Genomic DNA, 144,179 nt, shown 5'->3' on the forward strand with positions numbered 1-144,179 from the left:
GTTTGAAAATCGTGCAGTGAGAACTCTGCATTAATGCTCCAAGCTGAAGACCAGCTGCACACGGTATAAGTGAAATGCATACACACGCCATGTACTCTTTCTAAAGAACCGTTGACGCACACACACGCTATGCACGTCATACAAACGACCCCGTTAAACACTTGTATATATTTGTTTTTGTTTATTTTTTCTTTGTTTATGTGGAAAATGGAAACTGAGTTGTAAATTCTAAATAATTAAGGGTTTGCTCTGATTAAGTTATTCTCTTTTTTCTTACGTTTGGGCTGTAGGGAGGGGCTTCATTGTATTTGAAACATAAGGTTTCACGGAAGCGAAATCGGCATTGAGGAAACAGCACTGCATCAACCTTATTCAAGTCGGGTTTCTGAAAATTAGTCTTTTCCCCTCAGTCTTTACTCTTCTCTTTTGTTGTTGTTTTTTATTACTACTATTCTCCTTCCCTGATTTATATGGTGGGGTTAAGTGAAATGTAAATTTGACTCAAGGCATCTTGAATGTATGGACCATTGTGTTGTATTTCACACGTGTTTTCGCTGTGTAATAAATTTGCATATGCAGTGTATTGTATGTCTTTTGATTAATTTCTCCTTTAAGACTTTCTTATGTACTTTGGTGGTTTTAATGAGTTATCCGGAGTTTATTTATTGACAGGTTTTAAACCCTGTCTGGCGCCCGAACAAAAGTAATGAGTAATATGTTTTTTTAATACTCTCAGGGCCACCACTGTTACAAGTGGTACGCAGAGGAATCACTAAATTAAATATAAATTAATGTTAATACATTTTAAGTTCATCTTTATTTGAGCAATTTTTTTTTTTTTACATTTAAGTATAGTACAGTTTTTATTTATCTTTTGGTACAACACATTTTAATTTAATCATTATTTAAGTTTTGTATTTACTAGGCTTGGGCGGTAATACGGTAATATGCTAAAAATAGCAACGGTATCAGTTTCAATACCGTTATACCGTCATAAAAAACAATGCACTTATATAGGAGACAAGGATATATATTAAATATAATTTATTTAATGCCTAAAAATGCGTATGCTTGGTTGTCATCACGTGACAGCGTGGAGGAGAAAGAGAGAGAGGGGGAAAGATGGCGAGTCGCGCACCAAGTGACCTGGTCTCGAAAAAGAATACAACTTCTGCAGTTTGGCAGTATTTCGAGTTTCGACCGAACGAGAAGGGAGAGGCGGTAAATACGGACGAGGCAATTTGCAAATTGTGCAACAAAAAGGTGACCGCGAGAGATGGAAATACCTCGAACCTAAGGTCGCATATACGAAACCACCATCCACTCACACTGCTGCGAGGATGGACCCGAGTTCACTCAGTGCAACCAACATGATCTCACAGAATTCCGTGTAATGCTCACGGACTTAATTAACCTCCGAATCTGTGGTGGCATCACGGAATCGCTGAAAATTCCGTGATGGGCTCACAGAAGTGATACCAATGTAAGTCAGTGACAGGCATCAGCCGTGCTCACGCACGGAAACCCTTAGCATCAACATGCCGACGCCGATACTGGGAAATTTATCGTCATCATTATTGTTCAGAACTGGGTAGGTTTAGGGTAGGGGTGGGGTCAGGTACTCCAGTGAAAGTATAACTGCATCGGAGTCACTCTTTTTACGTGGTCCGATGCAGCGCTGGTGTTGAACCAGTGAATCCGTGCATGGACCACGGCTGATGCCTTCTGTGAGCCCAGCACGGAATTTTCGGCGATTCCGTGATGCCACCACAGATTCGGGTTAATTAAGTCCGTGAACATTACACGGAATTCTGTGAGATCAGGTTGGTGCAACAGTTTCAACGCCTCGATGCAGGACCAACAACATCTAGGTCCACCGACAGCCGCTTTGCAATACTTTTATAATATGGATGTTTATGTTAATTTAATTCTGTTTGACTGTTGTATTTGCACTTTTTTCTAAACTGCTATTTGTTGCTAATAAAAGTTGTTAATATTGTTGTGCATGTTATTGTTTCAGTATTAGTGTTTGGTATTCAGTTTCTGAACAGTTTAGGCACAAGCCAACAGTTTGGTGACACTGTCTGAGCCTTATGTCATAATTTTTTTATTATTCACGGTAATACCGTATACCGAGGTAAAAAAGGGAGGAGGTTTGACGGTATCAAAATTTGGAAACCGCCCAAGCCTAGTATTTACCTGTATGTAAGCACCGTGCAGTGTTAATGTTCAAATTGTATTTACAATGTTAAAGTGGCTGACAACAATACATATTCTTATTAGGAATAAAACTGCCTCGTTTTGAGCTGTGCAGAGCTGTAGCTGAATAGTTGGGCCTATTACGCTACTGTATTTTAATGTTGGTCATTATGGTGGTACTTGCAGAGCCAAATATTTCCTGAGGTGGTACTTGATATAAAAAGTTTGAGAACGACTGTTTTAAAGGAATGGTATAAAACGAAAAACTGCTTTTTAAGAACTTTTCAGTAAACCATTTCTTCTTTCCCCTTGTAGAGTCATCAAGGATACAGCTGTTTATTGGCAATTTGGTGAGGAATTGTTCATCTGCTACATTGCACTGTCACTTCTGGTAGAGATTCATTGACCTTTTGTGAAAGGTTTTGATTTTACTTAGTTAATAAAAATTTACTTGATTTGACTTGCTTTACTAAATACACTGTATAGTTAGGATTCTGATTTAAAACCGTGTAACTGGGGGCTCTGAAAAAAACTGCTTGTGAATAATTTAATATTGCAAACTTTCATCTGAATACATTAAATAGGTGTTTAATGAATAGTGTTGTGCACTTTGTTTCCAGCCCCACTGTTATTGAACTTAAAGTGAAAATATTGTATGTGATTTGTTTTGCATTCAGTTTTCAGTGAAAGATATTTCACAATATCAAAGTTGATATTTTATGAGTATTTATTGTTGGTGTTTTATTATTTATACATACAGGACAGTACAGAAAGTGCACAAGTGTGAGAGAGAGGAGGGGACGGCATCAGAAAGGACCTAGAGCTGGGACTCTTTCAAGGATCACCCAAAGCACAACCACGCTATATGCACAAGGCAGTTGGTTCTAACATTTTAGGCAAGGCAAGGCAAGTTTATTTATATAGCACATTTCATACACAATGGTAATTCAAAGTGCTTTACATAAAAGGAAGTGAAATAGTCATTAAAAATAAGAAATTAAAAATAATAAAAATCACAACAATAAAAACAAAGTGATTTAAAAATTGATTTTAAAGGAATTTAAAACATTTAAGAATAGAAAGTGATTATACATAGTGCAATCAGTTCGGACGTAGCACAGTGCTCATTCAACAAATGCACAGCTAAACAGATGAGTTTTGAGTCTGGATTTAAAGGTGGCTAATGTTTTAGCACATCTGATCTCTTCTGGAAGCTGGTTCCAACTGCGGACGGCATAATAGCTAAAAGCGGACTCCCCTTGTTTTGTGTGAACCCTTGGTATTTCTAACTGACTCGATCCTAATGATCTGAGTGGTCTGTTACGTTTATATTCAGTGAGCATATCTCCAATGTATTTAGGTCCTAGGCCATTTAGAGATTTATAAACGAGTAGAAGTACTTTAAAATCAATCCTAAATGTAACTGGAAGCCAGTGTAAGGACCTGAGGACTGGTGTAATATGCTCAAATGTTCTGGTTCTAGTCAGAATCCTGGCAGCAGCGTTCTGGATGAGCTGCAGCTGTCTAATGGTCTTCTTTGGAAGGAGACCATTACAATAATCCACCCTGCTGGTGATAAAGGCATGAACCAGTTTCTCCAAGTCTTGACTGGAAACAAAACATCTAATTCTTGCAATGTTTTTGAGATGATAGTATGCTGATTTAGTTACTGCTTTGACATGACTACTAAAACTAAGGTCTGTCTCCAGAAACACCCCAAGATTTTTGACTTGGTTTTTAGTTGATTGACCCTAGAGTCAAGGTATGCATTCACCTTGAGAACTTCACCTTTGTTTCCAAATGCAATGACTTCAGTTTTCTCCTTATTTAACTGAAGAAAGTTCTGGGACATCCAACAGTTTATTTCATCAATGCATTGGCAGAGGGAGTCAATGGGGCTGTAGTCATTTGGAGATAAGGCTAGGTAAATCTGGGTATCATCAGCATAGCTGTGATAGGCAATTTGGTTCTTCTCATTATTTGACTTAGTGGGAGCATATACAGGCTAAACAAGAGCGGTGCAAGAATTGAGCCTTGTGGGACTCCGCATGTCATGGACGTCCACTTAGACTTATGCTCTCCTATACTCACATAATAACCTCTCCTTCTAAGTATGACCTGAACCATTTGAGTACCATCCCAGAAAGCCCGACCCAGTTTTCCAGTCTCTCTAGAAGTATGTTATGATCAACAGTGTCAAACGCAGCACTAAGATCTAGTAGTACCAGAACTGATATTTTGCCTGAATCAGAATTGAAGCAATATCATTTATTATCTTAATGAGTGCTGTCTCTGTGCTATGATGCGCTCGGAAACCAGATTGAAAATTGTCCAGGTATCCATTTAAGTTTAAGTAGTTGTTCAGCTGATTAAAACTACCTTTTCAATAATCTTACCTATGAACGGAAGATTTGATATTGGTCTATAGTTGTTCAACATTGTGTTATCAAGATTGCGCTTTTTCAGAAGGGGCTTAACAACTGCAGTTTTCAGGAGTTTGGAAAAGTCCCAGAAAGAAGTGAGCGTTCACCACTTCTAAGAGATCTGCTTCTAAACAGTTAAGCACACTTTTGAAAAAAGATGTGGGAAGTGTGTCAAGATAGCATGTTGACGATGTAAGGTGCTGTACTATTTCTTTCAAAGTTTTGCAATCAATTGCTTCAAAAACAGACATAGTCACTTCTTTCTGAAATTGCGGTCGAATCTGTGTGACCTCTGCAAAAGTAGATATGCCAATCTCCTTTCTGATATTATTGATCTTCTCAGAAAAGAAGGAAGCAAACTCATTGCATTTACTGTCGGAGAGCATTTCACTGGGAATCTGACTTGGGGGGTTCGTCAGTCTCTCCACAGTAGCAAAAAGAGTGCGAGAGTTGTTTAATTTACTGTTTATAAGGTTTGAGAAGAAGGTCTGTCTAGGCTGTGGCTAGTTCCACATTGAAAGCATGAAGGCTGTCTTTATAGATGCTGTAGTGAATTTCAAGTTTTGTCTTCCGCCACATCCGCTCAGCTTTTCTGCATTGTCTTTTCATACTCTGAACTGCTGTTGATTTTCTCCATGGTGATTTTTGTCTGCCATTCTTCTTGCAGACCCTTGTTGGAGCAATATCATCAATAACATTCTTAACTTTTGAGTTAAAGGAATCCAGGAGAAGATCAACAGAGTCTGCAGAAATTCTTGGTGTTAAAGATATAGCCTTCATAAATAGCGCACTAGTGTTCTCATTAATGCATCTCTTTCTGACAGAGACAGATCTAGATTCAGTGGTAACAGAGATCAATATATCAAAGAAAATACAGAAGTGATCAGATAGTGCTACATCCTTAACAACAATGGATGAAATTTTTAGACCTTTACTGATGAGTAAATCTAGAGTGTGTCCACGATTGTGTGTGGGTTCATGCACATGCTGGATCAGGTCAAAAGTGTTTAAAACAGTAATAATTTCTTTTGCAGTTTTGATTTCTGCATTATCTATGTGAATATTAAAATCCCCTGCAATAGTAAAACAGTCAAACTCTGAGGAAATCATTGATAACAGTTCTGTGAACTCTTCAACAAAGGCTGGAGAGTATTTTGGAGGCCTGTAAATAATGATAATCAGAATGCGTGGAGCACCTTTCAACACAATACCTAGATATTCAAAGGACAAATACTGACCAAATGACACTTGCTTGCATTGATAAACATCTTTAAATAGAGCAGCTACACCTCCACCTCTCCTAACAGTCCTGCAGACACTTGTAAAGTTAAAGTTAGGAGGGGCTGTTTCATTGAGGACTGTTGCACTGCAGCTGTCTTCAAGCCATGTTTCATTTAGAAACATAAAATCCAGGTTGTTTGTGGTTATTAAATCATTGATCAGAAATGATTTATTTTTTAGTGAGCGAATGTTTAAAAATGCTAACTTGATGGAATTACATTTTGTCTCTACGGCAATCTCAGATTGACGGATTACAGGCCGCAGATTAGATGGGTCAGCCGTACGGCTTGAGAAGGCCTTAGACTTTCTATCACGTGATAAAACGGAAATATAGAAAGCTACAGGCACACTGGGTTCCCGCTTGTTCTGTGAACATTTGTGAGTGTTGCTGCTAATATAGCGGGGACCCGACACATATCACTGAGAGCTGTTATCAGTTGTTTTTAGTTCACCTACAGCCGATGGAGGAGGGTTTGGGCCTGGCGTTGTGGCACGGACGGAGAGCTCTCACAGGAGGAGGAGGGAGAGCTGGGCCTGAAGTCTTTGGTGGTTGTGGGGCCCTCCGTTTTTTAGTTGATATCTGGGGGCTTGCAGCGAACGAGTGGGAGAGTTTGGTCCCAGCATACACCAGTTCCTCCATTTTCTGTGAGAAGCTTAGAAGTGGAGATTCTGGAGAGAGGGATAGTGTGTCTGGCGAGCGGGGCTCTGGCTCTGGTGTTTCCGGTGGCTGTGAAATGTTGTCCTGGCTTCCCTGGCTGTTTTCCAGATAGTTGTCCTTGGGTGCTGAGTCTTGGAGCTGATGTAGTACGTCACAGTCTGTTTGTGATGAGCTCTGTGGGCAGGGCTCAGCCGGGATAGTCTCTGTGAGGAAAGTTTGTTTTGGCTGCGTGGTGTTATCAGTGTCCTCGTGGGATGTGTCAACCACAAGATGACTCTGAGGCTGACATGAAGTTCTGTGGTCACTCATATTCTGTCCAGGTGTGTGTGTGCCATTGAGGCCGAGTGGATTGGCACACACCACTGAAGGATGACGGAGGGAGAAATAGATATTGTCCTTTAGCACTCTTGCACCAAGATTGTTTGGGTGGAAGCCGTCCAGTTTAAACAGTTGTCTATGGGCCCAGAAAATATTAAAGTTGTCGATGAAGTTGACTCCTTTTGTACTGCAGGTTCTTTGTAGCCATGTATTCAGCCCAAGCAGCCGTGAAAACATGTTAGTTCCCCTTGCTGGGAGTGGTCCACTGATGAACGACTGAACTTCAAGTCTTTGAAGTGTTTCAAAGAGTTCACTGAAATCCTTCTTAAGCAGTTCTGACTGCTCTTTCCGAATATCGTTCGTCCCCACATGGATGATGATTCGATTTGCAGTCTTGTGCTTCATCAGAATGTTCCGAAGTTCCTTGTTCACATCAGAGACGGTTGCTTGAGGAAAGCAGCATGAAGTTGTAGTCCTGCTACTGATGTTTCTGATAATAGAGTCGCCCACTATCAGAGTCCTGGGCTCGGCTGCGCTCTGAGCTGAGTGCCGCTGTCTGCTCGACCTCGAGCGCCTGTTAGTAGCGATGTTAGCTGCTGGCTGATTCGATCCATGTTTTGTCACATTTGGGGATTCCTCACCCACATTCAGTAATGCTTCAAATCGGTTCTCAAGATGTATAGGGGGTTGTAAAATGCCAGTGTTTACAAGTCTTGTCATAGCCGTATCTGGGGTAGAGGATGCTACGGCAGCAATACGAGATGCTCGTGACAATCTGATGTCTCGAGTGCCTTTGGGTCTCGCTCCCTGTTTGTGCCATCGATTAGTCTGTCGATCAGCTTGTTCTTCTACACTTTGTATAAACTGTTGAGATTCACTAGATTCACAGGACTCACCGGCTGTATGCCGCGGGGGTCCGTGATGACGATCTGCTGTGTGTTCCACCTGTTTTGGAGGTCCAGCAAGTAACTTTGTTTCAAGAACCGCAATCCTTTGTAGAAGTCTGTGGCAGTTCATGCAGCAAGTAGATTCCACAAGAGGCATTTTCTTTCCCGTCTGTTTGAATGTAAGCAGCTGTGTTTTCCTGTCTCCGGAATGTAAACTGCTGGCAGTGGGAGGCAAAGAGTCTTCCTTTTCTAAAAACTGTGTTGTTTGAGCACTGTGCTGATATGCTGAAGTTAAAATCTTAGAGAAATCTGAGAAAAGTGCATAAATAGGGAGCAAAGCACAGAGCAATAAGCAGGAGCGTCCGAACAGTAGCGAAGTAGCGAAGTAGCGAAGCCGGAAAGGTGGCGGAGGTGGCGACAACCCGTTTAAAAATTTTATCAGAATTTTAAGAAATATTTCTACTTGAAATATTAAATGCATCTCATTCAAGGCAGCGTTTTTCCTGCGTGAAGAATTTCCTCTGGCTGTCGACAAAACTCAGACAGTCCTATCCTTTACCACCGACATGGTTTCTGCTGCAGGTTCCATTCTCGAACTGTTCTACACATTCTCACTGCACAGATGTACAAATCTCTTGTAATGAGACCCATTAGTAAAACATGTTTTCACAGAAACTATAGATTTCACCAAAATAAACGATCAACTGGTTTCAGTCAAAAGAAGTACAAGGGTTTCTCTTGCAAGTGCAGCGCAAAATATGCATGTTATGGTGCAAACGTTTTGAGTCTTTAAGTGTTGTATTTGGATTTTATAGGTTTTCAACAATACATCCAAGCACAAACACTGCAAGCTAAAGTTTAAGATTATTTTCATGTGTTTTATACAGTATGTTTCCAAAATAAAACTGCTGTTTTACAATATTGAGCATGTGGTAGTTTATTGAAGTTGATTGTAAAGCCATTGCTGCCAGTCATTTGATTTTTAAACTTTATGTATGTGTACAGTGTTGATCTAAATGCAAACTAGGTTCTAATTGAACGTACAGTTGTGTATTCACTCATGTTGAAAGTACGACGGTGAAACTACGTCGTGTTATCAACGTTGATTCAATTTGCAAAATCAACACATAATTCAACGCTAATCCAACGTCTACAGAACGACCTTAATTCACCAGTGCTGTAGATAAGACGGTGAAACAACGTCACAATATCAACGTTGATCCAATTTGCAAAATCGAAACATAATCCAACATTGATTCAACCATGGTACCCGACAACGTTGAAATGCTGGCTGGGAGATGATTCTTCACAGATGATGAATAACCGCGTGATTCTGTTAGATGTGATTTTGTGTAATGATTTGCAATGTGAACGTTTGTTTGTGTTATGAGGCGATTGCATGTAAAGGGAAATTCACATTTGCTGCTTTTGTAACAATCTATGCGATCTATACTGTAGATCAATAGTATGACACATAAATCGATTATGAGGATGATTGACACCCAGCTAAGCTTCATCATTCTGTTCCTGTGTTTGATGAATGAACAGCTTTGGGAATTTTTACATTGGTTTGCATTTAGTTTGACCCTGTTGGATCTGATCCTCTAATAGTGTTAGGGAGAGATTTCTGTCTATCTTGTAAATAAAAATGTTATATTGGAGCTCTTCTGAGTCTGATATCAAATTATGTGTGAAAAAAATTAAGTAAACACTTGATAGAAAAAAAAAAAAACCCTGCTTGTATGTGAGTTGTGTCACATTTATATTGATATTCATAACACTCTGTTTGTGTCTTATTTACAGATACAGATTGGCACAGAGAGAGAGGGAGCCATCTACAGACAGGTGAGGAAATGTCATTTCAGTCCATTGATTAAAAAAAAAAAAAAAATAGCTACGTGTACTGTGCTGGCCTAACTGAGACTTGTCATGGCACTTGTATACTGCTGCACTCTCGATGGTCTGATTGCTTCTATTGTTCTCATTTGTACGTCGCTTTGGATAAAAGCGTCTCCTAAATGATTAAATGTAAATAACGGAGAAATCTCACAATAATAACCAACTGCGTTCACTCATTTTCTACCTACCTACCTATCTTCTACCTTTTTTCCCCAATTAATTATTCTGCTTTGGAAATACATCTTTATAACTTTACAACCAAATTGGGAGTTTCTATGCTTTTTGTTTATAGTTGGAATCTCTGTGTCAGTACTGCCATCTTAAAAAATAGGGTTGTGAATCTTCACTGGTTTCAGATTCAATTCAATTACGATTATCATTATCAACTCAATATCACGATGTGGGGCTGCTAAAATCCGAGTTGAGGCATTCAGATCAGGAGATAAGGCAGCTCTCAAAACAGCAAGAGCCGATCTGTCTCATGGCATCAAGAAGGCAAAACGACATGCTCAAAAAATCAACAAAAACTTCAGTGACAGTAGAGACACTCAGACCCTGTGGCAAGCCATTCAGACCATCACTAACTACAAGTGAAGGCCAACTGCCACAGGCCTGTGATGATGACACATCCTTCCCAGATGCACTCAACCATTTCTATTCACAATTTGAGAGACAGAATTACACACCTGCACAAAAGATGAAGATAAAGACTACAAGATTGATCTTTAATGAGTCAAAAAGAACGCACGTCACACCTCTGTTTATCAATTTGCAGTGGCTACCAATAGGTGCTCGCATAAAATTCAAGCCATTAATGTTTGACTACAAAACCACCACTGGCTCTGCACCCCTTTACCTAAATTCATTACTTCAGACTTATGTGCCTCTAGAAGCTTATGTTCTGCAGGTGAACATCGCTTTATTGTTCATCCCAAAGAGGCACAAAATCACTTTCACAGACTTTTACATTAACTGTTCCCTCCTGCCCGACTCAATCCCAGCAGCTGAGTCCTTAGCCATCTTCAAGAAACGACTAAAAACACATCTCTAACATCTTTATTTGACCCTCTAACTCTAGCACTCTCTATTCTATTTCTATTCTATCTACTTGTTTTCTTTTATTTATTATAAAAAACCTGCTACATCTACTGCGTTAGGCTAACCCGAGACTTGTCACAGCACTTACATATTATTGCTGTTTTGTTGGCTTTGATTGCTTCTATTGTCCTCATCTGTGCTTTGAGAGGTTAGTCATGCATCACATCAAGTCCAGTCTCCCAAACATGCTGGACCCATTCCAGTTTGCATACCGTCCAAACCGTTCTATGGATGATGCAATATGCTCCACTCTCCACCTGGCTCTTACTCACCTGGAACAGAAAGACCCTTATGTTAGAATGCTGTTCATCGACTTCAGCTCAGCATTCAACACAATCCCACAACAGCTCATCAACAAACTAAACCTTCTGGGCCTTAATTACTCACTCTGTAATTGGATCCTGGACTTTTTAAGTGGAAGACCTCAGTCAGTTTGTGTCGGCCGCAACACCTCCAGCACTACCACACTGAGCACAGGTGTCCCACAGGGCATTGTGCTCAGCCCGCTGCTCTTCAACAAGACGGCCCAACAGCGCCTTCACTTTCTCCACCGGCTGAAAAGAGCAAGTCTCACTCCACCCATCCTCACCAAGGTCAAGTTTATTTATATAGCACCTTAAAAGCAACAAGTGCTGACCAAGGTGTTGCACAGCCAAAAACATCAAAAAGATCAACTGATAAAAGCATTAAGACAATATAAAATTTGAAATCATTAAATAATACAGAAAGTAATACTAAACATCACCAAACAAAAAAACAAACAGAAACAAAGCAAAAAAGTATTTTCAACTTAAGCAAAAGCCTGAGAAAAAAAGGTATGTTTTAACAGATGATTTAAAAGAAGATAACGTAGGGGATGATCTGATGGATAAAGGCAAAGAGTTCCAGAGCATAGGACCAAGAACTGAAAAAGCTCTGATCCCTGTAGATTTTAAACAAGATTTTGGGACAGTCAATAACTTCTGAGAAGACGATCTAAGCGTTCTCACAGGAGAATAGAAATGGAGAAGATCTGAAATGTAAATTGGGGAAAGACCATGAAGTGCTTTAAAAACAAAAACTAAAACCTTAAAATCAACTCTGAATTTAACAGGTAACCAGTGAAGTGAAGCTAACTCAGGGGTAATATGCCCCCTCTTTTTGTCCCAGTCAAAAAGCAAGCAGCAGCATTCTGTACCAATTGTAAACGTAATAGTGACCCTAGTGAAAAAATAGTATACTTAAGTACAATTTATTGGTATGTACTTTAGTATAACAATATATTTGTGGCACACTATAAATTGGTATACTTAAAGTCTGCTAAATTGTAACTAATTTTGTACTAAATGCATTTTAGTTGTGCAAAAGCAGTGCTGAAGTTCAACTAAAGTTGTAATAAATATACTTGTTTGTGCTAAAGTGGAACTATTCCAAGTATACTTAAGTACACTTTAAATATCCACTCTTTTATTTAATTTTTGAAATGCAGAATTCATTCAGCATAAACTTCAAATGTATTTTGGTGACATTAAAATTGCAATTCAAATACACTGTAAGAGTGTTGATCATATATTAATATTATCCTAATAACAAACTGAGGTCATACTATCCCTTACTTTTAGTGACTTTAAAATGCATTGCAATGACATTCCAAGTAAACTTGAAGTGTGCTAATGGCACAATTATTGTGTGTTTCTAATGCAATAAATTAACCTTCATAAATAATGACACAGCTTAAGAAATTGCCTTTTACTAACACCCCCAGCAACTCAATTATTCAGAGAACATCAGCAGAACATTGAATACAGACAATTGAACATTGGCTAATGGAGACACCACAGACTGGATTCGAACCCAGGTCGTTGCCACACACGTGCACTCACTTTACCAGATGTGCCACGAAAGCAGACATGCGCTGTGATAAACTGCGGTTACTTTGTAGTCTTTCTATACTGTTACAAACACTACTATAAGTAAACAGTTTTTTGTTAGGATCAGACAATATTTGGCTGAGATACAACTATTTGAAAATCTGGAATCTGAGGGTGCAAAACAATCTAAATATTGAGAAAATCGCCTTTAAAGTTGTCCAAATGAAGTCCTTAGCAATGCACATTACTAATCAAAATTAAGTTGATATATTTACAGTATATATATATATATATATATTTCACAGTAGGAAATTTACAAAATATCTTCATGGAACATGATCTTTACTTAATATCCTAAAGATTTTTGGCATAAAAGAAAAATCAATAATTTTGACCCATACAATGTATTTTTGGCTATTGTAAATATACCCGTGCTACTTAAGACTGCTTTTTTTTTTTTTGGTCCAGGGTCACATGTGTGTGTAAAGCTGCTTTGCAACCATGCAAAATTGTGAAAAGCACTATCTGAAGTGTGGTTAAATTATTGAAAAGGTAAAGTTCATAACTATACAAAGTACTGCATCAATATGAATTATTATTATAAACTTTTTGCTACTCAAAAACATTTCTTTGTATCTATACTATTTTTATACTTAACAAGTAGAACTCAAAAACAGTGTATTGTATTGTACATTTAATCATAACAGGTCAACAGAGGATTCAACTAAAATAAATTACTGAAGGATTACTTCAATATTTAACAAATTAAATAGTTTTATTTGCAAATCCCCCATTGTTACATTTGCACTGTAGGCAAAAGTTGTGTTTGGAAACTCTTCCTTTACAGCACCTGTTAGCAGAAACATACCGGATGTTTCAATTCATACCTCACATTTTCTTTGGTTTGCCCAAAAAGAAAGTCTCATCTTAAAAAAAAAAAAAAAAAAAATACACAGCATCATCTTAAAATAATTTAATTATTCTCATATTTGAAATACATGGTGAGACTTGTGTCTTTAGCTGCAATGAGTTTCTAGACTCTAAAGGTTTCTTCTGAAAAATGTGCCAAACCTGCAAGACAGATTCCCAACAGTGTGCACTCTACTGAGTTCAGATGTTTAGCAAAAATACAGCAAAACCGATGTTTGGTGAATTTCAGAGCTCATGAAGGTATAAGGTGAGGAGAGACTGACTTATCAAGCCCCCTTCACTGAACATACTGCAGCCTATATTTAGGCCAATGTTAAAATCACATTATTAAAATACTTAAGACAATTTTAAGGGGTGAAGGAACAAACAAATATCAATACACAGAATGTGATGTCTCTTGTGCCATAGTCTTAGGTGAGAACTCATACAGCGGCCTTGTTTACGTTAATGACATGACAACATACAATACAAACAATCCCCGCAGACATACATTACAAAGCCTTCATACAGCTACAGGATCATAAGACGAGTTGCTTCATTCATCTCTTATGGACACTAGTTGTTGGGCTGAGTGAGCTGCACATGTCATCGGGGTTATGAAGCAGCGTCCTCTTTCAAAGGCTCTGTCCAGTTAGATCAGTAGTATGACACTATTGACTGACGAAGAGCACGACTGATGCCCAGCCAGGAGAAGCGTCATCATTGTTATCAATATTAACTTAGTCTTAGTCTTTTATTTATATAGCAATGTTCATTGTCCAAGGTGCTTTACAATTCAAAGATCAAACTAAATACCAACAACAAAAAGAACAATATAACCCTAAAACAGAGAAGAAGAAAATACAAAAGGCCACATAAATACACATTATTTAAAAGCAAGAGAGAAAAAGTAGTCTTTAAGTTTATGCTTGAAAATGGACAAAGTGGCTGCGGATCTAATGTGTTGTGGTAAGCTATTCCAAAGATTGGGACTGGCTTCCTCAAACGCTCTATCACCCCTCTGTTTCAGTCTAGATCTTGGCACCTTTAGTTGAATTTGATTCGCTGACCTAAGCGATCTGGAGGGCTGATGAATTGAAATAAGGTCAGAAAGGTATGTAGGAGCATACTTATGAATAGACTGATAAACAAATATAAGTACTTTAAAATCAATCCTATATCTTACAGGCAGCCGTTGGAGGGAGCTTACGTGTGCGCGTCAATAACCTCGCAGCAGAGTTCTGTACTAACTGCAAACATGAAAAAACAGAATGAGTAAGACCAAGATAAAGTGAATTACAATAGTCCAGGCGTGATGCAATTAAAGCATGAATAATCTTTTTTGTGTCCATAAAATTAAGAAATGACTTGATTTTTGAGATTTGACGAAGATGGAAAAAGCAGGACCTAACAATTGAATTAACTTGCTTATACATTTTTATCTGTAATATAGCCCAAATTTTTAACATGTGGTTTCAAATCAAACTTAAAATGGAGGTTTAAGAGTAGCATTTATGGTAGAAAATAAGGTATTTGGTTTATGCTGATTTTTGTCAGTAATATCTGAGAAATGTTTGTTCCTAGCCTCTCTCACAGCTCTTTGGAAGATCTTTAATGTAGTAAAATCAAGGTTTGCATTTAAGCTACTGAGCTATGCTTTGATTCACCCTCCCAACTTTTCTGTTTATCAAAATGTGCTTTTTTTACCTTACCAACACTTACTTTACAATCAAGCAATCAAGATGTTTTTAACATTCCAAAACACATTCTCATGTTAGCAGACAGATTACATTTTCACATGTGACCAACAATTCCTCAATAAATATAAAATATCATAATCAAATATTATCAAAATATTCATCTGACGGTGGTGACAACAACATGAATTTGTAGTCATTTTAACTATCAAATACGTTAACTCAATCAATTACTGTTTTAAAACAAACACAGTGAGTACGTTATCGTTTACAAAGCTTCACATTTAAGCATTTTGATATACAATTGGAACACAAATGATCTATTTTCTCTCAGAACAGTGTGTCTGCTGTGCATCTGCTAACAAGGTAATTTTTAAAAACAGTTAAATTAACAAATAAAACAAATAGTTGTTACCTCTATTCATTTACATTCACCAGGATCTTAATATTCACATTTAAACATCTTAAAGGGATCATGTGATGCTTTTTTAAAGATCATTATTTTGTGCATTTGGTGTAACAGAATATGTTGACATGCTTTACTGTTCAAAAAACATTTTTTTTTTTTTTTTCAAATACTGTACATTATTGTAGTTCCTCTATGCCCCGCCTCTCTCAGATGCATCGTTTTCTATGAAGCCCCTCCTTCTGACAAGCACAGTCTGCTCTGATTGGCCAACTGACACAGTGCATTGTGATTGGCCGAACACCACAAGCATGAGTCGGAAATGTCACGCCCCTTTCCATAATCACCAGCTTCAGCTTTCAAAGTAAATGTAAAGACAGTTAATAATGTCCTTAGTTTCACCATCAGTTCAAGTCTGAGAGGGGAACAGAGTCGCGTGACAGACACAGTGATGAAGCTCGTATGTGTTTGCACACAAGCCACGATTAGACAGCTGACTTCACTGTGATGTGACCCTGTCTCTCTCACTCTCTCTCTCTCTCACACACACACACACACACACACACACAACGCTTTACTTTGCATTTGAGCAGTCAATAGCAAATACTTAAACTAATAACAAATCATACTTACAGTCGTCGATTCAGAAGCGCCAGATTTTCAGAGCAAAGTCAGAATTCACCCTTTTTATTTTATTTTTTTAGAAATAGCCTTTGTGCACAGCCAGCCTTGTACTCTCCTAGGTTTTATCCAGTGTTATGTGTTCCCTCAGCCTTATGTTCCCTCAACCCTAACTCTGCTAGAAGTGATGACTATCAATCCACAAAAAGCAATATATGCTGTATATTTATTTAGTATTTATACATTATTAGAAAAATTAAACACAATTTCATATTTAATATAATTGAAAATTACTTTAAAATCACAAAAATATGATGACTTCACATTGAATGTCAACTCCTTGAATGTCATCGCACCATCACTTTTGGTTGAATTGAAGGTGCTGTATTCAAGTTTTACATCTTATCAGTGTTCATCATCCCTGGGAATCAAACCTATGACCTTGAAGTTGTTAGTGTCATTGCTCTACAGTATAGTTTGTAGATGTGAGAGGAGATATTTGCTTTATGGTTCATATTTGTTCTTCTGTTTAAAATGCATTGATCGCTCAAGAGTCAAGAGCTGTTACTCAGTGAGCCTTCAGGTGACTCTTCAGGTCACTCTGACGGTTTTAGACAATCTATAATTTTGACCCAACTCCGAACTCCAGGATTGAACAGAGGAACGACTGATCCAGAGAATCTGCTGCTGATGGTCAGGAGATGTTTTCTCTCTGTGACGTTGTAAAATGACAGCTGACCGTCATCATAATCTAACAGAACTCCCAGTCGCTCAGGTCTCGGGGTCAGTGAGAGTTTAACTGGTGGATCAGTGTTGCTGTAAATGCCATTAGGACCGTCTGAACACAAGAACCAGAAACCAGCTGATGGAGTTACAGCAGATCTGTGTTTTACACTAAAATTTCCTTCTTTCACCACACCAATTAACCAGTAGTGTTTGGGAGGTGTATTTATTTGTTCCAGATCCACCTCCCAATAGTGACGACCAGAGGTGAATCTTTGGGCTCCAAATGCACATAATTGATACGGAAATCCCTCATCAGTGTGATTATATTCTGGATGATCCCTCACCATTTTACAGTCCTTAGTGACCATTAGATCTTTATGGACATGCTCTCTGTCAATAGTGATCTCAACTGTGGAGAAAATAAAGCAACATTTAATAATCATTTTAAATAATTTTAATCATTTTAAACTCATGTGTAAAATCATATTTACAAATATACAGGTGCTGGTCATATAATTATGAATATCATCAAAAAGTTGATTTATTTCACTAATTCCATTCAAAAAGTGAAACTTGTATATTATATTCATTCATTACACACAGACTGATATATTTCAAATGTTTATTTCTTTTCATTTTGATGATTAGAGCTTACAGCTCATGAAAGTCAAAAATCAATATCTCAAAATATTAGAATATTACTTAAGACCAATACAAAGAAAGGATTTTTAGAAATCTTGGCCAACTGAAAAGTATGAAAATGAAAAGTATGAGCATGTACAGCACTCAATACTTAGTTGGGGCTCCTTTTGCCTGAATTACTGCAGCAATGCGGCGTGGCATGGAGTCGATCAGTCTGTGGCACTGCTCAGGTGTTTTGAGAGCCCAGGTTGCTCTGATAGTGGCCTTCAGCTCATCTGCATTGTTGGGTCTGGTGTCTCTCATCTTCCTCTTGACAATACATGGATTCTGTGCCTCTCCACTCTTCCTCCAGACTCTGGGACCTTGATTTCCAAATGAAATGCAAAATTTACTTTCATCTGAAAAGAGGACTTTGGACCACTGAGCAACAGTCCAGTTCTTTTTCTCCACAGCCCAGTTAAGATGCTTCTGACGTTGTCTCTGGTTCAGAAGTGGCTTGGTAGCCCTTTTCCTGAAGACGTCTGAGCGTGGTGACTCTTGATGCACTGACTCCAGCTTCAGTTCTCTCCTTGTGAAGCTCTCCCAAGTGTTTGAATCGGCTTTGCTTGACTGTATTCTCAAGCTTGCAGTCATCCCTGTTGCTTGTGCACCTTTTCCTACCCAAATTCTTCCTTCCAGTCAACTTTGCATTTAATATGCTTTGATACAGCACTCTGTAAACAGCCACACCGTTCAGTAATGACCTTCTGTGACTCCTCTTTGTGGAGGGCGTCAATGTTCATCTTCTGGATCATTGCCAAGTCAGCAGTCTTCCCCATTATTGTGGTTTCAAAGAACAAGAGATACCCAGAATTTATACTGTAGGGATGGTCATTTATTCAAACTCAAATGTAAATATTCTAATATTTTGAGATACTGATTTTTGACTTTCATGAGCTGTAAGCTCTAATCATCAAAATAAAAGTTTCACCTTTTGAATGGAATTAGTGAAATAAATCAACTTTTTGATGATATTCTAATTATATGACCAGCACCTGTATGTATGTATAACTAAGGATGATGGAATACATGCATATATAACTGAGATGATACCTGCATGTTTCCTCAGTTCTTCTATATCCACGTCTCCCACAACTAAAATGACAAGTTGAATGAAAAACTTCATAAACTTTTATGCACATATTGAAGTTGTATAGTTACAGTATGTTCACATTAAATTCTGTTATACTGTTAAAAGAAACTTGAATAGTTTGTCTGAGACACATGGATAAATGTGAGCTATTGAGGTAATTATATTGTGTGCTTGTGCTTTCTGGATGAGAACATGGTTGAACCAGAGGAAAATGAAGGAATTGTTGTTTACAGTTTTGCAGAAAACATTGAGAAAATGTAAACATTCAAAAAAAAAAAATGGTTTATAATGTTGAAAACTGTGCCATTGTTTTATGAACTGAATGAATAGTTTGAGAAACTGGGCCAAATTAATCAGTGACAGTATGTTATAGCAACTGAGAAAAACTGTAATAACTGTTGGTGTATATTAATAGTAGTAATTTGGGGGGTCACTTCAGCAGTTCCTATAAGTATAGCAAAGAGCAAAAAATCTTCTAACACCTTCTTTTCTCAGTTTCTCAAAAGTTTCCTTCACATAAACTGAAATAAGAGATCATTTCAATGGAAGAGCTAATAATTAAACTGCTTCACAAATACTCCAGACTCTGTAAACTACATTAAATATAACCCTTTCAGGCAGAATTTCATTTAGATATTAACTTATATTGCTATCAGTTGAGTTCTAATTTCTTAGGCTCAGGGTCAAAGTTAATTTCTGTATTGTGGTTTCACCAGGAAACCCCTGCACTCCAGCTCATCTCTGTAAAGGCACTGTCAGTTGCAGTTCCCATCTGATTGAGCAGTCTCTCCCGTTGTGTTTAATGCAGTATGGGGAAACTCCTGTTTACTCTGTCACTGAAGCCTGATTTGTTCACATTTGTATAGATGCACAAACCAATGGCGCTCTAGCATGTCAGAAGGGGTGGAGCTGACCTCTATATGAGTCAGTGCAGAGCGCCATTTCATCCGAATTTTCTCCTTCAGTGATGAGACCAACTGACTCTACTCATCTCTTAGTGAGCTCGGAGAAAGAAAACTAAACAATGGAGCTGAACAACCTGGTTTGAGTGATCTCACGCTGGCATCAGTACTTCGATCTGCCAGTGTGTTTTACACGTGAGGATGAGCGCGCCTCATTACATCAAGCGGCTCAATCCTTCTAGGCGGATCGGAGGTGAATGCTGTCACCAATGATTCTGTATCGCTGACAGCTTCACGTTTGTGTGTGCATCGCTGAGGCTGCGCTCACTGAGACAGGCTGCTTTTACTGCAAATGCATTAATCTGTCCCTGCTTCGCTCGCAGGCCACCTTACTTCAGAGGTATTATTCACACTTCGGCCGAACTCCAGAATTTGCTTGCAAAAAGAGCCATAGAAATGATTCCCCTAGCGAACAGCGAGTCAGGCTTCTACAGCTGCTACTTCCTCATTACGAGCATCACACTGCTTCTAATGTTGATCTATTTTGTGCATCGACTGGCATAAAAATAGGAATTTGCAAGAGTTTATTTGATGTTTAGTGGGTCACTTCAGTAGTTGCCGTTATTAAAGTATTGCAAAGATAAATTCTTTGGGAAACTGGGCCACATGAATCAGTTACAGTGTGTCAGCAATCAAGAAAAACTGTAATAATTAGTGGGTCACTTTGGCAGTTATAGTTCCTCTAAGTATAGCAAAGAGCAAAACTTCTTCAAATACCTTCTTTTCTCAGTTTCCCCAGAGTTCTCTCCTCACAATCTAAAACAAGAAAACATTTCAGTGGAAGCGTTAATTTTTAATCTGCGTCACAAATACTCAAGACTTATTGTTCATCCCAAAGAGGCACAAAATTACTTTCACAGACTTTTACATTAAACGTTCCCATCTGGTGGAATGACCTGCCCAACTCGATCAGTCCATCTTCAAGAATCGGCTAAAAACACATCTCTTCCATCTTTATTTGACCTTCTGACTCTAGCCACTCTCTATTCTAATTCTATATTATCTACTTTGATTTATTTTTTATTTAAGAAAAAAAAAAAACACTTGACCCTCTAACATTTCCACTCTCTATTCTATTTCTATTCTAACTACTTGTTTTCTTTAAAAAGAATATTTAAAACACTTAAATATAATTACTCTTTTGTTGGTTTGATTGCTTCAATTGACCTTATGCACAGTTACTTCCTGGTTGTAGATAAGCCAGCTCAGTCATTTCCGGTCAAGTGTACTGTGCCGTAAGAACAGCGTCCTTTACTCGGTTTCTCTACATAATCCATTCACATTTAGGAGAAAAGTTTTGTTTGTCTAAGATGACCAAACTTCCACATATTCCGTTTCAGGAATGACAAAATGCGAATGTTAAACTTATGCGAGGGAATCCGTTAAATCATGCCGCGAGTAATTGTTATGTTTGACAGCGTCAACGGAATGAATCACCTGACGAGCCGATGTCAAAATAAAGCTGTGCATTAAGTGATTCAGACTAAATTCAGGCTAACAAAACTACAGGTATGTGTTGGATAAAACTTAAACGATGTAGCCTAGTTATTTAAATTAAATCTAAACATTTCAAAATACTGAATGCATTATTTATTTGTTATACCAACTTATTTAATTTGTATTTTACTGTGAATTTGTGACTTCCTGCACTTGCTATAGCCTACTTTATACTTCAGTGCGACAAAGTACTAAATTTGTTATAATATTTATTTTATAATAAATCAAAAGACGTGAAAAACTAAGTTGAAATGGCAGCTGCAGCCAATGAGTGATCCTATACTGCCATCTCTTGGTTATAAAGGTAATTTCATTTTCATCTTAAAAAGGGAGAAGGCGATTAGTCACCAGAAGAGACAGACGGCAGTGCGTAAGTGTTTTAATACTCATTCTTAGCTCTGTTGTTTAAATTAATTCCTTGTTGCTAGGAAAGAATAGTTTGTTTCCTACCTATTTCTATTCTGCTTTTTCGTTGTGGTTTATATTTTTGATTGCACTAACTGATCATTATAATAACTGCCCTTTAGCTTAAACTCCTTTCCTGCACTTAAGTGCGAAGTGTTAGTTTCGATTTGAGCCATTGCCCTGCGATTGGCTGGTGGTTGTGCTAATTAAAAGCGACCACAGCTTTTTTTCACTCTAGACTGTGTATTTGTTTGAGGTGTGTGCGCTGACGCGGAAGCGTCTGCGGAAGCGTTCAGCCGTCGTGTTCAGCCTCCTCGTGTGAAGACCGAGGAGTGTAAAGACCTGCGACTTTTTCCTGTGCGACTTGAACAGAGCAACGACACCGAGCTACACACTTAAGTATCTTTTTCCTTCCTCTGCTCCACTCTGCTCTCCTATCCTCTTTCCTTCTACCTCTATCATGTGTCTCCAAAACATTCCGGTTCTCTCTCAGCCACGCTCTAACATCACTCGCAGACGGCAACGTAATACTGCTAACCTCGCCCTATCTCTACATCTTCCACTACACCTCTGGCTTTCTCTGTGGGTCTCTGAATTGTCAGTCAGCCGTCAACAAAGCTGACTTCATTTCTGCCTTTTCTTTAAAATCCACTCTTGGGCTTGACTGAGACCTGGATTCGTCCAGAAGACTCAGCAACCCCAGCTGCTCTCTACTAATTTCTCTTCTCTCATACTGGCGTCAAGTTGGTCGGGTGGGGGTACTGGCCTGCTCGTTTCACACAATTGGAAATACTCAACCCGCTCTACCCTTTGCAATTACAACTCATTTGAATGTCATGCCATTACTGTATCAGCTCGATAAAACTCCAGATTGTGGTAATCTACCTTCCCCTGGACAAATTCTAGCCACCTTCCTAGAGGAGCTGGACGGGTTGTTGTCCTCTTTGTGGAGGATGGCATTCCACTCTTAGTCTTTGGTGATTTCAACATTCACCTAGACAAGCCTTATGCTACAGACTTCCACTCGCTACTAGCTTCATTTGATCTCAATTGCCTTACCACTACTAGCACGCACAAATCAGGCAACCAACTTGATTTAATTTACACACGCAATTGTACTGCAGATAACATTCTGGTACAACCGCTACATATCTCGGACCATTTCTTCATTACATTTACACTACATTTTGCTACCCGTGTGCCACCAACCCCTACCGGTTACTTTTAGGCGAAACCTGCGCTCCCTTTCTCCTTCCCATCTTTCCTCTGTGGTATCCTCCTCTTCCCTCACCTACCCATTTCTCATCTCTGGATGTAAACGCAGCTACTGAAACTTTATGCTCTACCTTAACTTCTTGTCTAGACGACATTTGTCCTCTCTCCTCTAGGTCAGCACGGACTGCCCCTTCTAACCCCTGGTTATCTGATGTTCTTCGTGAACATCGGACTAAACTCAGAGCGGCAGAGAGAAAATGGCACAAATCAAACAACCCGTCGGACCTGAGTAGGTATCAGTCTCTGCTCTCATCTTTCTCTGCTGATGTCCACACTGCCAAATCCTCACATTTCCACAACAAGATCAACAGCGCTCCAGACATGCGTAATCTCTTCAGAACATTTAATTCTCTCCTCTGTCCCCTCCACCACCTCCCACCACTTCTATTACAGCTGATGACTTTGCTACTTTTTACAGACAAAACTAGATCGATCAGTGATCAGTTCTCACCTCCACGCACACAGGACCCCAACCAACCACTTCCACTGCTAAACCTCCCATTTTCTCCTTCTGTCCCCTGACGGAGGCTGAAGTATCCAAACTTCTCCTCTCCAACCATCCTACAACATGTCCTCTTGACCCAATCCCTCGCACCTTCTGCAAGCAATCTCTCCCACGCTCTTACCGACACTCACACACATCATCAACACATCCCTCCTCACAGGCATCTTCCCCACTGCGTTCAAGCAGGCTCGGTAACCCCACTGCTCAAAAACCTACATTAAACACTTCTCTTATAGAAAACTATAGACCTGTCTCTCTCCTTCCATTCATAGCGAAAACACTTGAACGTGTTGTCTTCAACCAGGTCTCATTGTTTCTTTCACAGAACAACAAACTGGACGCTAAACAGTCAGGTTTCAGGAGTGGCCATTCAACTGAGACTGCACTTCTCTCGGTCACTGAAGCCCTGCGAATTGCAAAAGCCCATTCCAAATCATCAGTCCTCATTCTGCTGGATCTATCTGCCGCTTGACACTGTCAATCATCAGATACTCCTCTCCACTCTCTCATCACTGGGCATCGCTGGAATTCCACTTCGCTGGTTTGAATCCTATCTCACTGGTAGGTCTTTCAGGGTGGCCTGGGAGGGAGGTATCCAAAGCACATACACTGGTCACTGGGGTTCCTCAGGGATCGGTTCTTGGACCCTCCTCTTCTCCACATACACTACATCACTGGGTCCCATCATACAGGCACATGGCTTCTCCTACCACTGCTATGCTGATGACACACAGCTCTATCTCTCTTTTCAACATCACGATCCAGTTAGGTTCATCAACAATTACCCCATCAACTTCGGTCAGAAATCTTGGTGTAATCTTTGATGACCAGCTGACCTTCAAAGATCACATTGCAAAGACTGCTCGATCTTGCAGGTTTGCACTACACAACATCAGAAAGATCAGGCCCTTTCTGACGGAGCATGCTGCACAACTTCTTGTCCAGGCCCTTGTCATTTCTAGGCTGGACTACTGCAATGCTCTTCTGGCTGGACTTCCATCAAACACAGTCAAACCTCTACAAATGATTCAGAATGCGGCACGACTGGTCTTCAAGGAACCCAAAAGAGCCCATGTTACACCTCTCTTTATCTCATTGCATTGGCTACCAATCGCAGCTCGCATCAAGTTCAAGACACTGATGCTTGCTCATAGAACAACCACAGGCTCAGCACCCGCCTACATGCACTCACTATTAAGAATCTACATCCCTCCAGAAATCTGAGATCTGCTAGTGAGCGACGCCTCGTGGTACCATCACAAAGAGGCTCAAAATCACTCTCCAGAACATTCTCGTTCACCATTCCTGGCTGGTGGAATGATCTTCCCACCCATATTCGGAGTACTGGATCCCTGTCAATCTTCAAGCAACAGCTGAAAACTCATCTCTTTCGACACTACTTGACTTCAACCTACACATAAAAAAAAATAAAAAATATTTCTCCTTACTTATTCCTTCCCTTGCTAGCTTGTACTTATTTAAACAATGCCTGAGACTTGGTGTTACAAGCACTTCCTTTGTCGAATTGCCTCTTCAAGATGAATCGCTTCATGTGTTCCCCAAATTGTAAGTCGCTTTGGATAAAAGCGTCTGCAAAATGACTAAATGTAAATGTAAATGTAAAAAGTCAATTTTTCGCCGAGACACGTTTTTAGCATATTTCTTCATGTCTTCATGAATGAAAACGGAACCTTTAATAATGGGAATTTTACCACACAGAGTTGAGAAACAATAAATGGCTTAAAATTTTATACGATTTTAAAAATGTGTTCATGGCTTTGAAGGTAAGATATTGACTAATCGAGAATACCATTACGTCGTTTAAGAGATTAACCTAACTGCCTAAACAGTTATAGTGTTTATTTGTCTGTATTTTAATTCTACAATCATTATTTACAATGTTGCAATTATTTTATTTCTCAGTTTCTGATAAGAATGAGGCAGGAGATGTTTCTGTGAGAGTCTCTACCTATATATAGCACATATAAAATGAGCTTCACCGGAAGATTACGAGGTGCCTTATCTTTATCCGGAAGTTCTAAATAGAGCTCTGTGCATATGGTCAATTGTCTTCATTTGTAAATCTCTTTGGATAAAAGCGTCTGCGAAATGACTAAATGTAAATGTAGTGTTTAAACATGGCTAAATGTGAAAAGTTCATAATATGTTTTAAGATCACAAGCTGGAGTGCCCTGGTTGTCCACTAGAGGGCACTACATTCCAGACAGTTTCTGCCTTACAAACTACATGTCCCACAATCCTTTGCCAAATCTCATCACTGATTGTCCACAGTTGTTTTTCATTATGTCATTACCTGTGCCTATATAAGCCTGGACTGTATCCGAACTCGCCCCCTATACCCTCATTCACTATTCACTACATTAGTCCACTCATACAGTTCATTTGAAGGAGTGAATGAAAATGAGTGAGTGAATTCGGACACTGAGTTCACAGGAAGGACTGCCGCTTTGCTTGCTGTTTAATAATCATTTGAAACGGGCAGCTCCTGTAGTATGATTAAAGTCATGGAAGTTATGTATAAACCATAGTTAAACAATTGAATAATCAATTTACAATGAAGTTGTACCTGTGTTGTATTACGCCGTGGATGAGCACTTTTAAAATGAATCAAGAAAAACTGTAATAATTAGTGGGTCACTTTGGCAGTTATAGTTCCTCTAAGTATAGCAAAGAGCAAAACTTCTTCAAATACCTTCTTTTCTCAGTTTCTCCAGAGCTCCCTCCTCACAATCTAAAATGAGAAAAAAATAATAATTTGCTTCACAAATACTCCAGACTTTATAAACCACAATAAATGTGACCCTGGACCACAAAACCAGTCTTAAGTCGCTGGGGTATATCTGTAGAAATAGCCAAAAATACATTGTATGGGTCAAAATTATCAATTTTTCTTTTATGCCAAAATTTATTAGGATATTAAGTAAAGGTCATTTTTCATGAAGATATTTTGTAAATTTCTTACCGTAAATATATCAAAACTTCATTTTTGATTAGTAATATGCATTGCTAAGAACTTCATTTGAACAACTTTAAAGGTGATTTTCTCAATATTCAGATTTTTTTGCACCCTCAGATTCCAGATTTTCAAATAGTTGTATCTCAGACAAATATTGTCCAACAAACCATACATCAATGGAAAGCTTATTTATTCAGTTTTCAGATGATGTAAAATTCTCAATTCAAAAAAAAAAAAATTGACACTTAAGACTGGTTTTGTGGTCCAGGGTCACAAATGTAAATAAATGTAAAAGCACTGTCAGGTCATTCTGTCAATCCAGTAACTAGCATCAACTGGCATAAAAATAGGAATTTCTTTCAAAATGATCAGATCAGATGATGGCAAATGTTCTTGATTATCAGTAATATCTTCTTCAAATAAGAAACAAAAAGCAATGGTTTGGTGTTACTCTTGTGTTTACTGTGATTTCTACGAGTACATGTAGCCAGCATATTTTGCCAACAAGCACATAGTGGCTTCAGTGCAAAACCATCACATTTTATACAGTAGATTGTCACTCTAGAAAATGGAAACATATTTACTATAATCTCTTGAGCAAAATGAGAGATTTGAAGGATTTTTTATTTTTTTTTGGTTTATGTTTGAACAACAAGCCTTACAAATACTGTATATGAATATATAACTGAGATGATGTCAACAAAATGTAAGGTTTTAGAGAAGGAATTGTGAGTATCCACAGATATTAGAATGTACTGGAAATGCCTTGCTTAACTTATTTATATTCCCATTATGTAAATGCAATATTTCTGTTACATGCGCAAGAGTTTATTGGATGTTTAGTGGGTCACTTCAGCAGTTGCTGTTAAAAGTACTGCAAAGATAAACTTCTTCAAATACCTTCTATTGTCCGTTTGTCCATAGTTTCCTCCTCACAAACTGAAATGAAAGAATTTCATTTGGAGGGTTTAATTACCAATCTTTTTCCACAAATACTCCACTTCGTTAACTACAATAAATGTTGATGTTAAGCTAATTCATTTACATTTACATTTAATCATTTAGCAGACACTTTTATCCAAAGTGACTAACAAATAAGGACAATAGAGGCATGTTCATACATCTTTTTGGATGTTAAAATGATGTACATTTAGTTTACTTACTTTCTTTAGCTGGTTTCTTCCCTGAAAAAAAACAAAAACACAAGCATAGGATACCTGCATAAAAACTGTCTGAAGATAAAATCATTTCAATAATTTAAACTAGATTGTACCTGTTAGTTTGTGTCTGTATTTGTAGAGGATCAGCCCAACCAACCCCAGAAGAGCAGAAATAATAAAGGTGAGGAAAAGAGCCTTCCATGGACCTGATGAACCTGATGAATCTGAGAAATAGAAACCAGATGAATCTAAATACCTTCAAATTATATAAATCAATTACAGTAAATTGAAAAACATTTAAAATCTTTCTCATCATTAAACTGCTTTTCTTCTGAAACTGGTGTGAGAACAAATTGTATGCGATTTGGTTGGATTTTATTGATTGGAAGGTTGACAAGTAAGAGAGATTCAAAGAAAATTGTTTCAGTGGTGGAGCAGAATAAAATAAAAATTATTTTTATAGATAAATTATGTTTACATAAAATGTAACATAAAGATGGAATTAGAAACCTTCAAGTAAGGTCACAGGGGAAAAAAAAAGAATTTAAGCTGTTATGAGCCAAGAGTTCAAGCAAATTTGATCACTTTGTTTGGGATATCTACAAATATCCATGTTCTCTAACCTGAAGGCATTATGCCCTGTATATTCAGTCTTCCGTCTTTTAACTCTCCAGTTCTGAGAGAAAGTGAACAAGAGACCAGTTGAGCGTCTGAGCGAGAGACAGCCGTCCAGCTGTGGACGGAGAACATCCCGTCTGCTCCACGACTGTGAGATGATCCTCCAGGACGGAGAACCCTTCCATCATCTGATGTCCACGTGACGCTGGGCTCTGGATGCCAGCCGCTGGACCTGCAGCTGATGTTCACACGTCCATCATCAAGAGGCTGTGGAAACAGGACAGGAGTGGATCCTAAAGCTGAGGAGAGGAGGAGAGACAGACATTCAGATATTTTCCAACACACAAAATCTACATACAGTAAGTATGTTGTCTAACACACTAATTATGTTCTGAATTTAGAATCTCTTTCCAGGGTCTTGAAACAGTTGAACGTGTACATTTAGAGGGCTGCACTGGGATTGGCATCCTTTGCTACAGGCAGACGAGGCCGATTAAAATATACAGGTGCATCTCAATAAATTAGAATGTCATGAAAAAGTTCATTTTTTCTTGTAAGTTATTTCAAAAAGTGAAACTTTCATATAATTTTAGATTCATTGCATGTAAAGTAAAACATTTCAAAAGTTTTTTTGTTTTAATTTGATGATTAGAGCTTACAGCTCATGAAAGTCAAAAATCAGTATCTCAAAGTATTAGAATATTTACATTTGAGTTTGAATAAATGACCATCCCTACAGTATAAATTCTGGGTATCTCTTGTTCTTTGAAACCACAATAATGGGGAAGACTGCTGACTTGGCAATGATCCAGAAGATGAACATTGACACCCTCCACAAAGAGGGTAAGTCACAGAAGGTCATTACTGAAAGGTGTGGCTGTTTACAGAGTGCTGTATCAAAGCACAGCACTGTGACTGCAGTGGAGACATTCAAGTTCCTGGGATCCATCATCTCTCAGGACCTGAATTGGGACACTCACATCAACTGTAAAAAAGCCCAAAAAGGTTGTATTTCCTTCATCAGCTGAGGAAGTTTAACCTGCCACAGGAGCTGCTGAAACAGTTCTACTCAGCCGTCATTGAGTCTACCAAATCAGGCATCAGAAGTAGAGGTCTGCAAGCCCGTCGGGGCCCGACACGCCGAGTCCATTCGGGCCGGGCTCGGGCCATTTTTTTTTTTTACAGGTCGGGCTCGGGTCGGGCTCGGGCTCATTTAGCTTCTCTCCTTTTATTGTGCCCATATACGCACAGAGCACACATGGCTAATTAAATACTGATTATTTTATAAATATTATACATCGCCTAAGCAATACGCAAGGCATACGCACATACAGGTGACCATGCAGAGCATCAGGAAGAAGTTGGAGCGTGGAATTACAAAAAGTTCCCAATGCTTCGGGAAAAGCTGCATTTTTGATCAGCCATGCATTTGATGATGATCCTGACTCGCCATCTCCTCACTGGATGTGCCTTTAGAGAGAAATGCATCTTTAGGGATATTTTATAATGAAAGAGTTTTTGTTTTCGATTCGAATTATTTCGTTTTAAAGTAGTAATTCAAAGCTTTCTATAGATACTATATTTATCAAGTCAGTGAGGCAAGTAGGCTATATGCTGTGTTTCGGTTTTTCAGAAGCGCTCCGCTTGCTCAAAACCGAAACTGCTTTTTTTTTTTTTTTTTTATGAAAGCACGTTTTGTTGATATTGTGAGTGCACACAAATAAAAGTAGACCCTTTACGGTTCCGAACAACGTAGCCTTTTACTCTTACCTTTATGAGCAAAAATGACAGCGTATTTTGAAATGTTTCCAATGCAAGTGATCGTTCTGGCGTGTCCTGTAAAGCGCGCTTCAGCTTCCACTCTCCGCACAAACTACTGGATATGCATCAGTGCACATTTATCTAGCTCAGGCGTTTAAACTAACATTGTGGAGCTGTTTTATAATTATAGATTTCATTTTAGAGAAGTCGTGATGATCTGAGAAAGCTAAATTGACCACACATAGGCTATGATCAACTCGCTGTCTGCCGCTGACCGCTTGATCGTAACTTTAAAAAACAAAAACTTACATTTAACGAATAAAAAAAAAAATGCTCCAAACGTTTTTCTAAATTAACTTAATAAAATAACTAAACGAATTACAATCACTTTGCCATTTCATACAAAACTGAACTATTTTAATAGCTGAAACGGTAGTAGATAAGCTGTTTTGGGAGAAGGGGGAAAAAAGACGGGCTCGGGTCGGACTCGGGCCGAGAATTCTGATGAGCTGTCGGACACGGGCCGGGCTAGGGCCTAAATTTTAGGCCCGTGCAGGGCTCTAATCAGAAGACTAAAGAGAACAGTCCGGTCTGCTGAACGGATTATCGGTGCCCCCCTTGAAGAACTGTATACATCCAGAGTGAGGAAAAGGGCTCAGAAAATCACTCTGGATCCCTCACATCCAAGTCATCCCCTTTTTGAACTTTTGCCATCTGGCCGGCGCTACAGAGCCCCAAATACCAGGACAGCCAGGCACAAGAACAGCTTCTTCCCCCAGACAATCCACCTTATGAACAGTTAAATGCCCCCATTATGCAATAACAATGTGCAATAACCTTATATTTATTTGCTACCACCTCCATCATCCTAGAGCATCTCCTTCTATTCTATCCCATTCTATCATCTATAGCACAACTGTACATACAATTATTTATGTTTCAATTATTTTTCTTTTTCAATTTTTTGTTTATTTATATTTACGTGTATTTTTATATTCCCATCTTATTTTTATTATCTGTGTGTCGTTGTTGTCTCTGTGAACTGGAAGCTTATGACACTAAAACAAAAGCATACTTGGCAATAAAAGCTCTTTCTGATTCTGATTCTGAAAAACTAGCCATTCAAAACAGCCCAAAGTAGTGCAATGGCCATATCCCAAATATCAAAACTCAAAATATGTAATTTCATTACCAAAAATACATATTTTACAGTCACTGTTATGCACATTGATCATAAAGCAAAGGCTCTGGAGTCAGATTTGACTGATCAAGATGATTTGACTGGTAGAGATAACTGATAGACCATGCTGGAGGATTTGCTGCTCAACAGATCCTGAGCTCATTGACGAAAATATCATAGGATGTGCTCCCTTTACACAGAGTGCACGTGATTGCAAAGTGAAACTGAACTGTGAGTGCTCTTTCAAAAGCGATTTTAGTAGGTACCCCACATGTTGATAGCAGCACCCTGATGCATGAAAAATACATACAATATTAGAATGCTTGCGGGAGCAGGCGGGAACGGTCAGAAATTCAGCAGGACTGGGAGTAAGAAAACACTTTTAGGCATTCTGCTAACTGTAAGTAACCTTGAACAACAGGTTGATTTGTCTGTCTGATGGTCTGTTTCTCACATAAAGCAATCATAAGACATGGAATTTAATGCACAAGTCATATGGATGAATTTTATATCAACAGTTCCCTCAATAATGGTCATTATGAAGAAAAGAACATGGAAGACATGATTTTAATGTTGGGCTGAACGATTGCTTTAATGAGGTGTAGATGCTTGTTTACCTGTGACTTTGAGAACCACCTCTTCACTGCCATATGCATTTTCTCCACTCACATAACAGCGAAATGAACCTTCATCCTGAAGTGTGAGTTTCTCCAGCCGTAGAGAGACGTCTCCATCCTTCAGTCCACCAGACTGATCTGACCGTGGCTTCAGTGCGCTTCTGTTCCTGTACAGTTCGTCCTGGACGTCCTGGATCTTTCCATGATTATAGAGCAGAACAGGGTTGTTGAAGTCGTGACGGTACCAGCGGATCTCCAGAGCTTCAGCGTTCTCAGGAGGAGAGATCCAGCAGGACAGAATCACTGAGGATCCCACATGAGCCACTACAGGATCAGCAGGAACCACTACAGTGAACGACTCTGACAGACACAGAATTAATTATTAATTGACTATATACAGTATATTTACAGTGCAGTCACATTTATCATTGCTCTGTGAATTTTCCAGTCACTTTATTAGGAATCCACATGACTGGAAATTCTATGTGAGGGCAAATATTTTGAAAAGTGTTCAAGTTTGTTGTGCTGAATCTGCAAATAATAAATAATAGTTATGCTCATATAACAGTTTTTTGGCTGGCTAGTTTTTAAGCAATCTGCTTATATTTTGACTTGCAACAAGTAGTAGAGATAGTGCAGAGTTACCCCAACATTAGTACAAACTATATGTAAACTAGTGCCATTATATCCAATCGAAAATGATCACGTATATGAATTACTTAAAAGAAGCCATAAAATGAAGTTCCAAACGTAGGTTCGTGAGGAGCCTAATCATTCAGTCCTGTCAAGCATCATTAAACAGCTCTCATTGCGCCGGCCCAGCTTCAATTCTTCCAGCATCCCTCCACCTCCCCATCTCCTCCTCTATTTCTGTTTTTCTCTCTCTAGGTAGTACTGCAATGGGGGGTTAAACTCGGTGCTCAAGCCGAGCTTCGGGTTCGAGCCTCCATTAAGGACAGCAAGCCAATGTTTACCATTAACCATCAGGACTGGATGGGCAGGTGAACTTGTGAAACTGAATAAAGTCCAGATGTGTTTGTGGTGTTCTTACCTGAAGTCTCAATGAGGAGATTCACCAGTAAAGTGATAATAATCGACAACATGCCTGTGAGAATACAGAGAGATTCAAGTAAAACAAAGGGTAGGGTAGACCGGGAAGTAACACGGGGTTAGTTGTAACACTGTCAGTTTGACAATCAGAAAAGAGCTTTGGTGATGACATCAACATCATACACTCCCATCACATTTTTGAGCTTACAGGAGAAGTGGCATGTGACTGTGAGCAACATTGTAGATTTTAAGACCAAAAAACAGATTTTCAGAAAATTAAAGGTCCCCTGAAGTGCTTTGAAACAGGCAGCGTTATTCTATGTGGTGACGTAATTTCAACTGAAACAGGAAGACAGGGCGGGACATATCGAGCAGCCCCACCCCCTTTTCAAATAGCCAATAGCGTTTTATGTATGTCTGCTCGGGCCAGAGCCGTACTTGAGCTCGGTAAAGCTGCATTTTACAGCCATAGTCTAATCATAGTCTAATTTGACAACCATAGCCATAATCATGCTGAGGCTGTGTAGCTTTAAAAGTGTTTAATATATGCCGACTCGCGCATTAATTCACTGTACAGGAAATACTACACTGTGAACAACTGAAAAATTATATCTTCTAAATGCGAATATGGTCACTGTTTTGGTGCACACTGCCTTATAGATAACCTTAAGACTAACATATTGATACTAACACCCAAACAACTTTAATTTTGATTGCAGGGGGACTTTAAGTTTTTATTTCAATAAAATTTGAATTAAAAAAAAAAAAAAAAAGATTTATTTATTTAGTAATCTGATACTTTGCATTCATGCTAACTTCAAACCCACATGCTAGAACAGTTGCCATGGCTGCTTGGGGTGGGGATAGTTAACAGTTCATTAAAAACCCCAATGAGTCGTTATCCAATCAAATCCTCTGTTGAAGAAAAGTCATGTGAGGTTTTGGTTCCTTATCAAAGGATTTATGTGGTAAAAAAAAATCCCCATAGTAGCTTATGAGCATATCTCCTTCTTACTCGATAAAACATTATCCACATAAAATTAGTATGAGGTGTTTTTGTTTGTTTGTTTTTTGCACATTTTTAGAATTTATGTGCATCTTGGCATTTCCATCCAGCATTAATATTCCAAAATTCACAATAAAAAAGTTTGATAGCAAACCCCTATGTGACAGGACACACACACACACACACGTCTGGTTTGCTATCCTTGTGGGGACATTCATAGGCGTAATGTTTTTCTACTGTACAGACTGTATATTCTATTGTCCTACACCTAAACCTACCCCTTACAGGAGACTACAGGCATTTTTTGAATTTCATGAAACATCATTTAGTATGTTTTTTTTTAAGCCTTTTGTTTTACGGGGACACAGAAAGTGTCCTCATAAACCATGTTTACGTTGTAGTACCCATGTTATTATACACATTTGTGTCCTCATAAAACATATCACACACACACAATTGTTTTCGTTCTAAATTTAAAGTCCTAAAAGAAATTAAAAAAAAATTTTTTTTTGACCCTTTAAATAGTTCACTCTTTAAACTGATTATTCTTTGTTCTTCAATAAATTTCGTGTATAAATTGTAAGTGTGAATCTTATTTCAACAAACTACCTCTGGTTGTTGCTCCCCAGCATGTGACAGCTCACCCCAGCAGAGGAGTGGGTTATTAATGTTACTGTATCGGAACTCTTTGAGTTTGACATTAACTCGTCTGTAATGGTGCACCTCGCGTGAGTTTTATGTGTAGAAGAGAAATGCGGTTAGCGTTAGTTTCTTATGCTCAAACACAAATGTTACAACCATCCCCGGTCTGCCCTGCATGATATGAGAGACATGATCGATCAGACTGTCGTATTCAATGAAAAAACAAACTCACCGAGACAAAGACTCAGTACAATAGACGCAAATCAGTGTCCAAGCGTGATCTCCTTTCAAACGGTCAGATGCTGCCTCAGTAACGTCAGATGATGAATAACGCTTCATATGTGTGATTCTGTTAAATGTGATTGTGTGTAATGATAGTTTGCGGTGTGTGTGTGTGTGTGTGTGTTCGTTCTGTCACATGTCACGTCACTTTCAGTTTCGTGTTGAGTTTATGTTGATCTCGACACTCGGAGGCCGCACTTTCAGGACCGCAGACCCAGGACCCTAGTTTTGATGGACTGAAAAAAGTGCGACCAAGGCAGTATTTCCACCCAGTTTTAACTACATTAGAGTTTTAGAGTTTTTTTTTTTTAAGTTTTATTACACCCAAATACTACTTTCTTTATTGCAATTAAACCTGGTTCCTAGGAATGTTGAGTAATTATTGGGTCTAAGTAGCATAATATAATAACTCAAGTAAAATAAACAAGGAACCACAGTATAGTCTTTTCAGTCTCTAGATCAACCACATTTTCAAGTACAGAGGGAAGACACAAGGATGACTCTGGGGGTAGATTTAAGATTGTGTATATTTTATAAAATAATATATTAACAGTTGAACTTGAACACACACAAAAACAAATTTGTTCATGACGTGAACCACATAGAAAGAACTTCATGGACGACGTCTTCACTGACTCCTAAGAGAGAGAAAGACAGAGAAGTGAATGAAATAAGGAACATTTAGTTGAACATGTTCTATTCTCTAATTTTAAATTCCATATTTAAAAAATCTTAGTTACCACAGAGCACACACACATATACGATCCAAAAATAATTATATCAATCTTCATACCAATTAATGTTCATAATACTATTATTGCATACTGTTCAAAGATTTGGAAAAATTTTATTTTGATGTTGTGGGAACAAAGGTTCTTGAAACATTCATGTCAATAAAGCCCATCTGAACTGAGAAAAAAATAATAGAGAGAGATGCAAGAAATCTGAATAGAAATAATATTATTGACATGACTTTTCCTGACCTTTAAATGTTTAAAGCACACGTTGTGATGTATGCAGCAGCACTACCTACCAGCTGGATGCTCTCCCCTCTTTTCTCAGTTGTTTCTCTATCACCCTATTAAATTCTTCCACTTCACTGAAACAGTAAATGGAGAACATAATCACTGCTAGGTTAACAGAAATACTGTTAACGCTTAAAAAAAGGATACATTGGACATTGTGTAAAAACAATTCCATTTTCTACTCTTACCTGTGATGATAATCAGGACCAGAGAGGAAGGCCTGCTCAGCATCCTGCAGAGACCAATTCTGAAGCCCAGCCAGGCCATATATGATGACCTATCAAAATAAAATTGTTAATTGAAATACACACAGGTCTGTACATAAGTAGCATAAGGTATAATATACATTAGGGTTTGAAAGGGCAGAAACATGCACAATACATCATATTGTTATGCATACCTCTGGAAACAGAACACCACAGATTACCTGCACTTCATCCGTGAAGCTCAGCTGCGTAGGTGTTTTATGTATTACTGACTTCAGAAAAGCAAAAAGGTTGTCCTGTTGTTCTTCACTGTCAAGGTAGACAGGCACCTGGCGAAAGGACTTCGGAGGATACCACTTTGAAGTCTTCCCGTTGAGTACGTCCTACGGGCAAATTATTTTGCCACAATTACTACAATTATTTTGTGGTAATAGGATTTTTAAGTGTATTGTGTGATAGTTGTTAGTGAAGGAGCGACTGACTTTAAAGCTTGAATATGCAGAATTGGAGAAACGAGCAAGACTAAGGTCGATTTTAAAAGCAATCAACTAAAAATATTCCACCCCCTACATTTAGGGCTTATTTCAAAGCCAAACCTCCAAAACAACTGGACATGCACTGCCTGAGTACTGCTGGAGTACTCCGCTGAAGATCAATGAGTGCATGGGCAGATTGTGTGCAGGTAGGCAGGTATGTATTTAGAGAGGCAGGTAGGCGACCAATCACAGACAGGATTTTTATTTGCCTGTTACTGCCAATAAATGGGCTGCATAGTTGACAATATTTTTAACAAAAGCCCTGGTTGATTTATTTACTGTGAGTCTGTAATGATGAATATGTCTAAGTACCACCAAATGCTGTTCAGCTCCCGGTGACTGTACAATGAAGTCCACCAGTCTCTTTTCCTCTGCAGTGCGGTCGAAGACAGCCTGCGTGTGGGCTGGAATTTCCTCAGTGATGGCACGCTTCCTTGGCACTCTGAATATTGGCTGAAGGGTTCCCTGTAACAAACTTCTGGCCTCATCAGTCCAGAAGGCAAACCTCTGGCCATACCTTTCAAACATTAACAACAAGATTAATCTAAAGTATTGCATAAAAAAATTATTGGTGTCTACTTATAACTTTAAGTTAATGTAGTCAACAGGTGAATATACACATATTGTTTATTGTTTAGGGCTGTCATACCCATCAATTTTAAAACGCTCCATTAGAAGAAGACACCACCACTTCCGAATCAAAGGCATGTCCATCTGAAAGAAATGTGACAATGATAAGGAGAGTCTTTATCATGAAGTAAAGAGATACATTAAAAACTAAACAAGTATGTATATAAGAAACATTTAAAGCGTCAATTTCATCCTTATAAACATTTTTGAATCAACTCGCCTCTTGGAATTGAAACCCTGTGCTTGTCACAATGGAAAGTGTATACTGAAATGGAGAAGAAGGAAAACATTTGATTTACTATGTTGACAGAAACATGCAAATGGGTTCCACACACACACACACACACACACACACACACAAAAAAAAGGAAACTTTACCATAAGCACAAAAATCCCACAGTCATTACCACAGATCTGTCGTGGCAAGCTCTATAATCAACAAAAAATAAGGTAAGATTAGTGATACATGAAACATGACTGATAGATCAAAGGTGCTGTCTTCTCCGTCACATGTCTTGTATATAAAATACAGATTACGGGCAATCATATTTCATTGGAATATCTAATTATGCAATATATTATTCACCACAATATCATGCCCAGTCTTCTCAGTCCAGCTCCCAGGATCAATTTTCTGAGCAAGATCTCTATACAATAAAAAAAAATACAAATAATTTGAAACAGATAGATGTGACAACCACTTTAGGCTATAGGAACGTAGCCGAAATGTAAATTGCAATATGAACATGGCAAACAGTATGCCTCAAATGTAGACCTAAAAATGGCTCTGTATTCAGCATCACCAAACCCAGACTCATGCAGGGTGTACTGCGAGTCTAAAAAGAGGATCTCTCTCAGGAGTGGCTTCATGATCTATAATGTGATAATGGTTAAAGACATGCACATGAGTGTAAAAGTCATTAGGACAAAGAGTAGAGCTGCAGTTCACTTTGTTGGAATACACATGAACTAACCAAATTAATTACCACTACATGTAGTATCTAGTAAGAGTAACATTCCCTTACACAAAGAACGAAGTGTCCTGGCCCGTTTATGTTGGTCCAACCTGGAAAGACTAAGAAGTCTTTCATGTCGACATCCTCCTAACATTAATGAAAAATGTTGTCATTATGCAGTACTACATTTTTGTGACACCATATATATTTTATATTCACTCACTGGAAAGTTGGCAGTGATGTTGCTTTGTGTATCCTTCCATGTAGGAACAACGAACATGTCCTTTATATAAATGTCTTTGCCCTATGAGGAAAAAAACAGCAACTTTGAAAGTAGACAATAAAATAACAGATTAAATTAACAGCACAGATTTAAGCTTTAGTCTCAGATAAAAGTTACATACATGTTGCTGAGCTGCTTCATGAATCAATTTAAAGCAGGCATTCCCAATCTGCAAGAAATAATCAAAACTCATCAGTGAACAAGCATAAAAGCAAATAAAAATGCTGTTTAACTTCCCAGTACTCACATGAGAATCCATGTCTCTTAGCAACCCCAGGCTCCAGAATTCTTCACGTGTGATACATACGGGCCCTTCTTTCACAATAATTTCAGCTGCAGGACGTCCTGTGTCCAGCACATAATTGAGCTGCAAATAATAGATATTATTATTATTATTATAAGTGTGTGACATGAAAAACAATTACTATTTTAACTAATTAACTTACCAGTTGGTCCTGTATAGGATTCCATTCTTTTGCAAAGGGCATAAATGCCAAAGAGTAGACAATAGCCGCTGTCGGGGTCGTGCCGGGGGCCGCTGTCGGGGGCACGGATTCTGCTGAATCAAAAGTAGAAAATCACAATATATTAATTCATTAATAGTCATATGTGTTAGTGCAAGTCTACGAATGTCCAATGTACTAGGTTAAGCAGTGGAAGGTGTCTTAATGAATACTGTAATTTATAAAAATATAAATAAATATTTAAACTATGCAAAACAGTGAATAATAATATGCTGTATTTGTGATAGATTTGCATATGAAATTTGAAAAGTTACCCAACACTGCCTGGCTGTGGATATTCATAGCTATCTTGGTATCGAAAGCCTTTTTTATGTCTCCCAATCGTTGTTTGTTTTTGTGACAATTGTAGTGGTGAATGATATTCCTCATGAGAAACAGATGAGTTGATGGTAAAGCCATGTTTAAGAAGTAATTGTTTTTTTTTCATTTTACAAACAGCTGTTCTGCTACTTGGCTGTTGACTATTCCAGCAAGTTGCGGGACCAGGCCAAGCTTCCGCAAGGCATCACGGGCATCCTTTGTGTTATCTTCATGGAAACGATCATACAGAGCATAATGCTCTGCTGAACCAGTTATGGGATGGCCATCACAGTCTGGGACCACTTTCTTGCAATTCAACCAAGGAAGTGACACCTTTAGTTTCCCATCTTTGGCTAGTGCTATGTTTTCTGCAGTTGGGGCTTTTAACCGTCCTTCAAATGGTTTGAAGGGCAACCTTTCTGGTTCTCTCAGATTCATGTGTGTTGCTAGTCCACGTGCAAAGTCATATATTACAATATTTGGCATGTATTTCCAAGAAAGGAGCATGTCTGTGAAGTCACGTGGGCTTTCAGCTCTAATGTTGCACTTTATACTGTATACAATGCCACACGGGCACATAATCACAGCCCAGCCGCCTGAAATGGAAAGAGGCAGAAATGAACAGATTATAAAAAGACGACCTTTGTTTATCCAACTAAAAAGTTTTTCATCCTCACTGATATGTGTATGTGAAATCACATTTCAGATATTCAAAGAGTAACACCATTTGAAGTTATTCCACCCATTGAAAAACCTGGTAACACTTTACAATACGGGTGCACAAATATGCATTAAATAATGCTTAACAAATGCACAGATAATCATGAGTTAATGTATAACTCATGATGAACTAAACCATTTATTAATGATTACTGCATTAGCAACTAATGAACATTCGATATGATTCAAAGATTAAGTAATCAATAAATTGTTATCAGTTAAATGTGTCATAGTATATTAACTATCTAATAACTTATTTTATTAACTAATGAAGTAAATTCATATGTTAATTACCACACTGGGTCGAAGCCATGCCTTTAAACTTCTTTAAGCTAAAGATTAATTAAAGCAGGCAACTGGAAGTTTAAAGGCATGGCTTCGACCCAGTGTGGTAATTAACATATGAATTTACTTCATTAGTTAATAAAATAAGTTATTAGGTAGTTAATATATTATGACACATTTAACTGATAACAATTTATTGATTACTTACTCTATGAATCATATCGAATGTTCATTTATTGCTGATGCAGTAATTGTTAATAAATGGTTTAGGTCTTCATGAGTTACACATTAACTCATGATTATCTGTGCATTTGTTAAGCATGAATTAATGTATATTAGTGTCACCGTATTGTAAAGTGTTACCAAAAACCTTAACAATAATAGTGTCTTACACATACAGTACACTGTGACATTTTGCTTACCTGACGCAGCCCAAATCTTTTGAAAGACCTTGTCATACGTGTGCCTTGACTTCAATTCATTGGACAGTCTCAGGAGGAGGTCATTTCGCGATCCAGAGGAATCCAACCCACACTCCCTGCATAATTTCCTAACCACTTGAACCTGTCAAATAAAATAAAATGTGAGGATCTGCATGTTTTCAGGTGAAATAATGGCCTGTAAATCACTCCTAAAAAGACAAATATAATTAAATGTATTTTTACCTTCTGCTTGTACAGCTCCTCTGTCAGGCGGTCTTCAGAGACTGTTATTTCACAGACCTCAGCTGGTTTTGCCGGACGGACTTTTTCAAATTCCGTATTGAGGACACTGTTTGACCGGCGTGTATTTCTGCCTATCCACGGCGCCCAAAAGTGAAAAGTTGGCGGAACTTTAAATGGATTGTGTTGATCACCTTTGGGAATATCAAAACACAAGAAATATATTAAAACATCTTGATCTTGACACCTTGAAAAAATATAAACATGACATGTAACACGTTTTAGTTTGTTAATTATTTTGTCACACAATTCTTCAGTCATTGAAAAAGGTGTTACATTTTGACAAATTAATCTTGGTTTGCATTACTTGTTACAAATCCTCGACTGATCCTTTCCGTTGAAAGTGCTTCCCAAAAATGCCCCATATCAACCTCTCCATTAAAGTCCTCTGGAGGTCGTTCAAGGTCACTTACTAAAGAAATAATGTGAAAAAATATTACACAAATAGTAAATTCTGAAAGTAACCTGGTGTGTGTTTCCGAAAAGCATTGTTAGTGAACTATGGTCGTAAGTCCCATTGAGCTCAATTGGTAACGACAGAACTTGCAACTGTAGTTCGTTTTGGGAAACGCACCCCTGGTCTGTAATTGACATCTAAATCAGTCTATTCCATGAAAAAATTTTACCTGACAAATGGAAGGCTCCCTTTTTATGGAGGTCCATGATGACCACTGGTGGATGATCACCACAATTTACACAGGAATACTGATAGTCATGATCAGTGAGTGCTTCAAAATGAAGATACCCATGAAGAACTGTATTAGCTGAGGGAAACTTTACCCCTGTAGTCAGTTCTAAATATTCTACCACTCTGCTCACTGCAGTATGCACCTAAGGGAGAAACATTATAGTGAAAATACAGAAAATGTTCTGTTTAAATTTCATATATTTTCCATTTAAAAAGATTCATTCACAGGTTATACTTAAATTAAATAAAAATACCTGTAGCATGTTCCTTATGGTTAAGCATAAAGAGAGATCAAGGATTATCCGGTCATTAAAATTGTGTAGGCCATCTTTCCACTCTTGGTAACGGTAGAAGGTTCCGCATTGATGGCAAGATTTACAGTACGTAGAGATGTCTAGAAATCAGAAGTTTCAACAATATTTTCAGTACAGTTTACAACACATTCAATGATTAATGAAAGCACAGCAAATCTACCACAGTGGATTGTCATAAGATATAAATAGTTTCATTGACCTACCTTCAATAATACGCGAGCTGGTTAGGATTTTGGCCTTATTTGTAATGAGGATTGGGTCACTCATGGGTACATTGCCAGGGCACTTCTGGCACATCATCTCCAGTGGAATGAGGTGCCTTGGGTATTCTTTTTCCAATAATGGATGACGTAAATGTTCTGGCAGAACAGCAGGTAATTTTTTGAACTTCAAAATATACTCAACCATGGCTTTGAACTTTTGGTCATCTTTTGGAGGATAAGGAATGTTACCCAGCTCAACCTCATCATGACGGCCTCCATCCTCTGTTGATGTTTGAAATTCCACCTCCTCAGTGCACCGGACTTTCCTGAACAGCTCACGGTGAGTCTGAAATAAGTGCCATTTTGCAATGTACTTGTGTTGGCATGATCTCTTCATCCTTGCACAAGGACAGTGCCACGAATTCTTTTTTTGTGTCATATGACACCATGACTCTTCCTAAACGACTGTAATATGAAACAGTCGGCTCATAAACGGATATGTATTTTTTGGACTGAGGGATTCCAATTTGGGAGTATACAGACAGAGGTATATGGTTGGCATTTGCAAGGTTTTGCAGATCAAGGCAGACCTTCTTTTTATCCTCGCCAAACCACCGGCTGTTCACCATCTCATTAAGTGTTTCCTCACTAAGTACAGGAGAGGAGACATAGGATGTGCAGTAAGTTAATGATTTAAGGTGTATGCATTGATGTGCTTTTAACCCACTTCTCCATGCCAACTCCATGTTCACCTCCCAGATAGCAAAAATCATTTGGGCCAGATCTGGTCCAGACCCATCGGACGTTCTGGACCAGATCCGTGTAACGGACTCGGGCCGGTGTCTTTTGGCACAACGGGCCAATACCGGCATGGATCCGGTTTTTCCGGATCTGGGCCAGAACCGGGCCAGCTCCAGACCAGATGTGGATTCCTTTATGGTGATTTGGCCCAAATGTGGGCAGGATCTGGTCCAGTACCATGCCGGATCTGGGCCAGCTCATTTTGTGTATTATTATATATGCCTTCATACACACACACAAATAAGTTGTATACATATCTAGAATTCAAACACAATTTGTTTATTTGTAAAGTGCTTTTCACAATACATATTTCAATGCAGCTTTACAGAAAATGCATTTAAAAAGAGTATTGCATTTAAAAGTTACAAATAAAAAGAGTCCATATGCCACAGTATTTGTACAGTTCCCGGATAATACAAATCATACAAGTAGATAATGACTATTTAAGTAGAAATTATAAATACCTTTAAAGCAATGATTACAAGCATCTTACCCAGACAGCAAGCAGTGTCGGCCCAGATCCGGCCCACAACTGGCCCGCATGGATTTCACACGGGCCAGATGTGGGCTGGACCTGGGCCAGAACTATGTTGCTGTCTGGGTACATAATACATAATTAAATATCTTTTTTGTCTTAAGGTATAACACGAAGGTCTTAGACAACAAAAGTTTAAAGAACTGATTTAGATGTACAGACAATTACTGTCCTGAACACTATTAAAACAATATTCATATTAAAACAATTGAATTACTACACTACATCTTTTCTTTTGATAATTTTTGCATCAAAAGCAAAATTAAAGTTAATTTAAAACTACCCCAAGTAGTATAAGTCTCTACTTCTAGTGCTTACTGTACATAATATTCACTAAGCTTAAAACAGTGCTACACAATGAGAATGAGAAGAATCTGAATAATTACCACAGGAAATTTTATATCACAGGAAAGGTCTTACAAATGTGTGTCACCATTGTGTGCTTGAGTTGGTTCTAGTTGTTCGAGTCTTCTGCAATGCCGCTTTTGAGGTAAATGCGAGCCCTCCATCTGACTCCACAGCTTAAAGACAGTTCCCCTTTTCGTTGTCTCTAAAAAAAAAAGATTAAATATCTTTTAATATTAAAATATTAATATTAAATATTATATACACACATACATACAGTACATATATACACAAACACACATAAGGTCAAAGTTTACATACACCTTGCAGAATCTGCAAAATGTTAATTATTTTACCAAAATAAGAGGGATAAGATATTTACATATTGTCCACAAGAGGAAAAATTGTTGAATTTATAAAAATGACCCGTTGTTTACATCCACTTGATTCTTAATACTGTGTTGTTCCCTGAATGATCCACAGCTGTGTGTTTTTGTTTAGTGAAAGTTGCTCATGAGTCCCTTGTTTGTTCTGAACAGTTAAACTGTCTGCTGTTCTTCAGAAAAATCAGCAGTGACTGTATGATTTTCAGATCCATCTTTTCACACTGAGGACAACTGAGGGACTCATATGCAACTATTACAGAAGGTTTAAACGCTCACTGATGCTCCAGAAGAAAAAAATAATGTATTAAGGGGGTGAAAACGTTTTGAATTTGAAGAAGGGTAAATTTAACTTATTTTGTCTTGTGGGAAACATGTAACCCAGACAGCAACATAGTGTTGGCCCAGATCCGGCCCACATATGGCCCACGTGAAACCCATGCATGCCAGATGTGGGCCAGATCTGGGCTGACACTGCTTGCTGTCTGGGAAGTATCTTCTGTAGCTTCTGAAGGGCAGTACTAAATGAAAAAAATATTTAGGCAAAATAAGAAAAATGTACACCTTCATTCTGTTTAAAAGTTTTCACCCCCTTAATGTATCGTGTTTCCTTCTGGAGCATCAGTAAGCTTTTTCACTTCCAGTTCTTGTTGATTATATAATTATAAAATGATCGTACACAAAATGAATAGTAGTTATTATGATTGATGTGGTTTGGAATTCGGTAAAAGTGCTTAAAAAAATATGATCAGAATATTGAATTTACCTGTAATCGAGTAATTTTGTCCAGCTTTGTGTGTAACAAAGATAATGTTCATTCTGCTTACTGCCCATAGGTGTAAAGTATAATAACTGATATAACAGAGAAGAAAAGCAAGGGGAACCTGTGCCACCTGTTTTATATATTAAAAATACACAACTAATTGCATATTACACAGATATGTTATGAATGTATTTGTTTCATTTAGTATTACAAAGCAAGGAAGGCAATGTTTAAGCCTTACACATAAGAGTCACAGTTTATTAACATGCTCCACTGTGGAAATTAGTGCATGGGACATCAGTGTCATACACACTTCCTTTAATCACCGACTTGAGATGAAAAAGGGTTTGTACCCAAATGACACACAGACTATAGCATTGCTAGAGGACTATGACTGTCATAACAGGTATATTGTTCAGGATGAGTGTGAAGTTATTTGAAGGAGCATTTCTCCAGAAAGCTGCAAGCCTCAATCGGCCCTAACAAACAGTATGTTTTGAACAGCACAAGTTGCAACATTATCAGGCACTCATTATTATCAATACTCAATTATAAATTGTGGCATTCAAATAGCTTGAATATCTCAAACTCCACTGAAAACTAAAAAATAAAAAAAATGGACTCACCTTATTCGACAGTCCCAGCTCTCAGGTGGAACCTGAAATTGAAACAGATCGTTATATAGTGTTGCTGGACAATTTCTCAGTTCATTTACCCAATTAACATGGAGCATACCGTTAACAGAAATAAAAGCATATTTTGGCAAAGATTTTATAAATAAAACCATACCAAACAATATAATGTAATACATGTATATCTCCTCAGTGCCCCTCTGTTTCTATCATTCAGTGTGCCTGAAGCGTTCTGCCTGCTTATTCAAGGGGACTGGGCTCGTCAAAAGTTTGGACACATTACTGTTTTTAATGTTCTTGAAACAAGTCTCTTATGCTCATCAAGCCAGCATTTATTTGATCAAAAATAAAGAAAAAAACTAATATTGTGAAGTATTAAAAATAATGAAATGAAATAAAATAATGGTTTTCTATTTTAATATACTTCAAAATATAATTTATTTCTGTGATCAAAGCTGAATTTTCAGCATCATTACTCGTCTTCAGTGTCACATGATCCTTCAGAAATCATTATAATATACTAATTTGATACTCCGTTGTTATCGATGTTGGAAACAGTTGTGCTGCTTAATTTTTGGGAATCTGTGATACTTTTTCAGGATTTATTGATGAATAAAAGTTAAAAGAAAAGCATTTATTTATTCAGCTTTGCCATCACAGAAATAAATTATATTTTAATTACAATTTTAAAAGTAATTAACAGTTAAAATATGTTTTTTATGAATACATTGTAAAATGTAATTTATTCCTGTGATCAAAGCTGTATTTTCAGCATCATTACTCGTCTTCAGTCTCACATGATCTTCAGAAATCATTCTAATATTATTATTTGCTGCTCAAGAAACATTTCTGATTATTATCAGTTGAAAAACAGTTATGCTCCTTAATATATGCAGAAACCATGATATACAACCATTCACATGTTTGGTGTGTGTTATTTAATAGAAATGACTGTTTTATTTAGCAAATAGGCATTAAATTGATAAAAGTAAAAACATTTATAATGAAGCAAAAATATATTTCAAATAAATGATGTTCTTTTGAACTGTCTATTCATCAAAGAATCATAAAAATGTTTCCAGAAAATGTTAAGCAGCAAAAACTGTATTTTTTTTTTTTTTTTTTACATCTAATAATAATAATAATAAGAAGAAGAACCATTACTGATAACTGAGCACCAATATAAATCCAGCACTAAATCAGCAAGTTAGAATGATTTCTGAACGATCGAGCACTGAAGACTGCAGTAATGATGCTGAAAATTCACAGGAATAAATTACATTTTAAAATATATTCAAATGATATTTCACAATATTACTTTTTTAATTTTATTTTTGATCAAATAAATGCATGCAGCCTTGAGGGTTAGCGCTTAAACATTAACACTGCTAGCCCACCATGACAGGCAGCAATCTTAAACATTAAATTTTAATGGAAGCAGTCAAAATTACTAAAGTTTAAATTCAGTAATTAAGTTAAAATTCGTAAATTACGTATAATTACAGACCTCTGGACCGTTTTCTTCATGTTAGCAAGTCCTCTGATAATAGGCCTAAAGTGTTCGCCGGTCCAACACCGATCTAAGGAGCAATAAATACACCAAACCTTTAAGTTATCGAGTACACAACATAATAAGAGATTAATTTGTTAGTAGAACAGTGTGATATCACACGGTGTGACATACCTTAGTGAAGTTTTAGAGGATAACAGCCCGTGCCTCGATCGTCTTGACGTCTTCTTCTTCTATTAAGGTTTTTTGGCGGTTGGCAAACAACTTTTTGGTGCATTACCGCCACCATCTGGTGTGAGTGTGGACCAGAATGTTGTGTGTAAGCATTGTTTAAAAAACTATATCCTTCCACTTAAATTGGTTTCTCTAAGATATTGAAACAGTATATTACAACACATTTGTTTTACTCTTTCCGCGAAATCCTAATCAAGCCAGCATTTATTTGATCAAAAATACAGAAAAAAGTATTACAATTTAAAATAATGGTTTTCTATTTTAATTTACTTCAAAATACAATTTACTGCTTTGATCAAAGCAAATATCTTTGATGTCTTCTGTTCTGAACTGCAGATAAACACGCGCTCGTTTCGGACGCGGCCCGGATCTGCTCTGCTACAGTAGTTCCCGCCACTGAAACCGGGCCCGGGCTGGATCCATGTTACAGCACTGAAACGGATGTGACTGTAATACGGATTTGCCGGTTTGAAAACGGATCCGGCACAGAGTCAACTGCTGTCTGGGCTGGCACTCAGCAGATTCACAGAAAACGTGTTGATTTTCCTCCCAGACTTTATTTTGAACGTGCAGAGGTGTAGTGACCCCGTGAAAAGATTTATGAACAGTATAAACTCTATTCTCTGGATCTATGCATTCACTTGGAAGGTGTGAACTTGCTGTAATGTCCTTATGTTTTCCTGTGTGTTTCCTTTCTATGTGCCTTTTTAAATTAATTCTGTTCATGCTAAGCTGGCATATGGGACCATTTTTACGCAGTACTTGCTTCACACGGACCCTTTGTATTTGCGTACTCGGGGTGGCTGGCACAGTGAAGGTTGTTGGAGCTGGAACGGTGGAAGTACTTGGAGCTGGAACGATGGGAGTAGTTGGAGCTGGAACGGTGGGAGTAGTTGGAGCTGGAACGGTGGGAGTACTTGGAGCTGGAACGATGGGAGTAGTTGGAGCTGGAACGATGGGAGTACTTGAGCTGGAACGGTGGAAGTACTTGGAGCTGGAACGATGGGAGTAGTTGGAGCTGGAATGATGGGAGTACTTGAGCTGGAACGGTGGGAGTACTTGGAGCTGGAACGGTGGAAGTACTTGGAGCTGGAATGATGGGAGTACTTGAGCTGGAACGGTGGGAGTACTTGAGCTGGAACGATGGGAGTACTTGGAGCTGGAACGATGGGAGTAGTTGGAGCTGGAACGGTGGGAGTACTTGGAGCTGGAACGGTGGGAGTACTTGAGCTGGAACGGTGGGAGTACTTGGAGCTGGAACGGTGGGAGTACTTGGAGCTGGAACGGTGGAAGTACTTGGAGCTGGAACGATGGGAGTAGTTGGAGCTGGAGCGGTGGGAGTACTTGGAGCTGGAACGGTGGAAGTACTTAGAGCTGGAGCGATGGGAGTAGTTGGAGCTGGAACGATGGGAGTACTTGGAGCTGGAACGATGGGAGTAGTTGGAGCTGGAACGATGGGAGTACTTGGAGCTGGAACGGTGGAAGTACTTGGAGCTGGAACGATGGGAGTAGTTGGAGCTGGAATGATGGGAGTACTTGAGCTGGAACGGTGGGAGTACTTGGAGCTGGAACGGTGGAAGTACTTGGAGCTGGAATGATGGGAGTACTTGAGCTGGAACGGTGGGAGTACTTGAGCTGGAACGATGGGAGTACTTGGAGCTGGAACGATGGGAGTAGTTGGAGCTGGACGGTGGGAGTACTTGGAGCTGGAACGGTGGGAGTACTTGGAGCTGGAACGGTGGGAGTACTTGGAGCTGGAACGGTGGGAGTACTTGGAGCTGGAACGGTGGAAGTACTTGGAGCTGGAACGATGGGAGTAGTTGGAGCTGGAACGGTGGGAGTACTTGGAGCTGGAACGGTGGAAGTACTTAGAGCTGGAACGATGGGAGTAGTTGGAGCTGGAACGATGGGAGTACTTGGAGCTGGAACGGTGGGAGTAGTTGGAGCTGGAACGGTGGGAGTAGTTGGAGCTGGAACGGTGGGAGTACTTGGAGCTGGAGCGATGGGAGTAGTTGGAGCTGGACGGTGGGAGTAGTTGGAGCTGGAGCGATGGGAGTAGTTGGAGCTGGAACGGTGGGAGTAGTTGGAGCTGGAACGGTGGGAGTAGTTGGAGCTGGAACGGTGGGAGTAGTTGGAGCTGGAACGGTGGGAGTAGTTGGAGCTGGAACGGTGGGAGTAGTTGGAGCTGGAGCGGTGGGAGTAGTTGGAGCTGGAACGGTGGGAGTAGTTGGAGCTGGAACGGTGGGAGTAGTTGGAGCTGGACGGTGGGAGTAGTTGGAGCTGGAGCGGTGGGAGTAGTTGGAGCTGGAACGATGGGAGTAGTTGGAGCTGGAACGGTGGTGGTTGTGGCAGGGTGCTTACCCTTGCAAAAAGACAGATGCTTCATGAAGTCCGGTTTACGTAGCAGCATGGAATTACAGTGGATGCAGTGGTAATGCCACTTTGGTCGGCAATCTAATCCACATCTGTGAATGGTATACCCTAAAACATAAGAACAATAAACTGCAGTATTATTGTGACGGTCATCAGTGTAAATTATGAATCCCCAAAATCTGAATCAGGTTAACAAAAACAAAACATAAATGCAGTTGTTTGGATTCATTGCTCAAATTGAATTAATCTTTACATTGCATTTCCCAAAAGAATGTTTGCAAATGTTACCTTCATGGAGAACTGCACGTTTGAAATGGCTCTCCAAATGGTTTTTCACTTTGCTCAACTTTGTTGGTTGAAACAAAGCAGAACTGCAGAACGGGCAGTGAAACTCCTTGCAGCATGTAGTGCATCTCTTTACTTCAGGAAAGGATCTCCCTTCTTGGATTGTTATGTGTTTCTTGAAAAATATTTTAAGTTAATTTCACATAAATAAATAGACATAAATTAGGCCTAAGCCTAGTACTTGACCAATTTATTTATTTATTTTTTGTCATACTATTGCCTGCCCTGAGCTGAGTCCTTGAAAGCACTTCATATAGAGTACAGTACACAGTATATGATACAATGTAACGTGGTATTTTAACAGTCAATTATTATGATGGCCTCTCTGTTATGTCTGACTATTAAATGTCTCAACCAACATGATATAACCATGTCAAAATGAAGAGACGTACTTATAACATGTATTGTTGGGTAACGTTAAACAGGCTGACTGTGAGCACGTGACAGTTAAAACATTAAGATTATTTTAATTTAATTAATTAAAATTGAAAAACAATGAGTAATTAACAAGCTTTCACAACGAACGTGCTACAGTTTATTGCGCTGTCAATAAGTCAACACAGGCTTATCATGCAACAGTTTCGTTAAGAATGTGCTAACAATTCATTTTACAGCATTAGAGGCTAATATATGATGGCTATGCATTCACGACTATTTAGCAAATCACGATCACTTCGGCTATGTTAACGTGCCAATGAAATGCATCACAATTGTTTTTAATGTTAAACAAATAAAAATGTATTCATATTTGATACTCACACTCTGACTGTCATCCATCTTCGCTGGTCCTCTAATTCGGTAGGTGGCGCTGTCACTAAAAACCTAGGGTCCTAGAAATGCGGTCCTGAAAATGCAGCCTCCGGTTTTGCAGGCAGATGCTACTCCACTCCGATCGTCTCTTAATGACAGACTGCCACAGAGAGAGCGCCACCTACAGACACGTCCAGTCCATTATAACTGAGAAATCACCGCTCTGCTTTTGTTTAAAATATGAAAATATGATGTTAGAGACACAACCCTTTAATCATGACAAGTTACAAGTTTCATGCGATTTTATTTCTATTTTTTTTCTCCATTCACTAGGTCTCTTATTATTATTATTATTACATTTACATTTATGCATTTAGCAGACGCTTTTATCCAAAGCGACTTACATTGCATTCAAGTTACAGTTTTTACATTTTATCTGCTCTTGCTTTCCCTGGGAATCGAACCCATGATCTTGGTGTTGCTAGCGCCATGCTCTACTATTTGAGCTACAGGAAAGCTTATTATTTATTTTTTATCTTGAAAGGTATCACATTCTTCCTGGTCAGGAAACAGTGTTGCATGAAACAGAAACCTCAGTCTTCAGTTAATGAGTTTCTGACGCATTTGCATGTTCTGCTGCTGACAGCATGAGCTCTGTCCAGTCAGCCGATGACTCCAGAAACCAGTCTTAATGTCTGAACGGCATCTCTGGACAGGTATCTCACACTCCAGCTCAAGCGTCAGTCATTCTTCTGCTGTTGTGTCAAGCTGATCAAATATTTCAGTCAAACATATATTATCTTCTGTAAAAATCAAACTTTGGCCTCAAAGTTTCACACAAAACCTGAAAATACACAGACACTTCTCCTGTTTAGAAAACACTAGTAAGATCAATTCAAAACACTGTTGCAAAACCTTTTTTCTGGGAATCAGGAATACAGTAAACAACACAAATGAAAGCTCGCATACAGTAAAATACAACAGTGAGCTTTAAGAAAAGTTTATTTTGATTATGCTACTGTATAAATTGCACATAAAAGCACTTAAAAACTTAGCATTCACAGCTTTCTCGGCACCCTCAGCCAAACTTCATTGGCAATGACTGTATTTAAAGTACTATAGCAGTTTCTTGGTCCTCTGATAAAAGACTTTGTCTCCTTCCCCAGGCAGTCACCTTGCAGTTCTGCAAAAATACAATACATGCATTCCATGACTGACGTGACTGTGACTCTCTGACACCTAGAAACCATATAGTTGCATTTTTACCACAGTATTGAGGTGCTATATGTGTGGTTTTTATGATGTAAATGTATGCTACTATGGAAGAACAATGGTTAATTTCAATAAAACTCAAACAGTCAGAAAAATAAAATTTCACCATATAAAAAAGGAGGTTGTTACAATTTTTACAGACGTCACTGATTTTGATCATGAACATAAATTTACATCTGCATCCTAACTCAAACTACTACTGTCAACTCAATGTCAAATGTGCATTTCTAAGAGACAAAGAATGTATATTATTATTGCACATATACAGTGTGTGTGTGTGTGTATATATATATATGATTTACGCCACTGGAAATGTTATTTAACAGCCGCATATTGTAATGTTGTGACGTTAGTGGGCAGAGGTCATATAAAGAGCCCCTGCCACAAAGGCAGCCTGTTTGCACTTTGTGTAAAAAGACACTCCATTAATTAAAAGGCACCAGACTACAGAAAACGTCATATACTCCAGTAATCTTTTTCTGGGGGAGGACCCACCCACATTTATTTTGCTTCCGACGCCCCTGAATATACAACCCCAAATCAGAAAAAGCTGGGATGTTGATGTTACAACTTGATGTTGTAACAGAAACTATAAACTCTCTCTTTTCTAGGACTTTAGACACTGTTGCTCCTTTATATTTAAAGAAGATTAGGGAAAACAGTCCAACACCGTGGTATAACGAGCACACTTGAGCCCTAAAGAGAGCAGCGGGAAGAAAACAAAACTAGAGGTATTTCATATTGCATGGTGATAAGTTGGAGCATCCCAGATCTCAAATTGTAAATAGGAAACGTTTGATATTTATGACTGTTGATCGGGCTCCATTTGGAATACAGTATCCTTCTTATTACTACAGTACATTGTGCCCTATTCTTATGTTTGTTTGTTTGTTTTGTAGAGTGCAGAGATAAGAAAAATTCATTTTCTCCCAGTAACACTGTGTGTCAACTGTGTCACTGTGTGTTAAATTAGTTCATGTTACTTACTTTCATCTGCTGGTTTTTTTGCAAAACAGTTAAAAATATCAAAACATGAAATCCATGGACCTGATGAATCTGGTGGATTTCAGAAAGAAAATCCAGATTAATTTATACTCAACTCTGGAGCAAAATATATTAGTCATAAAATATATAGCAAAATATCGAAAATAAATAATTAAGCTTAAAAATCAATGAAAGTCAGCATGAAATGCCATTTGCATTATAATAATAATAATAATTTGCCAATGCTGGCATTAGTGCTCCCGTTCAGTTAATGTATGTTCACACCTGGCTTGGCATCAAGTTTTCTGAAAATAAGTTCAATGTCAGTCTGTTTTTCACACAAAGCTATTGGATGACGAAGATAATATCAATGTGTTGCACTTTTTTTTTCTTTTTACTTTCTTGCAGCTCAACAGCCCAATTATGGAAATGAGAATTCTGATAAACACCGGTAGAAAGAAAATCATATGAGTTTGGAGCAACATGAAGGAGAGTCATTTTTATGGGTATTAATGAATTGTAGTTTTTGACTCACCAGTGATTTTGAGATCTACCACTTTGCTGTCATATACTGTGTCTCCACTCACATAACAGTGAAACGGACCTTCATCCTGAAATGTGAGTTTCTCCAGCCGTAGAGAGACGTCTCCATCCTTCAGTCCACCAGACTGATCTGACCGCAGAGACAGAGAGGTTCGGTTCCTGAAACACTCCTGGACGTCCTGGATCTTCCCGTGATTATAGAGCAGAACAGGCTTGTTGAAGTCGTGACGGTACCAGCGGATCTCCAGAGCTTCAGCGGTCTCAGGAAGAGAGATCCAGCAGGACAGAATCACTGAGGATCCCACATGAGCCTCTACAGGATCAGCAGGAACCACTACAGTGAACAACACTGACACAGAAAGACACGTTCAGTTAAATATACAGTGCATTAGTCTATAATCTGTATTTATTTAATATCAGTTTAATTTAAAGCTCCCATGACATGCTGCTTTTTGGATGCTTTTATATAGGCCTAAGTGATCCCTAGTACTGTATCTGAAGTCTCTTTCCTGAAATTCAGCCTTGGTGCAGAATTTCAGCCACTACGAGCCAGTCCCACAATGAACTTTCCTTAGGACGTGCCATTTCTGTGTCTGTAGCTTTAAATGCTAATGAGGAGGAGAGAGGTGGGGCAATGTGGAGGGTGGGGGTGTGGCCTTAACCAGCTTGCGCTACCATGCGCTAATGTTGACAGTGGATGTATCGCAATGGCTCGTAGACACGCAGTCATTCAAGCTTTTCAGTTTGACCCGAATCTGATCCGGATGGAGAAGCACCGGATGAAGAAGTTGCAACTCAGCGGCTACAGCAGGACGTCTCCGAATGGTTAGTTTAAAATATTGTGTCTGGATACGGTACTTTAGTTGGTTTGTTTATGTATGCTGTTACAGTTATTATCATTTATGCCATGGTCTGTCTGAATACTGGATTCTGATTGGCTGGCAGGTGTACTAACCGCACAGGTAGTTCCAGGTCAGTTTAATCACGTTCTATATTAATGCGCTTCCTATAAACATTGGTAACCATAGTAAGATACAGTTACAGTTGAATAGTAATACAGACGAAAATAACCTCATTTTTATCGTTCCGGTCAAATATTGCAGCGCAAATATTATTAACATCTTTAATATGTGAATGCTGGTAAATGACCATGACATAAACGGGATAATCAACGGCTAGCTGTGCATTAAATGATTTGAATGCACTCCGCTGCGCGTCGGGTGGTTCTTTGCCTCCACGTCGTGCATTCAGATCGTTTAATGCACAGCTAGCCGTTGATTATCCCTTACGTAGCTAATGCTAGCCATAGGCTTGGATGAAGGAACTAAAAAAATACTTCGGTGTTCATTTGTACATCCAAACACTGAGCAACTGCCATGCTTCGCTGTTTGCAAGCCATGATGTCTCTGGAGGGAAAAAACATATTGCCCTCGCCTCGCACGATAGTAGCTCATTTTCTCATGGGCGGGCAAAGCAGAGAAAGGGGAGGTAACCTTTCACCGTATGACGACATAAAGGGAAGATTCCAGATTGGGCATCTGAGCTTTCATTTTCTCAAAGGAGAAGCAGGATACCCAGGGCTCGGTTTACATCTATCGCCATTTCTAGCCACTGGGGGACCATAGGCAGGCTGGGGGAACTCATATTAATTAATATTAAAGCGCTATATAAATAAAGGTGACTTGACTTGACTTGTTAAAAAACCTCATAAAGTGAAATTTTCATGCCATGGGACCTTTAATGTATAAAATATGAAATACAAATTTAAAGTAGCGTTGTTCTGTGTATTTTTTGCAGGTGAAATCCAGTAATTTTATTAGAAATTCACACAATTGGGATTAGCCACTCAGACTGTGGAATTCGTGGATTCGCTGTTTTGATGAAAAGAAAACACTCCGGTTATTAACGTAACCTCGGTTCCCTGAGAATGAGCACTGTGTTTGAAACGCTATGGGGAAAATCCCGTTTACTCTGAATATGTAAGCCTAATATGTTCAGGTTCATGTAGATTTACAAACAAATGGCATTTCAGCCCGCCAAAATGGCTCCACGAGCCCAGCCCCGGAACGCCCACAATAAGCATGAGCTAACAATGAGACCCAGGTTCTGAGACCGGGGTCTGCATGACTAAGATCTTTTTCACTCACAAGGGGTCAGGGAGATTAAGCAGACAAGATCCATGCCTGAAGGGCAGGAACATCAGGCTATAAAATCCAGTGAGAGTTACCGGCTGTTGCACAGATATCGCCAATTGAGACTCTGCTGGACCAAGCCCAGGAGGAGGCCATTCCTCTGGTAAAATGGGCTCTCACTCAAATAAGACATTATACGTCCACTAAAGCATAGACAAAGTTTTATAGAATCGATTATCCAGCGAGATAGTCTCTGCTTCATAACTGGCAGGCCTTTAGAGTGGCCTCCGAAGCATACAAAGAGCTGCTCTGATTGGTTTAAGTGGCAAGAGCACTCTTAAGTAAAGATTTTGGAACTCAGGAACCCTCACGTTCATGCAATAAACCCTCAGGAACATGCAATAAAACAATAAACGTTCTAATCTGACAGGAAGATCTGGGAGAAAGACCATTTGCTCATCTGTCCCTTGACCCATCTTTAGGCTCCCTCCTTCCCCCTGGGCATGACATAGAAGTGTCAAGAACTCAAGTTGCCAGACTTACAAACTGAATTTATTATATCTTAAGAATTACTGTATTGACCCGAATATAAGACAATGTTTTTTCTTGGAAATATATCTGAAAAAAACGCGGTCATCTTATATTCAGGGTCTAGACTTTGACATGTCAGTAATACACCCACAACAACAGGTGGCGCCAAAAACACATAAAACGAGTGTGCCATGAAATATGTAATGTGTGTGTGCTGTAAAGATCGCAAGTGATAACAAAAGAAAAGAAAAGCTTACAGCAGCACGAGTCGTGACTGTCATGTTAGTCTGATGTGAACAAACTTCCTCTGTAAGTGATTTTAAAACAGAAGACAGTACCCAGATTTGAAGACTACAATAAGATTTCACTTCTACTGTTAATAACATTTTGGTAGACTACTATGAGATGGATAGACTAAATGTATAATTCAGATGGGCTACCTGTTATTTTTATGGTATATCAAAAAGTGTATATTTTTAAATGTGTATAAGTGTATATTTCATTATTGGTACATTTTACCAGTATTTACCATACTTTCAAAACAAAAATTAAAATAGGAAAAATATGCAATATGAAAATAATTTAAGAAAAAATGTGTTTTGCAGAGAGAGAAAAAAAAAGATTTGGTTTTCAAAAAGCCTTTTTCCAAAAGGTACATCTGGAAAAAGCTTAAGGGGGGTCGTCTTATATTCGGGTCAATACAGTAATGATCTTAACGCTTTCATGTTTGGTATCATTTTAAAGGTCTCTGTGTGATGGGTAAACTGGTCTCAATTTCACAGTAGTCACTTGTATTATGAGAAATACTGAAATCTTAAGTTAGCTCTGTGCTTCTGTTGTGGGGGCGGTCTCCTTTCAAACCCTGATAAACATTGCTCTACAGGTGTGACCATTTGGGTGCACGAGAACAGCTCCTACAGAGGCTTCGCATCCCCCATACACAGATCTAATCTGTTTTGGGTCCGAGAGTAAATGTGTATGGCCCTTTTGTTCTGGTAGTATTTAAGGGAAAGTTGCAAATCAGAGAGCGATTCTGCAGCCAGATCAGCCCGTAGTGTGAAGTGTATTTCATATGCTCCATACTATGTATCTTCCTGAAGTCAGGTAAACATTTTACTCTTAGATTCATCTTTGAACAACTGCTGTTATGTATTTTCTTATTTTTAAATAGACTTCTTATTGTTTAATTATGAAATTGGCATGATACAACTTTACCTGACTAATAATAAATTGTTATATTTGATTTATTCTGAACTCTCCTGAAATCATTACGACTATTAGACTGTGAGGAGGCTTTTGTTACCGCAAATCTGTGTCCAGGATCGGTCAAACTGAAGGCTCATGAATGAACGGAGCAGTAGGCACGTCATCGGAGACCTCAGATTTCTGTCTATCACTGGTGCTAGCAAGCTGTACGGGAAACGACTAAGTAAACTACACTTTTTGTCATAAGCAAGCAATTGGTGGCAGACAATTAGGTATTAGTCTACCTACATCCTCTAACTAACATCAGACTGGCGAGTTTGTGTCCGTGAGATCTACGCAAAACCCGGGGCGTGAGACTCTATGCAACATTTCCCCAGTGAACAGATAATTGAAAGTATGGGATGTCTAGAATAATCAAATATCTAAATTAATGTATAATCGATATTTGTGATCAGTTTTTAATTAGAAGTACAGTCTAAATTTAATGATCACTTGAAATCGGAGTCAGATTGAACACGGAGCTAGACTAAAATTAATAACTAAATCCTGATAAATTCAGAAGCTTAAGTAAAAGACCTTCGACCGGGCCGTTGGATTCCGTTGCTTGGGCTAGCGGGTGGATCCTTACACAGTATGTAGTTGCAGTGGAGCGGTCTGGTGTTTGGTGCCTTGGAAGAACTGACTGGGCTGCATCTGAAATCTCACAATGATGACAAAGCACCAATGAAACCTTTGGCCACACCCTGATGGAGAAAGAAAAGTACATTTTAAGTTCAAGAAATGATGCCTTTTAAATAATTTACAATGTATCAATATCAGTTAATTAAATTTGTGATGAAACAGAAGTTGCAACCTTTTTGGGGCACAAATCCATTCCACAATCCATTGCACATCAGGGAGCATTGATGCTGACTAGATTTGTAATAGAACATGTACATTTCATATTATAGGGCTACCTCAGATAGCATAAAACAATATCAAAATATAACGGTCCTGCCTGTTGTTGATAAATACCAGTGGTGACATTTTACAAATTGATTAATCAGTTGTACCAATTGTTTACTGAGCCACGGTCTTTCCCTGTGCAGGGACTCGTGTGCACTATCTACTGATTCACTACCTAGGGAACTGACTGAGATGCTTTTTTTGAGATGAACAACCTTGTGAAACAATTCAGTTGTTAATTTTCGTTCGGAAAGACGAACTTCTCTTCCGAAGCGCCTTCACGAGACCAGAAACGCCGTGTAACATTAATCCGCCCCGCTTGAAAAGAGCGACATTTCACCGTGGCTTGTTGTTAGTCATGTTTAATGTTGTCTTTTTACTTCACGGGACAATTGCAAAAGTTTACACACAGAAACCCATTCAACGCGTCCATGTTAGTCTCAGCCTCGGACGGAACGCAGGCTGAACATCTGATGCATATGGCACACAAAAGTGGAAAAACTTCAGGAGTGTCGAAGTCGTCGTCGGATTGGTTGAATTATACAGGATTTCTGGGAGATGTGTGTGTCGCGTTCTTTAACGTTACACCGAGAAACAAAAATGCTGTGACGTAAAACCCTCTCACGAAAGAAGAAAGCCGTCGTGTTTACAACTGTGACGACAAACGCTTATCAGGATCAAATAAACGCTGGATTTGTGTCAAAGTGTCATTTCTTTGAAAAAATATAATAAAATATTTACAAAAATGTGAGGGGTGTACTCACTTCTGTGAGATACTGTATATTTGTGCAGACTTAATATATATCTTCTCAACTAAGCCCAAGCAATTTAAATATTTTTGCCCTTCCAACATTTTGTTAATTGGATATTTTACAGTGTGGTAGTGTAGATTGTTCCCGAGTTTGAGAGCTAAATAGTAAAAGGATCACAGCCCGCAGTTGATTTTGATATTCTAGGACTTTAATGCAATAAGAGCTTGCTCAAATACTGAGGAGCTAAACCAATCAGAGCTTTATAAGTAATTATCAAGATTTTGAAATGTATACAATGTTCATTAGGGAGCCAATGCAGAGTTGACAATGCTTCTGCAGAAAGGAATCAAGTGTAGTTTTAATCCTCCAGCACATTGTAAAGACAATGCAGTGTTAAATTAAATTTCTGATTTTCAGATCCTCAGAATGGCACCTGCATTGATTTCTCACTGTAAGCAGTTGTTGTAAACCTATGTCTTCTAAAGTTTAGGCAACTCAGAAGTGAAGACCAGGAGACTTCGGGTTGTATCTTCAGCAGGATTCTTTTATTGAGAACACAAGCTGTCGGTAGCTGTAGTCATCGAAAATCTAAACTTAAAGCAGTGATACATTGTAGTTTATATACATTTAGGGGGCAGTGCTTAGGAATGGAACCCAAGCACCTGGGTGACAACCTTAAGACATGCAAATGAAGTATTCAGGTATAGCATACTGCCCCATTTAACGACTCCTAATCTAATCAGCCTAACTGCCCAAAGACGGGGGCAGGGGCAGCAAGAGCAATTACAAACAAAAGGCAAGAGTCTCCGTCGTCTGGCTCATTTCACTTACAATAAGAGAACAGGAACTGGCAGGGACCTCTTGAATCGTTCATCTGATGTCATCATCTTCACCATAAATGCTAAATACAATGTATATAACTTCTTCAGTTTGTACACTATTACATAGGGATCTAAATTAAACATTTAAATAAATTTGTAATCCCACAATTCCCCCTTTGAGAGTTCTAATAACTCTCACAAAATACAAATTTAGACACTTAAAAGTTTATTCTTGTAACTTGTGATCGTTACAGGCACATAGCACTTGTTCTGTGTTGATTGTCTGTAGGGACGAACTGCATGCTGACACAGAAACAAAACATACAATTATGGTCCGTGAAGTTCTTACGGGTAATAATCTTTTCTGGTTGGAACTGTCATTTCCTCGTGAGAGGCGGAAGTCATTGCTGAACGAAACACTTGATACTGTGGATGCATAGATAGTACACCAGTATGAGAAACAACAGCAGAATTGCTATGTCCTTGATCCACAGCCAGGGTTTACCTAACAAGTTTCCGAACCATGAAGAATTATCTTCAGTCATCTGGTGTAATTTTACTGAAAGATCAAGGATGTCTTGTTGGATATTGTTCAAGTTCTTGGTTGGATCCATTAAACCGGTGCAGCATTCAGGGCCGATAATGGTACAGGCTCCCCCTTGTGTTGCAAGAATGTAATCCAAGGCCACTCTGTTCTGTAAGATCATCATCTTGTGTGAAGCGAGTGTCCGTGATATTGCCCAGGGCCAAAACCGTATCATTGGCCAATTTCTGTACAGAATCCGACAGGCTTCTGACTTGATCGAGCCTGCATGACGCCATACGATGGGATTAATGCTCCAAGAGTTCTTGACCACCACGTTTGTACACAAGTGAGTCCTGGAATGCAGCCCTCTTTGTTGGTAGAAGCTGAATTTTGTAGATGTGGAGAATTTGAGGTGGAGTGTGTGTTTTCTCTGATAGCTGGTAGAACATAAACCAGGGTGCACCTGCCGTTGAATTGGCTGGGTAGGATGCTGTAGACAGAAGTTCCACATAACCACAAAGTGCCAGTCGGTGGAGGAATCATACACAACTGATTTATAGCAAAAATTTCGGTAGGGATGGGTTCCCGTAGAGACACTCTTTTAAGTCATTCTCCTCTTCGTAACTGATGTAGTAACGTACACATTGAATTTGGTTTCTCTTTAATCACAAAGCTGCAACGTTCACGAGGAATTTCACCCAGTGTAGTCGATGCTGGAGCATAATTTTCCATGCACCAATAGAACATCATTGGCATGAGTAGATCTGTCATGATGGGAGTAGCTGAAGTTAGGTTGCAGGATGGTAGTCCAGGAATGCAACACGAGAAGCTGGAGGAATCGTTACGTTGTGACATGTATCCTTGTTGTATAATCCACTGGTATGATGATCGAATAAGGTACACGTATCACATTTGGAGATAGGGTGTGCCACCCATGGGATTCCTGCTCCTACTGAAGGTGCGTGTGGCATGCAAACGTTCTTTCCAGCAAACAAGGCATTTCTTGACATATTCATCAGCTCTAAGAATATGTTGTTTCTGGGGTCTACACTTAGCGTGATGTCCATGATGGTTAATAATACGACAATCTTGTTCATGTTGATGATGACTGAAGTTCCCGTATGTGATTCTCTGCGTTGTGTATTTTTTTTCTTTGTTCTGTCTTTCGTGACAGTTGGCTCGGCAGTGGGTCTCGTTGTCTTTTAGAGGTTGTGGCTTCATACGCAGGTGAGGAGTTCGGTGCATGGGTCTTGGAACAGCCATCAAGTGGTATCTGCACAGAGGAAGAAAGAAAACAAAAAGACAGAGCAGTATTTGTTCTAAAGACTGCAAACATTAGGGTTGTATCCTCTGTTCAATCTGAGTCTGCTATTGTTGTTCCTTCTTTCCCTATTTCTTAATTCACGAGACACCTAAAGAACAGTGAGGTGAGGGTGGACTAGTGGATGGGGAAAGGCCTATGAGGGTGTGTTCACCACAGGGTTGGCCCCAAGCCTGTTGCATCCGGTTCTTCCCTGGGTTCCTCACTGGTCCATGTGTCCTATCCTATCCCTGTAGGTGGTGTGCAAACTTTAGTGTGTGACATCTCCATCCTCTAATGGAACATCAGTCATAACAAACATCATAACCCAAAGAGGATAGGTGAGTGACTGTGGTGTGCTGTAGTATAGCTTTGAAGGCTGTGAGTGTACTTAACTAGCATTCTCTCAGTGGAAGGAAGTGACAGTAACCTTCCTGTAGTTTTATTTACAAAGAATCTTTCAGCTTTGTTGTACATTACTGGGGAATTAAGCACTCACAGCCCTAACAGTTAACACCTGAGCAAACTGCTCCAACAGTTCGGTGAAGCGGGAGGGGCTGCTTCAGAGTACCAAGTAGACTGAGTAGAAGCTGAGTAAAGCTGTTAATTTCTCCTAATGTCTTTTGCTTTTCCTACACTCTTTCATCCAGTGTCCAGGTTTACCACAGTAATAACAACTGCCCTCCTTCTTAGGACACTTACGTTTCTGTCGGTTCTCTGTGTTGACCTTAAAGGACGCTGCTGCAATCTTTACTCTGGCTTTAACATCAGAGTCTCTTTCCCAAGTAGCTAACCTGTCCAAGCTGTTTTGCAAGCTTCCAGTGGACCATGTTAGATCTAAGAACGGCAAAGCTGATCTGTACTCTGATAAAAGGCCATCAAACCATGTTCGAACTAGTGGTCCTTTGTCTTCAAGCACACTTTCAGAATCATCCACTATTCCACTGTAAGTTACAGCTGACTGACAAAACCTTTCAGTGTATTCACTCACAGTTTCTTCTTTCCTTTGCACACAGTTAGTGATTCTGGACCAGTCTATCTTGGGTCCTATGATATTCTTTAGAATTTTCAAAACACCTTCTCTCAAATCGTCTCTACTGGCATGTTGTAGTTCAGAAGTAACAGCAGACTCAAAACTGTTGAATTCAGATTCAGTTAGAATTTGTGACATCAGCTGTGTGACTTCTGCTAACGACATGTCGTAGAGACGCATTTTGCGGATCAATGCTCTTCTAAATTCAGAAAAATCTGTGCGTGCTGAGGGTAAGCTCTGGGACAGTCTCTCTATATCTTTAGGTCCTAGTGTTTTGGCAACAGTGTGTACTTGCACAACAGAAGAATTGAGAGGAACACTTTCAGTTTCCTCAATTCCCTGAGATCTAGCGCCACATACCTTCACTGAATCTACAGGCACATCAATTACTGATTGGATGATTACATCTCTTTCAAAGAAAGCTTGTAAGTCAGGATAATTGTTCTCCGGCTGACTAACTTCCACATCAGTTTTTTCTGAAGCTTTGTTGTGGTTCAATTTCTTAGTAAAATAGGATACTCTAGCACGGAGCTCTTTGTTCTGTTTCTCTAGCTCTGAGTTACGCTGAGATTGTTGTGTAGCTAGCGCTAAACCAAATTCTCTGTGGCAGCAGATAATACCTTTCACATTGTTCTTGCGAATACATGCTCCTAATACCTTTTTACACTCATCTACAGACCAAGTCTTGTCTGGATGGATCTCATATTTCTGCGTTAGTTCTTGTTCTTGATTATTAGGTTCATTTGTTCCCCTAACAGTGTTTTGAATTCACTATCTGACCACAATGGAGTCGCAAGACCATCCTTTTCTGTTGTTTGAATCAGCCTAGCATTCCTTCTAACCATTTTGTACGTTTCTTCTGTACCACACAAACAAAAACACTAAAACTTCTCTGATCAACAGAGGGTACATTTGTTAACACAGCTTAACTATTGTTAACTTTCCAAATTACCAACACGTCACACTTAACTTCCCTGTCTACAAGGACAGAGGATAAACCAAAATTATTAGCCTGAAATGCTAACCTTCTCTGTGAAAAGAGGATAAACCAAAATAACTAGCACGTAAATGCCAATCTTCCCTGCCTACACAGAACAGAGGATAAAACAATATTAGCACTTGATGCTAAACTTCCCTGCCTGGACAGAGGGTAACTTCATCTCTAAAAGTTCATTTTTTTAGAGGAAAACTTAGTTAACCAAACCCTACAGCTGTCTGTTAACTCTTCTCTGTCGGCGCAGAGGATAAACAAATTTGTACTGGTCTTAAAGGTTCTTTTGGATTAGAGACAGCACTCACCACAACCTTGGTTGAGAGAAAAATTCAGTCTGGAAATCTTTGTTCAGCTTGAAGTTTTCGCTGGATTCCAAAAGATGCAGTCTGGAAGCAGATCTTTGTTTGAGCTTGAAGTTTTCAAACTGGATTCAGGTGAGGAAGCTGGAACTCTATCCGGGTCACGGCACCATCTGTTGTAAACCTATGTCTTCTAAAGTTTAGGCAACTCAGAAGTGAAGACCAGGAGACTTCGGGTTGTATCTTCAGCAGGATTCTTTTATTGAGAACACAAGCTGTCGGTAGCTGTAGTCATCGAAAATCTAACTTAAAGCAGTGATACATTGTAGTTTATATACATTTAGGGGGCAGTGCTTAGGAATGGAACCCAAGCACCTGGGTGACAACCTTAAGACATGCAAATGAAGTATTCAGGTATAGCATACTGCCCCATTTAACGACTCCTAATCTAATCAGCCTAACTGCCCAAAGACGGGGGCAGGGGCAGCAAGAGCAATTACAAACAAAAGGCAAGAGTCTCCGTCGTCTGGCTCATTTCACTTACAATAAGAGAACAGGAACTGGCAGGGACCTCTTGAATCGTTCATCTGATGTCATCATCTTCACCATAAATGCTAAATACAATGTATATAACTTCTTCAGTTTGTACACTATTACATAGGGATCTAAATTAAACATTTAAATAAATTTGTAATCCCACACAGTCTCCTTCTTTTTCATTGATTCATCTCTTGTCCTCTCTGCATTTGTTCATTTCCTACAAAGGAAAAGTTTTGTCAGACCAGCTTTAAGATAAGAGCATCTTTATTTTCTTCGTCATCTTTAGCGTTTTCCCTCGTTTCCTCCAGCTCTTCTTTCCCAGCCTCCCTCACTCTGGGGATGAAGGAGTCCAGATGCTGAAGACTGAGTCTTCAGAGTCTGGTTTTAATGTGATCTGAGACAAACGCTTGATGATCCTGTAAGCATTGAACAGAAGAACTGACTTTTGGTCCTCAATCGCCTACTGACCTTTCTCATGATCATCCATTATAACCATAAACCTCTTTGTTTTACCTTTTTTTAATATTCTTTTTTTAATTCATCAAAATCCATTGCAACGTTCAAAGTTTTGATGACGTATTTCTTGTTTTCTCTGATGTGTTTCCTGTGATGACACTTCCCTGTGCACAAGGTGCAGTAGCCGTCTTTCATGACTTCACATTGGCTGGGATCAGAAACCCACCAGCTGTCAATCTCATGGCAGTCTTTTGTCTCATTCCCTCCAAGTTTTTCAGACTTCTTCGACTCTTTCTCTAAATGTGTAACATCGCAGTAAAAAAAAAAAAAACGACTTGCATTTTTACAACGTTATAACATCAGGTGATCAAAGGTTAAAGCAGGGATGGACAACAACAGTCCTGCACTCTTAAAAAGAAAGCTTTTTTTATTTTTTATTATTGGCATCAATGGTTCCATGAAGAACTTTAAATCATCCATGCAAACTTCCCATTCAGCAAAAGCATTCTTTATAGTGGAAAAAAGTTCATTAGAATTTTAAAATGTTCTTAAATTTGAACTGAAATGTTCTTTGGGGAACTGATAATGGTTCTTCTGTGACATCACAGTGAAAACACAATTTTGGAAGCTTCATTTTAAAAGTTTGCAGAGTTGAGCTCCATCCCAAAGCAAACACACCCATCTGTAATACCGAGTTGTCCATCCCTGTTCTACACACACTTTAAGTCTTTACGACCACTTGAGCACTTTGACCAAATACCAGAAACACATCATGAAAGCAGACTGGGAATCAAACCCCTGATCTTGACATTGGCTGAAGATTAGTGTTGTTGTGCAAATACATACTTATTTGTGTCCATTTTAAACACACTGCATTGGTCAGTCTGAGCTGTTACTCAGTAAAGGCTGACTGTAGTCTGCAGCTGATTCTACAGGTTCTGGACAATCCAGGATTTTAAGTGGACTCTCATCACCCACTCCAGGATTGAACAGAGGAACGACTGATCCAGAGAATCTGCTGCTGATGGTCAGGAGATGTTTTCTCTCTGTAACGTTGTAAAATGACAGCTGACCGTCATCATAATCTAACAGAACTCCCAGTCGCTCAGGTCTCGGGGTCAGTGAGAGTTTAACTGGTGGATCAGTGTTGGTGTGAAAGCCATTAGGACCGTCTGAACACAAGAACCAGAAACCAGCTGATGCAGTTACAGCAGATCTGTTTTTTACACGACAATTTCCTTGTTTCACCACACCGATTAACCAGTAGTGTTTAGTAGGTGTATTGTCTCGTGTCAGATCCACCTCCCAATAGTGACGACCAGAAGTGAATCTTTGGGCTCCAAATGCACATAATTCATATGGAAATTCATCTCCAGTGTGATTATAACCTGGACCGTCTCTCACGATTTTATAGTCTTTAGTGAGAATCAGGTCTGGATGTAAACGCTCGCTGTCAATACTGATCTCAACTGTGAGGAAAAAATACATAAGCAACAATTATTAATAATATTAAGAGATGATGAAATATATTTATATATAACTTAGTTAAATTATGTCATACCTGCATGTTTCCTCAGTTCGTCTATATTTATGTCTCCTACAACCAAAATAAAATTAAAAAGATATTGTTTGTGAGAAAACTATAAGACTTTGTAAATCACATTAAATTACACATTAACCTTTTCAGGCAGAGAGACAGAATCTCTGTTTAAATACTGAAATATTATATTTAATTTAAAATATTACATTTTCCAAGAGCAGTGAGTGGTGTTTCTGTTTTTTTCAACATTACTGCTGTTTGATTATCAGCCACAACATTAAAACCACTAACAGGTGAAGTGAATAACAGATCAAGTCATAATCATAATGATATGATTATAATAATGCAACCCGTCAATTGTTGGGATATATTAGACAACAAGTGAACAGTCAGTTCTTGTCTTGAAAGCAGGACAAATGAGTCAAGGAGTGTCAAGGTAGAATAACGAGCTGGATCCAATAGCAAATGCAATCAAATAGGGTGTTTATTAAACATAAAATAAACAGAAAGAAATGGTCAGATGTTGTAGATCGGTGATGATGAAGTGGCAGACTTTGGCAGGAACAGCGAAGACAAGAAGTAATCCACAATGAAAGCGAAAGACAAAACACTGGAACAGAACTGAGACAGCAAAATATGAGCAACAACGATCTGACAAAGATTGACTGCAAGCACAAGGGTAGATATAAAGAGAGAACAAACAAGTATCAGGTGCGGTTGGCCTGATTAGCTTGTCTAATGAATTTGGGAGCAAGATTATTACAAACAGAGTGAAGGTTTTTGGATGAAAGCAACACTTTTGACCCATGACATATGGGAGGCTTCGACCAGTGGCAGTTAGCCTGGGCCTTGGTGCACGAACCAGATGGAAGAGAGTATAACTTCGGGTTCCAGAACCAGAAATTGTGGTGGCTGGTAACCAATACTACACTTATTGTAAATGGAGATAGGCCTGTAGATTACACTCTCTGTCTGACCGTTGCTTTGGGGATGAAAAGAAGGAGAGACTGACCTTCTCCCCAGCAAATGGCAAAGTTATTTTCAAAACTTTGAAACAAATTGGAGTCCCCTGTCAGAGACCATGTCTGTCAGGAGGCCATAAATGCGAAAGACATGGTCAATGACAGCACCCACTGTTTCTCTGGCTGAGGGTCATTTGGGCAGAGGAATGAAGTATGTTGCCTTTGAGAACCAGTCCACCATGGTCAAAACAACTGTGTTGCCCTGGGACAGAGGGCCGTGATAAAGCATGATTTGAGGGTCTCAAAGGACTGACAACAGCTGAAGGAGTCTAGCTGGGGACCATGGATTGCCACTATAACCAGAGTTTAGGCCAATTCACACTGCACAGACAAACAACAACAAAGAAGTTCATTCTTGGATTTAGAATTTTATAAAAAAAATAACTGCCATGTTCACACTGCAACAAACTTTGAGTCAGAGAGAGTCAAGTAAGTCTGACTGGGGAAAAAATGGATGATCCTGTAACCAATCAAAAAGAAGCTGTGGGTGAAGCCGTGGTTGCTGCTATAGAGAAGACGGGGCACCTACTTGAATTTATGCAGAGAACTGCCATGGGAAGATTTATATATAGGGCTGTACGATAAATCTAAATATTGATTAGGCAAAAGCTGCGATTGTCATGCGTATCTATCAGTGAAGCACGGTTCTGGGATCAGTAGTAAATCTCCATCCGAATGCGAGAGTGCGCTCTCGAGCGGAAACTCCAAATATGCCGGGAAACAAGAAAGAGCTGAAACAAAGCGGCTCTTGAGATTAGAGAAGGCAGCCTTGGCTGGTCTGGACCACCCGAATGCCATCTTGGTAGAGGTTAATGTAGTCGAGCAGCAGCTACCTGGCTGTAATTGCGAATAAAATGGTGGTGGAATTGGCAAAGGCCAAAAAGAATCCTTCATGAGCTCCTCTGCAAAGGACTGGAATGAGGAACAGCACTGGTGTCTCTGTTTCCACATCGCATTCCCCATTGAGCCACTCAACCCATCAACAGCGTGATCACCAAACCACTTTAGATTCCTCCAATGGAAAAGAAGATGGCTGGAGAGCAAAGAACAGAGAGCACTTTGCCAGAAATGACACAATTTTCTCTTATCAGAATAGACGACTGAAGGAGTCAAAGATTGCTATCAAAAAGTACGCCTAGGTTCCTAGCTGATGATGAAGAAATTACAGAGCAGCCATCAAGTATTAGACAGTGATCTAGGTCATTACAGGCAAAAGTTTTTGGTCCAATAATTAACACCTCTCTTTTTTCAGAATTTAGCAGTAAGAAATTGCTAGTCATCCAGTCTTTGATATCATCTATACATTCCGTTAGTTTTACAAATTGGTTACAAAAAAGTTTCATCAGGTCGCGAAGAAATATAGAGCTGAGTATCATCAGCATAACAGTGAAAGCTAACACCATGTCTCCTGATAATATCTCCCAAGGGTAATATGTAAAGTGTGAAAAGTAAGGGGCCAAGTACTGAGCCTTGAGGTACTCCATACCGCACTTGTGATCGATATGATACCTCTTCATTTACTGCCACGAATTCAGATAAGTGCAATTTGAACCATGCCAGTGCACTTCCTCTAATGCCAACATCATTTTCTAGTCTATTTAAAAGAATGTTGTGGTCGGTAGTGTCAAATGCAGCGCTAACATCCAGTAGCACTAATAGAGAGATACAACCACGATCAGATGATAGAAGAAGGTCATTTGTAACTCTAATGAGAGCAGTCTCAGTACTATGATACGATCTAAATCCTGACTGGAAATCCTCACAGATACCATTTTTCTCTAAGAAGGAACACAGTTGTGATGATACTACCTTTTCTAATATATTTGACAGAAAAGGGAAGTTCGAGATCGGTCTGTAATTAATTAATTATTTGGGGTCAAATTGTGTTTTTTTTAATGAGAGGCTTAATAACAGCCAGTTTGAAGGTTTTTGGGAAGGGTTTTTTTGTTTTCCTAATGACAATGATGAGTTAATAATATTCAGAAGAGGATCTATTACTTCTGGAAGCACTTCTTTTAGGAGCTTAGATGGAACAGGGTCTAACATACAGGTTGTTGGTTTAGATGATTTAACAAGTTTATACAATTCTTCATTTCCAATAGAAGAGAATGAGAGGATACTGTGGCTGACAGCTGCATGGTTACAATTTTATCTCTAATAGTTTCGATCTTGGAAGTAAAGTAGTTCATAAAGTCATTACTACTGTGCTACTGGGTAATGTCTGCACCTGCTGATGTTATATTTTTTGTTAATTTAGCCACTGTATTGAATAAATACTTGGGGTTGTGTTTGTTTTCTTCTAAAAGAGATGTAAAGTAAGCAAATCTAGCAGTTTTTAGGGCTTCCCTGTAGGAGAGAGTACTTTCCTGCCAAGCAATACGAAATGTTTTTCTCCAGCTGCGCTCCATTTTCCGGGCTGCTCTCTTTAGGGCGAGAGTGTGCTCATTATACCACGGTGTTGGATTATTTTCCTTAATCTTCCTTAAGCGTAAAGGAGCAACCGTATCTAAAGTGCTAGAAAAGAGAGAGTTCATAGTTCCTGTTACATCATCAAGTTGTTCTGAGCTATTGGATATGCTGAGGAACTGAGATAAATCAGGAAGATTATTTATAAAGCAGTCTTTTTTGGTAGAAGTGATGGTTCTACCATATTTGTAACAAGAAGTTGGCTTTACAGCTTTAGCTATATGGAATATACACAAAACTAGATAATGATCTGAGATGTCATCGCTCTGCTGCAAAATTTCAATGCCACTGACATCAATTCCATGTGACAGTATTAAATCTAGAGTATGATTTCGACAATAAGTAGGTCCTGACACGTGCAAATTATTTAATAAAGTCTGTATGGTGCCCTGGTGGCCTGTATACAGTAGCCAGTACAAACATCACAGGGGATTTATCATTAACACTTGTTTCTTTGGATAACGTTATATGGAGCACCATTACTTCGAACGAATTATACTTGAAACCCGACCTCTGAGAGATACTGAAAATATTTCTATAAATTGTAGCAACACCTCCCCCTTTACCTTTTGGACACGGTTCATGTTTGTAACAGTAATCTTGTGGTGTAGACTCGTTTAAAGTAATGTAATCATCTGGTTTTAGCCAAGTTTCTGTCAAACAAAGCACATCTAGTTTATGGTCAGTGAACATATCATTTACAAAAAGTGTTTTTGTAGAAAGGGATCTAATATTCAATAAGCCAAGCTTTATAATTTGTTTATCTGTATTATATCGTTTTTTTTATTTGTTGAACATCAATTAAATTGTTACTATTACTTTGGTTTGGATGTTTTCTGTATTTTCTAGTTCGGGGAACAGACACAGTCTCTATAGAATGATATCTAGGTGAAGGAGTTTCTATGTGCTGAGAGTTAACTGACTTCTGTGACGTGAGGTGGCTAGCAGACGGTCGGTTTAGCCAGTCTGTCTGCTTCCTGACCTGGGCTCCAGTTAGTCAAGTACAAACTCTAAGACTATGTGCCATATTTCTAGAGAGAAGAGCGGCACCACCCCAGGAGGGATGAACACCATCTCTTTTCAACAGGTCAGGTCTGCCCCAAAATCTTTTCAATTGTCTATAAAGCCTATGTTATTTTGCGGGCACCACTTAGACATCCAGCCATTAAGTGACGACAGTCTGCTATGAATCTCATCACCCCGGTAAGCAGGGAGCGGACCAGAGCATATTACAGTGTCTGACATCGTACTTGCAAGTTCACACACCTCTTTAACATTTTTTTTAGTGATCTCCGACTGGCGAAGTCGAACATCATTAGTGCCGACGTGAATAGCAATCTTACTGAATTTACATTTAGCATTAGTCAGCACTTTTAAATTTGCCAAGATGTCAGGCGCTCTGGCTCCTGGTAAACAATGGACTATGGTGGCTGGTGTCTCTATTTTCACTTTCCATACAATAGAATCGCCAATAACTAGAGCACTTTCATCAGGTTTCTCAGTGGGTGCGTCACCGAGTGGGGAGAACCTGTTTGATGTTCTGATCGGAGCGGAAGAGTGGTGTTTTGACCCGTGACTATGCCGCCTCACTGTCACCCAGTTGCCCTGCTGCACGGGCTCAACCGAAACCGAACAATGTACAGGACTCCCTGAGCTAGTCGCATCCAAAGCAGTATCTACAGCCCTCACATTCTTACTATCCTCAATTAAAGTTTGGATGCGTGTCTCTAGTTCTAAAACCTTCTCTGTCAGCCTAACTATTTCCCTGCATTTATCACATGTGAATCCCTCGCTGCTGACAGAGACAGATAAACTATACATGTGGCAAACAGTGCAAACAACAATAGCAGGAGAAGAAGCCATTACTGACCGTGATTGATGAATGATTCACTTACCACTGTTGTTTGATGAACTTGTGAAAAACGGAGCAAGAGACAGACAGAAGCAATCAATCATGAAGGAGGTGGTTGAGGTTCACTGTGAGCAGTAATATCTCCAATAGGAGGAATTGACAGTGGGTTAGGTGCAGTGGGTGGGTTTGCAGCGCCGGTCTTAAATTGTTGGAACTGGGCAAACAACTTGCCAACCTGCACTACCAAATCCTGACCTGCTCGACTGGGAACAGTGAAAACAACAGGTAATCCACAACGAGAACGAAGAATGTAACACTGGAACAGAACTGAGACTCCAATGAATAACTATGATCTGACAATGAATGACTGCAAACACAAGGGTAGATATAGGGAGAGAACGAATATGTACAGTTGGCCTGATTAGCTTGTCAGTGTAATGAGTTTCCCAGCAATGCTGACAGACAACCAGCCCAAAGACAGAAACACACACAACACACAAAAATGAACCTGTAGACACTGAGTGACTTAAACACAGGCCATATAGTGATGGCTAGACGAGTGGGTCAGAGCATCTTCAAAACGACAAGTCTTGCACCTACACGATATTAGGCAAGGGGTTTTGATGTTGTGACTGATCAGTGTATGTATAGATGGTTATTTATTGATCAGTGGGTCACTTCAGCAGTTACAGTTCTTATAAAAGTATAGCAAAGAACAAACAACATCTTCAAATACCTTCTTTTGCCAATTTCGCCATAGTTTCCTCACAATCTAAAATTACAGAAAATATTAATGGAAGGTTTAATTATCTACTTCACAAATACTCCAGACTCTGTAAACCACAATAAATTACACTTTAACCCTTACAGGGAGAGAGACATAATCTGGATTTAAACAATACTTCATACATAAGATGATGCAGAAAACGTGAGGGCAGTGATCAAAGACGTCCATCTAGGCATTTAAACATTGATTTAGTTCTAAACATTGATTCTCGCACTGACTTTAAATATATGCATATACTGTATAACTGAAATTATCATAGTTGCATGTCTCCTCAGTCCTTCTATACTGTACACTCTAAAAAATGCTGGGTTAAATACAACCCAGTGCTGGGGAAAATATGGACGAACCCAGCGATTGATAAACATTTAACCCAACTGTTGGTTGAAAACAACCCAGCATGTTCTGTCCAATATTTACCCAACATTTTTTAGAGTGTATGTATGTGTCCTACAGCTAAAATAAAAACAAAATTATTTGTGAGAAAACTACAGCTATAATTGAGAACATCAGTATTATTATATATCAGAAATGGGTACAATAATAATTTTGTGACAGTGGGAGTGTCATTTTGTGTCAAATTGTAAAAAAAACTTTTTCACTGACGCTTTCAGATCTCTGGATGTCACTGTATGAAATAAACTGGTTTATACATATTTGGCTATAATTGCTCTTGTTGTGAAATCAGTGCTTGTTTATTTTAAAGGGGTCATATGATGCAATTTCTATTTTTCCTTTTCTTTAGTGTGTTATGTTGCTATTTGTGCATGTATAAGATCTGCAGAGTTGCAAAGCTCAAAGTCTCCCACAAGAGGATTTATTCTATCTAAAAGAGAAGGCTGATCCAGACCGGGCTAAAACACCTCATTCAAACACGCCCCCACATATCTACGTCACGATGTGGAAATATTTGTGTAATGCCGCCCAAATGTTCACGCGAAGAAAGAAGTTGTGGTTTCAGTAACGCAGTAGTGTTGATGCAGCCTGTCAGCGAGACGCTGTGTGTTTCTAGGTGAAAGCAAACGCACTTTATTTGGCCGTCCGTATGTAGATGCAGTTAGGAATCATTGGTTAAGATTTGTTTACAACAGAACAGGACAACCCAAATGTTCGAATTTGTGCAACGCATTTTATAGACGACAGTTTTGTGAACCTAGGAGAGTACAAGGCTGGCTGTGCACAAAAGCTATTTCTAAAAAAAAAAAATGGGTAAATTCTGACTTTGCTCTGACAATCTGGCGCTTCTGAATCAGCGACTGTAAGTATGATTTGTTATTAGTTTAAGTATTTGCTATTGACTGTTCAAATGCGGAGTTTTGCACGTAACGCGTCGTGTGCGTGTGTGTGTATGTGTGTATGTGTGAGAGACAGAGAGGGTCACATCACAGTGAAGTCAGCTGTCTTAATTGCGGCTTGTGTGCAAACACATACGAGCTTCATCACTGAGTCTGTCACGCGACTCTGTTCCCCTCTCGGACTTGAACTAATGGTGAAACTAACAACATTATTAACTGTCTTTACATTTATTTTGAAAGCTGAAGCTCGCAATTATGGAAAGGGGCGTTACATTTCCGATGCGTGCTTGTGGTGTTCGGGCCAATCACAATGCACTGTGTCAGCTGGCCAATCAGAGCAGACCGTGCTTGTCGGAAGGAGGGGCTTTGTAGAAAACCACGCGTCTGAGAGAGGCGGGGCATAGAGGAACTACAATATTGTACAGTATTTGAACATTAAAGCATGTCAACATATTCTGTTACACCAAATACACAAAATAACGATCTTTAAAATAGCATCATATGACCCCCTTTAATGTGTGTGGATACTTCAGTCTATTTCTACTTAAACCTACAACATTCCACTCAGACTGACCAAACCTGTTCTATTACCTGTTTTATTACAACATGCATGTAGATGTTTGTTAACGAATAGTGAGTCACTCCAGCAGTTACAGTTCCTGGTGAAACTATTGAGAACGCCTTCAAATACCTTCTTTTGCCAGTTTCTCCAACACTTCCTCTTCACAAACTGAAATGAGAGAAAATGTAATTGCAAGGTTTAATTATCTATCTGCTGCACAAATACTCCAGACTCTGTAAACCACATTAAGTTATATGTTAACCCTTTCAGGCAGAGAGACATAATCTCTGATTAAATACTTTAAATATTTAAGTTGCCAGACAAGAGCAATGAGTGCTTTTTTTAGTTTTTCTCTACATTAATGCCGTTTTAATATTAGTAATGACACAGACAGTAGCAGGTCTCTTTGGGCTCCTTTTAAGCTGAAAGAATTATTTGACATTGGGTTTTGAATTGGTCAATATTGATGAATCCCTCTAGAGCATGTGTTTTAAAAGTTGAATTTAGTTAATATACATATATAGTTAATCCTAAAGCACTAATATAAGTAATAAATAAGGTAATATTATATTATTCTTATATGGTTATTATATTTATTTTATTAGCATATATTAGTTATCTGTAAAAAAAATTTAAAACACTATTATGACAATGTTTATTTTATTATATATATTTATTAGTTTTTTTTTATCATCTCACATTTGTCACGGGATGGTCAAGAGATGAGGCGAGGACTCAAGTGCAGGAGAAGTGGGTCTTTTTAATAATAAAGAGAAACAAAAAATGAACAAAAACCACCCCGAGGGGGAAAAACAGGCAGGTAGGCAGAGAGCTGCAATACGTGTAAACCAACCCACACACGACATCAAACATCCAACATTAACAACGTAACAGCACAGGACTGCATACACCAGGAGACTATATGGGGAGCCAAACGAGGAGGACACAGGTGAAGTAACTGAAACAATAATGAGATAATAAGGAGGGCGGGGTCAGACAATAGACAGGAGAGCACATGGCACCAACAACAAACAACAAGCCATGTGCTAACACACGCAGTGACATCTGGTGGCCAACCAGGGCACACCAGCAGGGCCGTGACACAACTCCCCCTTTAAGGAGCGGATTCCAGACGCTCCACACGTTAAAACTGAAATCAAAATGTCTAGGAGAGAGGTGGGCCGGAGGCGGATCAGGGGAAGAGATGGTGGGCCAGGCCCATGTAGCGGCAGAGGGGGACCTGGGGACTGAGGCAGCACCGGCGGGATGGGGACCCAGGGCAGAACCCGCGGCCACCACAGCGGTGTGTGTGGAGCTGCCACCTGGGAACGGGCAATGACAGGCTCTGCCGTTTCGGGAGACTTGTGAGCGGACCCCGCTGCCTCGGGAGCTTTGAGAGTGGGAACTGCCGCCTCGGGAGCTCTGTGAGCGGGAACTGCCGCCTCGGGAGCGGACCCCGCCGCCTCGGGAGCTTTGAGAGCGGGAACTGCCGCCTCGGGAGCTCTGTGAGCGGGAGTCTTGTGTGCGGACACCGCCGCTTCGGGGATCCTGTGAGGATCGTGAGCGGCCACCACCGCTTCGGGACGATCGTGAACGGCCACCGCCGCCTCGGGAACCTTGTGTGCGGACACCGCCGCCTCGGGAACCTTGTGTGCGGACACCGCCGCCTCGGGAACCTTGTGTGCGGACACCGCCGCCTCGGGAACCTTGTGAGCGGACACCGCCGCTTCGGGGATCCTGTGAGGACCGTGAGCGGCCACCGCCGCTTCGGGAGCTTTGTGAGCGGCCACCGCCGCTTCGGGAGCTTTGTGGCGGGCACCGCCGCCGGGAGCTTTGTGAGCGGCCACCGCCGCCTCAGGAGCTTTGTGAGCGGCCACCGCCGCCTCAGGAGCTTTGTGGCGGGCACCGCCGCCGGGAGCTTTGTGAGCGGCCACCGCCGCCTCAGGAGCTTTGTGAGCGGCCACCGCCGCCTCGAGAGGATCGTGAGCGGGCACCGCCGCTTCGGGAGCTTTGTGAGCGGGCACCGCCGCCTCGAGAGGATCGTGAGCGGGTACCGCCGCTTCGGGAACCTTGTGTGCAGACACCGCCGCCTCGGGAACCTTGTGTGCAGACACCGCCGCCTCGGGAACCTTGTGTGCGGACACCGCCGCCTCGGGAACCTTGTGTGCGGACACCGCCGCCTCGGGAACCTTGTGAGCGGACACCGCCGCCGGGGATCCTGTGAGGATCGTGGCGGGCACCGGCGCCGGGAGCTTTGTGGCGGGCACCGCCGCCTCAGGAGCTTTGTGAGCGGGCAACGCCGCCTCAGGAGCTTTGTGAGCAGGCACCGCCGCCTCAGGAGCTTTGTGAGCAGGCACCGCCGCCTCAGGAGCTTTGTGAGCAGGCACCGCCGCCTCAGGAGCTTTGTGAGCGGGCAACGCGCCGCCTCAGGAGCTTTGTGAGCGGGCACCGCCGCCTCAGGAGCTTTGTGAGCGGGCACCGCCGCCTCAGGAGCTTTGTGAGCGGGCAACGCCGCCTCAGGAGCTTTGTGAGCGGGCAACGCCGCCTCGAGAGGATCGTGGCGGGCACCGCCGGAGCTTTGTGAGCGGGCACCACCGCCTCGAGAGGATCGTGAGCGGGCACCGCCCGGGAAGCTTGTGGCGGTCACCGCCCGCCGGAAAGGCCTGAGATGAGCCCGCCCCCTCAGAGAAAAGCTCAGCGGACATCACCGCTTCAGGAGCTTTGTGAGCGGGCACCGCCGCCTCGAGAGGATCGTGAGCGGGCACCGCCGCCTCGAGAGGATCGTGAGCGGGCACCGCCGCCCGGGAACTCGTGAGCAGGCCCGCCACCTCGGGAGTCTTGTGGCGGACACCGCCGCCTCGGGACCCTTGTGTGCGGACACCGCCACCTCGGGAACCTTGTGTGCGGACACCGCCACCTCGGGAACCTTGTGAGCGGACACCGCCGCCGGGGATCCTGTGAGGATCGTGGCGGCCACCGCCGCTGGGAGCTTTGTGAGCGGGCACCGCCGCCGGGAGCTTTGTGGCGGGCACCGCCGCCGGGAGCTTTGTGGCGGCCACCGCCGCCTCAGGAGCTTTGTGGCGGCCACCGCCGCCTCGAGAGGATCGTGGCGGGCACCGCCGGGAGCTTTGTGAGCGGGCACCGCCGCCTCGAGAGGATCGTGGCGGACACCGCCGCCTGGGAACCTTGTGTGCAGACACCGCCGCCTCGGGAACCTTGTGTGCAGACACCGCCGCCTCGGGAACCTTGTGTGCGGACACCGCCGCCTCGGGAACCTTGTGTGCGGACACCGCCGCCTCGGGAACCTTGTGAGCGGACACCGCCGCTTCGGGGATCCTGTGAGGATCGTGGCGGGCACCGGCGCCGGGAGCTTTGTGAGCGGGCACCGCCGCCTCAGGAGCTTTGTGAGCAGGCACCGCCGCCTCAGGAGCTTTGTGAGCAGGCACCGCCGCCTCAGGAGCTTTGTGAGCAGGCACCGCCGCCTCAGGAGCTTTGTGAGCAGGCACCGCCGCCTCAGGAGCTTTGTGAGCGGGCAACGCCGCCTCAGGAGCTTTGTGAGCGGGCAACGCCGCCTCAGGAGCTTTGTGAGCGGGCACCGCCGCCTCAGGAGCTTTGTGAGCGGGCACCGCCGCCTCGAGAGGATCGTGGCGGGCACCGCCGGGAGCTTTGTGAGCGGGCACCACCGCCTCGAGAGGATCGTGGCGGGCACCGCCGCCGGGAAGCTTGTGGCGGTCACCGCCCGCCGGAAAGGCCTGAGATGAGCCCCGCCCCCTCAGAGAAAAGCTCAGCGGACATCACCGCTTCAGGAGCTTTGTGAGCGGCCACCACCACTTGAGAACCTCGTGAGCCGGCACCGCAGCCTCGGGAGGCGTGGCGGGCACCGCCGCCCGGGAACTCGTGAGCAGGCCCCGCCACCTCGGGAGTCTTGTGGCGGACACCGCCGCCTCGGGACCCTTGTGTGCGGACACCGCCACCTCGGGAACCTTGTGTGCGGACACCGCCACCTCGGGAACCTTGTGGCGGACACCGCCGCCGGGGATCCTGTGAGGATCGTGGCGGCCACCGCCGCTCGGGAGCTTTGTGGCGGGCACCGCCGCCGGGAGCTTTGTGAGCGGGCACCGCCTCGAGAGGATCGTGGCGGGCACCGCCGCTTCGGGAACCTTGTGTGCAGACACCGCCGCCTCGGGAACCTTGTGTGCGGACACCGCCGCCTCGGGAACCTTGTGTGCGGACACCGCCGCCTCGGGAACCTTGTGTGCGGACACCGCCGCCTCGGGAACCTTGTGTGCGGACACCGCCGCCTCGGGAACCTTGTGCGGACACCGCCGCCTCGGGAACCTTGTGTGCGGACACCGCCGCCTCGGGAACCTTGTGTGCGGACACCGCCGCCGGGAACCTTGTGAGCGGACACCGCCGCTGGGATCCTGTGAGGATCGTGAGCGGGCACCGGCGCTTCGGGAGCTTTGTGAGCGGGCACCGCCGCCTCAGGAGCTTTGTGAGCGGGCACCACCGCCTCGAGAGGATCGTGAGCGGGCACCGCCGCTTCGGGAGCTTTGTGAGCAGGCACCGCCGCCTCGAGAGGATCGTGAGCGGGCACCGCCGCTTCGGGAAGCTTGTGAGCGGTCACCGCCGCTTCGGAAAGGCCTGAGATGAGCCCCGCCCCCTCAGAGAAAAGCTCAGCGGACATCACCGCTTCAGGAGCTTTGTGAGCGGACACCGCCACCTCGGGAACCTTGTGAGCGGACACCGCCACCTCGGGAGGATCGTGGCGGGCACCGCCGCCCGGGAACTCGTGAGCAGGCCCCGCCACCTCGGAGTCTTGTGAGCGGACACCGCCACCTCGGGAGGATCGTGAGCGGACACCGCCGCCTCGGGAGTCTTGTGAGCCGGCACCGCAGCCTCGGGAGGAGCACGAGCAGACCACGCCGCTCGCAATGACATCAGTGCACGCTTCGTATCAGCCCGGGACGCTCTGGGAGCGGGCTGGAGGTACTGGGTGCGGCAGGCGAGGCCTCTGACGCCCCTTTGATTGCCGCTGGGGGCACTGTAGCTTCGTCGGCCACTACTGGCGGCACTGGAGGCGCTGCAGCTTCGGCGAGCCCTGCCTGAGGCACCGCAGCCACCCTAGCTGGGGAACATGCCAGGAACTCCACAAATTCCCCAAACGTCAGGTGGTCCAGCCCCCTCATCCTCCACCATTTGAGGGGCTCCTCAAGGGCACTATTGAAAAGGTCCTTGAGGGCCGCATCATTGTACCCCAAACCCTCTGCTGCACCACAGAACCTCAGGGCAAACTTCCTCACATCAGTGCCCTGCTGACGGAGGGAGCTCAGGGCCTGGAACTGGAGGATGCGTTGGTAGAGGGGGCTGCTGACGTTAGAGGCTGGTGGATGGTGTGAGCCCATTCTCCGCTGAGTCCTTATTTGGCTGTTACGTTCTGTCACGGGATGGTCAAGAGATGAGGCGAGGACTCAAGTGCAGGAGAAGTGGGTCTTTTTAATAATAAAGAGAAACAAAAAATGAACAAAAACCACCCCGAGGGGGAAAAACAGGCAGGTAGGCAGAGAGCTGCAATACGTGTAAACCAACCCACACACGACATCAAACATCCAACATTAACAACGTAACAGCACAGGACTGCATACACCAGGAGACTATATGGGGAGCCAAACGAGGAGGACACAGGTGAAGTAACTGAAACAATAATGAGATAATAAGGAGGGCGGGGTCAGACAATAGACAGGAGAGCACATGGCACCAACAACAAACAACAAGCCATGTGCTAACACACGCAGTGACATCTGGTGGCCAACCAGGGCACACCAGCAGGGCCGTGACAACATTATTGATCTGCATTTTCTATAATGTATTTCTATAAAAAAAAAAATACATCCCTGATATGACTATAATTAGCATTAAACAAACAATATAATTCTTATTCTCAAGGATTAAAGATTAAACAGAAAATAAGAAAAATGATCGCACAACCACCAATTAGGTGGTGATATGCACTAAGTATGCAAATGGCCTTTGAACAGAAGAAGAAGAAAGTAGTAGTATGGTGTGCTTTTTCTTAGCGTCTGTTTCTATAGTGACTCGTCGATTCGTCGCTCTGTTGAGAATGTTTTGCCTGTTAACCGTGTACATACTCTGGGTTGAATGAACTTAATCCCGGATGCGTTTTTGGAACCAGCATAGCTTGAGTAAGCAAGGTTTGGGGTTAATCAACCGAGAGTTCAGGGTATATGTGAAGATAAGTTAACCTTGCTTTCTGGAAAAACACCCCTGTTCTGCTTTACTCTGACTATACACTCCTCAGATATTTAAGCCCAGTGCTTCCCTCTGTTAGTTGTCCAGTTGTTGTTAATGTGTACGTGTCACGCAATCACTTTCTCCTTGTTAATTATTTTTGTAAATTGTATTTTGGGATTCATCTTGGTTTGAGCATGTTTAACATCAATTTACTCCTCATAGTGTTGATTTAGAAATCAAAATTACACAGTAAAAAAAAAAAAAAAAAAGTAAAACATACTGGTCATCTTTCTGCCAGGACATAATCCTTCAATTTTACGAACATTTCCATTAACTATAAAACTCAAAACTAAAAATTCAAAATGCAGGTAAAACACCTGTAAAGTAATCGATTCCGATATTTTTTTAGAGTGTAGAGATAAGAAAAGAAGAGTTGTTTTCTCCCAGTATCTCTGTGTCTGAAAGGATCCTTGCCTGTCTGAATCTGATTCATGACTGTGTTTAGATTATAAATGAGTTCATGTTACTTACTTTCATCAGCAGGTTTCTTTCCTGCAGAACAGATCAAAAATATCAACACATGAGGGGAATAAAACATAACATGAAATCTTTAAAAATTCAATTCAACCAGATTGTACCTGTTAGTTTGTGTCTGTATTTGTAGAGGATCAACCCAACCAAACCCAGAAGAGCACAGATGAGAACGCTGAAGAAAAGAGCCTTCCATGGACCTGATGGATCTGAGAAAAAACTAACTAAATATATAGCAAAATAATATAATAATATAATAATAATATAATAATTAAGCTAAAAATTAAGTCAGCATGAAGTATAATTCACATTAGTGCTCCTGTTCAGTTCATGTATGTTCACACCAGGGGTGTATTCCCAAAAGCAGGTTATGTGACATATCCGGGTATGTTTGAGGATAAGAGAGCGGATAACCTCAGCTTTCGGTTCCAAAATCGGAGGTTACTTTCAGGGTATGTAAGTAACCATAGCAACTTGCTCTCTGAAGATAACCTGCTCCGGAGCAGCTTCTGTTCCAGGGTTAGTTCACTTCAGCGCTATCAGAGCACGCGTGATCTACTGATGAGCCTTCAGTGATCGTGACAGATAGCGCACGATATTATATATCATTACAATACAGTTATGTATATAGCCTGCTATATATATATACAGTATATATATATATATATGAGTTGTATGCTATTTTAATGATAAAGCACTAATATAAATAATAAATAAGGTTAGCCTATATATTGCTCTAATATGGTTATTATATTTTATTGGCATATATAACAGTTATCTGTATAAATTATAAAACACTATTATGACAAGGTAATGTTTAATTTATTATATTAGCCTATATATATATATATTTATTACATTTTATATTTTCATCTCACACATGGATCGGCATTTTTATTTCATTTTTCATTTTCATTTCACTTTATTTATATAGCACTTTACAACTGCACCTGCAGACCAAAGTGCTGAACAATCATGAAACAGTCATTAAAACACAAAACAGAAGACAACACACATTCAACTAACCGCAAAGACTAGCCCACACTCTCAAAGGCTAACGACAAGTAATAGTTTTTGACTTCAACTTTAAAGGCATTTAACGATACGCCCTGTCTAAGTTCCTGAGGCAGACTATTCCAGAGCTTCGGGCCTGCAACAGCAAAGGCCTGATCCCCTTTTGACTTTAAATGAGTACGAGGGACAGTAAGCAATAACTTATTATTAGATCTTAAAGACCTAGGTGTTTGACGAACAGCAATGAGCTCAGACACGTAAGCAGGGGCCAACCCATGCAATGCTTTAAAAACATATAAAAGAGTTTTATATTTTATCCTATAGCTCACGGGTAGCCATTTGAGTGAGGCTAAAATAGGAGAAATATGATGACTTTTCTTAGCACCCACTAGCAGCCTAGCTGCTGCATTCAGAACTAATTGCAAACGTGAAATAGAGGACTGGCAGGACTCCACATACAATACATTGCAATAGTCCAGACGAGACAACACAAAAGCATTAATAACCTTCTCTAAGTCTTTTCTTGACAGAATAGGCTTTAATCGAGCAATAGACCTAATCTGAAAAAAACAACTCTTTACTACAGCATTTATCTGCTTGTCAAATTTCAGATCTGGGTCAAACACCACACCTAAGTTTCTTATTTGGTCATGGCAATAATCAGACCATGAACCCAAATATGTGGACATATCTGAACAACCTCTGACAGCCAAAAACATAATCTCAGTTTTACTCTGGTTCAACTGAAGCAGATTTTGAGACAACCAGCTCTTAACCTCCTCTAAACATGCAAAGAGCAAATTCGAGCCATTTTTCTCTCCCATTGTCATAGGTAAATAGATCTGTGTATCATCCGCATACAGATGGTACGACATGCTGTATTTTTTAAAAATTGAGCCCAGGGGCAACATATACAATCAAAATAAAATAGGGCCAATAACAGAACCCTGGGGAACACCACAAATAACAGGCACTGTCGTTGAAACAAAGTTACCATATTTTACAGAGGATGATCTATGTGACAGATAAGACTTAAACCACTCTAAAACCGTCCCACGAATTCCAACTAAATGGGACAACCGATTTATAAGAATAACATGGTCTATTGTGTCAAAAGCTGCACTTAAGTCCAACAAAATCAAAGCTGCCGCATTACCTGCATCTCTGATTATGCGAAGGTCATTAACAACCCTTAAAAGTGCAGACTCAGTGCTGTGACCTACTCTAAAACCGGACTGAAATTTGTCTAATATCTCATTCCTACTTAAAAATGACATTAACTGGGAATAAACCACCTTCTCTAAAATCTTTGCTAGGCATGGGAGTTTTGAGATGGGCCGATAATTCTTCAAATCTAGAGGGTCTAAATTAGGTTTTTTAAGAAGAGGCTGAATAACCGCCTGTTTAAGGCCAGTAGGAACAACTCCATTATGAAGACTACTATTGACAATAGACGTGATACTCGGCCCAACAACATCAACCATCTCCTTAAGAAGACGTAAAGGGACCACATCACAACTACCAGATGTAGGCTTCAAACGCATAATAATATCCCTAACTTGCGCCAGAGACACCTGCTCAAAGAGCTCCAAACTCCTTACACACGCCGGTAGCATCACAGACTCAGCTGAGAATGCAGGCAGACAAGATCTAATCTTTTCGATTTTTTCCACAAAAAATGTCCGAAACATTTCACAGACCTCCAAAGAGGGGGTCAAAGTTGAACATCCAATCGGATTGAGAAGTCTATTAATTATTGAAAAAAGGGCTGCAGGGGCATTGTAATTCTGTGCAATGACATTCGAGAAATAATTTTGCCTTGCAGTTCTCACAGCAGCCTGGTAATCTGAAAAACACTGCCTCATAAATTGCAGTGAAACCTGCAGCTTATCCTTTCTCCATTTCCGTTCAGCCTTTCTGCATTCCTGCCTCAGAAAACAGGTATTGTTATTAAGCCACGGAGTAGGATTAAGTTTAGGTTTAGGTTTCCTACCCTTATATGGGGCCACTACATCTAAGATATCGGAGCAAACAGAATTGAACAATATCAACAGCTCATCTGGGCCCACAAAAGGAGAGGGAGACTCAATCACATTCACAAATGATGAGGAGTTATATACCTCAGAAAATTCTACCGCCGTGGATGACGTAATAAGACGAGAACAAAGCACACCTAACTGTGGCAACACTGGTTTGCATGGCATAGTAACATTAAAAATTACGGGCATGTGATCAGACAGACCATAGTTTAAGACATCAACATTAGAAATAGGAAGACCCAGAGATAAGACCAAGTCCAAGATATGGCCTTGCTCATGGGTTGGATTTGAAATAAATTGTGTAAAATTAAAAGAGTCCACCAGCTGTAAAAACTCAGAAACCATTGGCTTGTTTGGACAACACACATGAATATTGAAGTCCCCAAGAATTATAATGTTATCACAACTTGGCACAATATGTGATAAAAATTCAGAGAACTGCTGAATGAAATCCTTATTATATTTTGGTGGTCTGTAGACCAACACACACATTACAGATTTCCAGCCGTCATACATCATCACTTGAGCCTCAAAGCTCTGAAAGTTCATCTCTGACAAAAGACGGCATTTAAATCCCTTCTTAAAAACACATGCAAGCCCGCCACCCCGGCCAGTAGTTCTAGGGGTGCTAAAAAATGTACAGTCATATGGAGAAAGCTCAATCAGGGCGTGTGTCTCGCCAACATTAAGCCATGTTTCAGAAATAAACAAAAAATCCAAATCATGTTGTGTAAAAAAGTCATTTAAAATAAACGTTTTGTTTAAGAGTGATCTTGCGTTAACCAGAGCCATATTTACTATACTTTCAGACTCCCGCGTAGACGATGACGCTCCAACCGAGACAACAGCCGACTCAATATAACGCAAATTGTTAGTAGTTACTCCTCTCGAAACTTTGTGTCGCTGAGTCACAGCCCGGGGAGATGGTATACAAAAGTTCGGACAAACTGAACGTAAGCAGGAGAGTCTCTCACTCGAACAGTCTCCCGAAGACAGCAGGCGACTCTCCGACATCCATGATGCTCTAGCTTTCACAGCGAAACCCGCCCGTCTGCCCCGCTTCCGACGGCGATTGCTCCGAATCCGCCGTGATCGCCGGTGCCCACACTCTAGGCCAAGCCAGGGTTCCACTGGCATAGAAGGCATGGTAAAAACAACACTTTCCACTACGAGAGAGATCGTTCATCACTGCACGAATGTGAAGCAAAGTATTGCAGTCATAAGTCCAGAGAGAGTAATTAGGGCTGATAAAACATACAAATAAAACAAAAAACATTAAAATAGACAGTACGCAACGACGGCCAGCCAACACACATGGCGCCATCTTGTGATTATATTTTTATTATATTTTTATAATAAAAATACATATCTGTTATGACTTAATACATAATTAGCATCAAACAAACAATATAATTCTTATTCTCAAGGATTAAAGATTAAACGGAAAAAGAAACAAAAAAAGATTGCAAAACCATCAGTTAGGTGGCGATATGCACTAAGCATAAGCCCTACATGACCTTTGAACGGAAGAAGAAGAAAGAAGCAGTATGGCGTGCTTATTCTTAGCGTCCGTTTCCATAGTGACTCGTCGACTCGTCGCTCTGATGAGAATGTCTTGAGTCTTAACCAGGAACATACTCTGAGCTGAATGAACTTACTCCTGGACGCATTTCTGGAACAACATACCTCAAGTAAGCAAGGTTTGGGGTTAATCAACCGAAAGTTCAGGGTTTATCTGACGGTAAGTTAACCATGCTTTCTGGAATACACCCCAGGCTTGGCATCATGATGTTAAACAAAGTTTTCCAAAATTAAATTCAATGTCAGTCTGTTCTTCTCAAAAAGCTACTGGATGGGGCTGATGATGGAAGGGAAACGCGATTTTTACCGAGTAGAATGCCATTGCGATTTCAGAACGTGGCGGCCCGAATGAATATGCTGTCCAGGGGCCCAGAAACTGTAGTGGCGCCCCTGGTTTGGAGCAATATGACAGAGAGACATTTCTACAGGAGAATTATTCAATGAGATGTAGATCTATAAAAACATAATGAATTGTGGTTTTTGACTCACCAGTGATTTTGAGATCTACCACTTTGCTGTCATATACTGTGTCTCCACTCGCATAACAGTGAAATGGACCTTCATCCTGAAATGTGAGTTTCTCCAGCCGTAGAGAGACGTCTCCATCCTTCAGTCCACCAGACTGATCTGACCGCAGAGTCAAAGAGGTTCGGTTCCTGAAACACTCCTGGACGTCCTGGATCTTCCCGTGATTATAGAGCAGAACAGGGTTGTTGAAGTCGTGACGGTACCAGCGGATCTCCAGAGCTTCAGCATTCTCAGGAGGAGAGATCCAGCAGGACAGAATCACTGAGGATCCCACATGAGCCACTACAGGATCAGCAGGAACCACTACAGTGAACGACTCTGACAGACACAGAAAGAGACGCTCAATTAAATATACAGTGTGTTAGTCTTCAGTCTGTATTTATTTAAAATAAGTTTCATTTATCATATAAAATATATATAAAGTGTAAATTTAATTCATAATTTTTCTGTGAATTTTGACAGTCATTTTACTAGGAATCTATGCATTTGGGAAATTCACGTGGAATTTTACGTTCAGATTGTGAATTCACAAATTCTTCCACATTGATGAACAGAAAACTGATCTCTTTTAATGTGAATCCTGTGCTTCATACATCGCTACACTATTGACTATAAAACTTACATCTGACGTTTTTGTTTGCAAAATATCTCGCTTTACTTAACAGTAGGGAGAGTGAGGGACGGTTGCAACACTTTTAGCATTTCCTTCAGTTTCTCAGAGTCGGTTTGTGTTGGAAAGCCAAAATTGTAATACAATAAAACCACATCTATCAGCTACTCACCTACACTGCTGTAATATGTGTTCATATGATAATATACGTATGCAATTTATACTTGAATAGACAAAGTCAAATGTTATAACTGACCCCACAACAGGGGATGGTTGCAACATTCATTAAAATGTAATTAAAACCATTCTTAAATATAACTTTGGGATTTCTTTATCTTATTTGTGCACACAGGGTTAAATTTGCTGTATAAAAAAGAATAGTAAATGGAAAAACATTTTCAACAAACAACCATGTTTTGATTAAATATTACAATACATTTGAACTACAAAATACTTCTGTTCACTTCTGTGAAAGTTCAGTGAACTGGGGCCAGCTGCATACAAATAGTCACTATGTTAAGACTGACTTAAGATCTAGTTTGACCAATAACAGTTAACCAAGTGATAATCTGTCTTACTTTTCAAATTCAATTTAAGCAAATCTCCTGACAAACTGACTTTATAAGTGTGTGTGTGTGTGTGTGTGTGTGTGTGTGTGTGTGTGCGTTTTTGTGAAAAGTCAGGACATAGATGTGTATAATGACAAGGGTATGCCAGGTATTACAAGGTGAAGGTGACATCTCAGGACATTGACCCATGTCCCCACTTTTCAAAACGCTTATAAATCACACAGAATGGGGTTTTTTTGGGGAAAGTTGAAATGCACAGTCTCCTGTAAGGGGTAGGTTTAGGTGTGGGGTTGGTGTAGGGCAATAGCACATACAGTAAGTACAGTATAAAAACCATTACATCTATGGAGAGTCCCCACTTTTCACAAAAACGAACGTGTGTGTGTGTGAGAGTGTGTGTGTGTGTGTGTGTGTGTGTGTGTGTGTGTGTGTGTGTGTGTGTGTGTGAGAGAGAGAGTGTGTGAGTGTGTGAGAGTGTGTGTGTGTGTGACAAAGAGAGGGTGAGAATGAAGAAAATTAGTCCAGACACAGAAAGACACGTTCAGTGAAATATACAGTGTGTTCGTCTAACAAGTTGTTAAACTGTGTTACTGATAAAATCGTCAGAGTAGCACTAATGTTAGCACTTATGTTAAAGTGTGTGCAAACTGTCTGTGAGGGAGAGAGAGCGGGAGAGATACAGTATGTGCTTCCTGTACATAATAAAGTAATTTTGTGGCATAAACATGGACATGATCTGTCATTTTTATCATATTGTTTACTATATTTATTTATTTGGCCAGTGTCGTTGTGGGTTTTGGTTATTTTTGCTGTTGTAAGACCTTTGAAATAACAGAAATCATTTGGCGAAGTGATACGGTCATGTAATGCGGTCAAGAGCTGCCTGGAACTACGTTCGCCGTGCGTTTCCCTGAAAATAATTGCACACCTCAGAACGTTCGTCAGCCAATCAGATTCAAGCATTCAACAGCCCGTAGTATAATACTATTCGTTCACCTCATCTAGACTGTCACGAATCCGGTCTGTGGCCTTCTGCCCGATAGACACCAGACGTCGCCCTTCCATCGAATTGACTCTTGCACTACACTACTGTTGCATGTCACCCACGGACTACAATACCCATCATCCATTGCACTGATGACGCGCACACACACACACACACACACAGCTGATTGCACTGATCACACAGCTTATATAAACCATGGACGTCCTTGCACAGATAGCCGAGTATTGTTCTGCGTATAGCTCTAGTGTTAGCTGCCTTACCGAGCCATTCTGTGTTTTCTGTTTAGTTCCTGTATTGTCTGCGTTTATTGCTCTCCTAGTGATAGCACTCTAGTGTCTGGTTCATCTAGTCATTTCGTGTTGCCTTTTCCTGTTTGCTGTTCTCCTGCCTTTGTATCTTGGATTAACCCTTTGCCTTCCACTTGGACTCTGTTTGCCCCTGCCTGGACCATTGCTCATGTACCTGGATTACTCCTCTCGACTAGCCCTCTGGATATTGTTCGCCGATCGAAGACCAAGCCCGTTTATTTGAGTACTCATCTGTCTTGTCCTCAATATACCTGTTTGCCATTGTTTGAACCATGCCTGTTATGACCATGTCTCTGTCTAATAAAGCTTTGCAAATGAATCTGCACGTCTCACGTCTCATCAGCCCCGTTACAGAGACTGTGTGAAATACAGTGAATAACGGCGTTATAAATAAACTGTTTCCCCCGTTACAACGCCGTTACCGTTACTGACAATACAATGTGGCGTTACTATATTATATTATTAGAATTTAATTTTTCAGTTCATCTGAATGTATGCACAGTGTAGCTGTATTTGACATACCATAAACTCTAGTGTGAAGCGCACAACTCACCGTCGCTTTCTCTCACAGACACGCACGCAAAGAAAGATACAGAGCGAGAGAGTCTTTCATAACATGAAGAAGTGACGCGCTACATGTAAACGATATTCTGACTGACTGATACTAAGTGTCAGTAGATAAATAGTGCAGATTAATGTACAATGTTTTATAATAATAATTTATTATTTTTAGTGTCAATTTCATTAATTTAACATTTAATATTGGGGGCATCCAAAGTTATTTGACATTTGACTTTTTTTTTTAAAGTAACGCAATAGTTACTTTCCCTGGTAATTACTTTTATAATGATGTAACTCAGTTACTAACTCAGTTACTATTTGTGAGAAGTAACTATAACTAATTACTTTTTAACGTGCCCAACACTGGTGAAATATGTAGCTAAGCCATAAAACTGAATGAAATACAAATGTGTTAGTGTTCTTACCTGAAGCCTCTATGAGGAGATTCACCAGTAAAGTGATAATAATAATCGACGACATGCCTGTGAGAATACAGACAGACTCACATGACAATCTCAAACTCTGAGGGAGATTCGGATATGAGAGATTATTAATCGATATCGTCTGTCGTATTCAAAAAGCAATCAAACTCACCGGAGACAAAGACTCGTCCACATAAATTAGTTCAGGAGAATTTGATCCATTAGACACAACGATAGAGTCAAATATAAATAATAAACAGACGAAAATCAGTCAGAATCAAACACACGCCTGATTTTTTTCCTTCTGCTTTACTTTCAGTTTCTGAAGTCCGATGATGCATCAGTGTCAGATGTCATCAGATGATGGATACGCTTCTTATTCGCTGAGATTATGTTAGATGTGATTTTATGTAATGATGTTTGCGTGTTTTCTGTTGTTATGAGGCGTGCGAGGCAACTGAACATAATGAAACATCCACACAGATCTTCTTTGTTCTGTTCCTGTGTTTGACTCATGGACAGCTTCCGGAAATTTACATATGGACATCAAGGTTTGCGTTTTGTTTGAACCTGTTGGATCTGATCCTCTATAGGGTTAGGAAGGGATTGATTCTTGAGACTTTGAGAATAATGCTGTATTGGAAATCTCCAGAAACTGAAATCAAATGGGTTATTTTAATTAGCAGAAGACCAAAATAGTGACATATTATGATAAATACTTTAGTAAACTACACTTTAGAGAGAGAGGGAAAAACAACAACAACAGCAAAAACGTGTGTGTGAGTGTGATAGTGATGTGTTTCATGCATTTACAAATGTATTGTGTCACATTTATGTTGATATTCACAACACTACAGGCACAGAAAAGGAGCGCCACCTACAGACAGGTAAGGGAACGTTCAGTCCACTGATGACCAAGAAATCTCCCAATAATAACCAACTGTTACGTTTTTCTTATATCATATTCCTATTCTTAAATTCTTTTATCAGAATCAGTCCTCCGCAAGATGACCAAGAAGGAGTAAGAAATCAAATGAAGACGCCTCGAAGAAGGTGAACACCTGCCTTCTGAGCAGCGTCTGTGGACAGGTATCTCACACGCCGTCACGTCTGCTCTTGTGTTTGGAGTCTATATTGAGAAGCTGGTCTGTTGTGTCAGCTTGGATTTTGTTCAGCTCACATAACTATCATATGACTTCAGAACACTTAGAATAAAGGTCATTTAGAATACTGTTAGAATGCTTTACTGGTGCTTTATATCATATATGATATTAAAACAGTCCCAGTCCCCATTATGGAAAAGAGTTCAGTGCTTGAGAAAGACCCTTTATTATATGCTGAAGACTGTAAAACAATTCACCTCATCATCTCTGTAGACAGAAGCTGAACGTTCACCATTTCATACATTCACATTTATACCGTTAAATTATTCCACTGTTTAGTGTGAAAAGTAAATGCACAGTGTTGGGTAAGAAATACTGTACCCGGTTTTCCTACATGTACATAAGAATGACCCATAAATATATGATCAGGAAAAATTTTCTTGTAATCCTGAACACTTCAGTTAGATACTTCAGGTGTGCTTCATTGGGTTTGGAGCTGAACTCTGCAGGACAGTGAACCTCCAGCACTGAGCTGTCCATCTCTGTTCTACACACACTTGAGTTCTTTACAACCACTTGAACACTTTGACCAAATATCAGAAATACGTCATGTAAGTATACTGGGAGTCAAACCTCTGATCTTGAGATTGGCTGAAGGTTAGTGTTTTTGTCTTCTTTATGTCCAGTTTAAACACACTGCAATGGTCAGTCAGGTGACTGAGCTGCTAGTTAATCAGTAAAAGTTTACTTGACTCTACAAATATTGGACAATCCAGGATTTCAAGCTCACTTGGATCACCCACACCAGGATTGAACAGAGGAACGACTGATCCAGAGAATCTGCTGCTGATGGTCAGGAGATGTTTTCTCTCTGTGACGTTGTAAAATGACAGCTGACCGTCATCATAATCTAACAGAACTCCCAGTCGCTCAGGTCTCGGGGTCAGTGAGAGTATAATTGATTGGTCAGTGTTGGTGTGAAAGCCATGAGGACCGTCTGAACACAAGAACCAGAAACCAGCTGATGGAGTTACAGCAGATCTGTGTTTTGAAGTAAAACTTCCCTCTTTCACCACACCAATTAACCAGTAGTGTTTGGGAGGTGTATTGTCTCGTGTCAGATCCACCTCCCAATAGTGACGACCAGAAGTGAATCTCTGGGCTCCAAATGCACATAATTCATATGGAAATCCCTCTCCAGTGTGATTATATTCTGGACCGTCCCTCACGATTTTACAGTCCTTAGAAACCGTCAGATCTGGATGTGAACGCTCACGGTCAATACTGATCTCAACTGTGAGGAAAAAATGCATCAGCAACCATTATTAATCCTTATGTATATGAGATGATATTTACACACACAGATTATAATATAAAGTAGAATGTCGTGGAAAAGTTCATTTATTTCAGTAATTCAACTCAAATTATGAAACTCGTGTATTAAATAAATTCAATGCACACAGACTGAAGTAGTTTAAGTCTTTGGTTCTTTTAATTGTGATGATTTTGGCTCACATTTAACAAAAACCCACCAATTCACTCTCAACAAATTAGAATATGGTGACATGCCAATCAGCTGATCAACTCAAAACACCTGCAAAGGTTTCCTGAGCCTTCAAAATGGTCTCAGTTTGGTTCACTAGGCTACACAATCATGAGGAAGACTGCTGATCTGACAGTTGTCCAGAAGACAATCATTGACACCCTTCACAAGGAGGGTAAGCCACAAACATTCATTGCCAAAGAAGCTGGCTGTTCACAGAGTGCTGTATCCAAGCATGTTAACAGAAAGTTGAGTGGAAGGAGAAAGTGTGGAAGAAAAAGATGCACAACCAACCGAGAGAACCGCAGCCTTATGAGGATTGTCAAGCAAAATCGATTCAAGAATTTGGGTGAACTTCACAAGGAATGGACTGAGGCTGGGGTCAAGGCATCAAGAGCCGCCACACACAGACGTGTCGAGGAATTTGGCTACAGTTGTCGTATTCCTCTTGTTAAGCCGCTCCTGAACCACAGACAACGTCAGAGGCGTCTTACCTGGGCTAAGGAGAAGAAGAACTGGACTGTTGCCCAGTGGTCCAAAGTCCTCTTTTCAGATGAGAGCAAGTTTTGTATTTCATTTGGAAACCAAGGTCCTAGAGTCTGGAGGAAGGGTGGAGAAGCTCATAGCCCAAGTTGCTTGAAGTCCAGTGTTAAGTTTCCACAGTCTGTGATGATTTGGGGTGCAATGTCATCTGCTGGTGTTGGTCCATTGTGTTTTTGTCACTGCACCCGTTTACCAATAAATTTTGGAGCACTTCATGCTTCCTTCTGCTGACCAGCTTTTTAAAGATGCTGATTTCATTTTCCAGCAGGATTTGGCACCTGCCCACACTGCCAAAAGCACCAAAAGTTGGTTAAATGACCATGGTGTTGGTGTGCTTGACTGGCCAGCAAACTCACCAGACCTGAAGCCCAGAGAGAATCTATGAGGTATTGTCAAGAGGAAAATGAGAAACAAGAGACCAAAACATGCAGATGAGCTGAAGGCCACTGTCAAAGAAACCTGGGCTTCCATACCACCTCAGCAGTGCCACAAACTGATCACCTCCATGCCACGCCGAATTGAGGCAGTAATTAAAGCAAAAGGAGCCCCTACCAAGTATTGAGTACATATACAGTAAATGAGCATACTTTCCAGAAGGCCAACAATTCACTTTTTTTTTTTTTTATTAGTCTTATGAAGTATTCTACTTTGTTGAGAGTGAATTGGTGGGTTTTTGTTAAATGCGAGCCAAAATCATAACAATTAAAAGAACCAAAGACTTAAACTACTTCAGTCTGTGTGCATTGAATTTATTAAATACACGAGTTTCACAATTTGAGTTGAATTACTGAAATAAATGAACTTTTCCACGACATTCTAATTTATTGAGATGCACCTGTATATGATGAAATATATGCATATATAACTGAGATACCTGCATGTTTCCTCAGTTCTTCTATAATTGCATCTCCCACAACTACAATAAAAAAAAAGATATATAATTTGTGAGTAAACTACAGTTATAATTGAGAAAAAATACAGTATCACTATACAACAGAAATTAGTCTGTTCTGGAAAGTAAATAACAGTAATAACAATAATAATAATAAGAGAATAATTGTGTGAGAGTAGGAATGTCACACAAGAGGCTCTTTATTCTGATAACATGATTTACAAAGTATGATAAATTATGTGATAAATTGTAAGAATACAAAACAGAAACATTTTCACTGATGCTTTCAGACCTCTGGATGTTACTGTATGAAATAAACTGGTTCATAAATAAACCACATTGAATTACATTTAATCCTCTCAGACATTGACTGTCATAAAAACACAGACTACTTTAGCTGTATCAGAAAGTCTTCTCAGAAACAGGCATGTTCTCCCAGTAACACTGTCTGACAGGTTCATCAGATTCATAAATAAGTTCATGTTACTTACTTGCTAAAGGTTGTTTCTTCCCTGCAGAGCAGATAAAAAAATATCAACACATGAGATGCATGAAACAAAAACCTCCTATACTACATCTTTAAAATCTTTCAGCCAGATTGTACCTGTTAGTTTGTGTCTGTATCTGTAGAGGATCAACCCAACCAACCCCAGAAGAGTGAAGATGAGGAGGGTGAAGAAAAGAGCCTTCCATGGACCTGATGGATCCGCTGGATCTGAGACAGAACTCCTCTCTGGAACAAAATGTATAAATTAATAAAATGTATAGCAAAATATAGAAATTATAATAATAAAGTTTACATAATAAAATAGCAACAACCGTGTAAGTACAAAAGACTTGAGAACACACTGAACGCATCACATGGACCATCACTGAATCTGATGAACACCAGTGGAAAGAAAGTCACATGGGTTTGGAGCAACATGATGGAGAGTAATTAGACTATTCTATTAATGAGGCATAGATCCATGAAAATGTGTATGTATGCAGTGCAAAAGCAAAAACTGTGAGGAAAGCTACAATTCCAGACAGGAGCACGCGGAGATGCTAACAGACCACTGAACCAGCCGCCGTAACCTGACTGCAGAACACAGTAAAACACACATTTTTAAAAAAGTAAATAAAAACAGTCTGAGTGTGTCAAGTGAGCGGTTTCCCTGTCAGAGAGAATATTCTTGTCTGATGCCCATATGTACATAAACACCACTGACCATGGAAACTCCTATAAAACTCTTGCCAGACATGGAACTACAGATGTGGCCATTAAGAATCTGCTTTTTTTCTCGTGGTCGCACGCGATTTGTCACACATGATCACAGAGCTCCATGCAGGTGCTTTTTTAGATTTTTTAAAGCATTGTTGTGCTTCACACAATATCCACCAGGTGGTGCAATATGTCTTACAATAATGTTTGTCACATCATAGATAATGTTTCCACATCACTGATCATGTCTTCCCTGTGTTAGAGCATTCCCTGTGGTCCTGCGTGCCACGGCGTGGTCACTCACGATCCTTTCCATCTAAACACGCATTCTCAGTAGCCACATCTTACTTAAATGTGCTTGTGCATAAAGCTATCAATGCGCAGAGAGCACACACACACGGTTAATAATGGACTCGCAGGTGTCTAATAATGTATGACTCCTGTATGTCATTTCAATCATCTTTACCTTGATTATTAGCAGCATCCTTCCCTGGCACCACCGCTGAGGAGTGACATGGGCTGGGGAGTTAAGTTCTGATATGTTGTAGCCACGGTGGGATCGGATTATTATTATTATTTTTACTTGCCCTCTTCATTGTCCTCCACCCTTTCCCAATTTTGATGACATTATTATTATTATTATTATGCTTAATATTCTTATGGTTATTGTTGCTAAAAACATTTGTTGTCTCTATTACTATTATTATTATCTGTCATGGGGTTATGTTTTTGGTACATGTAAACATTGTCACATTCTTTACTTGCATAATAAAAAAATAAAATAAAATAAAATGTCATAAATGTTTGCACAATGAAAAAAAAAAAAAACTTTACTGGTGAGATACTGGTTTGCTTTATTCAGCCCATACAGTGGCTCTTTAGGGGCGATAGAGAAATTGCCCATTTCAGATAAGATTTGAGGATGCTGATAGGCTAAATTGTATGCCATGTCTTGAATATGTTCACAGCAATTGGCTAAACTGCTAAACCCGCCTCTTGTGAGCAATTTATCAAGCGCCCCAGAGCTGAACTTGAGACATATACTTTATGTAAAGCATATATGTTGCACTGATGATTTTCTATAATATCATATCATACAAACATGATATTATATAATTTATTATTATTATTTTGTGTGTGTGGCCACTCTTTTGGCCAGCCGCCACTGATAATGAATTGTGGTTTTTGACTCACCAGTGATTTTGAGATCTACTACTTTGCTGCCATATGAACTTTCTCCACTCGCATAACAGTGAAATGGACCTTCATCCTGAAATGTGAGTTTCTCCAGCCGTAGAGAGACGTCTCCATCCTTCAGTCCACCAGACTGATCTGACCGCAGAGACAAAGAGGTTCGGTTCCTGAAACACTCCTGGATGTCCTGGATCTTCCCGTGATTATAGAGCAGAACAGGGTTGTTGAAGTCGTGACGGTACCAGCGGATCTCCAGAGCTTCAGCGGTCTCAGGAGGAGAGATCCAGCAGGGCAGAATCACTGAGGATCCCACATGAGCCTCTACAGGATCAGCAGGAACCACTACAGTGAACGACTCTGACACAGAAAGACGGTGAAATATACAGTGTGTTAGTCTTCAGTCTGTATTTATTTAAAATAAGTTTAATTTATCATATAAAATATATATAAAGTGTAAATTTAATTCATCATTGTTCTGTGAATTTTGACAGTCATTTTACTAGGAATCTATGCATTTGGGAAATTCACGTGGAATTTTACGTTCAGATTGTGAATTCACAAATTCTTCCACATTGATGAACAGAAAACTGATCTCTTTTAATGTGAATCCTGTGCTTCATACATCGCTACACTATTGACTATAAAACCTACATCTGACGTTTTTGTTTGCAAAATATCTCGCTTTACTTAACAGTAGGGAGAGTGAGGGACGGTTGCAACACTTTTAGCATTTCCTTCAGTTTCTCAGAGTCGGTTTGTGTTGGAAAGCCAAAATTGTAATACAATAAAACCACATCTATCAGCTACTCACCTACACTGCTGTAATATGTGTTCATATGATAATATACGTATACAATTTATACTTGAATAGACAAAGTCAAATGTTATAACTGACCCCACAACAGGGGATGGTTGCAACATTCATTAAAATGTAATTAAAACCATTCTTAAATATAACTTTGGGATTTCTTTATCTTATTTGTGCACACAGGGTTAAATTTGCTGTATAAAAAAGAATAGTAAATGGAAAAACATTTTCAACAAACAACCATGTTTTGATTAAATATTACAATACATTTGAACTACAAAATATTAATTTAATCAAAATCAAAACACTGAAATTTAATAATAGCCTACTTCTGTTCACTTCTGTGAAAGTTCAGTGAACTGGGGCCAGCTGCATACAAATAGTCACTATGTTAAGACTGACTTAAGATCTAGTTTGACCAATAACAGTTAACCAAGTGATAATCTGTCTTACTTTTCAAATTCAATTTAAGCAAATCTCCTGACAAACTGACTTTATAAGTGTGTGTGTGTGTGTGTGTGTGTGTGTGTGTGTGTGTGTGAGAGAGAGAGAGTGTGTGAGTGTGTGTGTGTGAGACAAAGAGAGGGTGAGAGTGAAGAAAATTAGTCCACCTTAGACTCGAACCTGTTTTCTTAAATAAAAAAGGAGAGATACCTAACTGTTGAAAGGGGTTCAAGTGTGTAATGTTATGGGGCAAGCTTTTACATCAGTGCTGTGGTAAGGGACAGCATGCTGGGACAACAACAACGTGTTGCAACTCTCCCTACACTGACAGCCGTGATAAAACTTTGTGTATTATCTTGACAATATCTTTGACACATGCTAGCTATGTCTATTAGAAGAAAACAGTGATTAAAATTATATGACTTCACAATGCTTCACACAAGCACCTTAGGCAGTATGACAAAAAAAAAAAAAAACATAAAAAAATACTTTTAAAATATGAATGTCTTTATCTCCTCAGGCCTGTATAGAATATTAAAGCCATAAAACTGACTGAAATCCAAACATGTTTGTGGTGTTCTTACCAGAGGTCTCTACGAGGAGATTCAGCAGTAAAGCGATGATAATAATCGACAACATGCCTGTGAGAATACAGACAGACTCAAACTCAAGTGATATGAGACACAATCGATCAGACTGTTGTATTCAAAGACGAAACACACTCACCGGAGACAAAGATCGCTGATATCAAGTATATTCAAATATAAATTATAAAATAGATGAAAATCAGTGAGAATCTAAACGCACTCCTGAATGTCCTGTTTTACTTTCGCTTTCTAAAAATAACGCCAGGTGATGCCTCGCTGTGATTAAGTGTAAAGGTATTTGGGGGGTGAACTTACATGTGTCAGTGTTTTCTGTTGTTATGAGGCAATTGAATGTAATGGAAAATACACATTTGCCACTTTGACATGTAACATGTATGAGATTTCCCCACATTTTCTCCTGTTATATTACAGTAAAAGCCTGCCCTGCAGTATGTGATAGTATGATAATATGGATTGATAATGAACATGATTGACGTCCAGCTTCTGTTCCTGTGTTTGATGGATGAACAGCTTTGGGAATTTTTACATTCTGTATGGGTTTGCATTTAATCTGACCCTGTTAGATCTGATCTTCTGGCCCGAGCATTTAGCAGTTCTTAATTATGTTTTATTTTCATTATGTCTTATTGCTTTCTTTTGTATCTTGTATCTTAGTTTTATACTCTGTGAAGCACAGTGGTCAACTCCTGTTGTGTTTATTTGTGCTATATGATGCTTGCTAGTTCAGTCAGAAGTATAGTAAAGATGACCACTGTCTTGGACTCCAAGCACTGCTCCGTGTTCACAGGCGTCTGCCAGTTCTTGAGCGATGACACTGAAGAAGATGTTTGAAGTTTACAGTGACATTACAGAAGCTTACATTACTTTACATACAGTACATTTAACGTAAGATGTGATTATTTTCTAGAGATAAAAATTCCAGAACCTGCTAATTTTTAACTTTCAGTATTTGATTATTCTTTCTTACCAAGTTCTTAAAAATTCCAGCCACAGTCAATCACAACAATGCACACACAATTACAGATGATTAAGCATATACATCGTCGGTTTGTTCACCTGGATTCTTGGCTTCATTTTTGAAGTAAAAGCAATGCTTCCTACAAAGCCTATAAGGCCTATTTTTAAGTTTGACTTGTTTTAATAAAAATATGTAACCTTAAAACGTTGCATATGTTTTTGTGTGAAAATCAATATGAAGCTTAAATGTTTAAATGTAAAATTTTTCATAACCATAAATGGCATTTTGCAGAATTACATGACTGGCATTAGTGTAATATGGCATTTAAAAGTGTTAAGAATGAATCAGTTAAAATGTGTTACAATGGTCAGATAAATCCAACTTTACAGCCAAATATTAAGCATATAGTGTGAAAAGCTCACAAAAATAAATACATTTAAATAAATAAATAAAAAACAATTCTGGGAATTTATTTCTATCTTCCTTTGCTGCGGAAAGTCTCCAGAAAGTTGCGTATTCACATAATTTAAAAAATAACGCTCATATCGTTTTACCGGCTGACTGACTAACATCCGTTCATCAACAATGTCTTTATTTAATATTGAACATAGATATGAAAGAAAATATGTATTTGTGATTTCAGAAAGAATTGACGCGTCTGTTTGAAGAGAACTTGTTTAGAAGTTTTTGTTTACTGATCAGAAGACCGGAGGTCCCGCTGTACAGTTAGGGTTAGCGGTAAGAAATGAGTGATGTTGTCAAATAATTCAACTTGTTTATTAATTTGTAATGTCTAGAATATCATATTTTAATAACCCTAGATTATGCGTTGAACCCAAAAGAGGATAAGCGATTCACAGAATGGATGGATGGAAATGTAAAATCTAGTTTATGTGGTACAGTGATAAATACAGTAGGCTATATACAAGTTTTAGAAAATCTTAACGCGTTAATGGGCACATTTAATATTACATGTTAATTTCATTCTCAGTATGATGCTTGATATTCTCAAATTAGTTAATTAAGCAATATATCAAAAACAGACAAGTGATTTGTGACATTTTGTTATTCACATGGGGTCAGACACAAAAACGTAGCCTCTATGTTAAGGTTTTTGCCCCCATGTTATGAATTATTGAGAGATTGAGAGAGAATGAATGCGGGAGGGAGTCTGAAGCTTGCGAACAAGTGAAAGCTATCACCTCGTTGCTGAGAAATATGATGTAGCTTTTAGTAGCGAAGCTATTGTATTTGAGCCCGGTCTCATGAAAATGCGTATAAATAGTACATCAAATAAAAACAAAAACTCATGGTATTGATACGCAAAAATTGACTTTGGCATGCATATTATACACATGTGTTTGGCGTGAATATAATACGCAGTTTTCGCATGCATATGTGTAACGGGGCGACTGAGATGAGAGACCTGCGGATCCATACGCACAGCTTTATTGAAAGACATGGTCAAAACACAGGAAGGGTCAAACACCAGCAAACAGGTATGGCACAGGCAAGACACAAGAGTAATCCTAAAACAGGCATGGGTTGATCGACGGCGAACTTAATCCTGAGGCCGAGGCGAACGGGGAATCCACAAACAGAAGATAGTCCAGGCGAGGTGCAAACACAGTCCGAAACAGCAAGGCAAAGGGTAAATCCAAGACAGGCTATAAACTACGGGGAGGCATAGATCAGACAGGACGAGGTAAACCAGGCTAGAATCAAGACACAGGTTAAACAGGACAGACTGGACTTGAACTCAGGAAACACGGAATGGCTCCATAAAGTTGCTATCGCTAGGAGAGTGATAAACGCAGGCGATCCGAAAGAGGAAGTCCAAGACTTATGAAGTGTGTTTGATTGGTTGCAGCTGTGTGTGTAATCAGTGCAATGGATGATGGGAACTGTAGCCCGGGGTGACATGCAACAGTTTGTGTTGTGTGCGAGTCAATGTAACTGGGAGGCAACATCTGGTGGTGAGCAGACGGAAAACCATGAACCGGATTCGTGACCGAGCCCCTTCCCCCCGAGGAGCAGCTTCCAGGAGAGTGGTGGTGCGGAGGCGGAACAGCGGGAGGGATGGAGAGCCAGGTCCATGTGGAAGTGAAGGGACAGGAGACTGAGGCAAAGGACAGAACCGGCAGAACAGGTGGAACTGAGGACCACCACAGCAGAGCAGACGAGTCCAAAGATCCCCGCAGCGGAGCAGAAGACCACCATGGCAGAGCAGACAGAGCAACGAACCCTGGTAGAGACTGGGAACGAGGGAAAACTGAGACACAAGAAACAGACAGAGCATATATGGTCTCAAGGCCCGAGACAGGGAACACAAAAAGTTAATCAATATATTCCCTGGTAACAACTGAGCGGGCAGACAGTTCATCAACAGGCTCACTGACTGAAGCTGGACTGGTAGACATTTCATAACCAAAATCAGTAACCGAAACAGGACTGACAGAAAGTTCAGACATATTATTTAAAATTGGGCAAACAGATAGATCGAAGTCAAGAGCATTAATGAGAACTGGACAGGCTGACATGCCACACACAGGCTCATTAGTAGAAACTGAACAGACAGATGGTTCAACATCAGACTCGATGATGAAATCAGGAGTGGCAGACGGAAAACCATGAACCGGATTCTTGACAATATGAAACAACATTTTTTGGTGTGCATATGCTGCACAGTTTTTGTGTAGATATGATACACATCTACCCCACAACCCTAATCTTACCCATTATGTATCATATACACACCTAAGTCAACTTTTGTGTATCAATACCGAGAGTTTTTGTTTTTATTTGGCGTACTATACGCACTTTCATGAGATCGGGTTGTGTATTTATAAAATTAACTTCACTGGGGTTGAAAACCAGCTCCTGAATGTGCAATTCCTTACCTTTATAAAGTTTACATCTCAATAAAATTTGAGCGCGTACACACCGGCACGCTGTCTTTATGGGCAAACGTTTCGCCCTGCACTGGGAGTTCTGCAGGGAATCAGATATGTGTTAGACGTAGCTCGAATGTCCAGATATCGGATATGTATCTGATTAAAATCCACATGTGGAAGTGGCCCAGATCGGATGCAAAAAAAATTGGATCTCGAGCAGATTTTTGTGTTTACACATGTGCAGCAAATTCCGGTCAGATGTGAGCAACAAATCTGATTATTTTGTGCCAGTGTAAATGCAGATTGAATCCGCTTGTGATTTGGCGTTTTTTAGTGCATGAATGAAGTTCACAATATTTAGATTATTGATTTATTTATTGTGTCTTTTATTAAAATAACAAAGATCGGTAACACTTTATTTTAAGGTGTTACCCGTTACATTTGCTTACTATTATAATAACACTTAATTATGCAAGTAATCCTAAACCAAACCCTAATCCTAACCATATAGTAAGTACATGTAGGCCTAGTTCATTAATATTACTCAGTACTTAAATGTATAATTACACTGTAACAAGGACACCTTATAATATAGTGTAATCTAAAGATCAATCACTCAAAGCAAAGTGTACTTCAATATCAGTTACAATGGTTTAGTAAAGAAATGCATTACAAAATTGTCTGACGTGAATCGCGGTGTCACATCCAGTTTATACAGTACTACTGACAGTATTACTGTTTCTGTTTGCTTTTGACGTGTTGCTTGTGCTGCTCTTGGCTGGTGTAGAATCCGGACTCAGGAAAGGCTGACTGGACTTTGCAGCTGATTTGACAGCTTTGGGACAATCCAGGATTTTAAGTGGACTCGGATCACCCACTCCAGGATTGAACAGAGGAACGACTGATCCAGAGAATCTGCTGCTGATGGTCAGGAGATGTTTTCTCTCTGTGACGTTGTAAAATGACAGCTGACCGTCATCATAATCTAACAGAACTCCCAGTTGCTCAGGTCTCGGGGTCAGAGAGAGTTTAACTTGTGGATCAGTGTTGCTGTAAATGCCATTTTGTCCCTCTAAACACAGGAACCAGTATCCGTTTGATGGAGTTAAAGCAAGTTTCTTTTTTACAGCAACGTTTTCATCTTTCATCACACCAATTAACCAGTAGTTTTTGGGAGGTGCATTTTTTTGTACCAGCATCACCTCCCAATAGTGTCGACCAGAAGAATATTTTTGGGCTCCAAATGCACATAATTTGTAAGGAAATGCCTCTCCAGTGTGATTATATCCTGGATGATCCCTCATGGATTTACTGTCCTGAGAAATCGTCAGATTTGGATATGCATGCTGACGATCAATACCAAACTTTTGATCTGGGAGGGAAATAAATAAATAAATCAGCAATTATTAGTCCTTTTAAACTCGTGTGTGAGATCATATTTATACATACATGCATTTATTTAAACATCTATGCTCATATATTGCTGAGATGATGTCATACCTGCATATTTCCTCAGTTCTTCTATATCTGCATCTTCTCCCACAACTAAAATGAAAAACATGTAATTTGATGTTTTGAGAAAAAAAGGCATTTTGAGATTTATTATGTGACAAGCAGTAAAATGACACTGATCTGTGAATCTAGTGTATTTTTACTGATGTGTGTGTGATTAGTTCAGTCCTGTACTGACTGTTTCTTTATTCTGTTCAGTCTATTTCCCACCAAACCTCTTACATTCATGTTTGCTTTTAATACAACATACATTTAGATGTGTATTTAATAATTAAAGTTCTTATAAAAGTATAACACAGAGCAAACAATATCTTAAGATACCTTCTTTTGTCAGTTTCTTCATAGTTTTCTCACAATCTAAAATGAGAAAAAAATTAAATGGAAGATTTAATTATACTCTTCACAAATACTCCAGATGTTGTAAACCGCATTAAATTACACTTTACCCTTTAAGGCAGAGACACAGACTCTCTGATTAAATATTATTAATTTATAATATTTAATTTTGAAAAAAAAAGAAAGAAGAAGAAGAAGAAAAGTTCTGTTCATAGTTTAAAAACAATAATAAAGTAGAACAATGTTGATTAATCAAATAGCTTTAAAAATCCAAATAGTGAAGAACAAAGAAACACATTACAAGCAATAAAACAAATTGTGTTCTGTCAATAAGTGCTTAAGTTAAGACCCAGTCAGCAAACAAATTTGGCCCAGATTTGGCATTCATCCGGCACTGGCATATAGCATGTGGGCCAAACATGGCCTGGGTTTGGCAGAGGTGGTACCGGGTTTAAGACGGCACACAAGACATGGGCCAGATGTCAAATATAGATATGTGGGCCACATAAGTATTGCCGATCTTGACCCACATTTAAAATCCATTTCAAATATTTTTGACTAAAATCCCAATGTTTTCCCATACAGAAAGCTAATATATTCACATATATGTGAAACACTGTTAAATATATTGAAATACATTTTGAAAATATATTTTTAAAATGCATAACATAAAGCTCATATTATGTAGGTGGAGATAACAGCGCAGGCTCCGACGTCACAAGCCAAAAACTCCAGTTTCGCTGTCTACACGATAACACGTGTTATCGTGTTAAAAGACACAGATGATAATAATATTCAAAAAAATATATCAAATATTTAAATATTTGATATTTATTTGATTTTTTTTTTTTTATATTTGATAAACTTTTGAATGTTTGAGGTTTTACTTACTAGTCAGATGGTTCATGGCGCTTTGGAGATGTTCTTCGACAGGAGATCCGCTCCGCTCCAGCTCTGCAGCACAGCCATCAGCATGGAAGAATAGGAACAATATGTCACAACAGAGTTAAACAAGACGGAATTCCTGTATGTCCTACAAGGCCATCTTGTTTAACTCTGCTCTGAGGACACTTCATACACAACAACCTACAGAGGGGTCAATCATAATTCAAAAAAAGACACAGATGATAATAAAAAAGTTATTTGAAATTAAAATTAACAACAGTAAGACGGAACCAGAGTACTGTGAACGCACCTTTCTTCAAACTGTAACGGTCTGTATGTATATTATTTTTTAAACTTTAAATGTAGTGAAGTTTTTGCTAAAAAAAACCTTGTGGAAACCTCACGCGAGCCTGAAAGATACTTAAAACTTAAAATAATATTTGCACTCTTGAAGACGGTTCACCAAAGACTAAATTTCAGTCCAGCAGAATTTTCTGCACACTTCACCACCGAGGCCAAAATGAGCATTGTGAATGTAAGAGCCTCACATGTTTGTTTGAATTGTATTTCAGGGCAGTTCGTGAAGACGGATAACCTGGACAGAAGTCAGTTCAAGATCCAGACTTCTCACTCACAAGGATTGCAGTCTACTAGATATTATGTGTACTCTTCAGACTTAGGTTCATGCAGATATTATTCAGGGACATGAACACTTGAATATTGCAAAAATAGAGAAACTGTAAGAGCAAGCAACAGCACGCACATCGATCTCAAATGGGTGTTTGACTAAAAAACAAGTAGAAGCATATTAGAAATGCAAAGTCGGCAACACCAAAGCTCCAAAAGTATCAAAGAAATTTATTTTAAAATATTCGCATAGTGTGTTACGTTTTGAGCACGCAGGTTCTTCATCAGACTGTCTGAAACTACCTTATTTAAGAATTTTGTGTTAATTGTGTGAACATTAAACAAATATATATTTCTTTTACTGTTTTTTGTTTTGTTTTCCAAAGCACCTAAAAGCCAATTCACACTGCCATACTCCAACAGGGTGAACACACTGACCAAGCAAAACAAATAAGCATGTTTTTATAGTTTTTGTGAAAGTGTGAACTGACCATAATGCTGTATGTTAGGTGTGAGATTCATTCAACTTGGTTTGCTGATTAAATATTTGTTCAGAATATTGTCGTTGTTGTGACTATTCCTCTGGGAGGGTTGTGTATCAAGTGGCTTGGTTATGGTTTTGTTGAGGCTGACATGTGGAACCCTTCTGGTCCAGCGTATAGGGCCAGCTGGTCATACAGGACCTCAGATCCCACAGAACAATTTTTCTCTGGCCCAGCTCCGGCCCACACAATCAGCTTTAGCTTGGCCCACATACCGCGATGACTTACGGTCCTAGTGTGTACCAGGTCTGGATTCAAGGCCACGCTAGGACCGTAAGTCATTGCGGTATGTGGGCCAAGCAAAAGCTGATTGTGTGGGCCGGAGAAAAATTGCTATGTGGGGAGCGGTGAGCGGTGTTTCTACTTTTCTCCACATTAATGCTGTTTGATTATTGGTGATGACAGCACAGATCTCAGTAGTTCTTATAAAAGTACAGCACAGAACAAACTATGTCTTCAAATACCTTCTTTTGCCAGTTTCTCCATAGTTTCTTCTTCACAGCCTAAAATGAGAAAAAATATAAATGGAAGATTTCATTATTAATCTGCTTCACAAATACTCCAGATTTTGTAAACCACATAAAATCATGACTGTGTTCAGATGTTAAATGAAGGTCGAGCTACTCACTTTCTTTAGCTGGTTTCTGTCCTGCAGAACAGATCAGAAATATCAACACATGAGATGCATGAAACAAAAACCTTCTGAAAACCACATCTTTAAAATCTTTCAACCAGATTGTACCTGTTAGTTTGTGTCTGTATCTGTAGAGGATCAACCCAACCAACCCCAGAAGAGCACAGATGAGAACGCTGAAGAAAAGAGCCTTCCATGGACCTGATGGATCTGATGAATCTGATGAATCTGAGACAGAAAATCCAGATTATTGTCAAATCTAGAGTAAAAAATATCAATGAATAATATTAAGTTAAAAAAAATAAAAATCAATGAAAGTCAGCCTGAAATGCCATTTGCATTAGTGCTCCTGTTCAGTTCATGTGTGTTCACAACAGGCTTAGTTTCATGATGTTAAATTAAACAAAGTTTGCTGAAAGTAACTTAATCTTCACGAAAATCTACTGAAGGACTACAAAACACTTATTAGAGAGTATGTTGCATATTATGTCGTAACAAATTGTCATTTTTGACTCACCAGTGATTTTGAGAGCTATCTCTCGGCTGTCATATACTGTGTCTCCACTCACATAACAGTGAAACGGACCTTCATCCTGAACTCTGAGTTTCTCCAGCCGTAGAGAGACGTCTCCATCCTTCAGTCCACCAGACTGATCTGACCATGGCTTCAGTGCGCTTCTGTTCCTGTACGATTCCTCCTGCGTGTCCTGGATCTTCCCGTGATTATAGAGCAGAACAGGGTTGTTGAAGTCGTGACGGTACCAGCGGATCTCCAGAGCTTCAGCGTTCTCAGGAGGAGAGATCCAGCAGGACAGAATCACTGAGGATCCCACATGAGCCTCTACAGGATCAGCAGGAACCATCACAATAAACGACTCTGAGAGAGAATTAAATATACCACGCATTACTCTTTATTTACTACATTTACTATGAGTACTATGATTAGAATCTGCACGCATTATAAATACAGGTAGGGATTGTAAACAATGAATCAGTGTTACTGTTTGCACTTTAGATCCGAGCACTGCACTTTAGTATCACGTATTTGATCACGTATATAAAATACTCGATAAATATGAACATGTCAACAGGTCTGTATGAAATATTTAATGCGAAAAATGTTTGTGGTGTTCTTACCTGAAGCCTTTATGAGGAGATTCACCAGTAAAGTGATAATAATCGACAACATGCCTGTGAAAATACAGACAGGCTCACATAAAACAATCTCTGAGGGAGATTCTTCCGGAGTAAATGATATAAGAGACACGATTCAACTCACCGGAGACTGTTAAAGAATCACAGTTCGCTGAATTTGAGCCGTAAAGATGTGTTCTACACAACAATAGCGTCAAATATAAACGACAAATAAGTCGAAAATCAGTCAGAATCCAACCGTTCTCTTCCTTGAGTTTTATTTTCACTTTAACTGTAGTTTATGACCCTCAATAAACAAACACACGTCAGCAGAATTACAGTAGGTCTACACAGGCCTACATGTGAAGGGTTGGGAAACAAACAGCGTGCTTTTATTGATGAACTGCAAGACATTAAACCATGAGTTTAACATGATGTAGCCTACAGATGTTGATACAGCATAGTATATGATACAGCAGTATTTTATTAGTGAAAATAAATAAACATGTATTAATATCACAGGGCGTTCAGAGTGTGTTAGACTGGAGAAGAAGGAAGCTTCATTCTGTTCCTCTGCTCACAGTAAGATACGTTTTATTTGACTCAGGTTAGTTTCAGGCTGTATTTGGTGCTCTCAGCCTGGGCTGGGTTACAGACGGATGTATTCTATCCATCCATCCATCCGTCAGTCCATACATCTGTCAGAAATGTTATATAAGTTATAGACTATGTGTGTTTGTATACGTATGTGGCTCATTCTAGAATCGCGGGTACATTTCAATCTGAGAAAGAAAACAAAACAATAGGAATTTTTTTTTTTGGTTAAACTTTTTTTTTCCATAGAACACACTTTAAATTTAATATTTTCTATATTTGCTGATCTTAAACTTGTAAGATTTTAAATATTTATTCTGAAAATCAATGTACTAACAGAAAAATCTGTCAACTCTGTTGTAGACAAATTGAGTCAAACATATACAGGTAACAAATGTAACACAGTTTAAAACCCTGTCCTCCCCAGAAGAGCATCTGTCTCTTAATCCAGCAATTCAACTTTAAACCTAAAAATATATAGACTTTTTGTTTCAGAGTAAAAATATCTAATTGAAAAGTTTAATTGAAAAGTTGCCAACATTTTCTCTAATCATAGCTTTAAAAATGAATGTAATTCTTTAAAATTTCATGTAGTAGTAGTAGTACTATTTAGGCTAATTAGCTTCTGAGCAATTTGTTAACAATAAAACACATATAATTATCATTTTTAAAGCAAAACTTTAAACAAACAGAGTTGACATTGATGGTAACAGAGTTGACATCAGAAAACAGAGTTGACCACCTGTAGTTAAAAGACCAAAAACAGCAGCATTTTCTGCCAGATTCTGAAACTGAAACCATTTTAAATGTAACAACTATTTAATTTGATAAAATACATGTGAATTACAGATCTTTCATGCAATTGAAAATTAACTTAATGTGTCCAAAGATCTGGAAAATGGCATAGCTGCTCCCTCACCCTGGGCGTGCAAATCAGTTATTGGCCATTTCTGCCCATATGTCTTTATTTAGTATTTAAATGTGCATTATGCAAGTTTTTTATAGACATAATAAAATACAGAGCTCTTGATTCAAGGAATAGCAGTTTGCAAGAATGTTAGATTTACTTTGTAGCCATATGTTTACATTAGTATTCATAAACATTAGAGCAAAACATTAATTTTGAGTAGTGGTGCTTTTTTCCTTTTGTGTCGTGTCTCTGTGTATTGTCTGGCTTCGTTACAGGGTCGCCATGTCGCTGTGATCTCTGCCCTTGCCTTTCTGCTGCGGAGAGGTTCATTTACCTGTAATTCAATTTCTTTAGCCTGTAATGATGCAAAACAAATGTATCATTTACAGTAAAATGACCCAGAATCCAAAATAAACATAATAATAATGCAAAATACTTCAATGTGATTAGGAACATTTGACTCTGTTACTCATTGTCAACTCTGTTATCATTAAACTTTTTTAAAAACTAACAGAGTTGACATTTTCCACCATTTTGTGCTTTAGCTCAAGATGCTAACCTCAAACCAGACACCACATGGCATGTCTGAAACAGAATTTTATGGATTTTCATCATATTATTGTTTTTAAAAGTGAATGAGAGATTCACTGCAAAATCACAATAACAGATTTGACAATTAATGAATCTACTATTGGTGTATCCTAAACATTTTGTACAAATTAATGAGAGTAAAGAATAAAGACATACATCAATGCCTTCCAAAGATTCCTAGCAAAGGAAGTGACATCACTTGGTGCAAGTCACATGTTTTTTCTATGAATGCTTTAAAGATTTTTATGCCTTTTCATAACTGAGGTAACAGAGTTGACCAGAACGTAGGGACAGACACAAAATGTTTTTTTTTTTTTATTATTATTAATGAAATTACAATATTTTATGCAATTGTTTGTAACTTAATAGAGTAAACACAAAAAAATGAAAATTAGACTTAATTATTTCATGATAATTCAAGCTGAATGTATGAATCAGGAGGTGAAGACAGTCAATAATAGGTGTAGTGGCCGTCTTTCAGTTATTAATTTCAAGACAAAATGTCCCTTAATATACATAAAAGCATTGTTTTTGGTGATAGCTTAATATAAATTGTGTTATTATTCAAAAATGGTTCAGTGAAATTTTTGTTTTTGAAAAATAACAGAAGGTTTACCTAGAAGATGCGAAATGTACCCCCAATTCTAGAATTACCCATGTATGTATGTATTTATGCATGTGTGCAAGTTATTCAGCTACAGAACAGCACAGAGAGAGCGCCATCTACAGACAGGTCAGTAATGCCCATCAATCGATTGATAACTGAGAAATCTGCTGTTTTTGTTTTGAAGCTGAGTTTGATCTCTACTGTAGTTTACAACCTAAAACACTAAATAAAACAAAACACTGAAGGTTTTGTTCTAATCAGACATGAGTTCCCTGACTTATATTGATTTTCTGTCCATGATGTTCAGCTATAATTATGAATGTAGAGATCTCTGCTGTGCTTTAATACCTCCAGGATCATTCCATATTAATTAATAAATGAATATATAATCACTCAAGAACATAGTACAGCCAGACTTGAGGAAAACACAGTTTAACAGTTTGAAATCGGTCCCTGTATTTGCTCTTGTCTGTTGTTCCAGCAGGAAAGCTGGGGTCATGCCAAAGCCCTGCATGATCAGGTTCCTCCGGTGTTTTCTTTGGCCGCACCCATGCTTCCTGTTTTAATCTGGACACGTTTAGCTGGTTAATCACCTTTAAGATGATCTGACGCAGAGACGGAGGCACAGATTGAGCAGGACCTTCAGATCCTCAGCGTCTCTGCTGGAGAAGCTTCATCTTCTTCTGTCAACGGTAAGATCTGTCTGAAGAAACAACTGCTTTGAGGATTTAACAGAGAAGTAGAGGTTTGCATTCAGTTTAGCCAGGTTTGAGTGTGTGGTCTGAGCTGTAATGTGCTTTCAGACTGAATCTGTAGGGTTTAGGTTTTGATTCATTCAAATGCAGAATGTATGCTGGGAAAAATCACATTATGGCAAAAAAATTAAAATCTATATTTAAATATATGCTAAATATGTGCTACATTTTTGAAACTGAAAATATATTTTGTTTTAACCTTCATATGCCAGAATATTATGCAACTAACAGGAATGTATTTTCTTGGATTGAGCAATATGGAGGACAAAATATATTTTTTAATGCTTTTAAATTTTAGAAAATGGCCAAAATTATATTGGTAAAAATGCATTTATGTCAATATATTTAGAAAATATATATTTTAGCAAAAAAAAAAAAAAATACAATGTTTTGAAATTTTTCAAAATTTAGATTTTTACATCATCTGAGCAGCAGCATAAATAATCTCTCCATTGATGTATGGTTTGTTGGACAATATTTGTCTGAGATACAACTGTTTGTAAATCTGGAATCTGAGGGAGCAAAAAAATCTAAATATTGAGAAAATCTCCTTTAAAGTTGTCCAAATGAAGTCCTTAGCAATGCATATTACTAATCAAAAATGAAGTTTTGATATATTTACGGTATGAAATTTATAAAATATCTTCACGGAACATGATCTTTACTTAATATCCTAATGATTTTTGGCATAAAAGAAAAATGTATAATTTTGACGCATACAATGTATTGTTGGCTATTGCTGCAAATATAGCTGTGCTGCTTATGACTGCTTTTGTGCTGCAGGGACACACACACACACACACACACACACACACACATATATATATATATATATATATATATATATATATGTGTGTGTGAACGAGACCGAGAATCCCATAGTCGTCACATTTATATTGATGTTCTGATTATGTCTCCTGTGAACAGCTGTAGAATGGCACAGAAAGCAGACAGAACTCCGTCTACAGAGAGGTGAGGGAACGTTTGCAGCGATCTTCTGAATGAACTGAACTCGTGTTAAACCACAGCCAAAGAAGAATGATGAAGAATAATCCAGAATGTCCAAACCCAGATTGATTCAATATATATATATATATATATTTAAATCTGAACCAGTGTTACATTCAAACATGTCTGTTCTGATTAGTTTCTCACACATCTGCATTTTTTTCTTTATCAAACTCAACCAAATCCAGCTCATCAGCTGATGGCTCTGCCCCCAAATCTGCCCTCCGCAAGATGGCGTCCAGTGACGCCTCCAAGAAGAAGATATGCAAGAAATCTAACGAGGATGCCATGAACAAAGTGTACACTAACCTGCTGAGCAGCATCTTCGGACAGGTATCTCACACTCCGTCACTTCTGCTCTTGTGTTTAGAGATTCTTACTACAGTCTGAAGCACCGGAATCAGTTCTTTAAATCAATGATTCATGCAGAAATGACAATTCAGCACAGCCATTTTCTTCTGCAAAACACTCATTTCTTTCACTCTGCTTTTCTAATGCCGCTTCATTGTGATCACAATCTGACAAGCTCCAAAAAGAAAGAAAATGCCATGAAATGCCAGTTTTGAATTCATTTATTAGCTATTAAATGAACTGAAACGTCCCATTCACAATCAAGCACAAGCACAGTGCATGCAATATTATACAGCAAAGTAAGTCATCTATGCTTTATTGCTGGGATTTTACGCAGATATACATGAGAGTCTGCACTGATGACACCAGTATTTCTGTTGATTCATGATGAAATCAATCACAGAGTGCGGTGTCTTTGTATTTAGTGCACTGACTCTTGTGTTTTGTGCGTCTCAGAGCGTGATGTGTGTAGTATGTCTGTTAGACGCTCGTTAACCCCTGTAATCGCACTCAGACTGTAATAATAGCACACGATGCTGTTCAGTGTCACTCTTCATTTACTCTAACGAGGTTTAACGAGGCTTAAGCGGACTGAAGGACAGTGGTGGTGTTTGATTCTTGACATGACTCGTGCTCTACACGTGTGTTTTCTACATGCCATACAGAGCCATTCTTTCTCATAGTGTTGAACACAAATGCTTTGATGTTTTTGAAATGTTCTGGGTTACTTTTATAGGAAATATCAAATCTGTTCCCATTCTGGTGTCATCTTTAAAATAGTTTTTAAAATTCAAAAAATTTAAACTTGAATTTTGATGTTAATGTTTTTGATAGACAAACTCTATTTAAAAATTGTCCGGTTTGTGAAAATTGCAAACCTCATCTTAAAATCAACTGAGATGATGAAAGAGCTCATTTAATACACAGTTTGACCTTTAGGGGTCACCATCACCATTTCCAGTCCTTTGAGAGTTTCAGGCTTTATTTTGTACTTTATTCTCAGTTACGAGTGTTTGCTGAACCTCATCAGAACTGAGTTTAGTGACTCTCTTTGTGTTGCTGTCATCAGATCTGACACACATTTCTCAACTGATAGCTCATGACATTGTGGCAAAAACACCAGTGCCCAACTGAATAAAAAAAAAAAAAAAAGGTCAATCAGTTTTATTTTAGTTAGATTTTTAAAAATGTTTTTCATTTGCAATTTAGTAATTTTAATATTTTGCTAATTGCAACAATTAGAGTGTTACACTTGAGTAAAAATGAATAATGAAAAACTAAAGAACAAATTGAAATCTGTACAGGAAACTTTTACATTAGAGTATAAATAACTTTTTTAAATTTAACAATTTGGAAATTACAGTATGTAAAAAGTTAAACTGAGTAGAAATGTATAATAAAAAAACAGAAAAGCAAAATAAAAACTGAATAGATTTTTTATATTATCAAATGTATTACATTTCAAAATGTAAGGAGTTAAATGGAGTAAAAACATGATGAAATAGCAAAATAACAACATTTATGCTGTGTAAAATTGGACAATGAAAAACAAAACAAGAGAGAGAGAGAGAGAAACTGACTAGGAAATGTTTTCATCAGATTATTTTAAAAATGTTTTTGATTTGCATGTGTAATAATTTGCATATCACTGCATGTGATGCTAATCGAGGCAGAGTGAGAATATAAAAGAGAAGCACACAAGTAAACAGTGGCCATGCAGTGGATTCTTGAGTGATTGTTCTGTGACCCAAAACACACCATGGAAACTTGGATTGAGTCGGAAACTTTAATCTGAATGTGTCCTGATTGATTCTGAGCCTCTAAACAAAACAGCACTTGATTCTTTCAGATCATCAGCTCTTATAACAACCACATACACAACTAATGTGATGTCTCTGTGTCTTCTGTCAGGAGCGAGAGCTGTCTCAGCCAGAGCTGGATGGTGAGTATCACACCATCTGACCACATTCACGTCTCCACTCAACATCATCACATCTCAGATCATAACATCACAAATCATCACATCATATCACATCACATCTCCACTCAACATCATCAAATCACAGATCATCGCATCACAAATCATCACATCATATCACATCACATCTCCACTTAACATCATCAAATCACAGATCATCGCATCACAAATCATCACATCATATCACATCACATCTCCACTCAACATCATCAAATCACAGATCATCGCATCACAAATCATCACATCATATCACATCACATCTCCACTCAACATCATCACATCTCAGATCATCGCATCACAAATCATCACATCACATCTCCACTCAACATCATCACATCTCAGATCATCGCATCACAAATCATCACATCATATCACATCACATCTCCACTCAACATCATCAAATCACAGATCATCGCATCACAAATCATCACATCACATCTCCACTCAACATCATCACATCTCAGATCATCACATCACAAATAATCACATCATATCACATCACATCTCCACTCAACATCATCAAATCACAGATCATCGCATCACAGATCATTGCATCACAGATCATCACATCACAAATCATCACATCACATCTCCACTCAACATCATCACATCACAGATCATCGCATCACAAATCATCACATCATATCACATCACATCTCCACTCAACATCATCACATCTCAGATCATCGCATCACAAATCATCACATCACATCTCCACTCAACATCATCACATCTCAGATCATCACATCACAAATAATCACATCATATCGCATCACATCTCCACTCAACATCATCAAATCACAGATCATCGCATCACAGATCATTGCATCACAGATCATCACATCACAAATCATCACATCACAAATCATCACATCACATCTCCACTCAACATCATCACATCTCAGATCATCACATCACAAATCATCACATCATATCACATCACATCTCCACTCAACATCATCAAATCACAGATCATCGCATCACAGATCATCACATCACAAATCATCACATCACATCTCCACTCAACATCATCACATCTCAGATCATCACATCACAAATCATCACATCATATCACATCACATCTCCACTTAACATCATCAAATCACAGATCATCGCATCACAGATCATCGCATCACAAATCATCACATCACAAATCATCACATCACAGATCATCACATCTCAGATCATCGCATCTCAGATCATCGCATCACAAATCATCACATCACAGATCAACACATCTCAGATCATCGCATCACAGATCATCACATCACAAATCATCACATCATATCACATCACATCTCCACTCAACATCATCAAATCACAGATCATCACATCTCAGATCATCACATCACAAATCATCACATCACAGATCAACACATCTCAGATCATCGCATCACAGATCATCAAATCACAAATCATCACATCACAGATCATCACATCACATCTCCACTCTACATCATCACATCTCAGATCAGCACAGATCATCAAATCACAAATCATCAAATCACAAATCATCATCACAGATCATCACATCACATCATATCACACCTCCTCTCAACATCAACTCACATCTGCTTGTGTTCCAGAGCTGGCCGAGGCCTTCAAGGAGTTCGATTACGATCAGGACGGCTATCTGAACTATAAGGATCTGGCCGAGTGCATGCGGACGATGGGCTACATGCCCACAGAGATGGAGCTGCTGGAGATCATCCAGCAGATCAAGATGAGGCGTCAGTATCTGTACACACTAAAATAATGAACTGAAGTATCATATATCAGCGTCTCAGGTCACCTGCTGTTTCTGTGTGTTCAGTTGGAGGCCTGATGGATTTTGATGATTTCTGTGAGTTGATGGGTCCCAGGATGATGGTGGAGACGGCGGATATGCTGGGACTCAAAGAGATCAAAAGCTCCTTCTGTCAGGTACAAATACAACCACAAACACTCATATCAAGTTTGGGGTCAGTATGGTTTTTTTAAAGGAAATTAATACTTTTGTTCACCAAGGACACATTAAATTGATCAAAAGTGTCAGTAAAGACATTTATAATGTGATAAAAGATTTCTGTTTCAAATAAATGCTGTTCTTTTAAACTTTCTAGTCAAAGTCTGTGAATCCTGAAAAATAAAATGTATGACAGTTTCCACAAAAATATTGTGCAGCACAACTGTTTTCAACATTGATAATAATCAGAAATCAGTAAATCAGCATATTAGAATGATTTCTGAAGATCATGTGACGCTGAAGACTGGAGTAATGATGCTGAAAATACAGCTGTGCATCACAGAAATAAATTACAGTTTACAGCTGTTTTACACTGTAATAATATTTCACAGTTTTACTGTATTTTTGATTTCATAAAGCAGCCTTGGTGAGCAGAAGAGACTTTCAAAAACATTATCAAATCACAATGACCCTCATTGAGTGTTTTTACTGAGGGGTTTGTTTATATATCATTCACACTGATTTATACAACATTTTACTCCTTAAACATGGTGAAAATGTGTTTGTTTTCTGTCTGTTGGCATTATTATGGAGTGATAAAAAAGGAATCCAAAATCCCCTCTGGAAAAACCTACTGAATCAAACTACAGTGTTGAACCTGAGTGCATCCAGTGTTCAGATTCATGTGCTGCACGTGTATGCAAATCAGTGCATATTTAATTAGATGCCTCATTTGCATATTTGAACATAACCTTTCAGAAAACTTGTAATACAAAACATGTTTGCATCAATCAACTGTAGTATGGTGACATCTTTTTCTTTTCTTTTTTCCTTATTCAGCTGTAATGTCTTGCTTCAAATGTAATTGAGCAGTTTAGTTTGAGCAGTGAATGAGCTGTGTGTGCTTGGTGTTTGTGGTCAGTTTGACACTGACGGTGATGGGAAGATCTCTCTGGATGAGATGAAGGAGGCTTTGAAGACTCTGTTAGGAGAGAAACTCAAGAAAGGAGAGCTGGAGGAGATCCTGAAGGAGCTGGACCTGAACGGAGACGGAACCGTGGATTTCGACGGTGAGAGACCTGTTCCAACTGCAGTATGATATAATAACGTGCTGAAATGGAAGCACAGCAGCGATCTGATGTTGTTAATCTGTGATGTGAATATGATTTGACTCTTCCAGAGTTTGTGATGATGCTGTCGGTGCGATAACACCCTCCTCTACTGACGATACGGAACAACTGGAAACATCTGGGCTCTTTATAACTGTGATTTCCAGGTCAAATCATGAAAGGTCACAGTCATTTCTGTAATGAAAATGCATTTCTCTAGTTTTGCTCTACTCTATAGTATTTCATGGACTAGATATTGGTCTTTATGGACTAATGCTAGTAATTATAATAGTTTAAATCTGTTTATTTTGTACATTGGTTGCTAATATACGAACGGAGCTTGTCAAGTATTTTCTGTGAAATGACTTCATGAATGTCTGGAAAAGTCATGGAAATTAATTCTGGAAAAGTGTGATTTCATCACAAACTAGCTTCAGGTAGAAAAAACTCATTTGTAACATTTTTACATTTTCTAAATGATTTGTTAAAGTAATGCAGAGCAGTACGTAGATGACTGTGATTTTAATGTAAAATACTGCATATGTGTCTGATGTGCAAATGTTTAGAGATATTTTTATGCCTAGACATTTGAACAAGTGTAAATTTTGTTAATAAACAGTAAAAGTCTGAAAAGGCATGATTATTTATATAAACATTATACAAGAGAAGAGGATTGTAAATATGTTTTAAACGGCCTGAGAGATGAGAGACACAGAAAAACCGTATTTCTAAAGCTTCAGAGTGTGAAACTCACATAATGAGAACATCAGAGGAAAGAAGCGTTCTTGTGTCTGTGATTACAGTCGTTCCTGTGGTTTACAGCAGCGTCATGGAAAGAGTCCGGAGGAAGCTCTTAACCTTTACCTGGAAACACGAGAGCGCAAGATTATCTCCAGCAGAACATGATGAACACAAACAGCACAGGGCCCCGGATCCTTCACTGACCCCTGCAGGTCAATACGATTACTACAGCTCAAACAGACAATCAACAGCTGATTGGCTGATCTCTCGCTCTCGCTCTCTCTCTCTCTCTCTCTCAATTCAATTCAATTCAGCTTTATTAGCATGACTGTGTAGCACAATGTTGCCAAAGCATTAACATATATATATATAACAACAACATAAATAATAATAAATAAAATCCATCTAAATAAATGAAAAGATAAAGTAAGTCAGTTAATCATGTTTATCATCTAACATTGTGAATGGTTAATGCATATTTAGCAGCGAGTGCAGCTGTGTTATCATCTTCTCCGAGTAAGAAGGGCATCTTCTCAGTATCACTAAGTTCAGTAAATGATGGGATCAATGCTTCAAATCTGGGGAGAAATGTTTCCCTCACATTGTGATATTTAGGACACATCAGCAGAAAGTGTTTCTCGTTCTCTATCTGCTGTAGATCACAGTGTCTACAGATCCTCTGCTCTCGCTCTGTCCATGTTTGTCTGTGTCTTCTCTCTCTGTTTCTAAATCATGGTGACTTCATCTGTATTTGGAGAGGATTCGTCTTTCTTTGAATGGTTTGATCAATAAATAATTGGCAAATGTAGTGGTTCTGTTTAGGGTTGAGTAGCATCGGAGTTTAAAGTGTATTTTTAGAGATTCATCATGAGTGTCTTTCAGAGTTTTGTCAGTTTCTTTAATAATGTCTTTGGGGTTGTAGCTGTAGTCGGTGAGGAGCTGGGTTTATGGACGAGCTGAAGAGCGAGCGTGTTCAGAGGATGAGGTTCTGCTGAGGTTTCATTGGCGAAGAGGGCTTTATATCGGACTGAATCAGGATCAGATCGATGGAGGTGATGCCAGAACTGAACACATCTCTTCTGGATCTCAATGTTCAGTGGGTATAAGCCTAATTCAGCTCTGCAGGCATCACTGGACGGACCTCTACCCCTAAAATGTTTTTGATAAATTCTAGTTGTAGTTTTTCTATTGAAGTTTTATCCCAATTTTTAAAATGTATTATTGGTCCCCAAATTTCACTCCCGTACAGTAGAATTTGTTTAATGATTGAGTGATATAATTTGATCCATGTTTTAATTGGCCAAACCGTGATTTGATGGCATAAAATGCCCTCCGGGCGTCTCATTCAGGGCCTTCACAGCCGGACCGAAGCCCCCTGATGCAGAGATCTCGAGGCCCAGGTAAGTGCAGCTGCTGCTGAGCTCGAGGACTGAACTGAGACCTGGCCTTCTTCTGGAGCACCGTGACTCTGGTTTTGTCCAGGTTGACCGTCAGAGCCCGTTCCTCACAGTACTGTTCCAGCAGGGCCCGGCTGCGCTGGAGACCCTCGGCTGCGGGGGACAGCAGAACCAGGTCTTCAGAGTCGTGCGGAGCGAGCAGAGGTGGGTAGTAACGAGTTACATTTACTTCGTTACATTTACTTGAGTAATTTTTTTGGGTAACTAATACTTTTAGAGTATATTTAAAAATGGGTACTTTTACTCTTACTCAAGTACATTTTTAGTGAAAAAACGGTACTTTTACTTCGTTACTGTGGGCGACGCTCCTCTCGTTACTTTATCTTAATGCAATACAAGTTAAAAATCCTTCAGTTTATTCCAAGCGCGCCATCTACTTTTTTTCCTGGGCAATGAGCGATGCCCGTTCGCGAATGATTCATTCTTTTGAGTCAATTCTGTTCGAAGGCTTGATCAAACCAGTTGGCAGACCAGTGAATCGGTTCGCGAATCAGTTTGAATGATTCGTTCAGTTCCCTGCCGCACGCGCTGAGTCGTCTGAAGCGGCTCTCAAGGTGCGTTCACACCAGACGCGAATGAAGCGTTAAGCGCGAGTGATTTACATGTTAAGTCAATGCAAAGACGCGAATAGACATCTTGCGGCGCGGTTCGCGCGAATGAGGCGGCGCGAATTGAGCGTTTTGGGCGTTTGACGCGCTTAACGCGTGATTCGCGCGAATGAGGCGGCGAATTGAGCGTTTTGGGCGTTTGACGCGCTTAACGCGTGATTCGCGCGAATCGCGCGAGTTGAAAAATCTGAACTTTGGCGAAAATTCGCGCCGCGTTAACCAATCAGGAGCTTGCTCTAGTAGTGACGTGATTATGACATAGCGAGCGGCGGGAATCCGAAACAACAATGGAGGACAAAGTGATCGTAGCTGTTTGTGGGCTCCCGGAGCTGTATGATACATCTTCGTATCATTACAGAAACAGGAATAAAAAGGATCTGATGGACCCAGACACGGCGCCGAACGAGTCTACGCCGTTTTTCAGCCTTCCATAACACATAAAGCGCAGCTACCCTCTCAATAAAATCCATGTCTGCCATTTTTCAACGAGACTGGAGCCGCCTGGCAGAAGCCCCTCCCATGACGCGAATTTCACGCGCGAATGAAGCGAGTAAACTCAAAATGTTCAAGCGTCCAACTACGCGCGAATAGCGCGATTTATTCGCGCAAGTCGCGTCTGGTGTGAACGCACAGTCACTCAGAGTTGTAGAAGAGCGTTGAAGACGTGGCTTTGGATCAACAGTCAGTTGAAAGCAAAGGCTATAGTTTGCTAGCTATGAAGACCTTTATTAGACGAGCACCGCGTGTGCTGTCGGTTCCACAGGTATAGATTCGATTGCAGTACACGATACCACTATGGCATTGCCAGTTTGTTGTACATGTACCTTACACATTAAATACAATGTATAATTTATTCATTAAATAAGCTGTCAGAGAGTATGAAATAAACACCCGATAACCCGCGTTAGTTCCAGGAGGAATGCCTTGCCTAGACACAATTAATATTGATATTTTCACAATATTTACGCTTTCAGAAATAAAGGCTACATTTGTTTACATTTTGCAGAACAGACGGAAGAAGATCCGTCAATGTGCATTTGTTTCGTTATGTTCAGATGTTCTGTAGCGGTCATGTGAGGAGATTTCATTCTTCTCCGTGTCAGAGGTTATATACATATATACATTTATTATACATAATATACTTTAAAATAATTTTATTTAATTCAGTGATGCAAATCTGAATTTTTATCAGCTGTTACTCCAGTTTTGCTGCTTAATATTTTTTGGAACCTGTGACATTTTGTTCAGGATTCTTTTATGAATAGAAAGCTAAAAAAGAACAGCATTGATAATAAATCAGGCTGATAAAAATTCTGATTTGCATCACTGAAATAAATTACATTAAAAAAAAAAAATTAAAAGTATTTTGAACGGCTGTGTGTGTGTGTGTGAGAGTGTATATATATATATTTATATATGTATGTATGTATATATATGTATATGTGTGTGTATATGTATGTATGCATGTATGTATATAAAATTTTATCTAAATATCTATATATATAAATAAAAGTATACTATATGCAGTATATGATCCAAAGTAACTAGTAACTAACTACTTGAGTAGTTTTTTTTTATCCGATACTTTTTTACTCTTACTCAAGTAACTATTCAGACTATTACTTTTACTTTTACTTGAGTAAATATTTCTTCAAGTACTTTTACTTTTACTTGAGTACAGTTTTTGGGTACTCTACCCACCTCTGGGAGCGAGGCCCGGGATGCTGCCGGAGCGGTCCAGAGCTTCTGCAGCTCGTTGATGTAGATGTTAAACAGGGTCGGGTTCAGACTGCATCCCTGCCTCGCTCCACGACTCTGCCGGAAGAACACACTTCTGAGATTCACAATGTTCACCGCACATTTACTGATTAGAGTATGGAGAGAATAGATGTGATCGGATGTACGTTGTTTTGGTAAAAAGCCAGTTTGTGATTTATTTAGGATGCTGTGTCTTGTGAGGAACGTCACTATGCGGTTGTTTATTATATTGCAGAAAAGCTTTGCTAGGTTACTGCCCACACAAATACCACGGTAATTACTGGGATCCAATTTATCTCCTTTTTTATATCCAGGAGTGATCAGTCCTTCAGACCTGGGGCCTGTACCATGAAGCCGGATTAGCTGGCTAGCCAGGTAAGTTTCAGTTTAGCTTGCGCCAACTCTGGGTTTTAGGTACCATGAAAGTAGCTTGGCTTTTAGCTGCGTTCATTGCCATAGTAACTTACACTCCACAGCTAACCTGCTCCGGAGCAGCTTATGTTCTGAGTTAGAGATCGCAAACTGAAATTGGACCAATCAGATGTGAGCAAACTGACACATGTCTAACACAAAAAAGTCACTCCCCCAGTTTATCTTGCTCCAAATTAAAGGTCACTAGTACTAAAAAAAAATGGTCTGGCTTTAATGATAATTACTTTTGAGTTATTTTATATGATTTATTTAATTATATGATTTATATTATTATTAATCCATTACACACAAGCAATTTTAGTTTAACAGATATTATAAATTAATGTTAATATATACAGATTGTATATAATATAAATAAGTTGTAGAATCAATGGATAACGCTTTAAAAATGACTGTGACCTTACATGTTTGAGTCTCCATCGCTATATATTTCCCACTATATAAACTGACTTAAGTTTCACTTGTGACTGCACTGATAAAGCAAGATCATTTCTTTTATTTGTCCTCTTTCATGAACAAGTACTTTTTCATTGTAAATGCATTTAAATTCATCATATTATTCAATCTCTTAACCTTTAGCAAAACCTTTCACTTTTAACCAAGGCTTGTGATTGGCTGTTTGCCACTGATGTCGCACATTCATGTGCACGTGCTCCACAAACTCAGGATCAAAGCCTGAGTTAACAAAGAAAGTTGATAATCAGCATCATGGTACCAACAAAGCCAGATTGGAGTGGTTTGGTTTTGTCAACTCGAAACTAATCCTGTAACTCTGAATTTGTTAATCTACCATCATGGTACAGGCCCCAGGTCTCAGGGACGTCACCAGAGGATAAGATCAGACTGAATCATTTTGCCAGAGCTTGAATGATGTGAGGGCTGCTGAGTTTGAGATCTCATTACTGAGGTTGTCTTCTTTAATTTGAGATTTGTAATGTGCTCTGTTATTTCTGATGTTGTTATAATCATGGTAATTGTTTATTGTTTTCTTTAAATCTTGTAGTTGTCTCTGTGTTGTTGTTTGGGGCTGGTCGAGGTCTGAGTAAAGAGTGTTATAGTAAGAGCTCCAGACTGTGCCGCTCTGCAGGAATGTGTTTGATTTGAGGCTTTACATTTTTTAAAGAGATTCCAGAAATAGTTTTGGTCTATTGATTCATCGATTTCATCAATTTTAGCTTCATAATATTGATCTCTTTTGTTGCAAATGAGCTTTTTATAATTGTTCAAGCAGTTGCAGTAGGCGAGGCGTAGCGTCTGATTGGCCGGTTCTTTATGCTTTTTGTTAGCAAGTCGTCGAAGGTCTTTTCTGAGACAACTGCATTCATTATCAAACCACATATTCTTTTTTATTTTTTGTTTGTTTGTTCTATGTTTGTTTGGTCGTTTAGTGTTAGATATAGTGGCCAAAGTTTGAAATATATCATTAAGATCGGATGTTGCTGAGTTTATTCCATCAGTATCTGGAGTGAAATCTGTGGACATGAGGTCGTCCAGCATTTTTAGTATAACAGAGCTGCTCATGTTTTCTCTGAATTGTTCAGCGTTAGATTGGTTCCAACTGAGTTTTGGTTTTAAAGGGAACAGTTTTTCATGTTTGAGGGGAGGAGTGCTGACCCGGTCACATGACTGTTTCAGGTAAAGGACTGTTTGGCAGTGGTCAGAAATGGGAAGTTGAGGTCTAACTATAAAGGCATTAATAAAATGTGGGTCAATGTCTGTAATTGAATAATCAACTACACCGGCTCCTAATCTGGAGCAGTAGGTGAATCTGCCTAAACTATCTCCTCTGCTTCTGCCATTAATGATGTATAGCCCTAAACCTTTACAGAGTTTTAACACTTGTTTTCCATCGGTGTTGACTAAACTATCACAGCTGTTTCTTGGTGTGATAATTAATGAAGAATGAAACGTGGTGTCGTTGGATATGTGATTATCTACAATATTCACATAATCAATTTCTCTTCCGGTCCTGGCATTTAAGTCTCCGCACATGAGAACATGTCCTCTTGACTGAAAGTGCAAGACGTCGGTCTGTAGCTGTAGAAAGCTTTGCTGGTTGTAATAGAGTCGTGAGGTGGAATATAGAGCGCACAGAGGTAGAGATCATGCTGTGATATGACTGATTTCACTTCAAGCCAAATAGATGAATTTTCAATTTTAACGATTTTTATCAAGTGCTTCAAATTGTCTTTGTGCCAAATAAGTATTCCACCGGAGTCACGGCCATATTTAATATTAGAATTTTTTAATGAAGCAACAACAATTTCTTTGTATGCTATTGGACGATGTAAAGCCTCATTACTGCGACGCCACGTTTCATGAACGATACAGATGTCCGTATCTGTTACACTGCTGAGCAAGTCTTGGTCTGCAGACTTGTTACTGAAAGTAGAAGAGTGCAGACCCTGTATATTCCAGCAACTGATTTTAAGAGACTTCATGAATAGGTTTGTGTGTAAAGTGTGTGCATGTACATGTGTGAGTTATATCATGAGTCTGGAGCAGACGGTGTTCAGCAGACGTCTCTTCTGGTTGAGTTCAGCAGCTGCAGGGTGTTGTGGTCGTTGTGTTGTGATGGTGGTCCGGCGGCTGCTCTGGGCTCTGTTGGAGGACGAGGGCTTCTTGTTGTTGGAGTTTCTGCTGTTTTCCGGTGCGTTTCCAAGAGCTGTGCTTTTCATCACTCTGGCGAAGACTTTCACTCCTTGCTTGTTGAGATGCACGCGGTCATACATATGATGTGGTCGTTTATCAATGTGATGTGCGAGATGAACATCCCTCTCTCTCTCTCTCTCTCTCTCTCTCTCTCTCTCTCTCTCTCTCTCTCTCTCTCTCTCTCTCTCTCTCTCTCTCTCTCTCTCTCTCTCTCTCTCTCTCTCTCTCTCTCTCTCTCTCTCTGTCTCTCTCTCTCTCTCTCTCTCTCTCTCTCTCTGTCTCTCTCTCTCTCTCTCTCTCTCTCTCTCTCTCTCTCTCTCTCTCTCTCTCCCTCTCTCTCTCTCTCTCTCTCTCCTCTCTCTCTCTCTCTCTCTCCCTCTCTCTCTCTCTCTCTCTCTCTCTCTCTCCCTCTCTCTCTCTCTCTCTCTCCCTCTCTCTCTCTCTCTCTCTCCCTCTCTCTCTCTCTCCTCTCTCTCTCTCTCTCCTCTCTCTCTCTCTCCCTCTCTCTCTCTCTCTCTCTCTCTCTCTCTCCTCTCTCTCTCTCTCTCTCTCTCTCTCTCTCTCTCTCTCTCTCCCTCTCTCTCTCTCTCTCTCTCTCTCTCTCTCTCTCTCTCTCTCTCCTCTCTCTCTCTCTCTCTCTCAATTCAATTCAATTCAATTCAATTCAAGGAGTGCTTTATTGGCATGACAAAAACTATACATTTGTATTGCCAAAGCAATTGCAGCTGGGCTGCTTACAAATAGTGCATATATGTATTAACAAAGAAAAAAAAAAAAAAGAATAATAGTAATAATATATAAAAAGTATTAAGCATGTAATGCAAAATTAATTTCTAATGTATGCAAGTATATAAACTAGAAAAAATAAATAAATAAATAAGATCAGGGATTAGACAAATTTACAGAAGCAAAATGTAGATCTAAGTAATATAGCAGAGTAATATGGTTTAATATAATCTAGATGAGCTGGAAACTTCAGATCAGGGCAGATTGAGTGTTTTCTCTTCTGTGGTGACAGACAGACACATATTGAGCAGCAAACACACAGCAGTTCTTGTGTTCTCCTCACAGATACGGCATCTTCTCCTGGTCTGAGAGAGTTTTAAATGTCGGATGGATCTGCTGTATTTTATCAGAGAACTCTGTCCGTATGTCGGTGTATTTGGAGCATTCTGTGAGGAAGTGCAGCTCTGTTTCCATCTGATTCAGATCACAGTGTGAACACAATCTCTGCTCCGGGGGCAGCCATGTTTTTCTGTGTCTCGTCTCTATCATCAGCTTGTGTCCGCTGAGTCTGTATCTGGTCAGCGTGCTTCTGAGTTTCTGATCTGACACTGTGTACAGATACTCTGCCATACTGTACTCTCTCTTAGGGCCGAATAGCATTGCATCTTACTCTGCTGTTGTGTTTGTGTTTGCCAGTGAGTGATGTAACTCTGTTTGATTTGTGCAGTAATCTGATTGATTCTGATGTGATTCAGAGCATCAGCAGATGTTAGTGAAGCATCAGGACTGAAGCTCTGGATCAGCTGAGGGAAGGGCTTGCTTTCTTTGCTCGTCTCTTGGTATTGCAGGGCTTTATAATGATATGATTGGGGTCACTGAGTTTCAGATGTTTCCAGAATTTAATTGCCCTTTTTGTGTCTTTATGATTAGAGGATATTTGCCTAATTCTGCCCTGCATGCGTTATTTGTTGTGTGCGGTGCACGTGTAATATAGTTTTACAGAGTTCTGCATGCAGGGTCTCAACTGGATGTTTTTCCCATTTGGTGAGATCTTGATTTGGATTGGTCAGTGGACCCCACACCTCACTGCCATAGAGGGCAATGGGCTCAATTACTGATTCTAATATTTTCAGCCAGATTCTAATAGGGATTTCTATAGGACATTGGCGTTTTATGGCGTAGAAGGCCCTGCGTGCTTTATCTCTCAGTTCTGTCACAGCATGGTTAAAGTTTCCAGTGGATGTGATTTTCAAGCCCAGGTAGTTGTAGTGTAATGTGTGTGTTATCTGGTTAGTGCCTAATGTAAATGTGTGTTGTGTTCTGGGATCTGGATCTTTTCTGAAATATCATAATTTCAACTTCAGGTTGACTGTCAGGGCCCAGGTCTGGCAGTATTGCTGCAGCAGGTCCAGGTTCTGCTGTAAACCGTGTTGAGTGGGAGACAGCAGAACCAGATCATCCGCATACAGCAGGCATCTGATCTGTGAGTCGTGTAGAGCGAGGCCAGCGGCTGCAGATCGCCCAGACGGAGCGCCAGGTCATTGATGTAAATGTTGAATAATGTTGGGCTTAAGCAGCAGCCCTGTCTCACTCCACGCTCCTGGGAAAGATACCCGTACGTTTGGTGCTGATTTTTATGCCACATTTACTTTCAGTGTACATTGATTTAATAAGGTCATAGGTTTTACCTCCTATGCCACTTTCAATAGTTTTGTAAAATAGTCCTTGGTGCCAAATTGAGTCGAAAGCTTTTTGAAGTCGATAAAGCATGCATATATTTGACCTTTATCTTGGTTAACATGTTTTTCAATTAGAGTATGTAATGTATAGATGTGATCAGATGTACGTTAATTTGGTAAAATCCGATTTGACTTCTGCTCAGTACATTGTGTGTGATGATGAAGTCTAATAGTCGGCGTTTATTATGCTACAGAATAACTTTCCCAGGTTGCTGCTCACACAGATGCCTCTGTAGTTGTTAGGATCAAATTTATCTCCGTTTTAAAGACTGGTGTTATCAAGCCTTGACTCCAGACGTCAGGAAGTAACCTACACTCAGAACCACATTGAATAGTTTTAGAATGGCCAACTGGAATTTACTGCTTGTGTGTTTTATCATTTCATTTAATATCCCATCAGGTCCAGATGCTTTTTGTGTTGGAGGTTTTTAATTTTTTCTTTAAGTTCTTTATCAATTATTGGGAAATCTAATGGGTTTTGGTTATCTTTGATTGTTAATTCTAGTTTTTCCAGTTGGTTGATTGTTTGAATTTGCTTACAGTTTGTGTCTGTTTGTACTTTATTAAACAATGTTTGGAAATGACTTTCCCATATTTCTCCATTTTGGATTGCTAATTCTTCATGATCAGTTTTTTTAGATTGTTCCAATTTTCCCAGAATTGGTTTGTGTTCACTGACTTCTCGATTATTGTCAGTTGTTTTGGGTGTATTGTGTTTTTTTGGTTCTGAGTGTATGTTTGTATTGTTTTAGTGTTTCACTGTAGAGAAGGTGGAGTTCTACATCATTTGGATCTTTGTGTTTCTGATTTGACAACGTTCTCAGTTTTTGCGAATAGTTTGGCAGTCCTTATCAAACCAATTTTGTCATTTTGGGTATTTGATTTTTCCATTATTTGTTTTCAATTTGGATTGTTTTGCTGATTTTTCAAATATGTAATTTATATCTCTGACAGCGAGATTGACCCCTTCATTAGTGTGAGTATAGGTGTTATTTAGAAAGTTATCTATCAGCGCTTGTGTTTTTTGGCTGCTAAGTGCTTTCTGATATTCTTCAGCGCTGTTTTCAGCCCATCTGTATGGTTTTCTGATGTTGTACAGCTTACTGGGCTTTTGAAACTCTCTCTCCACCTGTAGCTGGTGTGTGGTGAGCGTATCGTCCAGGTGGATGCTGCACACCGGTGGTGTTTGAGGAGAGACCCCCCATGATGGTGAAGCGCTCTGGGTGTACAGCTATACACAATACAGCACTATATACATGCTTCATTCATTCATTCATTCTGAAGCCCATTTCTGCCAATTTATGCTTTAATAAGTCATAATTACGACTTTAAAAGTAAGTGATGAAAAGTCAAAATTATCACTAAATTATTAATGATTAAAGTAGAATTTTTATTTTATAATATTGATTTAGCATGTCAATTTAGTTTTATCTCATTATAACTTTTTATCATAATTCTAACGTGGTGGAAACGGGTTTAAGTACTATCATGATATGAAGTCGTTTTGCTAGGTATATATGATTCATGATTCATAATTTTAAAGTGCATCTTTTGCTGCAGTCTTTTAAATGTAATTTTATTTATTTTGCTGCACAATGCGTTTTTTGTGATTTTTTTTTTTTTTTTACAGCATTTAAAACACGTTTTAAGATTATTAAAATACTATTTTAGTATTTACTTCAAAACGTTTTTTCCGCAGTCAGGCATTCATGATAAACGCCCTCTGTTGGAGAATTCTGATCATCTCAATAAACAATGTTTTAGTTTCATTTTTGATTTTAGTTTTTAACATTTTTATTAACAACTTGTGCATTATTATTCACAAAAGTTAGTTTTTATCCTCTGCTCATTCATGGTCACACATCCACTTGTTTTCTACAAATAACTTTAGATCTTTGTGTATTGATTTATCGATTGAACTGCTCTGTGACCCTCCAAACATCTGCTGCTGAGAGAGGTCATAGGTCGAGCGGTGTTTTCTTGTTAATGACTCGCGCCGGTGTTGCGGTGAAGTGTGTGTTGGAGTCGTTTCTTCAGTGTTGTTGTGTTTTTGTGTTGGCGATGTAAGCGCGTCATCCGGGTATTTCCGTACACGTGCGCGCGCACGCTGGGTCGAGGCGGGGGCGCGCGGAAGAGAACGTCGTTCTGTGTGTCGTTCATTCTTCACTGCAGCGCGGAAACGCGTCAAAACGCGACGGAGAGCGACCCGAGCCGCAGCGACGCGCGACATGGACGGTAAGTCGAGCGTTGTAACGCCGCGCTATTCCTCTGAACGGCGGGAACGGTTTGTTTGTGTGTCCGCGCGGGAGGGGAAAGTCCCGCCGCCGAAGTTTTGCTCTCGGTTTCGGCGGAGAACCGGGCGTTCCGTTCTCCGTTCTACGCTCTCCGCTCTCCGCTGATCGCGACGCTGTCCGCCGAGGGACAGGAATCAGACGCGCCAACGATCGCGACGCGTCAACACGACTTTAGTTCTGACGCGTTATGGCCTACAGGTGTGTGTGTGTGTGTGTGTGTGTGTGAGTGAGAGAGAGAGAGAGAGAGAGAGAGAATGTGTGTGTGTGTGAGAGAGAGAGAGAGAGAGAGAATGTGTGTGTGTGTGTGTGTGTGTGTGTGTGTGTGTGTGAGAGAGAGAGAGAGAGAGAGAATGTGTGTGTGTGTGTGTGTGTGTGTGTGTGTGAGAGAGAGAGAGAGAATGTGAGTGTGTGTGTGTGTGTGTGTGTGTGTGTGAGAGAGAGAGAATGTGTGAGTGTGTGTGTGTGTGTGTGTGTGAGGGACAGATTTGTGAAAAGTCACAGATGAAGTAAAACAGGAATAATCCTGGATTATTTGTTGAGCTTGTTTCATGAAACAGCCTCTGGTTAGTTCTGCTGGTTAGTAGTGTGATGGGTAGGTTAAGGGGCGGGTGGGTAGGTTAGTTGTTTAGATGGGTAAACATCACCTCCTCAAAAACATCATCACCTCACAAGTAATAGTGAAACTAAACCAACTAGCAAAGAATGAATTGGATATTATAAATACATAAACACACGTCATTCGCTTGTCTTCAGTAAACCGTTGTCTATGGCAGGGGTTTTCAGTCTTTTTTACCGACCCCCGATTATAAGAGACCCCATCCTAAAATATAAAAGGGCAACTACATTTTGACGTATAAAGACTCGATTTATAATCATTTAAATCGGTATACCAATTTAAAATATGATTTGGAAAATATTTACCTTCTGTTAAAGCGGTCATCGGATGCGAAATCCATTTTTATGTTTGAGCTGAAATGTGTGTTAGCAGTGTGCACACATCCACCCTACACTGACACAAATACACACTGTGCTTTTGTTTAATCCCTATAAATAATATCCCCTTTCTCAAATCAAGCCGTCCTCAGATACGGTGTGATGTCACACAGACCCAGGCCCCGCCCACGGTTGTTGATTGACACCGGTGTTTGAGCTTAGCCCCGCCCTGAGTGAGCTGTTTCAGCGCCGGAGCAGATGTAGACACGATTGACTCCTGAGAGATCGAGGTGTTGTGTTGTTGGATGTAATAACGAACATAGCAGTCGTCATTTACTCCGTCATCTGAGCCGCTGATTGGTTCTGAAGGGAATGCGCCCTCCATCTACATAAATGCGTCTATGTTCGCGCGAATCATTCGTGATCCAGCTTCAGAAGAAGTGAGTGTAAGGTTCTTTTATGAATCTTTGCAAATCACCTTTCCTAATAATGTGCTAATTAGCAAGTTCTGCACTAAAGTAAGCAGTCTCATGACAACAGCTCGTCACCGCACGGAAGAGAGGGGCGGGGTCAGCAGAGCTCATTAGCATTTAAAGAAACATGCCACAAAACGGGTCGCTGTGAGCAGAGCTGATTTTGACGGTGAAAAGTGTGTTTTTTACACTTCCATTGAGAAATTTTAGCCAAAGTATGTTATAGACTTTTCATTAAGACCCTAAAGAATCATATCAACTTGTGGAAAACGGTTACCTTTAAGTTACATTATTTTTTTTCTACTCACTATAGTACTGTCCTGTTAACTGTATCACAAATCTTCATCTTAATCTAATTACATTTTTACTTTTTTGTTTGTCTATTTTATTTTTTTATTTTTTTATTTACTATTTTAATGTATTTATTTATTTAAATCACTTTTTAAGATTTAGATATAAATTTTTATTTTCAGTTATGTGTACTTTTTATTTAGTATTCTAATGTCCTTATTTATATTGAATTGTATTGTTTATTTTAATGAAATTTTGTGTTATGTAATTGCATCCTATTTATTTACATTTTCATTTTATTATTTATTTTAAAATAATTGTGTATTATTTATTTATTTGTCTGCCATTTATTTATTTTCAACTTTTTACTTATTTAAATATTTGTATCTTATATTTTGTAAACAAGTTTTATAATATGTAATTATATAATATTTATTTATTTTAATCTGTATATTTAAATCATTATTATTGTTTATTTGTATTTATTTAAATATTTTTGTATGTTATATACTACTTATTATACTTTATTACTATACTATATTTTATTTTTATACTTTGACTTATTCGTGTTCTTTTATTTGTTTATTTTAATCTATTTATTGATTTAATCTTACCTATTTTTACACTTTTTAAACTGTTTTTCTCTAAACTTTTTATGGACCCGCAGCACTCTCTTGTGGGTCCCTGGTCCCCAGTTTGAAAACCCCTGGTTTATGATATTTGCTCATTAACATACATACATTAAATAAGAATGAAAGTTTTGATGTATTTGTGCCAGATGTGATTATTATTACGTCTGTGACGAGGGCCCTGGTGACCCCTGAACTGCCCCACAAAGACATCACATAAGAACTACAGCAACAATGCAGTGCTGACTGAGAGATGAAGAAATAAAGCTCCTCAGAAGATGTGAGATGAAGATCATTCCTCCGCTGAGGAACAGTGAAAGTAAAGCTCCTCAGAAGATCCTGATGATCAGGTTTGAGACGCACTGATGTTTCTAGAAAGTGATTAAAGCTGAGCTGCTTCAGTCCAGCAAGAGTTCATCTGGAGATATGACTGCAGTTATTCTGACGCTTACTTGATCAAAACCAGTCGAGAAGCAGCTGCTGAAGCTGGACGCTTGTACAGTTACACTAAAAGAGCTTTGACTGGATAATAAACTCTGAACTATCAACCAGAGACAGAAGACACGAGGAGATCGAGTGTGAATGTTGATCCTTTAGAGGCCTTTATGTATGAAATATGATCTTTCCGAGTGTCCGGAAGCACAGCAGCTCTATCTCCTCACTATCATGCTTTCTTCCGTGCAGCAGCACAGATGATGAAGCTCAGCGCTTTAACTCGGTCTGAGCTCAGACGGTAGATGATGTCGTCGGGTCAGCTGTCATCATGCTCGCTTCTCCAGTGTTGTGTGAAGACGTGGCGCTACTGAAGCGAAGCGCGTTTGTCGTTGATGTTAAAAGCGTTGCAGAATGTTTACACGCGGCGTCTGAGATGTTAAATGCGCTTCATCCAGCAGACGGGTTAGTCATAACAAGGTTTAAGTAGGTCAAAGTGTGTTTGCCGTGTCCCGCCCTTTCTGGGTTTTCCTCTTGGTCCGTTCGTCTCACGCTCAGGATTGCCTTTTGTTTAGCGACTGATTCATGAATATTCATAAATCTTATGAAAACACACTAAGAAACAAAAACTGTAGGAACATGGGAAAGGTAGCGCTCGTTTCCTGACGGGATGTTTTCTGTTGAGTCATTTTCTGTAATGCAGGAAAATCACCTGGGACTATTATTTAGATTGCAATGAAGAACATGTCAGGTTGCTCGCCCAATCAATTACTCATTGATTATAGATTTAGAACTATAGATTATAGGTTTTAGTTATGAGTAAATCTTCATTGTAGCTTCATAAACCCCCCGTGTTCGGGATGAAATGTGGCATGATTCACTCATCTACAAAAGTCCAGTCCATCGAAATGTGTCTCTGCATCAGTGTCTCAGCAATGGATGCTCTGCAGTGAATGGGTGCCGTCAGAATGAGAGTCTGATAAAAACATCACAATAATCCACAGCACTCCAGTCCATCAGTTAACATCTGGAGAAGACAAAAGCTGAAACACATCCAGCATTAAGACGTTTGAAACTGAAATCATAAATCCATAATAACGCTTCCTCCAGTGAAGAAGTGTTCTGGTGACTCTCGTTCTGACGGCACCCATTCACTGCAGAGCATCCATTGCTGAGACACTGATGCAGAGACACACTTCTACAAACCTGATGAAGAAACACACTCATCCTGATCTCATTTTTAGCTAATTTTCATTTTTGGCTAAGCTATTCTTTTCATTTCAAATCCATAATGAATCATGTATGAAGAACTAATGATTGAGCGCCATTATGAAATTATATTTTTATTGTTAAAACCTGATTTTCTGAATGAAATATGTGAATTATTAGCAGATCTAGTGGTGTCGTGTAAACCAAGCTTAACATGGGGTCAGAAGTAGCTTTGTCTGGTTTAGGCGTGTCATTGTATGGCGTCTCTGGAGAGCGTGCTATAAACTGCTTTGTGTCACTGATCTCTCGTCACTTGTTCTTTCAGGACTGTTTCACCAGTGGGGACCGTCCCCGGTGTCCCAAGGTAGGAGATGTTTACTGTGTTTCTGTCACGTCATTACGCTGGGACTGTGTTTGGGATTGACTGTAGTTACTCTCTCAAACAAAGGCATTTACCTTGAGATCTGCTACTGAACACTCAAGTTATGTTTTACGATAATAATAGACCAAGCTGTGCACGGCTCGCTGCACTTTCAGAGACCCCAGAGACACGATTATTCATCAAGGCTGCGTTAAACTGATCAAAAGTGAGAGTAAAGACATTTATAATGGTCCAAAGGATTTCTGTTTCAAATAAATGCTGTTCTTTTGAACTTTCTATTCATCTGTGAATCTTGAAAAATAAAATGCATCACGGTTTCCACAGAAATATTGTGCAGCACAACTGTGTTCAACATTGATAATAATCAGAAATGTTTCTCGAGCAGCAAATCAGTATATTATTATGATTTCTGAAGATCATGTGACACTGAAGACTGCAGTAATGATGCTGAAAATACAGCTGTGCATCACAGAAATACATTACTGTTTAACACATTCACATAGAAAACAGCTGTTTTACACTGTAATAATATTTCACTGTTTTACTGTGTTTTTGATCAAATGAATGCAGCCTTGATGAGCAGAAGAGACTTAAAAAAAAGATTTAAAACCGTACCAACCCCAAACGCTTGAACACTAGCGCATGAGCTGTAGATTATTCTAGATGATATTCTGTAGATAGTTTGAGATGAATTCCCAAACGCGCTTGTAACCGTGTGTGTGTGTGTGTGTGTGTCTAAAGGCCATCCGTACGTGGAGATAATCGAGCAGCCGAAAGCACGAGGGATGCGTTTCCGCTATAAATGCGAGGGTCGATCCGCCGGCAGCATCCCAGGAGAGAAGAGCAACGACACCACAAAAACACATCCCGCCATCAAGGTGAGGCGCTGAGATCTGCATTCCTGATGTTATTCCTCTCCGTTTCACACGCTGTACCTGACACATGACACCGCGGGGGTCACATGACTCTGTGCGGCTCTTTTCATAGGTTCACAACTACAGCGGGCCGCTGAGAGTGCGGATCTCTCTGGTGACCAAGAACCAGCCCTACAAGCCACACCCACACGAGCTGGTGGGCAAAGACTGCAAACACGGATATTACGAGGCAGATTTACAGGAGCGGCGGATACACAGGTGTGTGTGTGTGTGTGTGTGTGTGTGTGTGTGTGTTATGAGCTGAGGCTTTTCCAGCAACCACTGGCGGTTGAAAAACACAAATCAAATACTACAGTAAAACTACAGATTCTCTAATATAACATGATTCCAGTAAATAATAGAAATAAGTTTTCTATTTGAGTAAATGTACAGATTCTCTAATAAAATATTACTCCAGTATTAAAAGTCAAAAAGTACTGAGTGATTATTTGATTATTATTTGTTCTAGTCAGACTAGTCATCAGTCTAAAAATAAAACTAATAAAAACATTTTTATTAATACAAATAAAGCTGAAATAGAGTAAAATATAAATATTAGATGAACAACTAAACAAACTAAAAACAAAACAAAAAATTTTAAATTTTAAATTAGAAAATTAAAAGTTAGAAAAATCAGTTGCCCTGGCAACTGAAATGGGTTACTAGATGGAAATAAATGAAACTAAAACTGAAATATAAATTAACTAAATAGTACCTAAATAGGAATATTTAAAAAAAGAGAGATTAAAATAAATAAACTTGCATTAAAATTTACACAATGAACAGAAAATACACTAAGAAAGAATAGTGCAGACAGTTAATATGTATTGATATGCAAATAAGCAAACTTTTTATTTTATTACCAAAACTTCTTGTACACTGTCAAAACATTAAACTTCAGTATATGTAAGTGATAATCAACGGCTAGCTGTGCATTAAACGATCTGAACGCAGGACGTGGAGCTGAAGAACCACCCGACGCGCAGCGGAGTGCATTCAGAGCGTTTAATCCCGTTTATGTCATGGTCATTTACCAGCATTCACATATTAAAGATGTTAATAATATTTGTGCTGCAATATTTGACCGGAACGATAAAAATGACGGTTATTTTCGTCTGTATTAATATTCAACTGTAACTGTATGTTACTATGGTTACCGATGTTTATAGGAAGCGCATTAATATAGAACGTGATTAAACTGACCTGGAACTACCTGCGGTTCAACACCTGCCAGCCAATCAGAATCCAGTATTCAGACAGACCATGGCATAATTAAACACATAACATAAGTGTGCAGACAATTAGAAAAACCAAAAAATACAAGAAACAAAATTTGTGTAAACGTGGCTAGAAACACATTGTACAGATAGCAAAATGCATTGACATTTAAAGGGGAATGTTATGAAAACATACAGCAGTGTGGATATTAATTTGTGTGATTTTTACCTAAAATCACCATTTCACTGGTTTACTTCACACACACCTGACAGTTATAATCTAAATATGAGTTTCATTTACAATAATAAATCCTAGCATCCAGCATTAGTAACTTTGTTTTATGTGCCTTTCAAGCTGATATCCCAGTTCATAGCTCATTTTGAGCGGATCATTGAGTCAGTGAGCCGTTGACTCTTCTGAATCACAAATGAATCGTTCGGAGTGACTTGTGAAGCGATTCAACAGGTTGACTGTGAAGAATCGAGCAGGTGGTGATTTCTTCAGTTCAAATAATGAAGAACAAGATGTTTTTATGAAATGTAGTGGAGTAGAAATGATGATTTTATGCTTTGTTTGGAATGCAAGTAAAGTTTCCCAAAATAAAGAAGTACAGTAACAGTAAAAACACCCTTGTTTCTGTCCACCTCTGCCAGCAACTGATTTTAATTCATTCAAACTCTGTTGAAACGCATGGAAATGAGCAGACTGGAGGAGTCTGGCTCCGTCTCTCGTATGTGTGCGTGTTATTTTTGGTCAGTGCTAAATTTAGCGCTGGCCCTCGGAAACATCTCATCACAGCGCTGCTTCCGGTGCGAGCTCACAGATGTGTGTTGGTGGGAGCTCCATCTCGCGGCTCAAAGCCGTGCGTTTCCAGACCTCAGCGCTGCCTCTGCTTTCATCCGTCTGCGACTCATTTCTCTCTTTCAGTTTCCAGAATCTGGGTATTCAGTGCGTGAAGAAGAAGGATGTGGGAGACGCCGTTTCCTGTCGCCTGCAGACACAGAACAACCCCTTCAATAGTAAGACACGCACACCGCCGGACTGTGTGTGGAAGCCGTGATTCACTTTATATTTCAGGATTCACCGATGAACAAAGTTCACAAGAACAGCAGTTATATGAAATAGAAATCTACTGTAACGTTAGAAATGTCAATTGAATGTGTCCCTGATGAATAAAAGTAGTAATTTCGTACTGACCACAAACTATTAGATGATAGTGAATCACGGTTTCCACAAAAATATTGTGCAGCACAACGGTTTTCAACATTGATAATAATCAGAAATGTTTATATTAGAATGATTTCTGAAGATCATGTGACACTGAAGACTGCAGTAATGATGCTGAAAATACAGATTTGATCACAGAAATAAATTACAGTTTAACACATATTCACATAGAAACAGCGGTTTTAAATTATAATAATATTTCACTATTTTTACTGTACTTTTGATCCATTTAATGCAGCTTTGTGAGACTTCTTTCAGAAACATAAAAAAATCCTAATTATTCCAAACTTTTGACTGTTTTATATATATATATATATTAGGGCTGTCAATCGATTAAAATATTTAATTGCGATTAATCACATGATTGTCGTGAGTTAACTCACGATTAATCTTAACTTAATCACACATTTTTATTTGTTCTAAATGTACCTTAAATTAGTATTTTTATTAAAGTTTTTAATACTCTAATCAACATGGGCATGGACAAATATGGATGCTTTATGCCACTGTATGTTTATTATTATTGAAACCATAGTCAACACAGAGCATGAAGACTAGACATGTTTCAAAGCTCATAGATGTTTTTCAAATAACTTGTTCATGTCTATTAGACACGTGAAAAAAATAAATAAATAGCAGGTTCCCGTTACTTCTCTCTCTTTGCACTGAGCAGTTTACTGACACAAACCTGCTTACATTATTCACAGGACAGGGCAGCTTCTTCTGAACATGCAATATTATTTATTAAATTTGTTTGCCTCTCTGTGCCCACATACTGTATTTTGATGCAGCTAAATTCTTAATAAACGTCTCAGTTTTCATTGATATTTTTTCTGTTTCTGTTGTCAGACAACAGAATGAATATGAAATAGTGACTGAAACGCGACCCATTAAGACATAACCATCTCCATTTCTCCAGCTACGGGCGAGGCCACGGGTCAAACAGAGAATGTGCGCTGCGTTAATCGTGCGTTAATAAAATAGTGCAGTTAAAATGAATTTGCGTTAACGCGTTAACTTTGACAGCCCTAATATATATATATATATATATATAAAACTGAACTGGATCAGTGTGATGTAAGCTGATGAAGTGATGGAGTGTGTGTGTGTGTGTGTGTGTGTGTGTCTGCAGTCCCCGAGCCCAAGATCTGGGAGGAGGAGTACGATCTGAACGCGGTGCGGCTGTGCTTCCAGGTGTCCATCACGCTGCCCAGCGGAGATCTGTACCCCCTGGAGCCTGTCGTCTCTCAGCCCATCTACGATAACCGTGAGTCCTGCGCCGGTCACGCGTCTGACCGCTAGCACGCGGAGCCTGACCCTCTGACCTCTCTCTCCTCAGGAGCGCCCAACACAGCCGAGCTCAAGATCTGCCGCGTCAACAGGAACTCCGGCAGCTGCCGCGGAGGAGACGAGATCTTCCTGCTGTGCGATAAAGTGCAGAAAGGTGCGCGGCGCGCTTTAACATCACTGACACACTGTCATAGCTGCATGAGTATCTTTCATCTTTATAGTTGTTGAAATGTAAAGAAAGTAGTCATTTTTATTAGTTTCCTAAAGATTTGTCTGTATAGTCAAATCAATTTTAGTAGAAAACGTATTCAATTATTATATTGTTTTTTTGTTGTTTATTTTGAATATAAAACTCTTAAATTCTTTTAAAATTAAACTATAAAAAGTAAGAAATGATATGTCAACTAGTTGAAATAAAATGATAATGCCTTGGCAAATAGCTGAAATGAAGTAATTTTTATTAAAATCATTTTTATATTTTGCATTTTGATTTTAATTGTAAAATTTTTAGTAATTCCATTGTTTTTTGTTGTTTGTTTTAACATAAAATTATTATAATTAATTGTTTTAATTAATTTAAACTTAAAATTAAACTATAAGAAATATAATGGTGAGCTAGTTTCAACTAGATATGAGCTAGCTGAAATAAAATACTGTTTTTTTTCTCACTTAACCTTTATCTAATTTCAATGAACAACATTTTTTAATGAATTATTTGTTTAATTTTAGTTTTCCGGTAAAGCATCTAAACTACTTATTTAAAATGAGGTTGATTTACTTGAGAACCCAAATCATGTAAAGAGAATATTTTATAGTCTATATCTTGAATTAAGTTTATTTCTCTTGAGTTTAGTTTTGTTAATCTGTTCTTCTTCAAAAAAAAAAAGTGGCATAAGAAAAATAAAATAATTTTTATTATTAAAAAATACTTCTGAAGTAAAGTGATTTTGTTTTAAAGGTTTTTAGGAACTGTTCAAGATTATTACCGATAACGCAGCATATAGAAACACGACTGATCTAATGATTGTCAGTCAAGTACTCGGTGTTATTGATTTATTTAATATCTCTGTATAGCTCTTTATATCAGTTTGAGTTATTTTACCGCTTCAAGTTAAACTAAAAGAAAGCGTATTGATGCCTTGGCATCCAGCTGAACAAAGTTCTTCCAGGTTTTGTGTCCGTGCATGTTGATTAGTTGGGAGTGATGTGTTGTTGACTGTTTCAGAGGACATCGAGGTGCGGTTCTTCCAGGACTCGTGGGAGAGCAAGGGCTCCTTCTCTCAGGCCGATGTTCACCGGCAGGTGGCTATCGTGTTCCGCACGCCGCCCTACCGCGACGCTAACCTGACGGAGCCGGTGCGTGTGAAGATGCAGCTGCGCAGGCCGTCCGACCGCGAGGTCAGCGAGCCCATGGACTTCCAGTACCTGCCGGCCGACCCGGGTGAGAGCCGGCCCCAGACACACCTCCGCGTCTGCTTGTGGAGAAATACCACAGGCTCTGTATACTGTACAGCACCACACTCGTTCACTTCAGTGTACATGTGGAAAACCAAACAGCTGCTGGTCCACATTGACTTTAATAGCAGCAGAGCATACTGTGGACCAGCAGCTGTTTGGTTTTCCACGTTCCTCAAAATAGCAGTTATGTTCAGCACAAGAAAGATTTTTATCTTCGCCCACTTTAGCCTAAATATCCACCATTTTTATATATTTTTGTTACTTTGAAAGGAAATTCGCTGTACTGCTCACACAACTTGCAAAATAGTCAAACTAACATGACACAGAATCGTGAATGGTGATATTTCTAAAAGAATGGTGATGTGATATTGTTTGCTGTGTGTTGAATGAGCAGATGAGCACAGGCTGATGGAGAAACGCAAGAGAACCGAAGGGATGCTGCAGAACCTCAAACTGAGCAGCATCATCACAGGTGTGTGTGTGTGTCAGCATCACTGCCATACAGTGTTAGTTTAGCTTGCTACTGAGCACACAGAGCTCTGGGTAATGATCGGTGTGTGTTTTATCTGCAGGATCCTCTATGCCTGCAGACCGACGGCCGTTTAGTACCGCTAAACGAACACTAGGCATGTCTAAACCCACAGCGGCCTGCAGCCTCCCGCCAGGTAACCAGATCTAAACTGATTCATGTGCATGATTAGGACTTAAAGAAATAGTTGTATTTTCAGCATCATTACTGCAGTCTTCAGTGTCACATGATCTTCAGAAATCATAATAATATGCTGATTTGCTGCTCAACAAACATTTCTGATTATTATCAATGTTGAACACAGTTGTGCTGCACAATATTTTTGTGGAAACCGTGACGCATTTTATTTTTCAGGATTCACAGATGAATAGAAAGAACAGCATTTATCTGAAATAGAAATCTACTGTAACATTATGAATGCATCTTTACTCTCACTTTAGATCAGTTTAATGTGTTCAGACCTCTGAGTGATGGTGTATACATCACGTCTGTTTCTTCCATATATCTGTGTCCCTGCAGCACAGAAGCAGTCATAAGCAGCACAGCTATATTTGTAGCAATAGCCAACAATTATCAGTTTTTCTTTTATGCCAAAAATCATTAGGCTATTAAGTAAAGATCATGTTCCATGAAGATATTTTGTGAGCGTCCTACCGTAAATGTATCAAAACTTCAATTTCTGATTAGTAATATGCATTGCTAAGAACGTCATTTGAACAACTTTAAAGGTGATTTTCTCAATATTTAGATTTTTTTGCACCCTCAGATTCCAGATTTACTAATAGTTGCATCTCAGACAAATATTGTCCAAACCATACATCAATGGAGAGCGGAGTGTTTCAGCTGGTTTAGTGCTGCAGGTATAGTGTGTAAAGCGCGTCTCTGTCTGTGTTGCAGTGGCGTCTGCGTCTGCAGGTGTGTCGGTGAAGCCGCAGACCTCCTCGTTCTTCGCTCCTGCCCCGGGTCAGCTCTTCACTCCGGTCACTCAGAGTCCGCTCAAGCTGGATCCGCCGGCCTCGAGCTCCACCAGCAACACCTGGAAGTTCCTGCAGAGCCTGACGATGGACTCGCAGCCCAAACCCGCGGTCTTCCCGACCCAGAGCATGCCGCAGGACTTCCCCACCGTCAACCTGTTGGACCTGCAGGACTTCCCCGTGAGCAGCTTCATCACAGCGGAGCAGATGGGCGCTCCGAGCGCCGCCGAGCCCGGCCCCGGCCCCGGCCCCAGCACCGCTCCCCAGGACGCCTTCAGCGACGAGCTGCCCGAGTTCCCCAGCTTCTCCGAGGTGCACGGCTCCGACGTGGACAACATCAACATCGAGGATTTCCAGGCGCTGCTGGGTCAGAGCGGCCTGCCGGGTGAAGCCAGGTCTGCGGAGGACCCCACGGGGCCCGGCTCCACCTGGATGTCCTTCCCTCCCAGCATCGCCAGCCTCATCCAGAGCGAGAGCATGATGGAGAGCGGGGCCCCCGCGGCCCCGGCCGTCCTGGACGATCTGGAGGTGCTCAACTCCATCGACGACGACCGCTTCATGTCCATCTTCACCAGCTCGAACCAGGTGGGCTTTCTGTCCGGACACCCCACCTAGAGCTCGGGAGCCCTGGAGCCCCCCCGCGGCCCGAGGGCCCTTATATTCCTGATGACTTCTGTAACGGTCTTGTGTACAGTGTTTTCTCCTCGCGTATCTTACCCTGAAGCAGGTTCACCAGCTAAACCAGACAGTGCCTTACTGACCGGCTCAGCCAATCACTGCGCAGCATCCACAGCCTCGCCGACCAATGACTGCTGAGAACACGGAGCGCTAGCTCAGTTATGACCACTGCAGAATGCACTTCTTAAACTAAGAAGAGTTTAACACTTTTAAAGGAGTATCACACCATTTTTTTTTTAAACGGTAAACCTGTGTTTTGCAGCCAGGAATTAACGTTTTCACTTGATAATTTAATTAATCTGTTAAAGTGTAATCAGCTGAAGGGATAAAACATTAATTATTCTTTTAAGGTTTTATGCCGTTATTTGCTTGCTACCGATAATACATTTGTATTAAATCATAAATCCAGAAAAATTAAGACAATTTTCTGAAAAACATAAAGATTTCATAGGGCACTATTGTGTAAAAATGTTAATACATTATTAAACTGTTCAAATGTTATTATAAAAATGTAAGTAAGACTTATTATAAAAGAAAAGTAAACTTGGGATTGAGAAGAATAAGTAAAAACCGATTTCAAAATAAAACTTGTATTAAACTTGAAGGAATTAGACATGCTTTTTAAGCACTACTTTATTATAACTCAAATGTAATTTAAACAATAAAATGGAATCCAGGAAAACTGAAAGTAAATAAAACTGATTTCACACGGCCCTAAATGTCATTTTTGTTCAACTTTAATAAATAGTTTATGAAATTGTGTATGATTTCAATCAATCAGACAAGCTTTGTGGTAGCTAAAGTGTAGCTGCAGGATTGTTTATCTGGTGCGGGTCCAGTCAGATGCTGAACTAAAGGCATCTCTGGAGGTTTGGTGAGGCTTCGTTCATTCTCCCGTCTGCTGGTTTATTCTGGAGAACACGTTATGCATGAGTACATCTGACCATAGCAGCCCTAGCACTGACCGCTGCGCATTCACACGCTCGCAGAAGGGAAACTCAAAGGACTTGTACATATTGCTGAAGAGCAGCTGTGTGAGAAAGAGCTGTAACGCAGGAGTCCTTCACGATGCTGTGTTTGCGGCTTGCATGAGAAGAGACCGAGACGACCGTTTCTCTGTTTTGTGGCCTTACTGCAGTTAAACCTCTTGTTTTGACTGCATCTGAGCATTGTACAAATTAAATATGCTTTTGTACTATCATTTGAGCTGTAATAAATGCATTTACATCTCACAATTCTGCCTTTTTTCTTGTCACTCTGAGTTTAGCAGCGTTCATCACCATAGTAACACTGCACAGATCTCAAACCCAAACCTGACCAATCAGCTTCAGCCATAAAGCCACTCCCCCAGTTTCTCTGACGCTACACAGTAAAACACTTCAAGATAAAATCATCTGATTTTTA

At 39.7% G+C, this 144,179-nt stretch overlaps 8 protein-coding genes and 1 pseudogene across 17 annotated transcripts; 2 read left to right on the forward strand and 7 right to left on the reverse strand.

Moving 5' to 3' along the window:
• Window positions 1–13,620: 13,620 nt before the first annotated feature.
• Window positions 13,621–34,770, reverse strand: LOC131543755 (butyrophilin subfamily 1 member A1-like). Of its 2 annotated transcripts, XM_058781504.1 has the most exons (11): window positions 34,634–34,770; window positions 32,755–32,808; window positions 31,704–32,063; window positions 28,151–28,444; window positions 27,641–27,751; window positions 27,531–27,551; window positions 27,268–27,306; window positions 26,104–26,142; window positions 20,426–20,464; window positions 18,707–18,748; window positions 13,621–17,381 (listed from the first exon to the last, which is right to left on the reverse strand). In XM_058781504.1, exons 2-11 carry the CDS (start codon window positions 32,804–32,806, stop codon window positions 16,843–16,845), a joined length of 1,536 nt encoding a protein of 511 aa, XP_058637487.1. In that variant the 5' UTR covers window positions 32,807–32,808; window positions 34,634–34,770; the 3' UTR covers window positions 13,621–16,842. The 2 variants fall into 2 exon arrangements, with proteins under 2 accessions (XP_058637487.1, XP_058637488.1); XM_058781505.1 differs by lacking the exon at window positions 20,426–20,464.
• A 454-nt stretch (window positions 34,771–35,224) lies between these two features.
• On the reverse strand, window positions 35,225–37,877 carry LOC131544596 (uncharacterized). Its single transcript, XM_058782935.1, has 9 exons — window positions 37,667–37,877; window positions 37,459–37,509; window positions 37,301–37,345; window positions 37,100–37,164; window positions 36,763–36,967; window positions 36,136–36,297; window positions 35,897–35,985; window positions 35,717–35,782; window positions 35,225–35,321 (listed from the first exon to the last, which is right to left on the reverse strand). The coding sequence occupies exons 1-9, from the start codon at window positions 37,826–37,828 to the stop codon at window positions 35,312–35,314; spliced, it is 855 nt and encodes a 284-aa protein (XP_058638918.1). The 5' UTR covers window positions 37,829–37,877; the 3' UTR covers window positions 35,225–35,311.
• Window positions 37,874–43,056, reverse strand: LOC131543915 (uncharacterized; annotated as a pseudogene).
• Window positions 43,057–52,742: 9,686 nt separating this feature from the next.
• LOC131543916 (myelin-oligodendrocyte glycoprotein-like) lies at window positions 52,743–65,111 on the reverse strand. The gene is made up of 3 exons (XM_058781718.1): window positions 65,093–65,111; window positions 62,461–62,622; window positions 52,743–53,894 (listed from the first exon to the last, which is right to left on the reverse strand). Exons 1-3 carry the CDS (start codon window positions 65,109–65,111, stop codon window positions 53,512–53,514), a joined length of 564 nt encoding a protein of 187 aa, XP_058637701.1. The 3' UTR covers window positions 52,743–53,511.
• On the reverse strand, window positions 59,746–90,468 carry LOC131544983 (butyrophilin subfamily 2 member A2-like). Of its 4 annotated transcripts, none has more exons than XR_009272289.1 (10): window positions 90,195–90,468; window positions 90,026–90,082; window positions 86,508–86,864; window positions 81,492–81,608; window positions 81,385–81,405; window positions 74,731–74,769; window positions 72,697–72,732; window positions 66,642–66,677; window positions 64,255–66,549; window positions 59,746–59,785 (listed from the first exon to the last, which is right to left on the reverse strand). XR_009272289.1 is itself a non-coding variant. In XM_058783561.1 (9 exons), exons 2-9 carry the CDS (start codon window positions 90,078–90,080, stop codon window positions 65,960–65,962), a joined length of 1,236 nt encoding a protein of 411 aa, XP_058639544.1. In that variant the 5' UTR covers window positions 90,081–90,082; window positions 90,195–90,468; the 3' UTR covers window positions 63,551–65,959. The 4 variants fall into 4 exon arrangements, 2 of the variants coding, with proteins under 2 accessions (XP_058639544.1, XP_058639543.1); XR_009272290.1 differs by lacking the exon at window positions 59,746–59,785 and having other exon boundaries at window positions 63,551–65,040; window positions 65,138–66,549; XM_058783561.1 differs by lacking the exon at window positions 59,746–59,785 and having other exon boundaries at window positions 63,551–66,549; window positions 81,492–81,593.
• A 532-nt stretch (window positions 90,469–91,000) lies between these two features.
• Window positions 91,001–98,580, reverse strand: LOC131544381 (butyrophilin-like protein 8). Its single transcript, XM_058782547.1, has 7 exons — window positions 98,480–98,580; window positions 98,338–98,394; window positions 96,502–96,858; window positions 94,708–94,836; window positions 94,595–94,615; window positions 94,086–94,127; window positions 91,001–92,419 (listed from the first exon to the last, which is right to left on the reverse strand). Exons 2-7 carry the CDS (start codon window positions 98,390–98,392, stop codon window positions 91,851–91,853), a joined length of 1,173 nt encoding a protein of 390 aa, XP_058638530.1. The 5' UTR covers window positions 98,393–98,394; window positions 98,480–98,580; the 3' UTR covers window positions 91,001–91,850.
• A 4,324-nt stretch (window positions 98,581–102,904) lies between these two features.
• LOC131543917 (butyrophilin subfamily 2 member A1-like) lies at window positions 102,905–107,938 on the reverse strand. Its single transcript, XM_058781719.1, has 8 exons — window positions 107,887–107,938; window positions 107,267–107,626; window positions 106,858–106,977; window positions 106,744–106,764; window positions 106,580–106,618; window positions 104,953–105,015; window positions 103,714–103,758; window positions 102,905–103,585 (listed from the first exon to the last, which is right to left on the reverse strand). Exons 1-8 carry the CDS (start codon window positions 107,936–107,938, stop codon window positions 102,924–102,926), a joined length of 1,362 nt encoding a protein of 453 aa, XP_058637702.1. The 3' UTR covers window positions 102,905–102,923.
• A 3,245-nt stretch (window positions 107,939–111,183) lies between these two features.
• Window positions 111,184–120,134, forward strand: si:cabz01076231.1 (calcium-binding protein 2). Of its 6 annotated transcripts, XR_009272072.1 has the most exons (12): window positions 111,184–111,277; window positions 112,268–112,312; window positions 112,537–112,681; window positions 114,611–114,641; window positions 116,264–116,407; window positions 116,491–116,600; window positions 117,545–117,692; window positions 117,803–117,913; window positions 118,554–118,684; window positions 119,395–119,568; window positions 119,822–119,872; window positions 119,955–120,068. XR_009272072.1 is itself a non-coding variant. In XM_058782322.1 (8 exons), exons 2-8 carry the CDS (start codon window positions 112,275–112,277, stop codon window positions 117,829–117,831), a joined length of 645 nt encoding a protein of 214 aa, XP_058638305.1. In that variant the 5' UTR covers window positions 111,184–111,277; window positions 112,268–112,274; the 3' UTR covers window positions 117,832–118,487. The 6 variants fall into 6 exon arrangements, 1 of the variants encoding a protein (XP_058638305.1); XR_009272071.1 differs by having other exon boundaries at window positions 119,822–120,092; XR_009272073.1 differs by having other exon boundaries at window positions 117,803–117,898; window positions 118,535–118,684; window positions 119,395–120,134.
• Window positions 120,135–129,878: 9,744 nt separating this feature from the next.
• On the forward strand, window positions 129,879–144,010 carry rela (v-rel avian reticuloendotheliosis viral oncogene homolog A). Its single transcript, XM_058781176.1, has 11 exons — window positions 129,879–130,079; window positions 134,431–134,469; window positions 135,229–135,365; window positions 135,475–135,620; window positions 137,547–137,638; window positions 138,979–139,113; window positions 139,186–139,290; window positions 140,362–140,577; window positions 140,989–141,066; window positions 141,167–141,259; window positions 142,021–144,010. The coding sequence occupies exons 1-11, from the start codon at window positions 130,073–130,075 to the stop codon at window positions 142,710–142,712; spliced, it is 1,740 nt and encodes a 579-aa protein (XP_058637159.1). The 5' UTR covers window positions 129,879–130,072; the 3' UTR covers window positions 142,713–144,010.
• Window positions 144,011–144,179: the final 169 nt, after the last annotated feature.

Source organism: Onychostoma macrolepis, chromosome 07, assembly GCF_012432095.1.
Source record: "Onychostoma macrolepis isolate SWU-2019 chromosome 07, ASM1243209v1, whole genome shotgun sequence".
Lineage (NCBI taxonomy): Eukaryota > Metazoa > Chordata > Actinopteri > Cypriniformes > Cyprinidae > Onychostoma > Onychostoma macrolepis.

Coding starts and splice junctions, on each gene's coding strand:
- LOC131543916 (XM_058781718.1), bottom strand. Junction 53,895..62,460: donor CACAGAGAACCGACAGAAAC/GTAAGTGTCCTA, acceptor TTTCTGTGTCAG/TGTTGTTCACTGTAGTGGTT.
- LOC131544983 (XM_058783560.1), bottom strand. CDS start 90,080: ATGTCGTCGATTATTATTATCACTTTACTGGTGAATCTCCTCATAGAG. Junction 81,609..86,507: donor GGTAGATCTCAAAATCACTG/GTGAGTCAAAAA, acceptor CTATATATTTAG/TTAGTTTTTTCTCAGATCCA. Junction 66,678..72,696: donor GGCGAAATTGGCAAAAGAAG/GTATTTGAAGAT, acceptor TTTTGGTTGTAG/GAGACATAAATATAGACGAA.
- LOC131544381 (XM_058782547.1), bottom strand. CDS start 98,392: ATGTTGTCGATTATTATCATCGCTTTACTGCTGAATCTCCTCGTAGAG. Junction 94,837..96,501: donor AGTAGATCTCAAAATCACTG/GTGAGTCAAAAA, acceptor ATTTTGTTCCAG/AGAGGAGTTCTGTCTCAGAT. Junction 94,616..94,707: donor ATACAGACACAAACTAACAG/GTACAATCTGGC, acceptor TCTGCTCTGCAG/GGAAGAAACAACCTTTAGCA.
- LOC131543755 (XM_058781504.1), bottom strand. CDS start 32,806: ATGTTGTCGATTATTATCACTTTACTGGTGAATCTCCTCATTGAGACT. Junction 27,752..28,150: donor ACAGGGCATAATGCCTTCAG/GTTAGAGAACAT, acceptor TCTATTTCTCAG/ATTCATCAGGTTCATCAGGT. Junction 18,749..20,425: donor GGGGAAACTGAGAAAAGAAG/GTATTTGAAGAA, acceptor TTGTCATTTTAG/TTGTGGGAGACGTGGATATA.
- rela (XM_058781176.1), top strand. Junction 139,114..139,185: donor TCAGCCCATCTACGATAACC/GTGAGTCCTGCG, acceptor CTCTCTCCTCAG/GAGCGCCCAACACAGCCGAG. Junction 140,578..140,988: donor GTACCTGCCGGCCGACCCGG/GTGAGAGCCGGC, acceptor TTGAATGAGCAG/ATGAGCACAGGCTGATGGAG.
- LOC131543917 (XM_058781719.1), bottom strand. CDS start 107,938: ATGTTGTCGATTATTATCACTTTACTGGTGAATCTCCTCATAAAGGCT. Junction 106,619..106,743: donor ACAGAAACCAGCTAAAGAAA/GTGAGTAGCTCG, acceptor TTCTCATTTTAG/GCTGTGAAGAAGAAACTATG. Junction 103,759..104,952: donor CGCCATGAACCATCTGACTA/GTAAGTAAAACC, acceptor TTTTCATTTTAG/TTGTGGGAGAAGATGCAGAT.
- si:cabz01076231.1 (XM_058782322.1), top strand. CDS start 112,275: ATGGCACAGAAAGCAGACAGAACTCCGTCTACAGAGAG. Junction 112,313..112,536: donor AGAACTCCGTCTACAGAGAG/GTGAGGGAACGT, acceptor AACCAAATCCAG/CTCATCAGCTGATGGCTCTG. Junction 114,642..116,263: donor GTCTCAGCCAGAGCTGGATG/GTGAGTATCACA, acceptor CTTGTGTTCCAG/AGCTGGCCGAGGCCTTCAAG.
- LOC131544596 (XM_058782935.1), bottom strand. CDS start 37,828: ATGTTCATATTGCAATTTACATTTCGGCTACGTTCCTATAGCCTAAAG. Junction 37,510..37,666: donor AGACTGGGCATGATATTGTG/GTGAATAATATA, acceptor TGTTGATTATAG/AGCTTGCCACGACAGATCTG. Junction 37,165..37,300: donor CAGGGTTTCAATTCCAAGAG/GCGAGTTGATTC, acceptor CATTTCTTTCAG/ATGGACATGCCTTTGATTCG.